Source organism: Corvus moneduloides, chromosome 1 (assembly GCF_009650955.1).
Source record: "Corvus moneduloides isolate bCorMon1 chromosome 1, bCorMon1.pri, whole genome shotgun sequence".
Taxonomy (NCBI): domain Eukaryota; kingdom Metazoa; phylum Chordata; class Aves; order Passeriformes; family Corvidae; genus Corvus; species Corvus moneduloides.
In genome coordinates this window covers 80,346,868-80,491,046 of record NC_045476.1, presented here as the reverse complement: position 1 = coordinate 80,491,046, position 144,179 = coordinate 80,346,868, and the positions used below count along the sequence as shown (strand labels likewise).

At 37.4% G+C, this 144,179-nt stretch overlaps 2 long non-coding RNA genes across 3 annotated transcripts in view; one reads left to right on the top strand and one right to left on the bottom strand.

Annotated features, from left to right (window-relative positions):
• The window catches only part of LOC116448707, a 2,782-nt gene extending 1,192 nt beyond the window's left edge, over positions 1-1,590 (top strand). Inside the window, exon 2 of the long non-coding RNA XR_004242093.1 lies at positions 1-1,590. This exon is cut by the window's left edge and continues 484 nt beyond it. This is a non-coding gene — a long non-coding RNA (uncharacterized LOC116448707).
• Positions 1,591-33,503: 31,913 nt separating this feature from the next.
• On the bottom strand, positions 33,504-133,070 carry LOC116447824. 2 transcript variants are annotated; one of them, XR_004241705.1, is made up of 6 exons: positions 132,979-133,070; positions 75,133-75,252; positions 61,727-61,819; positions 54,926-59,401; positions 54,428-54,694; positions 33,504-36,676 (listed from the first exon to the last, which is right to left on the bottom strand). It is a non-coding gene; the product is annotated as an uncharacterized LOC116447824 (long non-coding RNA). The 2 variants fall into 2 exon arrangements; XR_004241702.1 differs by lacking the exon at positions 33,504-36,676 and adding an exon at positions 40,528-52,968.
• Between the last annotated feature and the right edge of the window lie 11,109 nt (positions 133,071-144,179).

Here is a 144,179-nt window from a genome sequence, read left to right as displayed (position 1 = left end):
TCTTCTGTGAACAGTTATGCATGTACAGCTCAGACTCCTAGTGGTACTAGGGGAGGGGTGTTCATTAACTCTCAAGACAAGGGCCGATATTCAATCAAACTAAATGAAGAGAATTGCTTGTAAATCTCAGACTTTACATGTTTGGTTATCCTGTAAAAAAAAAATAAACTACCTCTATAAGCCTGATAGTTGGAGTAAGCAATTCGATTCTTTTTAGGGATAGAGAGTAAATGCTGGTAATAGCCAAGAAAAAGTAATGTAAGAGCTATTGTTGCATACCCAGTCATTGTTGCTCTCCTAGTATGCTGTGAACACCTGCATTTTTCTGTTGTGACTTCAAATAGATAAAAGATGTCAAAATAATCTGTCTGGTTTTATATAGAAATGTGATTTTCAAATTTTGTTAGCACCTTACAATATTTAGCATGAAAATATAATCCTACTACATCCTTTAAATAGGTTAATTTGAAAAAATAACATCTAAAAAATTCTTTTAGTTGGTGTTGGGGGGAAAAAATAGTTTCGCTTCTGGTGTCTTCAAATGCTGCCCATCTTTCTGTAATTGTATAACACTATCACTATTCGCTATTCTGTCTATTCTTGCATAGAGAATTGAAACATCACTTGAGTTTCCTCTGAGGATGGATTAACAAGATTTGCTGTGACATGACTTGATTAATTAATGAGACTAGAGTATTCTTTGGCCCTGGTGTGCTGTTCTTGAACTTCTTAGATGGGAAAATTCTAACCTTCAATATTTGAGAAGCCAACTGGGTAAAACAAAACTCTTGTATGACCTTCACTAATAATAAAACTGAAAATCCATTATAGAGGGTACCTGAATAGCTGTACATATTCAAGGTGATTTTTTTTCATATTTGAAGAATGAAAGTGCACACGGTTATAGCAGAGTACAGAAAAATACGTCACCGACTGTTTAAAATATAATTAGATGTCTTTCTACTGTTCTTTCAGCAATCTTCTACACAAAGAAATAGCTTTTGCAAGTGCTGCACTGCAGAAGTCATTTCACTCTGTGTACATACCCCTAAGGAAATAAGGAATGTTCTCAAAGGGCAAATACCTGATGAAAGCCAGCACATCCCATCCGTTGACCCTGCTTTAGAAATTTCTTGTCCATGATTGACTATCAGGCTACATAGGGAAGTGTTGAGAGCCATGTCTGTGATATACTTGTGAGATACACATTTTAAAGCTACTGGGTCTACCTATCTCACCAGGAGACTGAAATTAGTCTAAGACAATAAAATTCCTTCCATTTTACAGCTGACTTAAGGCTATCATCAAGCATAGCTGGCAGAAGTAATAAGAATCTGGATTTAGAGACCTGACAATGCTGTAAATTGGATTATTTGTGGAGCATAGTTGGTTTGGTGATTAAGTCAACATTTCAGTGGAGTCTCTTGGGATCTATAGTTTGCATATTGGTGCTAAGGGTGTCAGATAATTTTTCACCTTCTGTTTCCTTCCTGCTCCCATCAAAGAAATCCTTTGTGAATCAAAGCTTGTGGAATTTACTTACTATTTGTGCTCTTATCAATAAATTGATTTTCCGTATGTGACCGTAAATGTTAAAAATTTCCTGTGCAATAAAAAGCAGAGAAATTTTGAATTTTTTATCTAATCAGACAGGGATCAAAATAATTGTTGCTTTTGTGTACCAAAAAAAGGCAATAACTCTGCAATGTACATTTCCTTCTCAGATATCGTTTGAAAAAAATTAATAAGATTAACATTGTGGATGTCAGCTGGATTTGCCTTCACAGATGCCAGACAGCATTAGCAAAGAGAACCAGATGTAAGTTTTTTAGCTAATATTATTAGACCTCTTTCCTCCTACATGCCAGCATGAGATACACATTAATGAAATTATATCTGAACACATCCAACAATCCTAAGACAGTAGTAGAGATAGGAAATAATTTATTGTAGGTGACAGAGAACAGCTATAAAATACAAACTACATCTAGTGAGATGGGAAAAATGAATTACTAGTGACTGATGGCCACCAGTACTACTACTACTCTCAGAAAGATAATGTCACTGACAGACGTAGCATAAGTGGATGAGTGCACATTACATGGACCTGTTGAAATTATTCAGGTCCTTTATAATGCCATGGTAAATTTGAAGTTGCCTTTGCCCATCTTAATTTTAGGGTATGAAAGTCATGCACTGCTACTACATGGTCTTGATATGTCTACTTAGATAAATAATCCCATATCAGGAACACTAATAACCCCATAGGAATGGTATTTCACATAGGCTGGACGAGTATTGTTACAGTTATTAAATATTTATCTTTAAAACTTTCACTTGAAAAACTAGTAAGCATTTACCTGCAATTTTCCTTCCTAGACAGGGATTTGACTGATTTCAGGCATGTATTCATTAGAATGTTTTGATCCTATAGAAAAGAGGCTCTCTCATATTTTTTGTATTGTTCATTTAAAGAGAAAATCCTGTCCTTTTATTTAAAATGTTTTAAGGATCAAATGTTCTGAGCTAGAGAAGTGTTGTTAAATCAGGCATGACTATGTTGTTACCCTAAGAAAATCTACCCTGACTAAAAAATTTTTAAAAAATAAAAATTACAGTTTAGTCATGATTAGAAGTTTAAGCTATAAATTTTCTCTAAGTTTGTGCCTAACGTGCACGTGCTTACACGTTTTACTCAAAAATATTTCCACTGAAACAGATCTGTGCCTTGTCTGTCCCATTCTAGTTTTGAACATCTACATTGAAATTAATGAATCTCCATCACTTTTAGTCTCAGAGGAACTTTTCACTGGAGAGAAGGGCAAAGCAGATTGAGGAAAGAAAGCTGCAGGAAAGTAAAGGTGGTGATAAAAACCCCAGTGAGTGAGTGACAGAAAAACACAGTAGCAAAGATACATAGAAAGAGAAAGCTTGGTCTCCAGTACAGAGACGAAAAACAGACACTAAAGTTGAAATAATAGTTTGAGGCTTGTAGGGGGAATAAAGAATTTCCAAGGTGGAGGGGAGATAGAGATAAAGATGAGGCAAGGAGGAGGCAAATAAGTTTTTTTCTTTTCTTAATGGAAGAACACCTCTTTTAGAGTGACAATAGAAAAACTATGAATCCCACAACTTTCTTGCTCTCAGGAAACAAGCATAAATTGTAAAGCCCTGTGGCAAATAATTGTATGAATTATCTATTCCCCTTATGCTCAGAGGGGATGTCTTTCCTAAATCTTTAAAAACACCATATTAAACACAGTTTCCTATTATCTGCTTCTCTTTCTGTTTGAGAGCATGATAATTTTGTAATGTCTGCCTCATTTAGACATGGTATACAGTCTGATCACAGAAGAGAAAGTGATGTTAGCCCTACTTCACAGGACATAAGTCACCAATCGGTTTACATATAGTGCCCACTGGTGTCAAAACTGAGCCTTGGATTGAGTAAACAGAACATAAAGACTACGCAGTTGCTCACAACTGTGAGAAATCTAGTGTCAGGATTCTTGATGAATAAGCTGGGCTGATTTTTTTTGCTCACCTCAGGAGATGAGCAGCAAAATTTTAGTGCACCAAGTTGTCCACTCAAAACATCCCTCCTTCAGAGAAGAGTCAGCAAAATAAAACACCTGCTACTGCCTCATCTATTGCCAATCACAGTGCAGGTATTTTGATTAAATTGCTGAGAAAGGTGGGCTTGTGTTACCAATGTCAGCCAGAGTGCCTGGGCTGCTGAGATATTAAGTAGACACTTAGGTCTGCTGAGTCTGCTTATGGGATGGGAACCTACAGAAAAGGAAAACAACAAGAAGCTCAGCAAGGTAGGAAGGAAGGCAGAAATCTTAATGTTTTAGTCAGTGACTACAATTCAGGAAGCCTTGCATTTTACCTGTGGTTAGAGGTGACCTCTGTGCCACAGGAGGAGAAAGCCAACAGCTTTTCAGATCATCCTTAATGTGACCCCACCTTGCAGTCTTTTGTCCTCCTCTCTGTATCCATCATACCTTAAGTTCAGCAAATAATCTTATTCTACCTGATTATGGGTCTAAATTCAGAGTCTGTGTCTTATGATGCAACCTGTTAGGATATAGTAACATAAAATCATGGAGAAGGATGGGACATTAGAAGGTTACCTAATCATCCTCCTGTTCTGAGGCCTGTTCTTCCAGGCATTCAAAGACAGAGAAACTACAAACTTCAGGAAACTATTTTAGTTCCTGCAGTGTTTTATTTTTCAGAAGGGAAGAAGAAACCTGAAGAACTTTTTCTCTAGTGCCTGATCTGGTACTTCCTGCAGAATACTTAAACTCTTATTTGCCTACAACACCAGCAATACAATGTGGTCTGCTTCTTCACAGCTGCTTTTATATATTTGAAAATATTATCATCTTCTCCATTAGTCTTCTCCTCTTTCATTTACATAGCCTTTTTTTTCAATATTTTCTTAGAGGCCTGTCTTTTGTAGGTCTCTCATCAGTTTTGTTTTCTGTTTTGACCTTTCTTCACTTGCTCAAAGGGGAAAAATTATGCAAGCCAGCATAATGTGGACTGTACCTAACTGAAATGCTTGCCCTCACAACTATAAAGAAGGATTTCACTAGTTATCAATAATCTAAAAAATAAGGTAGTTTAAGCGTGTTTCATGGGAAAGCAGCTCTGCTCATGTAATGAAAGCCACATTAGGACTGAAGCAGTTTACTGATTTATTAACAAAATGTAATTAACTGGCAATAGGTGAACTACATGCAGGACTGGTATCAGTACCACATCAGTTAACCCATGATACTAGAAAATAACTAAATGCTAATATAGATTTAAAGACTTATGAGCCTATTTCTGAACATTAAGATTATTTATAACTAATCTCAAAATATGCTAATCATGCCCATGTACACAATTTAACTCATGTTCCCTGCCTGACTCCAGGTCCTGTGTGTCATCAGCACACTCCCTTTTTGCGGAGAGAGAGGAGATTCCCCAACTGCACAGCCCTCCTGTGAGAGATTTGGATGACCCAGCTCTGTGTGCACTTCTGTTGTTTCCTATCATCTCGTGATGCACACGTTGGCAAGGGATCACCTCAGGAGTTTGCGAACACACATGGCCCCACATGTTGGTTCCCTGCTCGCTGCACCCTACACTGTCTACATGTATATGTATATATACATATAAAAGATACTGAGTTGGAAGGGCCTCACAAAGGATCACCAAGTCCAGCTCCTGGCCCTGCATGGGATACCCCAAAAGTCACACCATGTGCCTGAGAGCATTGTCCAAACACTCCTTGAATTCTGTTAGGGTTGGTGCTATGATCACTTCCCTGGGGAGCTTGTTCCAGTGCCCAACCACCCTCTGGATGAAGAACCTTTTTCTAATATTCACCCTAAACCACCCCTGACACAACTTCAAGTCATTCCCTTGGGTCCTGTCACTGCTCACAAGAGAAGGGATTGTTGCCTGCCCCTCCTCTTCCCCTTGTGGGGAAGCTGTAGAAAGTGATAAGGTCTCCCCTCAGACTCCCTGCTGCCCTGGCTAGTGCAGGCTGCTCCTGGTAACAATGAGGGAGCTGCACCATCAGTCCTAGGCAGAGATTGTGATGGGATGACTGCCACTAGTGTCAAACCAGAGGTTGACTGCTCATTTTTTTTCAGTCCAGCGTCTCTTCCCTTCCTTACAATTTCCATTCTGTTTATACACACACACACACACACACACAGATAGATAGATGGACAGATCTTTCCAACATGACTTCATTTTTCTTTCAGAAGTCTCTTTGTAATACAGAGGTTACATTTTGATCTGTCAGGTGGTTGTATTCTTCTCACATGATTAGGTAAAGGTAAATGCCTGCTCAGATGTTTTTGTGTTCAATTGACCCGCATGATTTACACCCATATTCTTATTTTAACCAATGTTGTTATCCAGGCCATATGCCAAGGGTGGACCAAGTGAGTACTCCCATGTGTGGTTTTGAATTTCAGACATATTGTTCACTAATGGATTAATGGACTAAGGTTCATCTTATAAATTTGGAAAACTTAATTTTTTTTTAATTTTGATTTTACTTCCCCCCTCACCCCCTGCCTGACATGGTGTAAATTAAAGCATCTGTCCTTAATATCCAGCTAGAATGTTTCAAATAACTTTCTTAGACCTAACTACCAGGAAGAATCAAATAAAATAATTTAGATTTGCCAAGTAATGATGAAATAAAATACTTTCAGGGGTTTTTTAATAAAAAAGAAACAATCTGGACAAGATAATTGTAAACCATATTCTGATAATGAAATGACTGTGTTTACTGATGGCCACTGCATGGCTGCTTCAAATAATAAGAGAACCACCTTAAAGAGAGCCCGAGGCGAAACCCAGTGCTGGTTTTTGAAGCAAAATATGTGATTCACAACCCATGTAAATACTAGTCACAGTCAGAGGAAGCTTGATTTATTTAGATCTCAGATCTCTCTCTTTTCAGACTCAGAACATGTATCATCATGACTAGATAATTAGGACAGTCTTATCCAAAAGAAGAGGACAGGGAAAAGCTAAAAATGCTGACAATGAAACATGCAAAGACATTTGAATAGTTACCATTACCAAATCAGTAAGAAAAGAAGAAAGAGGAAGAGCAATAATCAGTCCTTTTATCATTTGTCAGAACTTGGAGTATTATCATGTGTAGGCTGCTTATTGTGACTGAAAGTGCATATGCTAAGGAGCAAACTTTTCTCCTATTCTCATATTCTTGAAGGTCACGTTGTCCTGTAGGCTATAGAAGGCTAAAATGCTTTGAATTTGTAGTTTAATAATCAAATTTGGTCTGGGACCTTAGTGTTGTAAATTAACTGTATGTGTTTTAAAGAATATACATCTACAGTTAAAATGCAAATACAGCAGAATAATTTACAAGTCTTTTAAAAACCATCTGAAAATAACAGTGATGTTTTGGCTGCCCTATTATGGGGTACCACATTTTCAGAGCAGGAATGGTAAGGAGGAAGCTAAAAATCACCCATTGTCTTTACCCTACCTTGAACAGTTTAGAGTATCGAGGGCATTGAAGATGAAAGGAATGGCATTTTCTTGGATCTTCTCAAAGGCTCTTGACATAAATGACTACAAGGAGAATTAACCTTCTAGGGAGTTGGTCTTCAGTGAGTATGCAGAGACAGGAGATCTGAAGCCAGTCAGAAGCTACAACATCAGTGGATGGATGACGAAATTGGGAGTGCTGAGTGCTCCGTGAACTGATGCAGGGATTTAAATTCAACTTGGAAGAACAAATTTGGAGAAACCTACCATTTTTTCAGCAATGGATTTCACTGCTTCTTGTGTTTGCTCCAGGAGATTCAGCCAAATCTTTTCCAGTGGGATATTTTCCATTGAGAAGCATTCTTCGATCAAAATTTCCGAAAGGAGAAAGGGACTTCTTGTCCTTTGGTTTGGAAGTTAATTAGCCTACATAAATCACATGCTTACTTCAGCAGATGAGTGAGTTTCCTGACACATATCTAAGTAAATACTAAGTAAAGGCCTTATGCTCTGTGTGATGAATTAATATTTTCCTAAGCAAGATTATTTCATCAATGTAAATTAATATCAATTTAACTTAAGGAAATTTACCCAAGTACCTTAATCTCAGACATAGAGTAGTCTTACAAGATACTGGATATTTTTGGATCCAGTTGGAAATTCAGCTCAGTGCTGATGAAAATCAGACTAGAAGATGCAAGTTTTAAAGATTATTTAGATATTTCATTATTTAATTATGAGCTCAGTGTTTAGATAACTTGCAGCATTAGGATCAGTATAGTTAAATTTTAACGTCTAAAGTTAATATATTTAACATTAAATTCTTATATTATAGGCCATAATAGATGCAAAATACATATATTCATATAAAATGTAAAACATTTGTTGGCTAGGAATCAAAGGTCTATTAGCATTAAAAATTTACTTTTGGCCAGCTTCTCTCAATTATCTTTATTTGGACAATGAAATAGTCATATGATATAGACCGCTGAAGTTCAGAAGATGTACTAAAGCCCCTGAGAATGCTTTTGAACTAGCTGCTCAGTCTCTGTGCAGAATCTGAGATTGCTGTTGCTCTGGTTTTTTTTAAAAGTTTTTCATCAAGATGGCTTCAGTGATGCATGGTTTCCACTGATATCTTCTCCTAGAGATAGCAACTCACTACTTGTATTGTGCATAGATATGTAAAAATACACATGGATACACACACACACACATTTGGAGAAAAATGTTGAGGCAATCTCCTCAAAGTTCCCAGGGTGAGAACTCTGACAATACATGACAAAACTCAGTTACCTCTTGCAGTGCATGTTCATACTTGTGTGTTTTATGGAGCTGGCAGGGAGAAGGCTTTAAACAACAGATTTTAAGTGGTTGATTTTATTATTTCCCAGAGGAACAAAAGCACCTGCCCCACTGCTGTGTGGCCTGGAAATGTTGCAGCACCAGGAGTTATCACCTCCTGCACGGATGGATCTGTGCCATTTTTTCCAGCTCATCATGTAAACCAGAGCCAGGAACGAAGCTGGTGAAAAGCAGAAAGTTGACCAGGGCAGTTAAATGAAGAGTAGCATTGCTTTTTCAATGTGAATTTGAGTCACAGTAAAATCTGAGACAGAGCCCACTAAAGTGAGCTGAGGTTCTTCCATTGTCCTCCATGGCATTTGCCTCACCACTCTCAATATTTTGGAACTATGAGAAATTGCTCCTTTAATAGCTTTCATGTAATTAGCATACAGAAATCTATCCCTTGAGCATTTTTCTTTTATACTGTGGAATAAAGGTGGCTGGTGGCATGATCATGGGGTGAAAGACAACTTGAGTTTATTATACTATAAATAAATAATAGCTGCAATCTCTAAAACAGAAAAATTACAATTATTGCTTAGCCCTGTGGTGTTGGCATTCATTATGTACAGCATTTCAGAACTACTGAATTCTATGGCTAGTAAGGAAGGAAGGGTAAATTACTTCTCAGAAAAGTGTTATATTTAAATGTATATCACTTTCATTTAAAATACTTTCTTACAAGCTGTCTGCTCTTGCTAAGGGAAAACTCATGCAGGAGATAAATAGCTGGATAAATGTAATGCAAGTGACAGCAAAGAATTACATTTCAACTGTGGTATTTTGTGAATAGATCTTGTCAGGAATGAGGCCACACTCAATTTAGAGTTTTTATAACATTATTTATTTCACCAATAGGCCAAATTCCTGTATTCCAATTCAATTGCCCCACTAGCAATGATCGGAGACCCTTACAGCCAATCTGGCTATTTACCCAAGATAAAAACCTTCTGCACAGGGTGCTGCCAGGCTGTCCTTTGCAGGAGCACACCTTTCTCTGCTTGTGCATGGAGTTTTATATTGTGGTAGTCAGCAGCTGGCCTGAAGGCCTTACAATAATAATTAATCCCATTTTATAACTCCCTGTTTTATAACTGAAATAATGAAGACATAACTGAAATTACACAAGTACCCTGACCGGTGGGTTATGTAATCCGACCAGTAAAGATGGTTGCAGAGCAGGCCCAGGCCGTTGTGGACACAAGCAGCTGTTGGCTGGTTGGCCAGGTGGCAACTGGTTCAGCCCATAGGGATTGACCGTGCGGACTTTTACTCTATATAAGTAAAGGAGGACTCAATAAAAGTTGGCTGTTGTGCATGAACCCAGTGTCTCTTGTCACTTGTCTGTCTCTGAAACTGTGGCAGTTTTATACCCCCTTGGCCCCTCCCAATTCCACCCATTGTCCTGCCCTCAAGGTCTGGGGTGATTGGTAGGGTCCTAATAAAAGTCTCTCGAGTTGGCTCGGGTCAAGGAGTGAAGTATTAGGACGCTTCATTGGTTGTATTCTCCATCTAATAGCTTGCTGGTTGTCAGGGGTTCCATTTCTGGGCTCCCCCTCCTTTGGTGACATCATCTGGGTCTTTGGCGGGAAGGCTCCTCCTTGAAATTCGTGGTTGCCATGGAGTTACCTGCAGTCCTAATGGTCGGTGGTTAAATTTAGCTCTAGGGCAAGCACATCTGGGGCTTCTCCTGACTTCATTTTTAAGGATTTATTAAAAGAAATACAGTTTTAAAACACCATTTTAAAGTCTTAACATTAACAAACACATTTAACCAGTAGGTAACTCTTATCCTGAACATTTAAACATTATTATAAAAGTGAAACTTAAGGTAGAAGTAGAACTTGGAGTGGGGGTATGAAACTTGAAAAGGGGAACAGAACATGAAAGAGGTTTGCCTTGAAATTCACAAACAGAATTAACACAAATTTAATTATTCTTCATTGATGTGAAAGCCATTTATTTCATTTATGACAATCTTTAGCGATAGCGGAGGAATAGTTAACTTTTGCAGCGGTAACATAAAGTTTATCTTGGTGTTGTTCTCCATATCTTAAATGGCTGTGAGTGAACTTGTTCTATCATATATGTGAGAGGAATCTGAAAGAAGATAGTAATATTTACTGCCTCACACACCAGCTTCTGAATACTAGTTTCTATGCACGGCTGTAAATATAATTAGTCAGAGAATCTTGAACAAATCATTTCACCTCTCTATTTTCCTTCCCAGCATTTTTTGTTAGAGTATGTATTTATTCAACAATGACATCTAAAGTGCCTGCAATAAGCACTTAGTTCAGGTGGTGTCTTTGGGCATAAAAAGGAAAATTAAGATCCTGACTTTAAGCAATTGTATTTCACCAAGTTCATAACTGCCTGGTGAAATAAGATCCACTTTTCTCAAAGTGCTTGCTCTACTGACACCAGAATAGGAGACTGAAAAAACTCAGTGAATTTTAAAGAAAAACTTTGGTCTTGTTTTCCTCAAATCAGTGACACTAAAACAGGGTTATATGCTCAGTGTCCCTGAAGGAAGATGAAATTATGATGTAAGAATAAATAGTTATTACTCAGTCAAGCAGGCACAACCTCATCTGCCGGTCCAGGCTTGAAAAAAATGCAAATGGAGAGACTGGAAAGGAAGAAGAAGGATGAAGTTAAGCTGAGAGGCATCCAGTTGCAAGAAGAGTGTTTGCAATTATATGAACAAGGTAAATGTGCGATTCTAGACATGTTCATCATTCTAATCCTTCAACATTGTGGCAGAGCATACACCCCTTCTCCCCGCCACAGGTGGCCGGTGCGGATAGGAGAGATAACCCAGGCAGGCAAGGCCCAGCAGGCATCATCTCCTGGCACTAAAAGGTCTGCCGTCCTAACCAAGAATCAACATCTTGGTATGGAAAGCAGATGTGGGAAGAGATAAAAGAAAAAACATAGGTGACCAAAGGCCTGTTTTTAATGCTATAAAAGTACTCGTCATGGTTTGAAAGACAGGCGTCTGCTAAGGAAGGCAGGAGCCTCCCTTGGAATGGCAGATGCAACCCCCCTTCCCTCCCAGTTATTATAATTTTGAAGTCAAGCGGCTTTTAGGCAAAGATGTGGAAAATAGGAATAACAGTTCTTTGCTATTATATATCTATATGTGTATAACCAGTCGAACAAACAGCAACAACTCTGGCAGTAACAGCGAACAATCACAAACCCAGCCCCAGCCTTCTCGGCTGTCGGGCCCTTTCCCCTCGGGTGCAGTTCCGCTCGCAGCCGGCAGGGGCGCTGGCGGCTCCCGGTGAGCAGGGCAGGTGCGATGGTTCCCCCGCGGCTGCAGGGGGCGCTCCGGAGCGAGCTCGAGGAGCACGCGGCACTGGTGCCCTGGGATCCCGGGAAGGGATGGAACAAAGGCTTCACAAACCCCTGAGCAGCCGATCACGGTGTCCGGCCGGACCCTCAGGAACAGCAGGCTGGAACGGCAGGCTGGGGCGGCAGGGATGAGCACAAATCCCAGGTGGCAGACGAGACGTATCCAAACGGGGAACCCCCCGGAGGCCCAGGCAGGCAGGGCAAGCAGGGCTACAACGCAGCGAAGGCTCGAAGCAACGGCGGTGGCAGGGCGGCCACGGCCCGGCTTCCAGCGGGGCAGGAAAGGTGGGCTTGGGATCCCGAGGCTTCTCCGGCAGAAGGGAAAGCAGCTGAAGAAAGCAGCCTCTCTCTCTGTCCAAAGTGCTGGGGACTGACTGTTCGCACACCCAGGTGAAACAAAAGAGTAGCCAGATACACCCAACGTCTATAGCCACCTCTTTTGTTTTTCTTAAATGCCCAGCCATTTGTCCCCCTAGCAACACGTATGGGGAAAATTCTTTTAACAGAAAAAAACCCCCAGGAGAGCTCCTAAGACCCCAACAGTACTACAGTTTATTACAGAGGCAGAAGTCTCCTACACACAGTCTGAGAACATTGAGATTTCTTCCTGGAGTCTGGATGCAGATTCTGCAGTTACTTTACTGGGAATTGAGGGAAAGGATTTCAATGTGTGCTGCATCAGGAATTGGATGGTAAGGAACACTGTGTTTTGATTTGAAAGACAGGTGTCTGCCTAAGGAAGGCAGGAGCCTCCCTTGGAATGGAAAATGCAACCCCCCTTCCCTCCAAATTATTATAATTTTGAAATCAAGGGGCTTTCAGGCAAAGATACGGGAAACAGTAATAACAGTTCTTTACTAATATGTGTGTGTGTATATATATATATGTATATTTTTATATATAAACAAGGCAGGGAAAAAAACTGATTTAAACTGACAGAGTCAGATACGACCTGACTCTGTTAGTCAGGGTAGCAGCAGCAGTCCAATAAGGTGGTGGCTGCAGTCCTCCTGAAGTGAATGGATGTGGTTCTGTTGAAGCGGTGATCCTGCGTAGGAAGATCTGGTCTTCCTCAGAAGGTCCAGTGGTAGCTATGTAGCTCTTGTCCTCTGGAAATCCAGTGGGAAAGGCTGCCTGTGGTCTTCAAAAATTCCAGCTTATATCCAGGATGGGGTGCTTGGTTTCTCTCTCTGGGTGGAGCATCTCACAATGGAATGAGTCATGAGATAAGGCACTGATGGGCCATTAACAGGACATAGTCTTGAGGGAGGAGGCAGGGAGCACTGCCCCAGCTGGTTTTAACAGCTCATGAAGATGGTGATAGAATACATGCTTGTGGGCACACCTTACATTGTAACCTAGGACACATTGGATCCTAAATTCTATTATTTCTTTGCTAGCTATAAAATTAATAGGTACCTTTAATCCTGCATGTATAATACCAGTGTTCCCTTTTGTCTTATCCCTGTGTAGTAATAGTCTGTTTTAAGTCTTATGTCTGTTAGTTTTTTTTGTCTATTAAATAAATAATTCATTCTGTAATAGACTGAACCAGCCATTATTAAAGAATTTATGAATGAGAGTGGGTCTTGGGGTGCTGGCCACCTCAATAATGCGACTGCTTGATGCCAGAGGCCTGGGCAAAAGGCAGGGACATATTTAAACCCACATCATCTATTCATAACAAACATATATTGTTGGTATGCACAGTCATCTATAAGCTTGCCTTGTCTTTAGGAATCCCAAAATATACTCACTATGCTATAAAAATTTTCATGAGTCGCATTAGCAGGATAGCCAAAAACAAACCAGGAGGAAATGGTGCTCTTTTAACATTTGTATTATGCTTATCTAAATGTTATTAACAATCTTTTAACACAAAATGAAACTAAAAAAACCCCCAAACAAACAGATATCTAAAACATATAATATTGGCAATCTTTGTTTTATCCCCAAAGTTGAAAAAACCTAGAGATTTTTACCTCCAAAAGGTAGTGAAAAAAAATCCGTCAGCAGAGGAATAGCCAGTTTTTCATGTGTTAGAAATGGATTTTTATGAGAAAGTATACAGGATTGTGATGTATTTTGTGTGCTCTTATCTGAATAACAGCACCATAATGAGCTTTTTTGGGTGGGAAGGTAAATCTCATTGCACTTTCTGAATGAAACATCCTGTGTACTTTTGCTCAATAGGGAGTACCCATCACTAAGACAGATGTGAGCCTTCATTTAGTCTTACTGGTGCAAGCGCAAATGTAGTATTTGACTGTGATTGGTGCCAGGTTTTTTCTTAGAATTTCGTTGTCTAGATATTTCTTGGTGAATAATCAACCGCAATGTTTGCTGGGTAGAATAAAGTTTTGTCTCAACACAGTGATATCCTTATAGTGGAACATTTGGAAATTCAAGTGTGAAGATTATTTCCCACGTATTTTTTACCTTGAAAATAAGCAGCAACTATCTTTGTGGCATTGCAAATGTATCATCCTAAATCTTCACTGAATACTGCTGAGAAAAGGTTATCTTTGAGTCATCATGGCATTATCTCCCTCCCTTTGGAAAAGCTAGAAGGCAACTGATGCTTAATTTGAGGTCTCTTGGGGAAACCACAATGTAGTCCATGTAAGGTACATTGTATCTTTGACTTCTTTTTCCAAATTGGATTACCCAGTCCTTTAGTGTTCTCTGTAAAGCTCATTGCAAAGGAAAAACGCTTCAATTCTCTTCTTTTATTTCCTCTAATATAGAAGTCCTTAGAACAGTTCTATTCTACATTGGAAACCTGGGAGTTTAGTCATGCCACTGCGGGGAAGTAGATCATTAACTCAAAAAATCAATCCATCAGACCTGAGATATAAAATGTCAAACTCCACTGCTTAAGGCACAACCAGGAATTGTTGAGGAGAAGCATGTATCTCAGATTCAAGTGGACGTGGAGGGGAAAGGAATGGAAGTGGCTTCATAGTTCAGAGAGGTCCGCTTTTGAACAGACATAGGTGTTGGGGTACAATAAGTAGACTCCAGAGTTGGACTCACTCTATTGCTCTCTAACTCTTACCTCACGAATTATTTTTTACACAATGGCCTATGAACTGTGGACATACCAATTCCAGTTTTTTGGAGTACATTATCTGGGGAAAACTGGGTATGTAGTAGATAAATAGGGAAATTGTTCTCCTAGAATTAACCACTGAAATTCCAGCTCCTAAGTACCTCTTTGAATCAGAGGCACATGGAGTAGAGGGACTCGGTCTCCTGTCTCACAGTCTTCATTCAAGAAAAGTTTACTAAATCTACTTGCTCAGATAGCAACTTCATAGCTGATAGCAGTAGAAAGTGAAAAAAGATAGTATGAATCCTCATAGTTTCCCTGTTATGCGACAGTATTTCCTAAAGCCATGATAGCTCAATCGTGTTCACACACAACCTGACGTAAAGGAAAAAAGTAATGAAGTCATTCACAGTACATAAAGCTGATTATGCATGAAGTCTGTGAAGATTGGAGGCTAGAATGAATTGCTATGCTGAAGGTGCATCAGTCTCTGTGTCTTGCATAAAACAAAACTAATAAGAAACCTTGAAAATATTTTTAGAAGCATTTTATGTACCATGTAACTTGTGGCTTATTTTATTTCTTTTCAGAGGCACCCTCCTTTTTTTTCCCTGTCCTGTCTAATGTGGAAATCAAAATTTTGTGTAAAAACTCAAAACATTATCAAGGTAGGTCCCAAGAGCACCAGTGCTAGAAAACATTTGTCTTACAGTTCTTAGAGGATGTTGTCAGCTAATGAACAATTTTTGGCCCACAGATCAGTTAGTTCTAGTCTTCATTCAGGGTATGCCACTGAGACTATAGAATCTTTAGTTTTAGTTTTGATAGCAATTTTAAGCACAAGATTTACAATAACAAAAATAAGTTGCAAACCCACATAAATTTTTCAGATTTTCTTTTTCATTTCAAAAAAACAAGCATTTTGGTTTAAAGTTCTGCTGCAGAAGATCTGTCGTCCATCTTTCTTCATTCCTCTGTATTTCAAATGTGCTAATGTGTTTCCCCCCTTTTCATTAAAAAAAAAAATCTTATTCTATACTCTTACAGAAATATCAGATGATTCTCAAGTAGAAATAGTAGAATTCATTCTATAATTTTTAATAATGTTTTCCAGACGTGGACGTTATTATCTATGAATAAAATAAAGGAAGTCCCGTATTCTGTAGATCAGTTCTTAATTCTATTTTTAGAATGAAATAATTTTGTGTGTGGTCACAGTCACCTTAAACAAATACTGACTATTCTGTAAGACAGAGCAAATCACTATTAATGAGAAAACATAGTGGTAACTGTAAACTAAGAACATTGTGAAGATGAATGGTTCAAAGTACTTTTAACAGACGATGGTTTTTTACCTATATAAGTGAAGAGAAATTATAAATTCATACAGTCATTCCAGGGATACAAAGGAACTATGTAAATGGTGATACATCTTCCGATAACACTGGCAAACTCATTAGTGTACTGTGATATCCATTATAGGGAACATCATACAGATGAAAGCTATTAAATGAGAAAATGGTCTTGAGTTCTGTCTCAGTAGAGGAACTATGATTTATTACTCAAACTAATATAAGTAAAATTTGAAGGGTGAGTTGTACTTATGATGTATGGTGTGGAAGTTCTAAGCCTTGCTTAAGTATAAGCCAGCACTTTGCCAGGTGCTACAATGATAGAGTGACCGTATGGTCCAAGAGGTAGTTTCAGCCACAGCACAGTTGCTGACTGACAGAATTCTATTGAGCAGGATAAGAATGCAAAGAATGGAAGAAGGAAAGTGCTGGCAAACGGGACTGCACAAGTGACATCAACAACCTGACAGTGTGATATGCAAAGCTTCACCCCTTAAAGAGCCTTAAAAATTGTCAATGCAGTACAAGAGCTTTAAAATCAGAAACTTACGAAGTAAGTTTAGCCTGACAACATTTTCTCTAATCAGGAAACAAAGTTTTCTTCCTTATTTCTTTACCTATTATCCTACTCTCTGGACTCTGGAATGATGTCTAGTGACATGATTAGATATCACCACTTGTTACTACCTTTCTTTTATTTTTCTTATGCCATCAGTACCAGGCAGCTTTTCTGCTGACTGCCTTTCTTGTTTCTCTCTGAGTGGCCAGAAGAAAACACTTGGTACTCAGATTTTCATCTTACACTGTCATGTACTACGTGCCTCTTTCCTCGCACCTTAGATACTTGAAAAAAATTTTTTCATTTCCTAAATATTTTTGAAATGTTCACCATCTCAATAAATGAGGTATTAATCTACAGTAGCTATGCAATACTTGTCACTAAATATGATGTTACCTTTTCTAATTATCCGGTCTGGAATTTCAGTGGGTTGTAGAAACTTGTTCTTTAATCAGTCACTTTCCATTTTCTACACTAATTATAATCTCTATATATGGCAATGAGCTATCAAACATCAGCATTAGCTGCATACTCTGTGCTTAGGTTTCAGTCAACCTATACTCAGATATACAGACTTTATCAAGATCTTTATCCAGGTTGTGAAACTAGCTTTAAAATCTTCCAGGACTGTTGTTCAATGCTTATTTAATCAAAATTCAGTCTCACACAAACCCATTTTTTCCTATTGTACTATAACAGGGAAATGATGTTTTGTGTCACTTCCTTCTTGTGAACTGATAAATACTGAAATGCAATTTTTAATTCTTTTTTTTTGGCACACTCTGTTGCATTCCTGAATACAGCTGAATTTTCTTCAGGCTTCAAGGCAAAGATGCAAAGACTTTTATATGTGTTGGTAAGCATCCGTGAGTTACTTGAGTCTGTGTCTTGCTTGATGTATGTGGCATCCTTTATGACTACTCAGTTGTCTTACTCTCACCTTGCAGTGCCATGAGTCATAGCAGAAGTGTAAAGTCATCAGCAGCACTTTTCAAAAGTGTCATTAAAGGTCTTCTAATGGCTCATTATCAAAATGCTTATCAATCTCCTTTAATTGTGGAATCATTCCATTCCAAAAAAATCCACAGCAAGAAGCTCCTCTAGCAGCCAAGTGTTTTCTCCTCTTTAGCTGTCAAGGGCCTAAGCAGTACAGGCTTCTAGCTGTGCTTCAGTACTTTACTGAAGCATTCTCACATTCTTATTGAAGCAGCTTTTCTGTAATACAGTCTTGGTGAACAGTTCCCTTTACTCTGTCAAATGCCTTCTAATGGGTTTTTGGTCACCTTCCATGCTGTTTCAGTGTTCACCTATTCTCTTCAAGAATCACAGACCTCAACAGCTTAGCAACAGCATGGCTGCACAGAGAAAACACTTCTAGGGCAGTCTGCACATTCTTTGTTCTGGTCTCACTCTTAGAGGCAGTAATATTCACAAATTTATCCCTAAATATGACAGAGCTGCTACCATGCACATGCAGATGGTGTATGCATGTTCATATGCACTGATTTGACACCATGTCCTTCTGTCCTCCTCATCCAGGTTTCATACTGGTAAAAGCAATATTCAAGACCAGTCTTTTCTATGAACAAAGTCTTCAAGATTTGCTTCTGTTCTGTAATACTTCTGTTGTCATAGCCCAATTATTATGAAAGTGTACACCACAGATTATTTTTACATCTGCCTTAATTATTTCTTCATATTTAATGCTTTTATTTTGCAATAATGATTCTGATTTATTGTAATTGTGAACTTACCCATTCTCTTAGAATAAGTTTTCTGCTTCTTTCCCTCACTTTCTTTAGCATACAATGTGAACTCAACTCAATGTGATAGATCATCTATGGAACCAGTAGGTCTAAGTGAAGCAGTATTTAAGGAGTATGACACAAAATGTTTATAGAGAAAACCAGACAGTTCTGAGGACTCATCATCTCTAGGTTTAAATTTCATGGGGTTTTTTTTGTTTTTCTAGCTCAACTCTGGTATCATGGGATTAATGCCTACTAACAAGTGGCTTGCATTAGGGTATCTCCTGAACCTTGTTGTGCTGTTTAGCTTCATCCAGAAAGATGGAAAAGTAATACATTCAACAGGTTGCATGGACTGAGACTTCTCTATAAAATGGCATAAAACACAGTAGGCAATGTTATGGGTTAATTTCAAAAGCACAATTCAAATCCAAACTGATATACTAATGTAGGTATGTCCACTTAGCAAAAATAAACAAACAGACAGACAAAAAAGGGCACTTTTCATTATTGTCAAAGCTGCTGTTTTCAGTGTGGGATTTTGTCAAAAATCATGTAAGTATCCCATAAATGATAGGACAAGGGGAAATGGTTTGAAACTGGAAGAGGGTTTGGGTTAGATATTATGAAGAAATTCTTTACTGTGAGGGTGGTGAGGCACTGGAACAGGTTGCTCAGAAAAGTTGTGGATGCCCCATCCCTGGAAGTGTTCAACACCAGGTTGGGTGGGGCCCTGAGCAACCTGGTCAAGTGGAAGGTGCTCCTACCCATGTCAGGGGACTTGGAACTAGATGATCTTTATGGTCCCTTCCAACCTAAACCATTTTATGTTTCTATGATTCTATAAAAGGCAATCAGTTCCCAAGGTGTGAGATGTGACACGCAACTCTGGGAGGGAACAAACAGTGGCAAAGCAACTCAGCAAACTTATTACTGGTTAATAATTTTTAACATGATTGTCTAGGTAAGAAAACAGCTCAAAAGACAGTTTATCTGGTATAGAATTAATAGGACAAAAAAAAAAATTATTGTACTAATAGATCAAGATATTACATGTAGAAGTGTTCTCTGAATCTTAGTTTGCCCAGATCACACTATGTACGTCTGCATGCTAATTTCCTTGTGTTTTTGAACAGCCCTACATCCACCTGTGATTCACACCAAAGTATGAACATTTTCCTAAATAATTTGTAGAGTTTATATAAATGGTGGTAAAAACAAAAGGAGGTGGGTTGGAGTTGATGGGGATTACAAAAATGAGTGGTTTATGGGAAATCGAACTCTAAGATAGATAGGTTAGAACAGGGTTGGCATTCTAGGGGCTAAATGGTTAAATAAACCACTAAAAGCCTTGCTTTTGACTTTTGGCACTTAGTTTTGCACAAGAAATGTGAAATTTCCATTTGATTACAAAAGTAAAATATAACTCAGGAGACAAAGAAGTACTGTCAATAAAGGATTAATACTCTTCAGCTAAAGGAATTCCTCAAGAGTTCAGTCAGTCCAGATGCAGGCTATGTCTCATTTTTGTTTGAAAATGATGAATCCCCATCTGTATATGATAAGTGGCATGCTCTGCAGTGCAAGCAAACAGGTTTTTTCCTAATCAGAATTCACCTTTTATCCCCCAAAAAGTTGCATAGTTTCAGTTTTAAGTTCTTTGTCAATATCTGGAAAAAGGGCAGGAGAAACCTCTTAGAATTTTATACTTTTAGCACAAAACCATTTCAGATTTAATGCATATTTCTAACATACAGTAAGGTAAGATAATATTCCTCTGGTTCTTAAATAATCCATGTACATTTCTTTTCAGACTGGAGACCTTTATTAACTGAAGTGAACACCATCATGTCTTCAGTCAACATGTATTATACATTCAATTACTGTAGTTTAAGCTAAAACATCAAGATTAAGATCTCCAAAACAGCCTAAGGGATTTAATCTCATTATATTCAAGATGAAGAATTTCACTGGGATCTGGGTCCCTAACTCATTTAGGTGTGTTTAAAATACTAGCCAAAATTCCCATTTTATGAATATGAGTTTAAAATTACCTTAATGGATCTAAGTTTATTGCTCATGTGGTTTCTAGTTCATATCTGATAAATTATAACTTGAATTACCTGCTATAATGTCAGCTAACTATTCAATTGGCCTTTTTTACCACCACTAGGATACTTCATGAAAATCAGACATCCAATAGGATTAAATGAGATTAAGGTAAACTACAACTTCACCTCAGATACTTTTGTCATTTGCTGACACTAAAATACACTAGAATATAGTTAGGAGAATTGTCTTATCTTGAATTGAATTTAATAGAAATGGTATGTTTTAAATGAAATTGATATTTTAAATGTTAAATATGTCAAAGTCCCTGGAAGGATGATCATGTCTACAAATCAGGTATTCTAGTAAATGTGTGAATGTAGAATAAAGCACCAGTCCTTAGTTTTTTGCTAATGGCACTGAGCAATTTTGTTAGAAAAGTTAATACATATTGTTAGTGGCTAGACATGACAATATGGTCTGTATATTAACAAGGTTCCCATGCTGTCACTTGTTTATTGTTACTTATACAAAGCTGAATGGGGAGTAACTCCTGATGTAAGCAACAGAGAAGGATGAAACCAGTCTGTCTGCAGCCTCTATACCTGTGGAAGTGGAGGATGAACCCAAAAAGGGAAGATGTTGAGCAGTGAACAAGCCCATATCATGTGTGTCATCTGAGCCCCCATTTAGGTCTCTTATGGTAATGGCATTTGATAAGTCTCCTAGTTTTCCAGTCTTTTAATATCTATCATTTTTTATCATCATATCAGTAAAAATACTTCTCTTATAAACAGAAGCTCTTCTGTGGTGGACAATTCCTAAGCCCTATAGACAGATAAGTTTAAAGACCTTTTACTTTTATTAGAAGATAGATTCTGATCCAAGAAAGGCGGCATTCACAAAAAAATTAAAATGTAGATGAAAACAATTTAACTAAATACTTGATAAAATCTTAATTGTGTGAGAATATCTAAGCAATGGTAAATGTTGACAGTATTGCAGAATGGAAGACAGATATTAGCTAGTAGATGTAGTTCAGGAATAATCAGTTAGGGCGTATCTTATAGCAAAGATAAAATTTAGGTCACCAGTTATACTGTCATTATATCTAATTTTTTTCCACCGCTGCAATCAGTCTTGAAGATGTTCATACATAAATCAGCATAGAAACCTGAAATTTCAGATTTATCAGAAAGTTCTCTTCTGATCTGACAGACTAAAACATATTAAAAGTAAATGTAATTTGTCATCAAAGGCTCAGATACTGAAGTATGGTGTAGTGATGTAGAAAATCTATGTAGCTTGTATTGCGAAAGGTAATTATCAGAAAACTACACTTCATTTAGTCTGTATACTGAATAAAAGCTTTAAGAGGCATTTCATATCACAGTACATTCTTTTAGCAGCAAGAGAACTGAGTGCAACCAACTTAACCTGTCCCAAAAGATAATAAGTCGTTTTCCAATTTATATGAATAAAAAATGTGGTGAAGTTGTAATAAATGTAATTATCTCTCTGATTGACAGGCCATTTAATGTTTGCTGAGGTCTAATTCAAATGTTTATATTTGTCTCGCTTTTGTTTTTAAATGACGTAGTGCAGTTTATTCCAAATATAGGACATTGGTAGTTATCCATAACAATAATAAAAAAAAAAAGAATCAAATTCAGGTTGATCAGACATGCTAAACATGGTGCTCCCCCTTTTTCTTTTTCTTTCTAAATTAGAGAGATTTGAAAGTGATGCTGTTGACGTGTCACTTGGGACTCCATCCTAGAGAACCTTTTCCGTATTTTCTTATCTAGAGCAAAACAATTGTGTTTTAAATGTAGACACAATTTTTATGAGAACAATGATAGCTTTTATCCTCATGAAATGGTGGTCTTCCCACAATTAAATTTCTGTTTTAATAGTCCATCGCACTGTTAGCACCAAAAACACTTCATGGTGTTCAATAGGGAATATTATAATTCAGCACAAATGCCTAAAAAGCCAGTTACCCAATGGAGTACCCTCCCCATTTGTAGGAAGACATTCCCTGTGCTCACAATCCAACACATTATATCAAAATTATAAGTTTCATTGTAGTTGAAGTCCACTGCTTTGTGGTTTTTGAAGCATCAGAAGCTTTGTTCAGCTTTGTTTTTGTTATGGAGACTGAGGTGTAGTGGTTTCCCTCCATTTTAGGTCATAGGAACAGTGACATGAATGTCATTAGCTCTAAACACTTTTAGTATAACATCATGTGGCATATTTGTACTGCAGTCTTACAACTACCTAATTTTTTTTTTTCTTTCTTGGTTTTATAGTGGTAAATCTAACTCTGTTTCCCAGGAATATGCAGGGGAAAGAGATCTCTTCTGTTCATTGCCTTTCTGAGCAGGGCTGGTAATCCTCATGCATGGATGTAATTTTTGTTATGAATCTATTCCAGTCACCTGCTACACTTATCAGTTCTATAACTCTAAATATTTGCAGTTCTTCAACTTACCTCTTTTCTTCTTTCTTGCCATTTCTGTGTCTCTTTTTATTTAAACAGCTTTACTAGTAGTCACTGGGGGTTATTACAGGTGCAAGTTAGAATCAGCTCTCCCCTCTGAATCTAGGCATCCTTCCACAAGGACCAGGACAAGCAGGGCCATATCCAGGTAAGATAAGATTGCAGCGTGCACCTGGGATGCAGGGGCTTGAGATATGTTATAAAATCCATGCCTGCTGTGTAAGCTCAGCTACCAAGAAGTTGAATGTGAACCTTATGATGACAGTAAGTGTTCAATATTATTGTTATTGAAAGAAATGTCTTTTGTGCTATTAGAACAAGATGCCTAAATTCAGGTTATGCAGCACTTCTCTGAGAAGTTTGGATATTGTGGTGATTTGAGGAAACAGTATTTTTTACTTTGTCCAGAGAAATTATTAAAAAGGCAAACAAAGAACTTGAACAGAATCACAAGATATTTGGTTGGCAAGAAGTCCTTAATTAAAATTGGTGAAGAAAAGAGCATATTTTTAGTTTTATCTTTTTTTCAGTATTTACACATTTCCTACAAAATAGCCACACCCTTTTGGAAAGAAGCACATTTCTCCATGGGAGTTATGGCAACTAAAATCTGTTGAGATACAGAATTTGTCTTATGAAAAATGTGAGACAAGACTCTGTAATACCACATGCTTTTATACTAAACTTCAGTTGGTAAAATGCTTTTCCAAACAAGAAAGAGTGAAGAAAACCCACATCTTTTATGGACATCTCTTACAGATACCTTCTCCTTCTATGTAATTGTTGGGTAGAATAGTCAAACACACATGGTTATGGGATACAGTAAGGGTGGCCATATTCTTGCTGAAGTTTTCAGCTTTGCATGAAATAATTAAATATTCATTGAAGCAGAAAGAGAAGAAGAATTACTTTATTGCCTTCTGGTTAGAGAAGAATAATAAGAATTGCACTCTAGTCCTTTGCTCCAATAATACCTTAATATGAAATTCTTTAATAAGAAACCCATAAGCATTCATTGGAAAAGGAACTGTAAGTCAGGTCTCTTCTACTAGAAGGCTAGAGTAATTCTCATTATATCAGTCTATTTCCAATCCAATGCATATTTAATTATCTATACATACTTAAAATTTAAAAAAATTGGAATTAGAAAGCCAGTTCCCCATCTTCAAAATACTTTGTAGATTGTTGGTGAGCACATATGCATTAGATATTCAGATGACTCATGTGGAAAAAAACATATTTGAGCTGGTTTCCTCACTTCCTGGGCACAGAAATCCTGCATTAAACTATAGCTTAACAGACCCTCTTGCTCAGGGTTTTTCTTTCTGATCCAGCAGCCGTTTCAGCATATTTGTAAAGCAAGGTATCATGAAATCCATGTGACTACAAGAACTAGTTTATAGTTGTCTGGTTATGAAATATGTAGCCACTCCAGATTTACACAGTGTAAACAAGGAGTAACACTTTACAACTGTGAATGAAAATTATACTCAAAAGCTGCAAAGCTAGTCAGGATACCATCAAACAATAGAATAAAGAGTATAAACTTAGGTTCTTCTTAGATTATCTTACTTTTCCTTCCTCTCTTTCACCTTTCTTGCCCACTCCCCACCAAAATGCTTGTTTCAAAATTACTCTCTGCTAGGTTTCAAATGATGCAGGTTTGAATTAGTAGATACACCTGAAGGATTGAGGTCTGTGTTTAGGTAGTGGTTAAATGTTTATCTACATTGGCTTCTCAAGTTCACTTATTGATAAGATACATAATTACAGGGAAGAATGTGCATTCCTTCATTATATGGGGTATATTTCAGTGAGTTCCTTAAGCACTCATTTTTTTTAACACTACATTGATCACTCCTTTTTCTTTAACCAGGCTTTTACTTGAAGTTATACCAGAAATTAGGTACTTGGCTGTACCAGGACCTTAAATTTAAAAGAAATTTAGTATTGTAGCCATTGGTTAAGCAGTTGATTGTTACCAAAAGAGCATTAACTGTATTTTTCATGCTGATGGTGATGCAGTTTATGCAGATAATTAAAGAAGAGGTTCAATTTTCATTTTCATTATATGCTTAAGTATCTTCTCGGTCCAGATTAGATTTAATAGAGCTATTTGCATGCACGTTTGATTGATCTGAAGCTTTGGCACCCAAACAAATTGATATTGTTAAAGTTATTGACTGACTTACCCTGTATTTCCTTATTTTATTGACCTACTGAAATATTGTCAGCACTATAAAAGTCTTTTAGCTAAGTGCTAAACTCGAATCAATAAATTTATTAATGTATTGTTCACAGAATGACTAAACAATACTGATCTTAAGGGACTTTCATGAATTTAAGAATTAGTAGTATAACTTTTTAAATGACTAATAACTGAAGGTTAAATCAAAGAACTAAATAATACCTAAACAGATGTAAGAACAAACCAAAATAATGAAATATGTTCTGAGTTTGAATTTAACAAATGGAATCATTTCATACCAACTGCTTATAATTCACTCAAAAATAATTGCAAAAGCTCGGGGAGAGTAGTTTAAAAAACTACAAGTTCATGTGGAAAGTTCATGGTACAAAAAGTAATAGGAACACCTGTACATCTCAGCTGCACAAAAAAAAGTTTTAGCATTCTATATATGCTAGAGGACAATTTCAGGTCTATTTGTTTTAATAGGGTAAAATAGTGATGATAGAAAGGTTTGGGTGAACCCTGGGTAGTAGGATTTACAAATTTATCCTAGGAATTAAAATGTTCAATGCTCACTAGTCTCTCTGACTAATATAACAAACATTGTGGTGGTATTTTGGAAAGATTATTGCTGATAAGAATATGTTGACATTACTGAGTGGCATCAAGGTGACAATAGTGAGATGGTTACTCCCCTCTTTCAGGAAACTGAAGTAAAGTAATATGGTGCATAGGGTAATAGAGACATATTTCTCACTGAAGCAATTCTGTATGCTTTCTAAACTGATATGTACAATTCCCTGAAAAAGATCCATCTACTTCTCATGCTGTAAGAGATCAGAAAGTTGTAAAGTGGGGAGTGAAGTTTGTTTGAACTATTTTCCCTAACAGTCTTTCCAGTGAAATTAATTAAATAAATAATTTCTCTGAACAAATACTGCAAGATGTAGTTGTGAAGGTATCTCTGTGGAATATCTCAATGTTTTAGCTCCTCATCAGAGTGTTAAAGCAGATTGTCATCAAAATTTCTATTTATTATTTCATTTAATTTGTTTCATTTCCCAAAATGTTTTAAAGCTAGGAGTTTAGGAAAACAAGAATTTTTTTGTCATTGGTTTCGAGGAATGCAGAATTTCATGTATAAATCTGGAAAATAATTCTGAGCATTAAAAAAAGTCTTCCTTATATCTAGTGAAAATTGACCATCTTTCAGGCCCTGCTAAAAAGTTTATCATCATTTTTCTTGTAGGCCTCCTGTAAATTCTGAAGGACTGCAATAATATTTCCCCAGAAGCTTCTCTTCTCCAGGCTGAACAACCCCAACTCTCTCAGCCTGTCTTCACAGGACAAGTGTTCCATCCCTCTGATGATTTTTGATTCTCTCCTCTGGATCTGCTCCAATGGATTAATTTCTTCCCTGTGGAGTCTGGATGCAATATTTTAGGTGGGGTCTCACCAGAATGGATTAGAGGGGCAGAATCAACTCTCTTGACCTGTTGGCCACTCTTGATGCAGCCCAGGATACAGCTGGCTTTCTGGGCTGCAAGCACACTTTCAGGTCATGTCCAAATTTACATCCATCCGTAGCCTCAAGTCCTTCTCAGTAGGGTTACCCTCAATCCCTTCATTCCCCAGACTGTATTGATACCAGGGATGACTCCCACGAAGATGCAGGACCTTGTGCTTGGCCTTGTACCTCCTGAAGTTCACGTGGACCCACTTCTCAAGGTGGGTCCCTTTGGATGGTATCCCACTCCTTTGGACGTTCAGGTCCCTTTGGATGGTATCCCACTCCTTAGGTGTGTCAGCTGAACCACTGAGCTTGCTGTCATCTGCAAACTTGCTGAGTGTGCACTCGATCCCTCTATGTTTTTGATGAAAGTATTAAACAGTACTGTTCTCAATAAAGACTGCTGAGGGACACCCTTTGTCACTGATCTCCATCTGGACATTGAACCTTTGACCACTACTCTCTGGATGTGAACATCCAGCCAATTCCTCATCCACTAAACAGTCCATACATCTAATCTGTATCTCTCCAGTTTAGAGAAAAAGGATGTTTTGGAGGACCATATCAAAGGCCTTACAAGAGTCCAGATAAATGACATCTGTAGCCCTTCCATTGTCCATTGATGTAGGCACTCGACCATAGAAGGCCACTAGGTTGTTTAGGCAGGACTTGCTCATGGTTAAGCCATTCTGACTCTCTTAAATCATCTCCTTTTCCTCCATGTGCCTTAGCCTAGCTTCTGGGAGAATCTATTCTGTGATCTTTCCAGGCATAGAGGTGACGCTGGCAGGTCAGTAGTTCCCTGGATCCTCCGTTCTACTCTTTTTAAAAATGGGTGCAATGTTTCCCCTTTTCCACTTACCTGGGACGTCACCTGCTCGCCATAACTTTTTAATTATGATGGAGAGTGGATTGACAACTGCATCAGCCAATTCCCTCAGGACTTTAGGATGCATCTTGTCAAGTTCCGTAAACTTACATATGTTCAGATTTTCCTCAGGTGGTCACGAACCTGATCTTTTCTTAAAGTGGAAGGGAATTCGTTCTCCCATTCCCTGCCCTGTCCATCCAAGTAGGGGGTGTGGGAAGAGAGGTTGCCAGTGAAGACTGAGGCAAAAAAATTATTGAGTACTTCAGCCTTCTCCTCCTCCGTTGCTACCAGCTTGATGGTTATGTTCATCAGAGAGTGTGCTTTCTCTGACTTTTGTTTTCTGTCAGACATACCTGTAGAAACTTCTCTTTATATCCTTGCCATGTTCTGCTCCAGTTGTGCTTTGGCTTTCCTGACCCCATCCCTACACAAGCTATCAGCATGTTATACTCTTCCCAGGAGATCCGTCCCTGCTTCCACTTCCTTTTCCTTCTTGCCTTTCAGTCTGACCAGCGGGCCTTGACTCAATCATATAAGTCTCTTGCCTTCCTTTCTTGATTTCTTACGTGTGAATGTCAAGAGCTCTTCCACTCTATGAAGAACACCCTTAAGGTTATGCCAGCTGCCTTCTGCTGCCTTGTCCCTAAGGCAGTTTCCCAGAGGGTCTTATTGACTGAATCCTTGAACAGCTGGAATTATGGTTTTGTAAAATTTAGGATCCTTACTTTATTCTTCACCTGACCCATTAGCCTCATGACTGAAAGTTCCAACAGTGCATGGATACTGGAGCTCAGGCCACCTCCAGTCTATACAGCACTGATTAATTCCCTTGTGTTGGTGACCATCAGGTCCAGTATTGCATCCCCTCTGGCAGGGCTGTCTATTAGCTGGCTTAAGAAGTTATCCTCAGTGCTTTTCAGGACTCTTCTGGATTGCCTACAGCTCACCTGCTACTTTCCCAGCAGATGTTGGGGTGGTTGAAATCCCCCTGGCAGATGAGAAACAGTGGGTGAAATGCCTCCTGTAGCTTCAGGAGGAAGACTTCATCAGTAGGTTCCTCTTGATCAGGCAGCTTGCAGGAGACAGGAGCCACAGGTTCCCTTTGTTGCCTTGGTCTCTGATTATTGCCCACAGGGTTTTGGCTTGCTTTTCTCTGTTCTTTAGAGACAGCTCTACACGCGGCCCATTTCTTGATGTAGAGGGCAACCCCTCTACCTCTCCTTCCTCTCCTGTCTGTTCTGAACAGCCTATTTTTCCCAGTGTCTCTCCCTGCAGCTGGAAGGATAGAAGAAAAAGTAGCCTGTGCTCCAGATTCGCTTAACAACCATCCCAAGGCTCTGAAGTCTCTTTTGATTGTCCTCGGACTACGGATTGTGTCTTGGACTATGGGTGGCATCTTCGTCACCACCCACATGGAAGAGCAGTAATGGATAGTAATCAAAAGGCTGTATCAGGCTGGGAAGTTTGCTAGTCATGTTCATAAGCTGGGCCCCAGAAAGTCATTAGACTTCCCTAAGAGGATGGTCTGTCAGGAATATTTAACCCTCTCTTCCCTTCTGAAGGGGGTCATCTTCATGGAGGTGTTGTGATACTGGGCGTATCCTGGCAATATCTCTGGTGTAGATGAACAGTTATCTACATCATTTATTGATGGGCCTTCCACATCCAAAGCCTCATAATTGTTGTACAAAGGCACCTAGGAAGGCAAGGAGGTTCTACTAAAAGTCTGTCAGATGTGTCATTTATAACAAAGTGTATAACTAGGCAGAAAACCTGACCTACCACTCTAGGACCCACAGAGATGGATGGACTGAATGGATTCTTCGTAAGAAAAAGCACAGTACCTTTTGTAATAATTGCTTGAGGAAAAGTAATTTTGGATGCTTTTTCTGGTGGAAATAAAATAGAAAATGAAGTAGGTTGAAGATATGTCTTCAAAATTTAATGAAAACAACAGAGTATTACCTTGTATTTGATATGAATGTTATTCTGCATGATTTTCCATACTTTTATATAACTATATTGATCTTGATAAAAACCAAAAAGTATAAGAAAGAAAAGTTATTATAGTCTAAATTAATAATGTTTACTTGTAATTTCTTCATCTGTCCCTCACGGCTCTTTTCTGCTTTACAAAGTGGCTGCTCTACACATAGTCCAGGACATGGGCCTGTGAGTTTAAGGCATGTTCAGTAGAAATAAATTGCACATCTAATGTCAGTCTTTAAGAAGTCAAATAAATCAGGCCACAGCTTCTGTCAAGATAAGAGCAGTGAGTGACTGTGAATTCAGTAGCAAGTGAGAAGAATCTAATAAAATAGGTATTTGTAATGTATTTATTTGCATAATAGTAGATGCTTTTGATTGTAAGGGCTGCTAATCCATTTATATGTAGTTTTTTGGTGATTGACTAATGTGCCTTCAAGACATCATTTTCTGGAAGAAAATAATATTTACTTACTAACATCCACATTTTGGTTAGAATTGTGTTTAAAACAATTTTCTCTGTGGTGTAATGCAGAAATATATCATAAGAACTGAAATGTTTATCAAATTACATTTTATTTATGGTGGTTGGATAAAAAGCATATAGGTGCAATCCTTCCTTCAATCTTTTTTCCTCAGGTTTTTGCTATTCGATTGTGATAAAAAAGAAAGGGAATTCACACACTAAATGTGATGAGGTTTTGCTATTCTTTTCTTCCTACTAATATTCAAGATAAAATTTTAAAGATGTTCTTGAAAAAGTGAGAAAATTCTGCAATACTCATTGAGAGGCAGAGAAAAAACTCTCAAATTCTAATTTAACAGTCTAATAAAGTAAATTTTCTATTCTTATATTTATTTTGATGTTTAAATTGCAGGAAAATATCAGAAAGCAAGTTTTCCAAAAGCATACACATGCCTTTGAAAGTCAAAAGTCAGACAGTCAGTACATACCTATATATACACACACCTCATTCCAATGCTATTCCTTTAAATGCAACTCTAACAGCTAATCTATCTTCAGATTTTCCCAGGATTATCCTGTCTCAGAGAATGTGTCTTCTGGAGATACTCAGGGGGAAAAAATCAATTTACTTTGACTTATTGGGTTAATCACAATCAACAGGTCCATCTTGAAGACGTACAATCTATAAAGCAAAATTTTTAGAAAGATATTTGTTGAAGACATTTGAATTTACAGTTCATTAGGGAAGTATATGATCAGCTCAAAAATTATATAAGAAGAAAAAGAAATTTACTTATCTAGTATATAATCTTCTAGAAAGTATTCCTTACTCTATATTATCACCTAAGTCTTTCTTTAAAATTGTTTTTTGTTTAATCATTTCCACATAATTTCTAGTCCCATGATGGTACACACTGTATTGATTTTTTAAGTGGTCTTAAAATACTTGAGATATATACTTTGGCTGTTATATTTTATCATCAAAATATTTTTAATCTAAATAAAGAAGCTGATCCTCTTTATTATGGATAGGTTCTATTCAAATATATGCCTTTATTATTTAATGCTTGGTTTTAATACCTACTGAATGCACTTGAGTGTTGCATGTTATTTTTTATCCAAAAACTGAGTCATAGGTATACATTTTAAGTATGTCACTGGTTTATAAAGCAAGTGTCAGTCTAAAAATGGAATATGTCACATTAAAAAAAAAAAAAACAGATAAAGAATCAGGGAAATAACTTTAGCTATAGTCACAGATCAGAGTATAAAAGTTTGTGTTGGTCACTTATTGAGTAAATAGCTGGTGCAAAATATTTATATAGCAGTATCTTTGACCTCCTGTCATCAAATTTCATCAGGCCAAATAGGTTGGATGCTGAAAAAATGATGCCCATACTCATTTTGATGGATTAACATAAGCATTGTTCATAAAGTACAAAATTACTTTAAAATTTATTTTTGTAATGAGCTAGTGAATTTTAGGCTGCCATTTTCACTTTCAGATCTACATTTGGATTTTTTATTTTTTTAATTTCCTCCAGGTTATGTCATCAAAATGCCATTTCACATTATCTTTGTGAGTTTTCTATTAAAAGAAGGATCCTTGAGGTCAGTTCATCTTGGTGGAGAAGGGAATGCACTCTAATATATAGAGATAATAAGCTGGTGGCACAAATTTTTTCCCTGTGTAATAGCTCTGGAAATATTTACTGACCTAACTTACCTGCTGCAGAATGTAATAAAGAAAAGTTTCCAAAAATATTTTTATTGTCTGAGTCATCTAGAAAGCTTAATTAAAGGAAATCCACTAAGCACACTTTATTCTTCAAAAGGTGATTAAACGTGCTTTCAACTCTGATAATTATGCTATTTAGACCTTTTAACTGTTTAAAGACCTTTCCAAAATGAATTAGAACCAAGATATTGTACACCTTGGGGAAAAAAAAAAAAGCCTTCTGAAAATTGGAAAAAAATAGATTAGTGCTTTTCTAAGTAAATGTGGATTTTTTTCTCCAGCATTCAGGAGGATGCAATCCACAATGCTTATCTTTAGATGTAATTTTATGTCTAGTTTGTATCCGTGCATCCCAATCTCCTTTTTTTTATTCATTTACATCATACTCATGCTTAAGAGTTCTTATAAGACCTCAAAAGCCTGTTCATAAAAGAGATGACACAGAACCTGAGATTATGAACCCATTTCAGACTCTAATGAAGTCAATGAAAAGCATCTTGGTGACCACAGCTGACTTTGAACAAGTGCCTAATGCAGTTGGGATGTACTATCTAGGAAGCATAAAATTTTAAACTTAAAATAAAAAGGTTGTGGAACATTAAACATCAGGGTGACTTATGTCTGCCAAAAAAAGCCAAGGTGCACTGTGAAAAGTACCTTATTTGACATATTTGCTGACTTGTATTTAAACAGTCTGTGAAAGCCTCTGTAAGTCAATAAAGGAAGGAAAATAACTGAGCTCCTGGTACAAAGTATGTAATGAGAATGAGACTTTAACTACCAGACAGTCAAGGTCTGATCCAATTCTCATCAAAATCAATATGAAATGTAACTCTTATCTTATAATTTCCTTTGTTGAATGATGAGGTCTGCAGAGCTACAGCAATAAAGTTTTGCTAATGATGTTGGAGACAAGACTGTCAGTTAACGTCTGTGAATTTGGGCGCCACGGTCTGCAGCAACAGCTGACACACATTCAGAAATCTCTAGACAACCTTACAGGGATCAAAAAATAATAGGTTAAATAGAACTTTTATAATTTGTGAGAATCAATTTGATGAAAACAAAACCTTAAATGCCAATTATTTGTGGGGTTTTTTTGCTTAATAATCTCAGCTTGCAACAAGCGTGCTCTCTGGACCAACAGAGAAAATTGTTGCAGACAAGGACAGTTTTTTCCACTGAAATATGCTTTGGAGTCACAGACTACTGTTACTACCTGATTGTCAACTGAAGAAGAAAGGTGATACTGCAATATGCTCAGGTGAAAAGAAACAACTTTCACAAACACTGAGATCCTGAAGTGATCTTGTCTGCAAAATAAAGTAATGATTTGTTGTAACTAGATTTTAAATTATTAGAAATAAGGGTAAATATGAATGTGGGTAAATATGAATCTACATGGCTGTCTAACTCAGATAGCTCTGAATGTGTCTCAAAAGACTCCTCTTCATGAAATCTCTACAAATCTAAGTTTACAAACCCTTGAGTATGGAGATGAGAAAATATTTCTCTACATAAAAAGTTTCTGAATCTCTTTTATGTTCTCTTACTTGTAGAACAGTCCTCTGACCTACTCAAGATCTCTCAAAGCGTATGATAAAGCTAAAACACTTCCTCATCTGAACTAAGAAATGTAGTTTTTTGAGATATTGCAACTGAGACTCGGTTTATTTTTTATTTATGCTGAAACGCTAAGTATACAGGTAGAGCAAAGAATTACTTCCAGTCTTCTGCAAAATTCAGCATTAATTTTATTTTGAAGATAAATTGATTTCCAGGTATCAACTTTTAGGACAGTATGCAGGTACACCACCAAATCAGATCTAGGCTAAAGATGGGAAGAATAATTTTGGTTACCTTTTTTGCAAGGAGCTTTTTTTTTTTTTTTAATAAGAATTGAAATATTGAGTGTAGTTTTCATTCTAGAAAATCTAGTTTTGTGTGTAAAACCAGCTGATTTTCTTCCCACTGTATAAAAAACAATTTAAATTCACTTTCTTAATCATTAGGTAACCATATTCTTGTCCTTGTTTCTCTTTACTGGCATTGCTCTACTTAATTGCCTATGAAAATAGATAAATAATCAGAGTAACATAAATATCTTTCTTTAGTCAGAGTTACCCAATTTGAGTCATTTGGTATGTTTATGTTTAGATCTGGTTCTCTTTATTGTTTCAACCCTATGTGGGCACCTCATCTTTTCAGGCTTGTATCAGTGATGACAGGCTCCCCGAGTGAAAAGCCTAATCTTCAATCCAGCATAATTCTTCCACTGCTTGAATGATCTGACAATTTTTCTGCAGCAATGTAATTAAACTGAAGCTGAGAAAGAGGAAGTATGTTTTAGAAAATCAGAAAACACTGGTTTCAGAACAAAAAGAAGCATGTAAGTGGACAAACACTAAAACATACCTTGATATTTCTGAACAGCTTTTTTCTGTAGTTGGAAAACTCATAAAGCATTGTATATCCATCCCAGGACTACTGATCTACCAATAAATTGTCAGCTTTTCTATGCAGGACCTCTATTAAGTGGATCATGTATGCTGTGGTTTTGAGTTTGTATCACACTCAAGTAAAGATTGTGAAAAAAAATGTGGGTCACATTTGGCAGATGATGCCTACATTTTCATGAATTTTAATGGCAGTAATACCAGTAAAAATGAGTGAACGTACATTGTAAAATAAAATGGCAAGGACCTATTAAGCTTTCACAATAAAATAAATTTAAAAAAATAAAACAAAGCACCACCAACAAAGAGTCTTTTGGACAAAAGTGAATTACAAGCATCTTTCAAAGTCCTGAGGTCACAGAGACCTCTTTCCCATGGCACCTCTTAATGTTTTTTTTTTAAAGTATTTATCCTGAATTTGAATTTTTTTAATTGATTTTTGAAGTATTTGAGAATTGAGAATTGAGAATTACTCATCCGTCTTTTGATTTATTTTTATAGTTTGAAGGGATTATTATCTGCAATACTGTCACATGTTTGAATTGCACGTGTAAGCATGTGAAAGCTCTCAAGATGCTTGATGACAGTTCCTGAATATTTATTTGTCTTTGATTGTCCCTCTCCTTGCTTCAGTGGTATTTATGCTTATAGAAAAGGCCTGGATTGGGTCACCAGTTATGAGTGTGTAACTGGTGTGTAATTGGTTTGTGTGCATGTGCACTCGTGTTTACACACCTGCTTGGGACAGTGCATACACTTACTGGGTGTGGTGGGTTGACCCTGGCTGGATACCAGGTGCCCTCCAAAGCCACTCTATCACCCCCCTCCACAGCTGGACAGGGGAGAGAAAACGTAACAAAAGGTCCATGGGTTGGGATAAGGGCAGGGAGGGATCACTCATCTATTATTGTGATGGGCAAAACAGACTTAGCTTGGGAAAATGAGTTGAATTTATTACCAATCAAAATTAGACCAGGATCATAAGAAGTATAACAAATCTTAATAACACCTTCACTCCACTTCTCCCTCTTTCCTCAGCTGAACTTTATTCCCAGTTCTCTAACTCCTTCAACCGCATGGTGTATGGAGACAGTCAGTGGGGGCTATGGTCAGTTCATCACAGGTTGTTTCTGCCTCTGCTCCCTTCTCGGGGAGAGGAGTCCTTTACCTGCTTCACCATCTCTCACAGGAGACAGTCCTCCACTTCTCCAGTGTGAGTCCTTCCCACGGGCTACAGTTCTTCAGGACCAGCTCTGTTGTGGGTGTCTTTCCATGGGGTACAGTCCTTCAGGAACAGGCTCCAGCACTGGTCCTCAGAGGGGCAAAATTCCTTCCAGGAAACCTGATCCAAGGTGGTTTTCTCTCTTCATGGTTCTGCAAATCCTGCCAAGAGCCTGCTCCAGGTTTCCCACGGAGTCACATCTGGTTTTTGGGCATCTAAAACCCTGCTCCAGAATGGGGCTCCTCCATGGGCTGCATATGGATCTCTGTACCACTGACTCCCAAGGGCTGCAAGGCTGCAGCTCCTTCACCATGGTCTTCACCATGGGCTGCAGGGTAATCTCAGTTCTGCCTCATTCAGCACCCCCAACCCCCCCACTTCTGCACGGACCTTGGATCTTGCAGAGTTGTTCTTCTCACATGTTCGCACTCACCTCTTCTCTGGCTGCAACTGCATCTGCGCAATAACTTTTCTTCCTTCTTAAATTTGTTATCCCAGAGGCTTTACTATCATCACTGTTTGGCTTGGCCTTGTACAGCAACAGGTCAATGCCTGCAGGCATTGGCTCTCTTGGAGATGGAGGAAGCTTCTGCCAGCTTCTCAGAGAAGCCATCCCTGTAGCCTCCCCATCTCACTATTGAAACCTGGCCATGCAAAACCAACACAATGGGAAGTTTTAGTTTTGCAGTATAAAATCCTTCAAAGAAACTGAGTCCCTTAGCTAAGAGATGGGTATATTATTTTTAACTTACAGATTCTAAAATAAGCATTTTTTGGTACACACTGTGTATCAAGTGGCACTTGCAGAATGAAAGCTGGACAAAAGGAGGAGTGGTAGAGTAGAAAAAAGGGGTGAGCTGTGAGATTCCTTATTGTCTTTGCCTCTTCACATCTGGGCTACAGTCCCTCTGCCCCTGTCTTGCTCACTGTTAAGTGCTATGTGTATTAGTGAGGTATAGACACCTGTCAAAGATGCTGAATACAATAATAGAGCTAGAGATTCATAATTGCAGTAGTAGTCTTCAGTGGAAGCTGGGAGCAGTAACGATGTTTTTCGAGGCTTGCTTTTGCCTGACTCATTGAGATTAGTATTGTTAACTAGCAGCAGCACAATTTCAATGTAGGTGAGAGGGAAGTCAAGTGGTCTAGAAATATGGCCTAATGGTTATAACATACTTTTGAAAGTGCAGAGAGGAGAGTTTCAGTTTTCCTTGGTAGTCGTCCCTGTTTTCTAAAAGGGCAGGAGATGCAAGAGAGAGGAGAGACATAAAATATATTTGAAAGGAATTACATATTTCATAAATGCTAGCAGCTAGGGGACATGGCATTTGGCTTTCTAGTGCTCCCAAGACTAGCTAGATGCTCTAGCTAGCAGAATCACACTTAAGAAGCTTAAAAATATTCCCCTCTGATTGAAAACATTGTCAAGAATTACAGGCCTTAGTCATTCATCCCCGCCAAAACAGCTCTTGCTGACAGATTTTGTTTGCCTTTGTAGGGATGACAACATCTTGCTTGAAATCCTGGCAAATGTGTGAATTTTTTTAACCATACTCCTGAGTGTCAAGCCATTCATTAATGTCTTGAAATGTCATTCTACAGAGAGAAAGTTAAACTTTTACAAGAAACAAATCAAGAGTATAGCTGTTCTCAAATTAGTTTTTTCTGCATTATGCCTGATAAAGCATATTGTTCAGCACTATATCTTGAAAAGTATTACACATTTGTCTTTAAGCTGTTTAAAAACATCAGTTTTCTTCCCTCTTCTCTTTCTGTCCTTTTCTGTACTTTTCCAAATATCTCTGAAATTTTCTTTGCTGTCTCAGTGCACACCAATGCAACATCAATTTGATGTTATTATCAAAGTCTTGGAAATAAAAGCTGCGGCAAGCTGTTCACTGGAGATTTGATCTTTGACAAGTAAGCTTGTGTCAGTGCATCTGAAAAACCCTGAGTCCATACCTCTGTTTTCCTCCCAATAGGGTCTTGGCAGGGATGCAATTAAAAACAGAAAATCAATCTGTTCTTTGCTGTCTTATTTCTGAAGAATGGCATTGAGCTGCCAGGGCATGAAGATGTGGGATTGTAAATACAGAGACATCCTGATGTATTCCACTTTCCTCTCTGGTCTCTAAATGAGTCTGATTTATCAAAGCATTAGAATGAGAGGGAGGAAAGGCTGAGATAAAGGGCAGTGGATTCTTTTGGCTGACTTCTGATAATTCAAAGGATGTTGTGCACTGTTTCAAAATTAAACCATAAAAAAAGCTTACACCCACGAGGGATCAGTTATTTTTTGATTTTCAGAAGGGCTGAACATCTATCACTAGGTAGAAATCCTCAGGAGTTATAGAATCTGTGACAATCATATATTTTAATTTTTTTTTCCTTCTAAATGTGAGTTTTGGAATACAAGTGTCAAAAAATGTTAGGTTGAAATTGATTTTGAGATTCATGAATTAGGTCAGTTGTGACATCCCCAAACCTAAGAAGTACTTTTGTTCCCAGAGCAATATTCTCATATCCACATTGTATAACTTTTACCCCTTTAGTATTCCTTCTGATGTCACTGATACTCTTTGCCTTTGGAAACTCCAACAACTGTACAAGTTTCTGTAGAACTATGACTTTTGATTGCATAAGAAATTCCACATTCATCTACAAGTTTCAGTGCAGAAAATCAAAACCATCAACAAGATGTACTAAATATGCAGGTGAATTTCCTAGTGGACATACTGTGATTTAAAAATTGCCATTTTACAGTTTTTTAAAAAATCCCAAACACTCACAAGACTATTTTTAACATCAGCAGCTAACCATCCATAACCCACTCTTGGGGCTGTGTTTCTTCAACTTCCTGAACATCTTTGGGTTCAGAATCAAGACTTTGCAGGCTGGCCCATGTGAGAGACTGAAATGTTAATGGTTAATGATTCAAACAATTGGCCACTGACAAAAGCAGCAGGTGCTTTGCTGAGGCCAGGTTTGCAACCCCCAACCAAAGAAGAGGGTTTTGGATGCGTGGTGGCAAAAGCTCTGATCTCCATAAGAACAGTCCAGGTGCAGAGGCCGTGCGCATCCACCACCAGAGGATGACCAGGACAAACCAATCTTTGTTTAGCAACAGGCAGGTTTTTAAACCAGATAAGGGAAAAGGCTGGCAAAAAGCAGATCCTGTGAGGTGGGATAATGCTTTTCATCATGCTAATGTCCTCCCTTCGGTTAAGGCCCACCCCCTCTCCCTCTTCCCCCAGGAGGTGTTGGGACATGCACATGTAGGCCTGAGGGTATTCATCTCTTCTGATAAGGCATAACTGGCTTAATTACACAGGCTTGAGAAACAGCTGTTATATCTTACAAAGGGTTATAAACCATCAAAGACCCTCAATGTGCCCCCAGATTCATATCTGTGGCTTTCCAGCAGAAGACTGCATGATCCAGAGTGTCACATCAGACAGTGTAAAACCCCCCTCCCAGGGGAGGTACCTGGACTTTCCCACCTGAACCTGAATGCATATTAATCTATCAAATCTTTTATTTGTGGCTTCCCCCACTCTTATTCTTTCTTTCTGTCACTATCTTCTCTTTATGCATTTTCTTAAGTGTATCTATTAATAAGAACCTTAGTTACATTACCTCAGTGGGGCTTGAAACAGCCGATCACTACAAGTTTAAAGCAAAGCACCATTCCTACTAAGCATAGTTACTGCTTTTCAAGAGGATAATAATTTTTCTAAGTTTAGTGTTGAAAGAATAAAGAATCTGAAATAAAACTTACTATATTGTCCATATGGTTTCTTTTCAACCCCATTTTATTTAACTGTCCTCTTTGTTTTTTCTTTTATATTGCAGAACATTATATGGCAGCACAGCGCTGCCTAAGAGTTATTGAGTATCTTGGCACAGAGATTTCAGAATGAAATAACTGTAAAAGACTGAAGTTCTCTCTGAGTGTTGCAGCTTGCCAAATGAGAAGTGCCATAGGTCTAAATAACTTTTGTGTCCTACCAACCTTGAGCAAACTCATGAGCTGTTATAGCCAAGCTCTTCTGCAGTATGCCCTAGGAACGGTGTGGTGGCCCAGATTTTGCATGCTGGTTCCCCTTACCATACACCTCCTTTCTCACTGTGTCCCCCACAGACTTCAGTGAGTACTTTTTGACAGCAGCAGGCCCATCCCCATCCCCTATGAGCTAGCAGAGTACTTGATGCAAACATGCTCTTGCTGCAGCAGTGGGTGCTGGTGGGGAAGTAGGAAGGGGAAGGTAGAAGGTCCTGTCAATCTCCCTACCCTTCTCCCCTGGAGAGGTGAGAAAGAACTGCTGTGGCAAAGGCACGGCTGCTCTCACTGCTGATTCCTGCATACCCTCACCTAGAAGCACCCATCTCACCTGCAGTGAGGATTTGACTCTTTCTTACTTCTCAAATACTCCATCTGACATAAGAGGTCTCATAGGGTTTTCAACCTCTATACACACTGCAAACACAAGCCTTTTAAAAACTTATCTATTTTATTTTTTTAATTGTTTAAATTTTAATTAAGCTTTTTCACAATTTGAATTCTTATGACAGAAAATGTTTACCAGGCAGGTAGAAAGATTCAAAATCTTTCTAAATTCAACAAAGGTTAAGCTCAAATTTATTTATTTTTATTTTTATGACTTAGCTAGAATGCAACAGCTGGACTAAATTAAAGAGACAAACAAATAGATTATGCAAGGACAAAGTTGCTTGATATGTCTTATTTTTTCCACTAAAAACACAGTATCTCTGAAGCTTGTAATCTTGCCAGACATTGCCACCAGTATCTGAATTATTTTTGAAGGAGGCATCTGGATGTTTACTGGTAGTTTTCCAAATGACATCTTCAAATATGAAATGTCCTCAGTGTATTTAGGATTGTTTATTTTTTGAAAGCATCATACTTATATATCTTATATATATACATATATATTTAAAACTATATGTATAGGTGATTTATGCATATATAAGTGTACATATATATATGTATATGTTTATATGTTTGTGTTTATATATCCAAATATATATACATAAACACTTATTTAAGAGAGAGAGAGAGAATTCTGAAAGCTCGGCTTTACTAATATTCATGCATGGTTGGCCAAAACATTAGACAATACTCTAGCTGTGCCAACTCCTGGTCTACTGCAGCAGTTTGTTCCCTGCAATTAAAATGATAAAACCAGTCATATGCTGAAAATGGTTCAAACCATGAATAAAATTACAAGGCCAATGTAACTAAATTATATAAAACTTTTGTTGTTCAATATCAAATTTCATTTAAATGCTGTAATTAATACAGAATAACATTACAGAACCTTCAATGTAGTTTGAAAATTAGATCAATTAATTATACTTACCTTTTGACACATAGCAAGCGAAGTTCTACATAGTCTAGAAAACAAACTAACATTGTCCTTCTCCTCAGACAGGAAAATATATACCAACAAGGACTCTGTGGTGTCACAGCCTTAGTCAGATCTTCTCATGAGAGTTACAGAAACTCAGTATCCTATAGTACAATCTTTGGGAAAGTCATGACTTTCAAAAATGCAGGTGATCAAAGGACCTCTCAGACCCTCTCATGTTGGATCCTATAATCTGGACCAGTGAACATAAGACTTCACCTGGTTTATAGGTTTATGTGAACAAACAATCACATCCTGTCTCACAGGCTCCCAAAGCTGCACAGGTGTAGCTGCATTGGGAGGCAAGCCTGCCCCCAAGACCTAGAAATGACCATGACAAACTTGAACCAGGTTGGTGGCCCCAACACACCATTGAGTATTTCTTCAACGTCTGTCTCCCTAGCTGGGATGTCAGCACAGGGCAAAGAGTAATTTATTCTCATATCTGTGACAGCTGTGTACTGGAGATCCTTTCATTCATGCTTTTGACATGTAAGAGGGAGCTGGAAACTATCTGGATAGAGAAGGTCTACGACAGTGTTTTATAGAGGCAGCTTGTACACTGTATAATTAATCGCCTCTAGTAATATGAGCATAGGACAAATTTATTCAAGAAGGATTAGCAGTCTGTTGGCAGGACTTTAAATTAAATAATGATACTAAATATCTTGCATTCATATTTTTTCCTGCAGCTGTAGTGTATATTTCTATCTGGGTCAGGGACTGCCCTCTGTCCTTGTAGAGTGTCTACACAAGGAGATACCATTCCACCAAGTTCTCTAGACATATATCTTCCATTTCTGCAACAAACTGTGTGAGCTCAAAGTTGATTTTTTGTACTCACAGAGCTCTGAAGTTCAATGAAAAAAAATACTAATCAGACTGGAGATATCAAGAAAAAGTTTCATGCTCTGTGCCATTAATCATTATTGCTCATTTTCCTCCATGGCAAAGTTACTGTAAAATTTGAAGATAAATATTTAATCTAAGTTCCTGTAAATAAAAATACAATGCATTTATAAATTAATGTTTGTTAAATTAGACCCATAAAAATTGGCCTGATGGTTCTGACCCACAGCCAATATTCTGTCTGACAGTGGCTTGTAGCAAGATAAAAGAAACCCTTAAGTAAACAGCTGTGAAATAATATGTGCACATTAAATCAGTTCCTCATATCTCCCAGTCAGTAACTGACTTAAATGCAGTAGCATGATGTGTAAAATTAGTTTTGTTATTTGGAAAACAATCATGCATAATAAGAGGTTTTAAGCCTAGTGTCAATTGTTTTATGGTTTAATGACAGCTTTCAATTGCTTTAATGGTTCCGTCTTCAACATTCTGATTTATCGAACTCCATTTTGCGGTTTCTTCAGGACATGTTGTTTTTATAGTGCTTCTCATTGGCTCCAGTTAGGCCCTGAATCTATGTTACGGTTCAGGAAATGTAGGCAAATTCCTATCTTCCAGTGAATTTTTGCTAAGCTGAATCTATGCTCTGTGTTTTAAGCAGGATCCCTTTTTCTTTCCCCTCATCACATTCACCTTCATCATGACCTTAAAATGGATGAATGAACCAATGACCCTTTTGGCATTACTAGCACAGGTACAGGGACGTGAAATGTGTGTCTTGTGAGCATGATATAGAAATTATGATGGTGCATCTTGCTAACTATATCAAGAAGAAATTATAAGTAAACCAGAATTATTTGTTCTGATTTTTGCTAGCTTGCGTAAGTTATTCAAGAGGATTAATGAAAAATTCTTTCACATAAATCAATACTGTTCTTAAACATTGCCCTTTGTGGGGCTCCTGTTGTAACAACAGGCTTGCTTGGATCAAACCTGTAGCACAAAAGACCAGATTCAATATGGAGGCATCAGAAATGCCTACAGTAAAATGAAACTCTGAAAGGAAGGTTAATCAGAAGTTTGTAGGACTCAGCACAAGTCAGTGCTCTATGCAATCATTTGAAGAAGTAAAACTTCCTCCAGTACTATTTGTACTGAGGAGGCTGCTAAGAAAACAGGGATTTCAGAAGACTCCTTCAGACCAGCAAATGAGAACTGGAATATGAAAGGCAAAATGATGATACTTTGACCCAGTCAACTAGATAGGTAATATGAGAAGAAAGATCCCAGATCAAAAGACATGAGGAAGACAGAGTTAAGTTTGGCTCAACATGTCACAGCAGCAAGAAGCCACTAATGAAGACACAGTTGAGAGTGACACTAGAATTAAGAGTCAGAAAATTGATGACTCTACATCTGAAATTCAGAGAGCTACCAAGAACGTCTTTAACATTGAAATCAAGAATATGATTTACATTATATATGTTTAGCAGATGCATTCAGCCATATTTTGAGTTGCAAAAGTAATCTGGTGTGATATTGTATGAAGGCTGTATGTGTTTTCAGCAGGTTTTATCAGCTCAGATATGATGTGAGAAGTGCTGTGGTAACATGGCTCTTTCTTTTGCTGTTCATTCTCTTCTGACTGCAGCTTGAAATAGAAACACATTTTGGAAGGTATTTGAGCTCACGTGTTTGGGTGCTACAGATTGTTCTGAAGTGGTATGAAGTGAGTAAAATGTTAGGAATATGTCAGCAATCTAACATGAAGGAGAAAAGTAATTATATTCAATCAATGCTTGGCAGCAATTGGCATGAAGCAATGGGTCATGGTGCCTTCCCATCTACCTTCCAAGCCTGAGCCAGTTGAATGGACAAGCACCTGAGGGGAAAAATGAACAACAAGGAAATTCAAGGAAAAAAGATTTTATATTTGCCTGTGTTTGAAAATTGTGGCTTTAAGCTATTTAGAAAAGAAACAAAAAGCTTTTGGGATTGGTCAGGAAGATAACGGATCTAATGTAGAATTTTTAAAATGGCCATATATTTCTTATTTTGGGTTAATATTTCCTGAATGTCCTAACTGTGCATTTTTCCCCTAGATACCTGTCACTGGACTGATCCTGTAAACAGTCTCTAAAGATAGATAGAAAGGCACCAAAATACAGCAAGACTCATCACTTCAGGCTGACTGCTGCAAAGACTTGACTGAAGATATGTGCCATTATTTTTAATGTAAGTATTAATTATACATGGTTCATAGAATCAGAGAATGTCAGGGGGTTGAAATGGACTTTAAAGATGATCTAGTCTCAACTTCCCCTGCTGTGGGCAGGGACACCTCCCACTATACCAGGTTGCTCAAGGCCTTTTCCAACCTGGCTTTAAACACTGCAAGGGACGGGACATCTACAACCTCCCTGGGCAATGTAATCCTGTGCCACATCACCCTCACAGTAAAGAATTTTTTCCTAATATCTAACATAAATTTCCCCTTTTTCAAATTGCACCATTTCCTCTCCTTTTGATCTCTTGGTCTGAGCTGTCTTCTCAAATGCATAGGTGTTTAAACGGAAAATTTTGTTGATACAGTCTGGTCTGGGTAGTGTACGTTAGGGAATTCCGCTTTCCAGAGGAAGATAAGAGCAAACACCCTTTTGGTTTTGTAAGAAAAAATGTGTAAGTGTACCTCTTGTTTTACTGATGATATTAATGTAGGTCCTCATACCCTTTAAGGAAATTTCTTCACTAATGAAAAAATTTTGTGTTTCAGCTGAGTCTTTCTGCTAAAACAAAGCAAGATATAGAGAGCAAGAGTAGAGGTTTGGTGTAAGAATCACATCTTCTAATACCAAAGCAAAAAATTTAACAATAGATTACATCAAAGAACTGGCAGTTCTCTCCAATAAAAATGCTAAATACTGTGTTTATTCATCTGAACTTATTTCTTTGGTTACAGAGAATAAAGACTAATCACTGAAGGTTGAAAGTCAGACTAAGAAGAAAGGCGATTATTTTGCTTTTAGAAATTCACAGATTTTCAAACTGTTTTAAAGTTACAGGATCTAATTAGTATCATTCACACTTCATATAATCCTTTGTGGTTACTTCAAAAACGGCCTCACTTGTTGGTTTTCCATGCCTTTCAGAAAATTCTGGCTGTTATGGAAAAGAGAAAAACTCCTGTTTATACGAAAAGGAAAATATAAAAAGCAGGGAAGAGTATCAAAAAACAGTTTGAAGTCTGGTGGTGGTGATAAAATCAGAAATAAAGTTTAACTAATAAACTGAAATAAGAAGGCAGCTGGAGAAGCAATAAAAAGCAGATGAATATTAGCTGTTGGTAGCTCTATGTACAGTGATTACCTCAAAATAATAAATTAATAAAAAATACAACATTTATAAAATTCTACATTAGATCAATTTTCTTCCTGACTTATCACAAAAACATTTTATTTCTTTTCTAAAGAGTTTAAAGCCAAAATTTTCAAACACAGGCAAATATGCTAACACATACAATTCTGCTGACATATGAAATCAATGTAATTTTTTTTTACAGCAGCACTGTTTGAGAACAGATCCTACTGCCCTGGCACTGTAAAATCATTTGCTTTATGTCATTTGGCTAGAGAGTGGTCTGCTTTCATTTAGTTCAATGGCTGGTGCTGATAGCATCATGTTTAAAATATAGTGCTAAAGATAAAGTCTTTATCACATGTATGTTTGTGCATAAAGGAGTACTTTTCATGATATCTGATTCTGGAAAGAAGCAGGACTACAACAAAAAGAATTCTACAGAATAAAACAGTTTATGTCCAAAAATTAATCTTCCTAGAGAATTTTAACTTGAGCATCTATCTCCCTGTTCAAAATGTCATCTTAAGAGAATTCAGAATTGCTCCAGGCTTCTCAGCCTGCATATGGAGATCCAAGTCTTCATAAAGAAATCTGTTAGATGATCTGCAACATATTCAGCAGATAAATATAAAGCTCTTGCTCTCATCATTGATCTTCCTGACTGGCAGATCATGTGTAAACAGAATGATTCTAGTCTGATGGCTTATTACATATTTACATGAGGATGATCAAGAAGAAAGCTCCCTTTAATTAGATGGTGGGACCCTGTGGGGTCTCCTGCACATTTGATTTCCCCCAGAGCAAGTAATTTAAATCCTATGAATCATTGAAGCTCAGTATGCCTGTTGGGTTTTGACAAGTGTCTCAGTGTCCCACTGAGGCTAAAGCAAATGCAGCTGGAATGTATTTTTTCCCCAAAATGTGAGTGCTGTGCAGCTTTTTATCTACATTTCTAATTCTTTTTTCTAAATATAAGGACCCATAGATAAGACATTCATAGTAAGTAGCTAGAGTGAGACAAATTAGGTGAAAAACAGCGCTTTGATATCAATTATAACTTCTTGACACGCTCTTTTAACATGCATTCAATAGTTGCATACAAAGAAATTTGACATTCTAGAGCTTCAGGCCACAGTATTTTCTCATTTGTACTTCTGCAAGTCATTGTATCAGTTCCACCACCTCACAACAAGAAAGACAATGAGGTGGTGGAGCAAGTCCAGAGAAGGGCGGCGAAGCTGGTAAAGAGTCTGGAGAGCAAGTCTAATAAAAAGTGGCTGAGGGAGCTGGGGTTGTTCAGCTTGGAGAAAAGGAGCTCAAAGGAGACCTGGTAAGTTTCTGGAAATACCTGAAAGGAGTTTGCGGTGGGGGGGGTGTGGCAGTTGAGAGACGGGATGCAGCTCGGTGCAAGCAAAAGTCCAATTTATTGTTTCTGCAGCATGGCTTATATACCTTTATAGCCTTTAAACAAAACTTTCCATTCCCTTAGTAAAGAGCACAACATTCATGTTTCCTAGCAACATTAATTAACTATCATCTTGCATTATTTCTCTAAAGCAAGACACAATGTAATATATGACATTCCTTTTACTCAGTCCTTCAAAGACATGTCTGCCACTCCCATGGCTTCTGTCCCACTAAGGTCAAGATATCCATACCTGCAGTACTTTCCGCTTGGCTTCCCAACTGCCTCTCCACAGCGGGGGTCAGTTTCTGCTCTCAGGTAACAAGTGACAGGAAAAGAGAAAATGGCCTCAAAATGGAACAGGGGAGGTTTAGATTGGTTGTTAGGGAAAATGTCTTCACGGAAGCGGTTGCAAATCATTGGAACAGACTGAGAAGGGAAGAGGTGGAGTCATCATTACTGGAGGTGTTCAAAAATTATGGGGATATGGCACTTGAGGACATGATTTAATGATTAACATGGTGGTAGTGCTAGGTTGACAGTTGGACTTGATAATCTTAAAGATCTTTTCTAACCTTAAATATTCTCTTATTCTATGATTGCAAACTTACAGGAGTTACTCAGGACTTACAACAATATAATAGCTGTCCCATTATTAACTTTAAAGGATTTTTTTTTCCCAACAGAGAGAATATATTCAGTAAAATCAGTAACTGTTCTGTTGAGCTAATAATTGGGGGAGAGAAATAGTAAGACTCCCCAGCATATGCAGTGCTACATGGATGTTCACCTTAGAAAGCACTTCAGAAGCACAGTTGATAGGGGAAGAGCAGGTTGTACCGTCTCTGCTGTTGAAGGTCTCTAAGAATACAAGAATTAAATTTCTCTGATAATCAACACAGGTAAAGTTAGGACAGAAAAATGAAGTAGATTCCCTCTTGCTATCTTTTTAAAATATTTTCCCATGCTTTATGTGATTAAGCATTACATCAGTCATAGACCTTGAGTATGGATGGGGCTTTGAGCAACTTGGTCTTGTGGAAGGTGACACTGCCCAGGGTGGTTGGAACTAGATGAACTTTAAAGTTCTTTCCAATCCGAAAATTTCTATGATTCTTTCCTATGAGAGAAAATCCATAAAGAATAATTTGTGAACTCAAGCAGAGGCCCAGACTGTGAGATTTGTTTAGAACAGCACAGGTGCTATCTGTGCCATTCATCTTAAGGACAAATCACAAGTCAATCATTGTCACAGTTTCCCTTAAATTACCACAGGACTGTCTACACAAGAGCTTAGTTATTAGCCTATAGCTCCCTAAAATGCCATTTCCTTAGAATCTCAAAGAATGTCTTGATTTGGAAATAATCCCAAACAACGTGAGAGACAGAAATGCCTGGAGGTGGCAAAAATAGAGAAAATGAAATAGGGAATGAAACATTAGAGAGTCTAAATCTACTTTTTTCAAGGATACTGGAACAAATAACCAATGAATATTTCAGTAGGCAGAAAGGCAAAAGAAGCCAAATTTTGCATGAGTGTGTTTCTCAAAGTTGGTCTATTATGCACATTCTCCATTGTCAGTGATGGGTAAACTTGTGTAGTGATTTTCCATAAAAGGGGGCGTTTCTATGTCCTACTTCTCTACAAGATTGCCTGTTTTCTTTAAACTTGAAGGAATTTACTTTTCACTCAGATACCTAATTTGGCTGAAATCTGTAGGATGTAACAGACAGACAGACACACAGGCTGATCATTCGATTGCTCCCTGATGAATTGAGTATGAAGGAAAAAAAAAAAAAAAAGGAATTATAGAGTGTGTGACTGTATTAGTAAATGAAATATGCCAGTGGCCGTTTCCTGAGATGAACTGACACAAACGGCCCATGTTCACCCCAAAAAACTATCCAAAAGGAGGTACTCATAGGCAAGGAATAGCCACAAAAAAGTGTCTACAATTTGATAATTCTTTAAGCAAGTTTATGCATTGTTTGGGAAGGTTTAGGCCAAAACAATGTCAGGAACCATTTTAGCAGCTGGGTTCCTGTGTGTAGAAATAGCCTTGTCAGAATTTAATTTGTTCATATAGGTATAGGTAGTATTTACTTGATACACACGTCCAAACTTTTTTATGTCTAAGAATTTCTTTGAAAAGTTTTACTTACTATGACTACCATGTCATGCAACTTACTCAACTGTGAAGTTTTTAGGATGCACATATGTCTACAGCTCTCCCTTCTGTTTCATTAATTTTATCAACTTGCTGATGATGGAGCCAGAGGTGCCTTCTGTATGAAATTGTATAGCACAATCTGTGATTGTCAGCCTCTTCTCCAGTTCACTTTGTTGATGTTCTGCCTTAGAAATATCTCCTTATATACAAGCAAACATCAGTTCAGCTGATTTTTTTTCATTCATTGGGATTGCCAGGACACGGAATGTGTCCTCAATAAGTGTCACATTTTTTCCCATTTTTCAACATGATGATCATGACACAAGTGTGTCACCATTAAAAAAAATTAAAAAATAAAATGAGTGTTCAGGAAAAGTTGAACTCAAAATTGCCCAAGCAAAAATGAGATAGAATAAATAATACAGCTTGATCAGCATTCCATCTAGAAAGCAATTTATAGAAACCAAGAATATTTTCCTAAAAGACAGACTCGATGGAAAAGTTTTTTTTCTCTTTTAACATGAGCAAGGAATGGTTGTCACATTGCCTTTCCATTAGTTTTACCTAAAACCATTTTTGAATGGTAGTAATCATCTGAAAAATTATCAGAAGCTCTTGATAGGAATATTTTGGCACCAGTTAAGGTATAGAAAGCAGTAACTTGAAACATGCTGCACCATGTTTCCAGCTCGTAGAATTTGCCACTGCTCCACTGACTTCCAGAAGCACAGATTAAATAAGGTGTTATTAGTCCAGTAGCACTAAGGTTCTCAAAAAATTGTTAAGATTCATTAATGTTGCTTTGGGACTAATATGTATGAGTTTGATGCACTTATTTTCTTAATTATGGTGACATTCTATGCTTTATCCTTTCTCTAGGAAAATAACCTTAATTAAATAGAAACATAACCAGCTGCTGTGTACACCTCTTGAAATATGAAGTCACTTTTTCTTGTTCAAAAATATATTAGAGAATTATTTTTCTTTGTAATAACTAGAGAGAAACCAAATTCAATGAGAATCTATAGGAGATATTTCCCTGAGGCTACACAATGCTGATGACTTTTATTTTTTGAACATTTTTTTTCCTGAAGGAAACAGGATGGATGGCATCTGGGCAGCACTGATTTTATACAATCATGTTGCCTAGTCCAGGCTTTTCAATAAATGACCCTGTATGTAAAATGAGGGGAAGTCAGATTTGAGGCTGGCTTGGGGAAGCTTTGAGAAGCAGTAAAGATGACTGGTGGAGACAGCTGGGCAGGACTCTCTAACTGGCTACTTCTCTGCAAGTAGCTTTCTGACATGCATAGGGCCCATAGGAATGGTGATATGTCATAGAAGGGTCCCTGCTTTCTCTGAAATGTGCTGTTGTTGAAATGTCACTGCCTTGTTGAAAAGCCTAGGGAGTTCCAGGGAAACTACAGAGTTTTCAATAAATGCTTTGATGCTCTGTTTCCTCTCTGTTACTTTCTGGTAGTCTTCAAAAAATGGGACCTGCTACAAAAAAAAGATATGTCAAGGACACGGCAGTGTGGTGATGACTTGCATAGGTTACTTTGAAAAGTGCCATGCTAAAGAGATTCTATCACTCTTGAATGATCTGGGTGGTGTCTCAGCTCTTCTGGACCTAGCAGTTTCCCTGCAGGTGTCAATGGAGTCAGAATTACATTCTCTGGTTTATGTATCACCTACATTGTGCAGTGCTATTGCCTTAAATACTTTCTGGTACATTACAGTATGAAACTTGTGAACATACATGGATTGTCTAAAGTAAAAGAATCAGACACCAATAGCCTCCTTTGGTTTTATACGAACTTATATAAATGCTTTTAATTTTTAAAATTTTCTTCTCTATTTTGGAATAATCACATAATTAAATGAAAATTTTAAAATTATTCTGCGTTGCTAAGCTATGCAAGACTTCATTTTCTCTGAGTCTTGATAACGCAAATTATACATGAAATGCATTTGTCTTTGTATTTAAATATTCTAGAGCTTAATCAATGCAGCAGCCTTGTCCCTTGAGATAGGATACATAAGAAGCTTTGTAAATGATATTTCGTTTGACTAGGACAGGACATTCATCCTCCTGAATTACATTCTGGTGGAAACAAAGTGATGAATTTAATGGAATATATGCATATTTTCTACTTCTGCTATTAATACATAGCTGGGATAGTCCATCATCTCCAATTTTTGCAGGAGATAAGAATGGGTGGAGACCCCCAGAGCTTAATTCTGAGTTGCAAAGGCAACTCAATAAGATTTTCTGACTCTTCTCCCTTATGAACCTGTTACTGAGTCAGTTCTATTGCTTATACTAACATGTAATGCACAAGAGAAATAGTCTAAAACACTTCAGCTGATTATTGAAGGAGATTGGCACATACATCCACAAGTGTGTTTCTGTATGAATTCAATGTGTTACACTGATTTAAGGTAAAGAATATTTTGAGGTACTTCCACAGTATTTCCACATCTCCTACCAAGAGTGGATAGAGTTAGTCGTAACAAAAAATAGTAGCTTTATTAAACAGTGCTTGGAAGGACAGGCACCATGACGAGTGCTGTAAAATGATTGTAGGATTATAAAGTGTATTAGTCTGAGCTTGCCAAACCATCACTATAGACAAAACCCTATATTTTTTAATTTTAAAAAGTGCCTTTATGTGATTTAAGGTTCATCGTGATACAGAAAGGAGCACAGAGGCACAGTGACGAGGGGGAGATCCCCAATAAGAGACGTCGGCCTCAGCTGCTGTTAGGCTTGTCCTAGGAGAACCTCAGCAATAGTGTCTAGGTGTCACATTAGGAAGACTCACAGGCAAGAAAGGTCAAAGTGTTTGGTAAGGAACAAGCATAGGGCAAAGGGGTAAAATTACAAAAGGGGCTGGTCACACATAAACAGGTGGCTGGGCAGTATCTTGGTCCAGACATACTCTATGCCTGATAAACCTAGTCCATCCTGTTTTCTTATTAAGTGCCATTTCTATCTGTTTTCCTGGGTGAGGGACTCTCTATCACTGTGCATGTGTGTGTACAGGTGTACGAGTGCTGGCAACTAGCACGGGACCAAGAATCAGAACCTCAGGATCTATCTGTCTGTGGTGTCAGTGGCTGGAGAGACCAGAGCATGTGCACATTGTGTGTGTATGTATGACAGTGCATGACTGCCAGCCAGGATCAAGCTGGGATACTCAAAGAGAAGGATAAGGGGCTTGGGAGCCAGTTATTGGAGTGGCCATAAATCTGTGCTGAATAGCAGGGAGACTGATGTGGTCTGAGGGTTCCTGGAGGAAGCAACTGCTAGACAGGCTGAGTGGCTTGGGACAGCCACTGTTCTTAGTGGTAGGACATACTTATATAAATAATATGGATACCCACATATTATATATATATAGAGCGAGATATATATATATATATATATATATATATATATATGCTTCTCATTATTAGACCTTTACCATGAATTGCCATAGAAGGGGATAAGATTAGTCCATTTGTACCATCTCCATTTGTATGTGTGCTATTGTCCGTCTTAATTTGTGTGGCCAGCTGTGTATATGTGTGCATATTTGGTACAGTGTGACTGTGCCTATCCAGGTTTGTCCTCATCCTTACTTCTGGCTTGACCTGGGGACATGAGGGTGCTAGCAGCCTCACTTCTTTCTGCCTATTCAGTTCAGAAGCCTCTCAAACAAATACCTTACTGTCGGCTGGAGGTGTCACTTCAATATGTTTTTGTTTGTTGGGTGAGCAGTTGGTTGATAGGTGAGGTTTAAAGAAATATGCTAAATGGCATTGTATCTGGCTGGCAACCAGATACAAGTGGGGTCACCCAAAGCTCAGTTTTAGAGCCAATGTTCTTTAATATTTTTATAAATTATTTGGATGCATGTACCTTAAATTTGCTGATGATATTAAACTAGGAGCTGTGGACTCCATTGAGGGCAGAGAGATGTTACAGAGAGATCTGCATAGACTGTAGAGTTGGACAATCACAAACTGTATGAAATTCAACAAGAGCAAATTCTGTTTTTTCCACCTGGGATAGAAAAATCACAGTTATATATACAAGTTGGTGGACAAGAAGCTAGAGAGCAGCCCTGTAGAAAGAGATCTGGAGGTTCTCGTCAATGACAAGTTGAATATGAGTCAACAGTGGGCCTTGGTAGCCAGAACGGCCAACCAAATCCTGGGCACATCAAGTACAGCATCAGTAGCTGGTCGAGGGAGGTGATTATCCCACTCTACACTGCACAGGTCCAGCCTCACCTTGACGACTGTGTACAGGTTTCAGGTTTGGGGTCTGAAATATTAGAGAAACAGACATCACACGCTTAGATTGTATCAAAAGGAGAGTGGCCAAGATGGTACAAACTTTCAGAGGCAAGACTTATGAGGGGCAACTAAAGACACTTGGTTTGTTCAATTTGGAGAAGAAAAGTCTGAGGGGTGACCTCATCACAGCCAACACCTTCCTTAGGAGAGCAGTGAAACGGGAGGTGTTGATCTCCCTCAGGTGACCAGTGATAGGACACAAGGAAATAGTATTAAGTTGTGTCAGGGAAGCTCAGACAGGATACTAGGAAAAGGTTCTTCATGAAGAGGTGGTTATTCACTGGAACAGGCTCTCCAGGGAAATTACACTAAGCCTGTCAGAGTTCAAGGATTGTATGGACGGTGCCCTTAATCATATGGTATAGTTTTAAGGTAGTCCTATAGGAGCAGGGAGGTGGACTCAGTGTTCCTTAAGGGTCCATTCCAACTTGAAATATTCTATGATTCTGATAAAGAAACACACAAAAGTTAAAGAATAATTTCAAATCTCACAGCTGATGCTTTCATTTGGCACTCAAGACTTTTTTTCCCATCACCTTTTGCATCCTCATTGCACCTTTCCCACAAAATCTCCCAAAAGCAATCCACAACAGGGAATAAATGGGATTCTGTGAAAAAGATAAGAAAAGTGCAAGGAAAAGCTAAATTTCATCAGAAATTTTCAGCTACAGGATGGACTGCCTGACGTATTGCAGAGAAAAGGGAGCTCATTCTGCTGGCATTTATCATTGCTGAAGATGTATGTAGTTGCATAGCACAGCAACTTGACTCTCAGAGAAATGATGGTTTAGATTTTTGTTTCTACTAAAGAGAAATAATCCTCACAGATGATGGAACTAAGAACTACAAGAACACAAAAATGATGAAGGAAATATTTAATTTCAACATATTTGCATGTCAGTATATGAGGCCAAGCAGCCTTCTGTGAGGATACTAGAACAAGATTTGGGTAACCTCAGTTCAGTTCCATGTTCTTGCAGAAGATTCTCACAGTATCATCAGAGTGCTCACCATGGAGTGGTTTTAATCTTTCTTCTGGCCCTTAGAAATTTATGTTTCAAATTTTTTGGGAAAGGACAGCTCTCTCAGTGGTCAACGTAATTTCTTTTTCTGTTTGAGCAAAGACACAATTTCATATTAGCATCTGCCTTCTGAATGGCAAAGTAATCTTGACATGGTGTTGATATTCATTACCATCTAAAGCAATGCCTATGCTAAGGCTAATTTTTCATCACAGATGTTGTGGTTTAAGCTCAGCTGGCGACTAAGGTCCACACAGTCCTGCACTCACTTCCCCCACCAGCAGGATGGGGAAACAAATCAGAAAAGTAAAAGTGAGAAAATGTGAGAGTTCAGACAAAAACAGTTAAATAGGTAAAGCAAAACCCCCCCACACAAAACAAAACAAGGAATTCATTCACTGTTACCCATGGGCAGGCAGGTGTTCAGCCATCCCCAGGAAAGCAGGGCTCCATGACATGTAGCAGTGACCTGGGAACACCATCACTCTGAACGTGTTCCCTCCTTCCTCCTTCTTTCTTCAGCTTTGTATGATGAATATGATGACATACAGTATGGAATATCTCTCTGCTCAGTTGGAGTCACCTGTCCCAGCTGTGTCCCCTCACAATTCCTTGAGCACCCCCAGCCTATTTGCTGGTGTGATGGGGTGAGAAACAGAAAGGTCCTTGACACTGTGTAAATAATCAAAATATCCTTGTGTTACCAGCAATGTTTAGGTCACAAATCCAAAACACAGGCCTGTACCAGCTACTAACTCTAACCCGGTCAAAACCAGCACAGCAGATTGCAACTATTCTGTATTCCAGCAACGCTGTGCTTTGCACTCGTCTAAATAATCTTCTTCCTTACTTTCATCAGGCATCTGTCTACCAGTCATGCTACAGTTTTGCCAGTGTACTTACTGTGTCTACATGTGAGGAGCATCTGTTCACCCAGACGTGTTGAACGTGGATCATATTACTGCATACTCCTGATTGCAGAAACAAGGCTGGCAGGAGGCCCTAGACCTGGCCTGAGTCTCTTCAGCCATCTGGTACTTGCTGGCTTTGTAATCCCAGACCATGCCAAGATTTATAACAAAAGCACCGGTTTTACAGATAAAAACAATTGACAATAGTGGCTTTTTGCACAGGAATGCAAAAATCAGAGAGCATAATGTCTTTCTGCTGACAGCTTCCTTCAGTCCCATCTGGTATTCTGTGTGCTCTGATTGAACCCATATACCATTAGAGGCAGTGACACATGCTAACAGTTGCTATAGTTGCGCTCCAAATACAACTAACAAAATCTTTCCTGAATTGTAACTTCATGCCACTTGAATGTCTCCTATTTTTATGCCTGAATATGGAAGTTTCTTCCCCTTCTGTATTTTAAATACATTCTTTTTTTTTTTCCAAGATTGCATGATGAATTTAATTACAGCAGACTGATAAATAGGAGTTCCAGTAGTATTTCAGTCTGTAGATTTTGTATGTGAGTTACTTCAAATATCATTTCATTGCATTATGAAAGATTTTTTTTTTTTTTATTTCCAGGAACTACACAATTAAAATGATTGTCCTTTGAGATGAAAAAAAACCCCTTACCTTCTGTTTTCCTTTTTCATCCATTTAGACTACTGTTCTACAGATTTTTAAGAAAAAATTTTGATATTTTCGTATATGCTTCTTCGGCTTAGTCATTGCTGAATACATGACCTGGATAACATATCAGTTTAATTTCTGCAATATTTATTCAATCCTAGGTAAAAAGATAGATGTAATACAAATTCTTTGCAGGATAATCTATTATACTGCAAACTTCCTGATATCCGTGAAAAAGGATTTTTATATCGCTACTTGTATGCCACTTCCTGATGAGCCCCAGATACACTGAAGATCCTGATGTGTGACTCCTACTTAAGATTAGACCATTTGTTTCATATGAAAAAAGGTTGAAATTGCCTGACCTATTTTTATTAACTTTCTTTCTCACTTAGCAGTAAGAAACTTTTCTCGTTTCCTTTTTTCCCCCTTTCCCTTCCTATTCCTCCACATCTAGCTATCGATTTACAATCGCTGCAGGGCCAGCATTTCTCAGAATATATAACAATGGGTGATGTTTAATCAAAAAGCAAATAATAAAGGGAACAAAGGCTTCAAAATCAAGCTTTTGTGATAAAAGCCAGGTGAAAAAATTCTCTCATGGCGCACTATAAAATGCAGGTGTTCTACAGTGTGGATGTTCAATCAACATTACATGAAGTCTCTTGCAGAGAGGATGGCTTCTCCTACAGTGGGATTGCTAACTCCAGGGCCTGGCAAACCTCCATTCACACACCTGTTTTACCTGCCCTACTGTGACTGATAGGAAGTCATTTGTCCATTCTGTCCCCTTGCTCTCTGTGAGTCTCCTTGAGGTTTTGCGGTTGGGCTTGGGAATTTTTTGGTTTATTGTTTGTTTGTTTGTTTTAATGGAGAAGGAGTAATTTGGAAATCTATGCCTTGGCCCCACAGTGACAGCTTTTGCTGTCACTCTGCACTGCACTGAACACAATCATGGGGGCAAGAGATACTACTCTTTGTCCTCTGACATTTTATTTCTTTAGCTATGATGGACGTGATAGAAACCCTGTATTTTCCAAACTCCTTTAAAGACAGCAAATTACAGTAACTTAGAAAACTTAGTCAAATCAAAACATTTTTGAGCCAGAGAGAGCAAGATATCACAGGGAAAAAAGGATTTAGCAAAAAATGGGTCTGTCTCACATTGCAATCTCTCCTGTCAGTCTTCTATAAATGCACCTTTGCTCAATTACCTTTGTTTCTGGCTTGAAGAAGAGATTTTACTGTATACTCTTCCTTTAACATGACCTCCATGTGTATCTATCAGTGCCTCAAAAAAGGAAAGAGGAAATTTTGGAGTTTTGGAGGAAATTTATTTGAGAAGAAATACAGTGAAGTGTCTGTGTTAATATTGGCATGTAGGAGTTATAAATGCATGTTCGCTACCAATGAAAGGTAGACATATTAGCCCTTATTTCCGGGGGTGACATCTCAGGCAAATTTAATTACTTCAGCAGGGTTTGGGTTTTTTTCAGATAAATGTCTGTAAGACCAAGTAGCACCAGAATGACAAAGGTAAGTCTTTGTGACATTTTATAAGGTCTGTGATGGGAAAACACAATGTGCATGAGTCTTTTCAACTATGCTTTCTTTAACCTCTACATTTCTATCTGTATCTAATGCAAATATATATTTCTCAGAATCAGTCACTGTATAACTGCCCAGAAGAGAAGGATGTTCAAGAGAGATTCTTGGTATTTTTTTGCTAAATTTGAATCAGTTTTGAACTTAAGCTGTAAAAGTTCAAGTGCAAGAAGAATTGCTAGTGTGATGTTCACTATTAATGCTTCAGGATCCACAGGATGAACCACCTTACTCTGACTGAGAGCGCTGCAGTGATAACATTATCCCTCAGTAAAGTAAGAACATATTTTAAATTATTGTCACTTGACAAAGCTGATATCATAGACTTTCTCCTCTGCAGCGTTTAGAAGAAAGTTATTTGATTTTTTTGTCCCATGGATTATTTCTGTGGAAAAATGTATATGTAGAGGAATAGGGTATTTTATCCTTCAGACAAAATGAATAGTTTTGTTCAGCTCTCAGTGTATGCGCAATAATGCTGCCTGTGAATGTGAAAAGGTGAAAACGCATAAACTTCACTGATTTCTATATTTACATTACAAAAATGTGATATCTGATATCCACTGTCTATTTTTCTATACATATACATAGAAAATATGTGATTAATGTATACTGCTACCATATACCATATTTCTATACTGAAAAACATAGCTGAACCTTTTTTTTTTCACCTTATCCACTCTGCTGGCTGTATTATTAGTAACATACATTACAAATTACTTCTTAGACATCCAGAAATGAGGGAGACTTGGAAAGTAGGGAAATACCCATGTGTGCCCCAAGAAGAACACAAGCCATAGAGGTTCATTCATTTAACAATGTTTTCTACTAGATATGGTAAGCTGAGGAGTTAATAATTTCTCTCTAAACCTTTGATGACTCGCTACAGCCCTATCAGCCCTATCCAGGCACTGGATCTTCAAACAAGCTCAAGTAAAACTAGTATTCTTCTGTTCTTAAAACAGAAGGGTTTCTATAATTTTTTACCAAATGGTGGTTACTCCAATAGGAAGAAATTAAAATGTGGTATATAATCTACTTATCTGCCACACTCCACAGAATCAAAAATTGGTTGGTGGGCAGCAGCTTAAACACATAAACCTGTTCTTTTCAATTCTTTGCAGCATGTGTTATTTCAAAGGTGAAACACCATACCAAGTTTGAGAAACAGTTTGCTAGGGTTAGGGTGAAATAACCATACAGGAGTGTCCTTTGACTGAAAAACCTTAAGTTATTCTGAAGAGGATCCCAGATATTAACAATAGTAGCTGTGAGAGGGGAGCTGAAGGGTAAGAGATGTATCAATTCATAGACAGTATTTCCAGCAGTACAGTTCATTATGTGATCTTAAATTCTAATGTTTTCTACACAAAGTTTCATTCAGGGTTCTGTGTTTCAATGTAGAATACTAGACAGCTTACTTACTTACTGATAAAGTAAAATAAAACCAAACACCCCTTTGCAGTTTCACAGAGGCAACTATCATGTTCACCTAAGAAACCCTACATTGAAACTTTACCTTTCAAAGCAATTTGATTTAAATCAATAGTAATATTCAGAACCAAAATGCTCAAATAATTTAAAATCTGTGAGCCAAATTCCCTGCTTTGACAAAGATGCACTCAAGCAATCTGTAGCACAGAGACTGAAGAAGTTAGAAAATGTCACTTTTTAATTTGATCTTTATGAATTACTTATCTGTTTCATACAACTAAGATGAGCTAAGGTATTATAAGACACCTTTGAACTTGGATTTTTTTTTCTGAGAGAGCACCTAGGGGTGTAGAAAACTGGATAGAAGTACCTGAGGCGTAAGTATATAATCCAAGAATTTACTAATAGCAGATTTCAGTAAATCCACCAGCACTCAAGTCAGAGAGAAGGGGAGTGATGATTTGAGGATATTTTTCCCTTTTTGACATTGATAATTCATACATGTAAGGTGATTTGGAATGAAATAAAACCAACATCAAATATTTGTGTTTAATTACCCAGCGTAACAGAATGGACTCAAAGGTGATTGCACGTCTTTAGTGAAGTTAAAAATAGTCTCACATGAGACATCAAAGGGTCTTTGACCATAGACAAACTAAAATTAAAACTATTAGTGCTTATATTAAACATATGCAGTAGGATAAAAAAAGAACCACATACCATTACTGCCATAATCACAATATGATATTTCAAAAGCTGTCCAGAAAAAAAAAAAAAAAAGAAAGTAGAAAGATTTTGAAAAATCATTGTGTTTTGGCAAAACTTTTAAATGGTATTTTTCTTACGATTTTTTGTGAAGCAAACTCATTGTTCCTTATGTACAGTTTGTTGAGAAACTCAGGAAAAAATTACTCTATTTTTACACTGAATCAGAATTTCAACATCTAAGGGACTTCTGTTGTTTTGGGTGGGGGTTTTTTTTGATGAGTTATGTTTTGGTTTTCTCTACCCATAATTTAAATACCACATTTATGAGTGTCTGAACTTAAATAAAAATAATATAGGAATACTCCATCTATGTGTAAAGGGAAATTTTTGGAAAAACTTAAGCAGGAGGCATTCTAAGCTGAAGCCAGTACAAATACAGCAATAACATTTTATTCTTATCTGGCCTTTTATATCATGCATTCTACCTTATGATTCAGAATAATGCAAAATTAAAAATGAAAAGTAAACAATATTTTGAATGCAGGAGAAAACATGAGTAAGTATATCTCTAAAACACCTTCCATTTGATGTATTTTTGTTTTTCAAGAGCACAGTTTGTCCTATAGTGGGAAGAAACAGAAAATGAGCTATTCACACCTTATTTGGAACCCATACCTTTGTCACTGTATTCAGTTGTAGGATCACTGAATTCACAGCTCAAAGAGTATGTCTAATACACGCCGAGGAGATTTCAGGTGCAGAATGAGCATACTCACATTGAAAATAGACAAATGTCTGCCTTTCATATTGTATGAAAATTATAAACTCATTTAGGATATTATTTCATATATATTTTACATATATAGTCACCAAATTATCTGCATCTGGTGCAACTGGCATTCATTCCAGGACAAAGAAAATGAAGCAGAATGGCACTGCTGGATGATTCATCCAATGAGTAGAAAAAGGCAAACATCCGTTCTCCTTTCCTGATCCCCTTTATAGTGTTTGATCTGACTGATTTGCGTATCCTAGTACCACCCTTTAAAGGAATAGTATGTCAAAAATGGTTTCAGTCCTCCCGTAAAGGCTCATCCTCTGTGCTGTAGCTGAAACCTGTATATCCTGTTCCTAGGCTACTAACAAGGAACAAATACTGAGATATTTGTAAAATTTACATACAACCTTCAGGAGACCGGGAATGTGACATACCAGCCTATTACAGCTGGTGATGGGGTCCGAGGCTGCGACCCAGGAAGAGATGACCGGTCTGGGGAGATGGTCCCGAAAGGAGTCGCCTTCCCAAGGTCCGGTGTCTTCCTCTCAGCTGCTGGCAGAGGGACCCTTGCAGAGACTGTCAGCACTTTAGTGATTATCAGCTCGTGATCCCAGCTCAGCTCTGCAGGGCAGCCTCCAGGCCAAACCAGACCGGAGAGAGAGACGAGATGGCCTGTATGGCTGGTTCCGCACAAAGGTAGCTTTATTGTTGGTCCCCTCCGGCAAAGGGGGAAGCCAGGGACGGGCTCTCTCTAAGCCACAGGGGCCAATTGATCTTGCTTTTATAGGGATACAGGGGATCAGCAAGGGACCAATGGATTACAGGGGGTCTGGGACAGACTAATGGCTTACAGAATGATCTGCATAGTGTCTCCCAAAGGATTGTGGGTCTACCTTTCCTCGCCATGACCCAAAAGTAGTTGCCTTTCCAGGGAGTCCTGCTGGGAGATTGCTGAATCTCCTTATCTCAGCAGACATCCCTCCAGGGCAGTGGCTGGGCATACCCCACAACTCCCTCCGGGGCAGTGGCTGGGCATACCCCACACCAGCCTGCTTCCCTAAGGCAATGTACAGACGCATGATTTACTTCAAGGTTGGCTCAGCGTTTGTATGAAATATACTCATGAATAAAAGAAGTCAGTGCAAGGTAAGACGGGAGCACGGAGATCTGGAAAGTGGCTGTTACTATGTAGTTTCTTTGGAAATGAATTGATGGTCTTGCTTTTATCACCACCAAAACGGTATTCAGGATAGTTAAAACACTACCTCCAGGCCAGAGGTCACAATTGGCATCACCTTCTTTTATTCAAGGAAGAAATATTCATCTTGCAAAGGAGTTGAAACTTACTGGTAACCCAAATGTCCTAGGAGCTAAGAATTGTTACACATCTTAGCACTATGGCTGTGGGGTTTATCTAACTTTGCTCATCTAGCTAAACTGGATATCTACATATGAACTTCAGTCAAGAATACAGAAGCTCCAATTAAAAAAAACCCTAAAACAACCAATTAAACAAAACAACACCAAGCAAAGTAAAAACCCCACAAACCCATAAAAGTTTACCAAGGAACTACTCCAGTAAAGACTCTACATACCTTTCTTTGCCTGGGGAGTTAATTCATGTATGAAATGTATGCCTTAGCATATGCCTGCAAGAAACACACTTGCTGTGGATAATACGTAAAAACCTGGTCAGAAAATAATAAGAGAAAGGGATTAGAATTTTCCTCATATTTTTAAATGCAATATTTTTGACTTAATTGTGCTTTTTAAGAAACAAATTAGCTTTCAATAAGCATATAACTTAATTTAATAGCATGCAGTCAGACAGGACTTGGGACTGTTATGACATTTCCAGCAAAAAGCTACTACATAAGAAGGTTTTTAAGGCCAAAAGAGACCTTTAGTTATTCTAGTCTGACCTCCTCAGCATAATAGGCCATGAAAATTGTTATCGTTTTATGTTAGGGCAAAAATATGGTCTGTTCAAAAGACAATAAAAAGTTCTATATTAATGAACTATGAAGAAGGCTGGTCACTTAAATTGGAGAAGAGCGGTTGTAAAGATTAAAAATTAAAAAATTAATATCCTGTCTAAAAATAAGAAGACTGAATATAGGCTAAGTCAGCTTCTATTTATAGTGACATATATTCCAATTTTAAGCACCTTCAAGGACAACGACTTTCAATTTCACTTATTTCTTCGGACTTTTTTATACATCCCATAAATTAATTCCGTGAGATACTGTGTTGTAATGGGGATGTTGCAACATGTGTATCAGACAAAGAGGCCTGTAGAAAAGAATACATATGGACAGGTTCTTGGTAGATATTTTCAGAGATGTTTATTTCTCCAGCCACATGGCTGGGATCTGCCAAGGAAACCGTGTCAATCATGGAACCAGAGGGTCCTTGCCCGCGCAGGGGAACACAAAACAACCAATGGGGAACAAGGTTGATCAGGGGCAGGGAAACCCTGTGCCTCCCCCCCAGGGCCCCTCTCCCAGGACAACATGGCAGGGGGGAGGAACCCCAACAATACTGAACTCTACAAGTTTATCTCAAATACTTTCGGTGTTTAGTGCTCATGTTGTGTGCAAAAACATTAATCTTACATGAGCACTAATGTTCGAACTACAGAATGATAGTTTATATCAACAAAATAAAAAGTTTTATCATTCAATATACTATTTCTTACATAACTTACACTTGAAACCTCCTCAACAATGTGTATAAAGTCATAATATAGTTTAATTCTTTACTTTGTCTTCTACCCCCAAATTTTTTCAATTATATTATTAATGATTGACTAATGATGCTAAAATATCTGGTTTACACAGAAACATCAGTCTAAGTGCTTCAGTTTGTAACTTCTTTAGTGATCTATTAATGGACAATGTTCCAACTGAACTGCTGAAATGACTAAAATACAAGAAAAAAATGTATTTTAAACATATAATGAATTATGTATCTATTAAAGGAATTATAGCATGTATATGGACATACAGGTAACCACCAAAATGCATGTGAATGAACTAACACTTTGTTATAGAAAAATCATGGCAGATTTGATAACTCAGAACATCTGTGTATGTAACCTGTAAACTCATTAATATCAGGTCATAGTTCAAAGCTGCATAAACTAGTTCCTCCCTTTACCCCTAAAAAAGAATCCCAGACAAGCTACCAAAATCATGAAACTTGATATTATCTATACTGAATTTTGCCTTTTGTTCAGAAATTTATGTTCAGTAGCTGTTTCATTGTTAAAGAGAATACTGTAAAATTGCTAAATCAGCGCCAACTCATGAACAATTCCTGATAGTGATATTTCCAGTACTGATATTTTTCCTATTTGTTAGTCCATAGCTCACTTTTTCTGCAACTGCTTATCTCCCTGTGACTCTCAGTCAGAAACTACATGGTGTCAGAGGCCAGAGGGCTTTTATCGTAGTTGAGTACAATATGAATGACCATGAACAAAGTTTAACCACTGTAAGTTTGTATTCTAGCTCTCAAGGGGAAAAAAACCTGTCCTGAGTACAAGGAACACAGACAATCTTCATAACAGTCAGGGCTTTCGGAGATTCTCTGTGCTTGAAATGCTATGTGGATATAAAACAATGAAGCACATGTTTTTTGTATTAAACAGAAAAAGTTATGTCCCTTATTGGTCACTGCTTTCAGAACTCTGTGGTAGATATGTTCAAAGTGCTGTGCTGCTGAGATTGTGATTAATGGCAGTTATCAACTTGGACTCTCAAAGTGCCATAAAAATTATGGCAATCAGAGTATTTATCTAACCACTGATGTATGACATATAAAAAAATGGGGAAAATGTTAATGCATGCTGAGCATCATTAGTAGATCAAACTTTAAAAAGCATTTTTGGTGTATTATACTTTGTGATGGGTTAATTATAGTGCTTTAAGCTCCTTTAGCAAGACATTTGGATATTTGACTCCCATGTAAGTAAGTGGCTCTTCATAGCTTAACCTGTTACTGTCAGAGGTTGAATGGGTACAGAGCTAACAGAAAAAAAAAGCTGAAGCTGATGAATGTGGGAAACACTGAGGACGTCATCATAGTACTTCTCTTTCTTTACCACCAGCTCTGTTATTTGTCTCACTGCAGTCACAAATCTTGAGGCATTTATTTCTGGTCCAATTTCACTTCTACTCAGGTGTCTGAGCTTAACATTCCTCATGCTTGCAGGCGAAGTTATCTGATTTCAAATTTAATCAAGGATAAGAAGGAATGACAAACAAAGTAGACGGTTTAGCAGACAAGGCACAGGGATTTTTTTCCTATTGATTTGCAAGATTAACTAAGAGCTTTGTAAAATAAAATGGGTCCCAACATAAATATAGTGAAACTATCATCTGTAACTTTTTGCATAACTGATTGGAAGATGAATCCACAAACCCAGATAAACAATTCTTTGCAATGTCTATCATCATTCAACTAAAATGATCAAATACGCTAAGTAGCAGATGTGCTCTTGCTTTCCTCTGTTGAAGTAACAAAATTTGCATTCATTTTTCTGGAAGCAGAAATGTCACAGGCTTCACAGCCAAAAATGTGGTTATATTAGTTCAAAGGCCAGCAAAATAGTTAACTCCTAATTCCAGATAGAAACTAAAGCCCAACAAAACCATCAGCTAGTACAATAAATAGCCTAGGAAGCAGGCCAGATATCTCTATCCCTGACTACATACAATATACAGGATATGTGTAAAGATAAAATTCATGTATATTCAATTGCAAGATTCAGATCCAAGAACATCCTGCCAGGAAACAATTTTCAGAATAAATGGAGATTTTCATATCTGAGGGATCAGTCTCATTGTTGCCATGGAAACAAAAAGAATAAATCCCATGCAAGCTTTTAAAATGCATGGTGGTGACAGCAGGGACTATTAAGTACAAAGGACTTGCGTATTATGTGAAAAATGTCATTGAGCCTCTATTCTTCTCACTCTTAAATGTAGTACAACTTAATTAGTAAATTATTACAACATTTGTAAGTATGTTAAACACAACAAATATAATGTGCCCTAGCTTCTTTGCTTCATATATTTGGTGTTTCACAAGACAAAATACGAATGTTGAATAAGGATTAGATTTTCAGAGGCATATCATGTAGCCTAAAAGCCAGGAGTATCAGTTAACTGTAACAATTTTAGCTGTTAGGCAGGTAACTATGAACTCCTGTCCCTAAGGAATAATTTCTTCCTTGTTTTCTAGCAAAGCTGCCTCTGGAGCAGGGTGGACCCATGTTGCCAGTTGCAGCAGCTGGATCCAGGTTCAGGACCACTTTACAGATTTTCCCTCTAGCTACAGTCTGTCTCTTCCCATTTAAGAGCAATTCTCCTTTTTTCGGCACCAATAAGTATCCTTTTTCAATGTTACCTGCTTTCCTTCTTCCTCCTTTAAGTGACAGGCCGAATGGAGGACCTATTACCTGTTAAAACCATTAGCAGCAGACCTTGACTGCTCAGAGTCCTTGAAGGTCTGTGAGAAGCTCAGTGGGTACATTTTAGACACACGCAGCCATATCGGTTGCCTTCAAGCAGCGTAATTGGGTCAGAAAGAGGCAAACTCAAAGTATCCTCCCTGTGGAAAAGCCGTCACTTCTACAGCTGATGGAACCAAGTCCCTGGCTCCTGAATAGGGAGTATTTCAAAAGCAGGGCATAGGAAGGGGATGGAGTACTGCAGTCTGAACGGGCAGGCCGTAAGTTTCTCGTGTACATTAGAACTCCAGTGGCATGTTACCTCCCCTGAGGTGAATATTAACTGATCAATAGAAATGGGAGATGATTCATAGCTCCCTGATAGCTAATCAGTGCTCCTTGTGTCAAGCAGATCACGGGAGCTGGAGAGAACCTGTTTAGAGCTTTTGAGTATTCCCAAGGCAACACATCATCAGAACAAATAGTAGAGGAATTCAGGGCACTTCAAACACCTTAGTGTTTTTGAAGTCACATTTTCGTCCCTGACTGCTCTCTTGTTCACTGATGCAAGGCACCAGTGACTGCACATAGTGATAGCAAATTATGACTTCCACTGTGGTAAAATGAAGTTTCAGTCACAGCCAAACAAGTTGGTGCAGTATGGTATGTGTAAGTGTAGAAAAGTTTCCAAAGAGCAATTCCATATTTAAACCTGTTGCAGCAAGCTGCAGAGGCCCATGTAACCCGATACTGCTGAGACGCTTGATTTCCTTTGTGTGCAGGTATGATTTACTTTATCCTAGACTAGACTTTCTGGCTCAATAGTTCATTATGTATTTCTACAATCAAAACTTTAATTTTTTACATATCCCAAAACTCCCTTTATTTCTTGGTTGCATTTAATTCAGCTAAGCTATTTGGACTCTATACATGTAGCTTCTAGATCTGCAGTTGTGATACAATCATTTGGAAAATGGTAGGATCTTCCTCAGTGAGATTTGTGAGCATTTTTTTCTGCTTTCTTATATATTTGAAGATTTGATGTATATAGAAATAGTTTTATTTCATTTGAAAACTCTGTAAATCCATACAAATTGCAAGAATACAGACGTGATAACAACTTCAATAGCAACATTGTTGATCCCCTGTACTAGCTAAAATGAAATATATCTGTGTCATTTCAGCTTTCATCTAAGGTAGCCATGATATTTCCAGGAAATTTGTAATGGTGGTTTACTGCTGTGAAGATTTTGTCTGATCTAGCCTGAATGACCTTTGCTGCTGTTGAATCCCATGTCTTCTCAATCACAGACATGGAACCACATGTTTATAGAGGACCACACAGGAAGGTCACAGAGGACATCCTTGTTTGCAGTATCTTGTTATGTCTCCGAAAACTGTTATGATGGCTTTTCCTCATGCTCTTCAGTTTACTCTTTCTAGATTTAACAGGTGTGGCTTTTCTTCCCTTGCTATACCTGTCACACTTTCTCATGTGTTTATTCTTAACTTCAGTTCTAGACTGATATTTTCATTATGACTATTTTCAGGTGACAGGAGTTTTTTCTTCCCAGAAAATTCTTACAATTAACTTTCTATGGAGCAAAGGAGAAAATTAAACTCATTGCAACATTAAAAAAAATAAATATTAGAAAAAATAAAATGTATTGCAATAAATCAATTCATAGTATTCCATACCAAAAAATATCTGGTTTTCACATACCACTGGTAAAATGTAAGTATTCTGCAGGATGCCTGAACCTCACAAGATGAAGTAGCACCATTTAATATTACTTATATTTGATACATTGGAAAACCTTGGCTTAATAAAACAAATTAAATTAAAATTAATTCTGTTACAAAATACCTCAGGGTTTAAAAAGTTAATGGTCAAAGGGGGTAAAATGAATGAGCAGAATCAAAATGGATTGTTGAAAAATTAGTCTTGTTACATGTAATGAAATAAAATTAAATGTAACGGGCAGAAACACAGAAGAATAGTTGAAAGAGAATGACAGAATGTGACTTCAAGGGATTTTATTTTGTTTTGCTTTCTTTCTGCCCTTTTATAGAGATTAGTGACTGAATCTTAAAACCTGAGCTTAATTTTGGTATTGAACGCAACTTTTCCTAAAGGTCAGGATATTACTTAATAGTTAGTGCTCTTATCAAAACAAATAGTAAAATCATGTGAATTTTAATGTTAATTAGTGAATAATGTCTAAAATTGGCAAGTTTGGACAAATCAATAATTCCATGCATATATATTATTTGAACGGTAAGCTGTTCTGAAACTACATTTTTAGCAATCAGTTTCAAAGAAACAGCTAATTATGGATTGTGAACTTTCTAAATGAGATGTAATGCTATTAAAGAGATTTAATTGAATAAAGATATATTAGTGAGGTGAAATTCTTTCCAGATTTATCTAAATGAAAGTGTGTCAGTGTTAGCAAGAACAGAACTTGGTCCACTGCATTTTCAAATATATTTGGCCTCTCGGTTTATCAGTTTGGCTAAGAAATACTATCTAAACCTGTGCACTTTAAATATTATTTGAAATACATTATAAGTATAATGGTCTTTTAATATTACTTTTACACATGTATCTAATAGTGTCCATATGAGTGCTTACTCAAACATATACAATTTGATAACTAAATAATATTTAATCTTTTATATTGATTAGACTATACATACATTTGTATTTCCAGTACTTGATACATGTAGATGATATGTACAATTGCATAAATAATAAGCACAAATGAACCCACATTTCTTTTTTTTTTTTTTTAACTTATCATAATATGTATTTATTTCAAATTTTGTTATCACAGCACAGTTTCATAGAATCATAGAGTTGCTCTGGCTAAGAAAACACTTTCCTTAAATCTCCTTTTTTTCATGTCTGTCTCATATTTTAATAAAATATCCTTTGCCGTGAAGTACCTGATGCTTCTTGTTAGACCAGAAATTTACGTTAAAATTTGAGTTGTTAGTGTTCGTACATGGTTATCTCCAGTTTTAAAAAAGAAGATTTCATATAAGGATCAGTGCGCTTATCAATTAGAAAGCAGTGCTGCTGAAAGAAATCAAGAGAGCCCATGTTAGATATCTCTTGGTGCTTCCAGAACTAATTCCAGTTAACAAGTAAAGTGATGTTGTGATGTTTTGTTTTCCTCTGTGCTCTCTTTCTGCTCATGTCTCATCTCTTTTCTTGCTACCACATTTATGTCCCTTTCTTTTCATCTTAGGATACTTTTCCTCCTTAACTTTTGAATATAAGATGTGAAACCTTAATATTTTTTAAATGCTGCTCCATGAATTTTGAAATGAAATGTAGGTCTTTCAAGTCTGAATCTTTTATGAGGTACATTTTTTGACTGCTTGTGGCTGGAGGCATATAATTTTTAGGTATGTGTGTTTGGTTTTACTCTTGTACACCTTGAGATAGGTGTTAAGTCAGCATTATTCCAAAGAGGAAAGATAAAGCAACATAAATGTTAATAAGTCCCCTATATTTTCATTGTGGTTCATTTTCTTCTGTCGCATATTTCATCAGAATAGCATGAAAATTTTTTTGAATCTTATGGCTATTCTTTTATTTGTTCTAGACTAAAACTGAACCTTGAACTGAACTCTGCAGGGTGAGAGGGAGAGAAAAGTTATAAACAATGAGCCATGCGGACCTCTAAATATTACCTATGATTGCTTTCCAGTGTCAAGATTTTACGAACCAATATCTTCCAGCCTGCCAGACCTAGGAAGGATTGCCATCTCTCATAGCAAGGGAAGACTCTCCTCTTTCTAATGTGATAAAGCATCTATTTGAAGTCAGATGGCTCATGAAATACTAAAACTTAAACCTGTCACTAATCCAGGATTAAATATTGATGGTCCTATATACAGTGTAGGTTTCTCTTACCCATTTGCTCTCTTCTTGCTCTGAACCCCAGCTGTATGAAAGGGAGAAAGAAAGGGATATCTGGAGAAAAAAGGAATGCTACCTTTTACTGGGCTATCCTGTGTAACCCAATATGTTATTGGGGGTTTATTAATAATCACCTCCAAACTGTTGGAAGAAAAAGAGGGAATGACTTTTCCTACCCTTTTACCTCCTTCTCCCCCTTCAGGTCTGACACATCACCCTCTGAGAATGTTCACTTCCCTCTGAATGTTAAAAAAAATGTATTTTTGTTGCTAATTCTGCTATGTCACCTCAATATGGCCTAAAACACATTTAGAATCAGGGCTGAGATTTCCAGAGAGGTTGTCTGGAGAGCTGCCCCAATGGCAGAAAATCCTGAGTGGCATGGAATGTGGGAGGATATAGGGCAGGTTCTGAAGAAATACTTTGCCCCAATAGTTTGGAAGTTCCCCCTCAACAAATACATAACCCAGCATGGACTAACGAACTAAATCCATATCCTGGGCAATGGTCAGTGGCTACTGAAATAATAATTGTATTTGTATATAGTTACAGGTATATATGTACAGTTGAAATGTATTCATTTGGGCATGGTATGGAATAAGGGGTGGAAAATACGGAAATGGAACCGCCGACGTTTGGGGTGCCAAGTCTTTTTAAGGTCGGGGCACTCAAGAAGAAGCCCTTTTGGCTCTTGCTTTTCCCTGGCATTCTCATGGGAAGAGCTGGGGCAGTGCAAGGCAGGAGCCTCCCTTTCTCTCTGGGATGCAGAGCAGGTTGCTTCAAGCATGTCTCTGAGTAACAACCTGAGAAGCTGCACTTCACAAGTTCCAAAAGGTTTCATAGTGAATTTTGCAACACTTGTCCCCAGCACAAAGCCAGAGTTGGTCGAGATCAGGCCACCATTCTTCAGCGCTCCAGGGGACATTTTCTTCCTCCCCTATCAGGACAGCAACCTGGGACAGCAGCACTGACACCGAATGAACCAGAGGCTGACACTGTGGGAGCCAGAGCTCCCCAGGCAACACCAGCAACTCCCATCTGCCACCAGAACTTCTCGTAAGCTGCTATCTTCCCAGTTTTTTTGTTCCAGGGGAAAGGTTGAGCCAAGTAGGGCTTGTCCACCATTTTCACTTTGTCTCTCTCCACAAGGTCACCGTGGAGGGAGCCATCTTGGTGGAGGGGCTTCTCCACCATTTTTGTTTCTCTTTGCTCCCACGGAGTCTGTGACATTTAACAACTTTCTACCTGCTGATTATTTGCTGATATTTTCTGCCTGAAATATGTTGCTGTTTCAGTTTTTTAGTAAACTGTTATTTTTTCACTTATATCTACTCTCATTCATCTCTCCTTATTGGTGAAAAAGGGTGTTGTTAAAGGGGAGATGGTGCATGTTGGAGTTTCCATACCCCTTACCATGTCTTAAACCAAGACATGGGCTCTGAAATTTCTTTTGAAAAATTTTGAAGTTCATTTTAATCAGTGTCTCTGTATTCTTATTAGCAGGGATGAATAGTGATTATCCTCTTTTAAAATCATCTTCAAAAGCAATACAAGAATTTTGGAAACTCCTTTTTCCCTACAGAATAGAGCTATCATTAAAAAAGCGAGAGGATAAGAGAAGCTTAAAAGTCAGGAGTTCAGCTAAAAGACAGTTTGTGTATTTAACAGGTTTATGCAAATCTCAAGAGCACCAGTTAGAGGCCTAATTTTTTTTAATTGTTACATTTAAATTAGGAGTAAATTAAAATGTGCTGAAAGTAGCTCTGATCATTTATGAATTGCAGTCTTTAAAAGCTTTTCTGTAAAAAAAGAAAGAAAAAAAGTTTTCCATTCATGTCAGAAAAACAGTTTAACTGTATCCTACAGTGATATAGCTGATAGTAATCAAAAGGCTTAATCTTTCCAATTGGCTCTTTAGTGACCTTTGTAGAATGTTTTATGTCTACCCTCTTCTCAACACTGAACTCATGTCCACACCATGAATTTAATCAAATAATCATTCTTTTCCAGTGGTAGCCATTCACTGGGTAAGCACACCAGTTTTAACAGGTGCCAAGTCTACACTACACTTAAAGATGTAGGTCGATGTGACAACTGCAGGGTAAAACTGAATCACCTGGAAAAACAGGACAAGGAAAGAATTATCTCATCCACTTCTGTGGGACCACAGTCTATTTAACAAGGTACCCCTGTAATTGTACTACAAAATTTCTAAATTGCAAGGAAAGAAGAAAATATTGAGCCTCATCCTAAAGACACTTTTGTAGTTTGCCTATGCAATTTCTCTGCTTTAAGAGGATGTGATTCTAAACTGCTTGTGTATAGACCTAAAGATACAGATTTTCCTTGAAGTCAATCATAATTAACTTTTATTACAAGATCAGGAAGACATGAAGGAGAAGGTTCCATAACCATAGCACTGGTAGGAAGAACTTTTGGAAGTCAAACATAGAATATGCTTGGCAAAGGATGGCTTGGTCAGCATATGGGGATGTAGGAAGTAGTTGAGATGAAATGTGGAATAGCAAAAGGTTGAACACTGCAGGCAGCAGAAGAATGAACTCCCCAGACTTTGTTTACTCAGCTTCGGTAGGATGAGATTCCCTCAAAGACACTGACTACAGTTGGATTCTTTCAGCTGCTTTCAGCAGCTCTATAGCTCCCCTCCTTTCCCTCCATGGACAAAATCTTTTTCACTGTCACTTCAGCTACAGCAGAGAAAATTTTGTGTCACCCATATCTTTCACTTTTTCATCCGCAAACCTTATGCTCCAACTCATCACAGGTATACTTAATAATGCTAGCATGGGAAGAAAGTCATGAAAGTATTTAGTTTGCAAGTGATGGCTCTGATTATTTGCACTGCTGTGCCTTAGGTAGGTTTAGCTTTATTGAGGCTTTTTTTTCGTCTATTTGTCATGACATGGGAATTTGAGCATATCAGCCAGGTGGGTTTCTTAGCACACATATACTTCTGGATGACTAAATAAATGTGCAGAGATATTCCTTGGCCCACTAGGATTATCCTTTAGAACAGAGGCCTGTTTTGTGGCAAAGGCACAATAAAGAGTTAGCATGGGGTAGGAGACTAGTTAAAAGAAGACATGATTGCCATGTTGTGCTCAAAGAAGTCATTGCTTAGGGTTTTTCTATTTCCACTGAAGCAGAAATAAAATCAAACAAAAACCAATCCTGCCCAAACTAAAAGACCCCCAACCCCAAAACCAAGCAACAGCCATTTCCCTCACAGTATTTTTAGTAAACCACACAGCTATTCTGTGAGGGTTGCATTGTATTTGGGAATCCAGTCCTGGTAAAATCTCACAGGTTTAGGAAGTCGTGTACACACCAGATTGTGTTAATGCAAAACAGGGTGTTTCTATTTGTGTGTATAGGGGGACAATCCACAGTCTCCTTAGCTGTTGCTCTAGCAAATCCATATATTTTTAATTCAGTGTAGCCTTATTCCGTTAGTTAAAGCTCCAGGAAGTATCTGTCCACTAGGCACATAAAAGGAGATGTAATTTCACTGGCTAATAATGTTTAGCAAATCTAATTGACTGGTGTGCTAATGTATTAATGGACATCAATTTGTTTTTTTGTAGAAATAATTTATTTTCTGTATCTAATTCAGAAGTGTTGGGACAACTTCTGCACTGTATTCCAGGGCTCCCTAACCCTGTGCCTATGCACTCATACTATAAACCATGCCATGTCTCACCTTTAACCTGCTGAAAAGATTACATTCCTTTCTGTTTCCTTGTTTTCATCACACTTATCCCCCTTCTTTCCACTCATTTAACCTTTAACTAGCACAAAGATACACTGCTTAATTATGATCACAGTAGTGAGTGACCTGAGGCTTTTCTCTGGTTAACGGGACTGACCTTTACTTGATTTGCCTTCACCTCACTGTTTTGACTAACAGCTCTGGAGGGGAAGTGAAGCAACTTATTTTGTTAAAGCACAGAGGAAAGAAATAATAAATATATTAATAACAATGGAAAAAAAATGCTTGGCAAAAGCATTTCTGCCTGCTTTCCAAGCCTTTGTCAGTTGTATTCACCCTTAATTACTCCCTGCAGGTTGATTAAGTGAACAGCACTGTGAGAAACAGCCCACAGAGTGGAGTGGAGTTGGTGTTCCATGTTCACCAACCATCCAACATGTTATGGCTTGGGAGCATTTTCAGCTTTGACAAGGTGATGCTGCTTAGTAACATCCAATTTATTCCAAGTCTGGTCAGTACACTGACAAATACCATTTACAAAGATTAAGCAAAGAACTGCAAAAAGGAAAAGGGTATAACAAATGGAAAGAAAAAAGAGGTGGAAGAGTGGCTTTCCCAAGTAATTTGACTCTTGTGCATAAACAAAACTCTTGTAAAAAGTTCTGTCAGATTGGCGTTCACTGTATCAGGTTCCACAGTCTGGATATTACATTTGAGAAAATGAAAAACGACAGTTAGCTTTTCAGTGTACCTGGGTTACTCTCCTAATTTAGAAGTGTATTAGTGTTTTGTCATGATACATGTAATTATTAATATCTAATGTCATTATCTGAATTTCTGTGATTTGGATTGTTTCGTGATCTTAGAATATCTTTCATGATTCTTGACAGGAAAAATTTGCATATGCCTATGTAAAATGTTTAGCAGCCTGTATCCCTATCTGAAGCAGAGGCTCTCTGCAGAAAAAAGAAAAAAAAAGAACAAAAACCAAACAGGTGTCGTAAAATCCCCCTGAGAACCTAAGTGCTGTGCACTGTACTTTCTTACTTTGGAAAGCTTTATTGAAAAGCAGTTGAATTAACATGAAAGTTTCTACATAAAACAGGAGATGCAGATGCAAAATTGCATGCAGCTTCTGAGGGCATCCTTTGAAGCAGGTCTTTTAAAAATACTGAGTGCTACAAGGTTGTTTAGAAGGAAGTAGGAAGGCTGATTACCAAGGGATAGTGTTTTACATAAATGTTTTCTGCACCAAAACATATGGTGCAATGGAGATTTTAGAGTGGTAGAAGTGTAATTACATTAATAGAGTCATGTCTCTGTGGTAATTGTGCACGGAGGTTCAGGTTAGAAGAATAACCTTCTGTTTAATGTATCTGTGATCCCTTGGAAGTCCGAACCAGAGTGAGGGACCTGCCAACAGAATTTCTGAGACACTGGCACAAGAATGAATGATATCTAATCTTGACTCATAAATAATAACTGCAGGAGTTATCTTTTGTTGAAAGCTATTCGCTCCTCTTGCAGTGGTTCTGATTCAAAATTATTTGATTCATTTATCTCTGTCTCCTACAAATGCTGTTTAACTTAAGAGAACAGAAATAGTGCCATGAACATCAATCACAGGTTATCCAAAAGGGAAACCTAAAGTAGTATTGTGAGACTTGAAATGAATCAAAAATCATGAAATTTTCTAAAATAATTCCTTTCAGACCTTTTATTTTCTGCAGGTTTTTGTTTTGGTTTGTTCTGTCTCTTTTTTTTTAAGGAAAACTTCTGAATCTAAAGCCATATGAAATCTCTTAAAGGACAAGTGCCATCTTAAACATGGATGCAAAAACATCCCAGCATTTCTTACTTTAGGAATTCAGTTGGCAATACTTACTATACTTCATGTTTTGGACATCATCTCTGCTCCTCCTCTTACCCACTCACCTGCAGCATCAGCAGCGCTTCTCTCTTAGAGAACAAATGTTCTAGTCTGTATTCTCCTCTCCTTCCTGGCCTGCAAAGAGGAAGAGTCATTTTGTATATGGTCATGAATTATGTTAGCACAATTGAAAATAAAAGCAGGTAGTAGCATTTTTATTAATTAAAGTGAGATGGCGTCCATGGTGAATAAAATTTAACAGCTTGTATCAGCCTTTCATAAAACTCCAAAAAATACTCCATAATGCCTATATTTATGATAATAATAATAATTGGCAGCACTGCAGACATATAGACTCAGATAAATATGGGAAGCACTCTGACAAGAATAAGGAAAAGGAAGGAACTGTATTTTGTACTTGGGAGGAATACAAGTATTTTGACTGCAACAGTTCGAAAGACTAACGTAAAATATAAAAAAAACCCCAAAACCAAGAAGCCAGAGGTCAGAAGAAAGGTCACATGTTAGGCTACAGAAACCCTTGCCAATACTTCTGGCAGCGTAAAAAGCTTGGTTTCACTAAAGTCCTTGAGAAAATCAGACTGACAAAGTGCCCCATGCAGAGTCAAGTTTTCCAGAATAATCTACATTGAGGGCAGGTTGGGACCAGAGCAAAAAAGAGAATGAGCTCTATTCATTTTTTGGCTATGCAGTTGTCAGAGGATGAATTAATATTGCTTACATTTAGCTGTTACTTTAGGACATATTTTTTTGGAAATAATAAACTTGTTTGGTCTAGCTGATACCCCTAATACTTGGAACAATTTGTAAGAGTCCTTAAACATGTGACTGCTGGGAAAAGAGGAACCTCTAAATAATCCCAAAGCCATTCAATTTCATGTTATTGATCTACATTTTTTAATTTATTTGAACAGCATTACAGGAAAAGTATTTTGCATTTTGCCATTTGAATTACTGTCTTGTTCCTGAGCTGAAGTCTAGACACTGTCTCAGTTTCCAAAGGGCATGAGTGTCTCTGATGATGCCTTCCCACAGAACAGTACCAATTGGTTCAGGATAAGATATTTTTCCCTGTATATTTCTGCTTCTTTGATAACTTCATCTACACAGACACCACCTAAAATTTACCTACTTTTATAACGTTGTACATTTACTTCTGTTTTCCTGCTGCTGTACCTTTGAAAATGGTTCAGATGCATGACAAAAACCAGCTGCCAGTAGAAGTGGCTCTAGAGTGTGGGCTGCCCTGGTCTTGCTGGCTAGCCCAAATTCAGGGAAGCCTCTGTGCAGCATCAGCAGGGTGGTTGCCTGCCCCAAGGGGCTCCATCCCTTCTGTTTGTCCCAAAGCATGTCGTAACCCTCTGACTGGCCTGAAAACCTGCCTCACCTGACCAGTCAGGAGTCAGCCCTTTAGATCAATTCTGCCCACAGCTTGCAGCCAGGAGCACCCACAGAATGGAAAAAATCCCCAAACACAAAAGTGTTGTCTTTGCAAGCATGTGTACCATATGGAATCACACCTTGGGACCAAACACCTGCCGTTATTTGGACAGTTTGATATTATTGACCTTCACTCCTTTTTTTTTTGTAAAGTCCCTGTGGACTATAGAGCTGTGTGATAGTGTTTGGAAGTAGAAATATTGCCATTACCTCCTGCAATGTTAATTCTTCCATAAATTATCACTGTAGGGTAACAGGTAGAAATTATTCATATATAAATTTAGAGTTACATTATCTATTTAAATTTAACAGTAAATTTAAATTTAACAAAATGGGCAACTTGGTTCTAAATGTGACTTTGTCATAAAAAAAGTCTAAAATCTGTGAATAATATTTTAAAAATAAGACTGCAACAAAAAGATTTGTAATGCTTCCCCCCTCCCACTCTTTTTTCTTTTGAAAGTCCGAGCTATTGTTCAGGATTCTAGAAACAAGTGCAGAAGCCACCAGTAGAGTCAAAAGTACCCTAGCCTGAACACAAGTTTTTCAGAATATCTGCTCTTCATTATATTTTGTCTCTCTTGTTCCACCTTTTTCTTTATAATTTCTCTTTCTAGATGTTGAGATATTTCCTTTGATTTTGATGCTTAATGAATTAAAAAGGAAAACAGGAAAGATTTCCAGTCTATCTATGAGATCAGTAGCAATTTTCTAGCTAAAATGGTTATAGAAGTGACCACATTGCTAAGACATGTTTATATAACTAAAACTATAGTCATTATTGCTGGTGCTGGTACAGATGAAATGATGGAATAAGCAGTAAGGATTTTAGAAAGACTTTTTGTAAGTGTTAGTGTGCGTGTATTGTTCACAATTTTTTTTCCTGTTGTTATAAAATGTTTTCTAATTTTCCAGTCAATATATGATAATATAACTTTCCTTTTTTCCAGGCATTGTATTTTGTTTTCATTTTCTTTTTCTCTGGACATCATCCAAAGTTCCTTTAAATGAATGGAGAGACTATCCTTGCCTTCAGTGAGCTTTGTCAGTGATTCAGTATCTGAGTCACCTTATATTGACCTGTCATTATCTTCCTACCATTCCTCATTGCCATCTTTTCATAAATCTTTTTTGTTTGTCCAAGTTCATGTCTTCCTCATTTCTTCTGAGTCAGGAGGCTTTCACGCTCGAGAAGCATAAGTGTTATGCATTATTACAAAGGACACATCTCAAACAAAAACCAAGGAATCTCTATTTTTAAAAAAGCCACCAAAACCTCTAAATTGAACTGAGACACATGTCTAATAATACTCTTATTATCATTAAGTTTTCTAGTGGCACTAGGAAGAAAATGCAGGAATAAGGAATTAATTTTTGCTTGCTTTGACTCATCATAATCTTTCCTGTTTGCATTCACTTACCCTTTCCATTTTCCTTATCCATTTTTTTTCTCCTTTTCCCCATCCCTTTCTCTTATGTCTTCCTTATCCTACTTCTGCATTCAAATCACAATGTTATGATTAGAAAAAAAAAGATAAAAAATACCTGCTTGAAGGCAAAGAAAGAAAATAAAAACACAACAAAACAAAAACTGACGACAGCACAAGAAGGCATGGGAAAGTAGCATCTGCCATAATGCTACAAGCAGGAGGAGTTAGTGCCTCATTTATTGTCAAAATACAGCTTATGGACAGCATGGTGTGTTGTCATCAGAACATGGTGTTAATTAGAGGAAACATAATCTATTTTGTAAAATGGTAATGTTTTAGGAATTAACAAATCTACAGTTTGGTAATTTTTTTTTCTTTTTCATTTTGAGAATCAAGGATTTTTCAGTGAGAAATTTAGAGCTCTATGCAGTCTTTAATCACACTGGCTAATTAACATGGAAATTTGCATTTTCCATGAATGAACTTTTTCAGTACTTTATTGTTCATATTTATCTGAAACACATCTCATACATATTTGGCCTCATCCTGTAAGTTTCCCATTACATACATACTTAGTAAAAGAGTGATTCTTAAAAACAAAAATAGTTGCATATACTTTTGTGTGATTTTTTTCTCATGCATGCAGTTCATCAGAATCTCACCCCAATGAATGACACCAATAAATAAGACACAAACAATATTTCTGGGAAGATCTTACCAACATTAAGGAATAATAAATTAGTGGTACTACTATATAATTTATAGAACAAATATGTTTATTATATTCATATGAAGCTTATTTGGGCTAGCAGAAGGAAATTCAAGACTCATTCTTGTTCATTGAAAACACCACCAATATAACTTCCAGCAAACCTTCAACCCCAATAATCTCTGAGGTAGTGTTTGAAATAATGAGGAAGAGAATTACAGGTATAATTCAATAATGTAATAAGAAATTCATTGAATTCAATAGGAATACTAGATGTTGATATAAGATGGTTAATTTCTACTGGGGAGAAATGGCACAAAGACTTTATTAGTACATTGTAGTTTGTGACCCACAAAGATTTTTATGGAATTTTGAAGAACAAGCAGCTCCTATGGGTCCTCACAGTCCACAACCTTATTTTAAGAACTGCTGAACTCAACGAAAAACTTAGTGTAGCAATCAACTTTTTATTATTCCAGGTTTTCAGTATTCCCCTCACTTTCCTCTCATAGCATCTTTCTTTATACTTCATTGTAGCACCTAGCTGTTCCAATATGCCTACTGTACCATCATATTTAGCTGGACAAATTCTTGTCATCATTGCCATCACATTCAGGAAATGTATTTCTGGAATATGTGTGGAACATCAGGCTAGTGTCTTTTGGTGCTCTGACATTCTGTGTTACTAGGTTCTATGGCAAGTTTTTCATTCAGCTGACACTATTTCTCAGGAAATGGATCACCTCCTTTTTCATTTTCAGAATGGTTGTTTGCTTTTTTTGTTTACCTTTAAGTAGGAAACCGAATATTATTTCAGAAATAGATTACTGTGTATCTTTGTATAAGCCTTAAATCTGCTTTCCTGAGAATGCTGATATGTTCTGTAAAAGGTATATTTTGTGCCCTATTTACACTTGTAACTTTAGCTCACATTGTATAAATTAGAAGACAGACTGCTAAAGACTGAGTGCAGACTTCAGAATGTTTCTCCTCTTTTTTTTTTTTCCTCCCCTAAAGCTGAGCTCCTCTTTAAAGTGTCTTTTTTCCATCTTTATCTTCGGGCAGTAGAGCTTATTAGAATATTAGGTCAATCTTCTTATAAATATGCCTTGTCATTTAAACCATTCTTTTTTCTTTTCCTTGCTGGAAATCTCACTGTTACCATTTTCTGTTGAGTAATTATTATAGATGGATTAGTAAAGACCAATCCTGAATTTTCCATTTAATGAGAGGCCTGGTCGAACCAAAGGGAATGATTATTTGTGTTCTCCTTCCCCATCCCCCATTATGGGACATAATCCTATGGAAGCAGTATATGAAAAAAAGACTAGAAAGCAGTTTTTTATAGTTTATCACATAAAATTGATTTAATAAACAATTTATAATCTTCTTGAGTTCATAATATTTTAGGTAATAACTTGTTTTTAAGACAATTCATTTCTTTTAGCAACCACCTCTCACTTTTTCCCATCATGTAGTTTTCCCTATAGTCTTATTCTTTTCCAAGTATTGTCTAGTCTATGACCATTTTCTTTAAACAATTGCTAAACCTTCTGACACGGAACAGAGAAACACCGCACTTTGTTCTTGCCCCTGCAGTCTCCCAGCACCCTGTGTGGCTGAGATTTATTTCTTAGTGTGGGCAGGTCTTTGTTTCTCTTGGCTTTTCCAGTGATCTTTACTCTGAGATGTGGAAACTCTTGATCAATCCTTCAATCTGAAATGCCATCAAAAACATCTCAGACAAAAGCAGATGTCTTCATCCAACTGCACAATCTGCATGCGTTTATTATTTATCAAGCATTTGTATATCTTAGGAAAAAGAAAGCCCTACCCTTGATTTGACTGTGTTTTCATAAAAGATTTTTAAAAAGATGGTATGAAGTTGCTTTTCTCAGAAAAATTATGTTCCTCTAACACTCTTTTTTATTACTTCCAAACTTTCATGGCATAAGGGAATGTAATGACAGACAAATGATCTAAATAAATAATAAATATAGCTCCTACATTAGATGCCTCAACATCTGGTAAATTTACATGAAGAAAACATCAGAATTTTTATAAGAATCTCTGTTTAGTCACTGAAACTAATCTTTAGGATCTAAACAGACATATTTAAGTTCAGCTATTATCCTACATATTTCAAGGGATAGCACTGCAAGGGGAGCATGACAGCATGCTTGGATTACTGCAGCAAAGGAAACTTGATCCCATGTCTTTATCTGTCAGATATGCAAGTTCTCCTTGACATATACCATATGGAAATTTATGTGTGTTTTAGGACCTAATACTGTCAAATCAGTCTCCCTATGAAATAAAATCTTTTTCTCTACATTAAATAACTGATTAAGAGAAAATATAACAGGAGATGATCTGAAAATACCTTCAACTTCATTCTGCACAGATTATGATTTCTTGAAAGTGCTGTGATAAATGGTTAAACAGTATAATCAAAATGAACTGATTTAAAATGCTTAATGAGGTGCAGATGAAAGTGTTTGCAATGCTTTTTAAAAAATACAAAAATCTGCCTATGGAGGGAAGATTAAAGCAGGGCCTAAAAGTAAAAATTAAAAAGAAATCACCAGCAAAAAAATATTTTTATAAAGAATCATACGTTCTAACATATTGTTTATTAGGGATTTGCTATAAATCATACAGTATGTGAGCTATTATATACTGCTAACGGAATTTGCCTGTGCCTTGCTCTTCTGTGAGCTGTATTCTAAAGATAATCTTAAAATATATATATAGTACACATCTATAGGTAACCCTAGATTAAACAAAAAAAAATAAAACAGATTTATTAAAGTCACAGTGCTGTTTTATTCTTAAACACAGATACAAAAAAGAGGCAAGCAGACACAAATTAAGAACCAAAGTAGAAATCAGAAGGACAGAGTAGAGCTAAGCTTTATCAGATGGCTGTCTGCTCCTGACAAATGCTGACATTCACAGCTACTGCTTTCCAAGCACATTTTCCCTCTCTTGCACCCAAGATCCTTCCAGATCCAAGGTATGGCTTTGTTTTGGTATGAGCTTACTGCATGGGGAAAAGGATGATGATGATGACAACAAACAACACCCCTTCCAAAATGTATAAATGCTTTTACAAACTGTAAAAAATACCTGTTTCTTTTAGAGCACAAATTTGTCTTAAAATTTCTCTGATGCTCACACTAGCAATCACATACTCCCCCTGTCATGGGTTAGCAAGCATAGTCCCGGAAGGGACGTCCTTGCAAAGGGGTGCTTACAGCTTCCTCTGGGACCTGATAGAACCTATCAGCTGGCCAGTTTGAATATGGACAATTCTTTAAGCCGCTTAAAGTTGTGACGGCCTCTGTGATCCACACTTAAGAATAGACAGACTCCCCCCCCTCCAAGCTCTCTCTCGTTTCCGGCGCTGGCACAGGTGGCTGCAGGCCCCGTGTGGGGGCCAGTGGGCCCAGCCAGGCCCTGCTTGGGCCAGGCCAGGCCGGGCCACGGCCATCCTGGAGCCATGGACCTGTTCCATCCGTGGACCCCCCCCCCCCCAGCGCTTCTGTGGGCAGCCAGAGCGGCTCAGCTCTCCCCCCTCTCCACTTCCATAAGTAACATTCCAGCTGCAAGGCTGAGGTGAGATTAACCCTTTTATTGCTGTGAAGAGCTGAATACCTGAGGGAAGAGAGAGAGGAGATGCTTAAAGCTAAAATTCTGTTGTGAAGCTAAGATATATCAGAGTATCCCGTTGTAATTTCATGAAGATGTGGGGGATGGAGTGTTCAACTCGTAAGCAAAAGCACCTGCACTGAGATAGGCAGATGCTGACGCAGCTGTAATTTCATGAGACGTTTGGACAGGGAGAGATGGAAGCGATGAGGACTTTTGCTCCACATGGGAAAGGAGAAAACCTCAGTTCCTAGAGATGCTTCCAGAGATAGTCCTAAAGATGAAGATGAGGAGGACCCTTTGCTCCCAGGGAAGGCGGAGTGCCTCTGTTCTTAGAGATGAAATGCTCCCAGAGACGGGTGAAGAGAACTTTTGTTTCTGAACGGCTCGACCTTAAAATTGTACCCCAAAAAACTTCAAGAGTGGACCCTCGAAAGCAGTTGTGGGAAAAGCTGCAAGTTGGGGGAAGGGACTTACATGCGAGCAGAGAGACTCCTCTTCCTAAATGGACTGAACAATATTTGGAAGTGGGCAGCTGTCTCGTTGTGATAATGTTTTCATAGCACGAGCAAGAAGAGACTTCTCTTTCTAAATGGACTAAACAAGGTTATTATGGAAGTGGTAAACAGACTGAACATCTCAAGGGTTGTCTTTTTACATTGTCAGTGGGAGAAGGGAGGAAGGTGGGGGGAAGAGGCGAGTTCTGAAGGTGTGGTATAATTTCTTTTTCCCTCTTTTAGGTCAGTTAATAAACTTCTTTATATTCTTTCAAGTTTGGTGCCTGCTTTGTGTTTCTCCTAAATCTTATCTCACAGAAGATAAACAGTAATGAGTATTTTGGACCAAACCACTACACTAAATTGGTGTTTCTGCTCGGTTACAAACTGAACCCGCGACACCCCCTTAACAAAATATCTCGTGTAGTCCATGCACATTACTAAACGTATCATGGTCATCTAGAGAATTACTGAGCTTTTAAGGTCATCATTCACAAATGTATTTGATATAGATCAATCCAAGCTTAAATCATAAATACTCCCCTGTGTATCTTAAAAACACAGGCAGATTTTTCTTGACAGAACTACTGGTTTTAAAAGATACCCTAAGACAAGTTTCTATAGATTATGCAGAATTTACGTACAGTGATTCCTGATTTTATTTTACTCGAATAAAGCATAGTTTAATGATCTGAATGTGTTTCTCTGTTAACCCTGAGATACTGCAGGTCTTATAATTTTCTAATGGTATTAAGGTTTTCTTCATCATTTAGTATTTACCCATGTCATTTTTCTTTATTCCACTAATGTAATTACTGTTTTCTCACTCAATTACAAAAAAGACACTAAAATGCTAAAATGAATATGTTAATCTTTAAAAACTGTTGAGAAAAGAAAATTCTATATATGTCATGCAAAAAAACCAAAAAATGAAAAACCAAGAATCCAAAACTATTTGCAGCATTGAGAATCTAGTCCATTATCTGGTATTACCACCAAGTTAAACAGATTTTTATCAATTTACATTCTAGTAAAGAAATTCCAAAATATAAAATTCTGAATGTATTCTTAAAGAAAAATCTTATATTTTCCCCAGAATCTGGAAAAATCAAAGATGACTAATAGGAAAACTTGTACAGAAAGTTCTCCAACTCTCTATATGGGTGAAACCTTGACATGGACTGATAAAGAAGTAATATATTTTTTTCTGCAGTTTCTCTTTACTCAACAATAATTTTATAGGTGAGTGAGCAGAAAAATACACCTTTTTCATGGAGCTCAGCATTCTTAATCGGCGGCAGAGGAGTTGTAAGAAATTATATTACTGTATAATATTATCAGTAAATCTAAGGTTTTGTGGTTTTAATTTTTTTTCCCCTGACCTTGTAGAAACACCTGTGTTGCAAGCTTGTTATTTTGTTAAGGTTGAGTATTTACAGTTCACCTATATTTCTACTTCACTTTGTCAAGTTACACTGGGTTGCTATTCTGACAGGAAATAATCATGAAATTAAAGAGTTATTTTTTTGATTTCCGTAACCAGCAGTGGGCCAAGTAATTTCATTTATGTGATAACATACAAGAGCTATAAGCTTTCATAAAAGAGAAAATTACAGAGTACTGTCATTTTTTCTGTGGAAGAATTGCTCTTATTTAAATAGCTTCAAATTTATAGAATAATGTAATTTTTCTCTCTCAACTCCAAATACATCCACAAAGTAAACAGACACACAGAAATGCAAATCCACCACAAGTAATGAGAAACTATCTAGAATATTAAATGAGATCATGTTATTACAAATGTAGAAACAGGTCAAGTTAAATGTGCACAGACCTAGTGAAATTAATAGGTATATGCTAATTTCTATCATCCAATATTTCTAGCCATGAATCTTTCTTAGCTTATGCAGATTTCCTTTCTATATCAAAGCAACACATGAAGTTCTTTTCTGAAAGAGAATGAGTAAGGGACAGGAACTAAAAGAAAATAATCATCATAAACTATTTAAAATTAGAATCACAGAAATAGTGTGAAAATAATGAATATCCAGAAAATGTTCAAGAAGGAATGCCCAGGGAGCTAAGGTATTTTTCAGACAACAGGTTTATCTGAGAAGAAATTATGAAGAACAATGTTGCCAAAGTAGTCAAGTATGTGTTGTTGACAAAAAAGGAATTGCTTCTGAAAAATACATCCTTTTATATGCCTTTTACCACAGGAAAAATGTTAGCCTTGGGAAAGGGTAATGCATCTTGTTCCTGTATCAATACAATTATTAATACATTATTATTGACACTTTCACAAATAGAAATTTTTCAAATGTGAAAAAATTCTCTTCATTCTTTTGTCCTAAGCTTTCAAAACTTCAAGAGAGGTTGAACATTAAGCTGGGTCTAGCTTTGTATGCGCCTGGATCTTGTGGGATATGTAAGAATGCACATTTATCTTGCAGTGTACATTCCTCTTGCAGAACCCTTGTTTTGCAACCAATGCTGGCAGATGGTGACTTGTCTCCTGATGGTCTTTGCAGAAAGCTTGTTGTAGGTTGGTACCTCAACAGATACGAGCAAAATACCCATGAGCACAGAATGTTTGGGCTAATTTTCTAATGGTTTCCCCAATTGCATTTTAATTAAAAAAATAAAAAAAAAGGTCTCTCATGGCCCAGGGGCCACTCAGGTGAGAAGAAACATGGGCCCTAATTCTGCTTTTAATTATATTTTTGTATGTTCTTTGACCTCAAAGCAGTTTCTTAGACAAGGATCAAGGGTGCAATTTAACAATATCAGAAACAGAATGAAGTTCTTCAGACACTAAATGTACCTGGCAAAATTTATGTGTTAAGAACTTCAATCAAAAAAAGATAAAATAAAAGAATTCATTTCAGAAACACTGGTGTCGGCAATCACCTGGCCTATTGTGATATTTTTAAACATAAGGAATAAAAATGTTTTCATTTGTAAAGCCCTGTTGATCTGATAAGATCAACCTCTTATTGAGATGCATGGGAGAATAAGAGTGCAGTGACATTTTTATAGTCAGTATTCAGATAATAACTTCTTGAAGCATGAGATTATGCCATGATCAAGGGCCTTCAGTCCAGTGAAAGTTCAGGAGGAGTTCATGAATGCTAAGAAGATAAAAGTAGGACATTGAAGGAAGGTGGAAGAAAAGTGGAGCAAAGAGAAGCAGTAATCAGAAGAGGGAAAGAGGATGACAGATTAAAACAGTGATTGGAACAACCTGGTAAAAGAAAGATCAATATTAGCTGAGGAAGAAAAAAGAAAGGAAGAAGAAACACTGAGTTTGTAAGAATTACTACTCCGAAGAGAACTAGGATTAGGAAATTGTTTACTAAAACAAAAAAAAAAATAGTATTAAATCTTCATCCTATGAGAACAAACCATATGTCAGGCAACTATTATATACATATTCCTTACATAGAACACTAAATAAAAAGGAAGGATTTGAAAACATACTGTAAATTTAGTGACTGTTGAAAGGGGTTGGAGACAAAACAATGTGCTTTATTTCCTTCAAAAAGCATGCTATTTATTCTCATATCAGCAAGCTACATCTGTCTACTACAAGATCTGAGCATATTATTCAGAATAGGTGACTTTTCTCTTACTAGTTTTCAAGGTTATAACCTGGAAATGCTTTCTAACCTCCTTTCAATGTTCATTTGCTAATTTTCAATGTATGTTTTCTCAGAGAATTCTGATTTTTATGGGGGATTATTTTTACACAGGCAGTTCAAACGCTGATCCCTCCAGCAATCTCAGTTTCTACTCATCCTCTTTGTAGGAGGAGATCAGTGTTTATAAACTTCCCATTACAGTGTGTTGGTCAACAAGAAAGGCACATGGACATTTATGTTTATTAGTAAATTTTTAGCAGAGTAATAGCTAAAATGGTCTAAGCTTTAAAACTCTCCAGTGCCAGCTGGAGAATCAGAAAATGTGTATGAGGCTTTAATTAACCGTAAAATCTGAAGTGAGTTGCATTGCATGATACCTGGGGATTTCAGTGAAGAACGTACATATGTTCTCTCTGCTAATTGAAGATGAGCTGCATTTTAAGGGATTACATCCCCTGAGGTTACAGAGCCAGAGAGAGCAGAAGATAGGCGAAGAATTTTAAAGGCCTAAAGTAAACTTTCTGTTAATAGTCTGCCCTTTGCAAGCAAAGTATATTAACAGTTTATCTTTAAGCTGATTTACTGCATGCTGTGTAAATTTTTTATGGAAATGGGAATGCAGTATAGAAAGGAAAAATACTTTTTCTTCCTAGACATAAAATATAAAATTTGAAAGGCTTATAGTTCTCTGACAAAGCTCATACTTCATTTTTTCATTAAGCACTGAGATCTTTTTGTTCATTTCTTTTTAAGAGGTTATAGAAGCAGATTAAATGGAACGTAAATTAATCCTGGCCGTAAACTCATCTACAACATAATGGACAATTACAACACTCCAGTGGCAGGGTGGTACTGAATTGTCTCTTTGAAAGTTGCACAAAAGCCAGTAGGTTGCATGGAGATTTCAGCTTGCAGAAGGGACAAATTACAGTGCCTTGTCCCAAAAGGGTTCTTAAAGCTCTATGCTGGTATTGGCTGGAGTAGAGTTAATTTCTGTCACAGTGAACGGGGCTGTGTTTTAGATTTTGCTGCACACAGGTTTAATAATATGGAGATGGTTTTGTTACAGATGAGCTTTGAAAGGTTGTGATGTTCAGAAGAGTTGCTTGAGGACTAGAAGAAAACAAATGCCATCCCTGTCTTCAAAAAAAGCCAGGGAGGGACCTACCAGCCAGTCAGCCTCACCTCAATCCCTGAAAAGGTGATCAAGCGCCTCATTCTGGAGGCCATCTCTATCCACACGGATGACAAGAAGCAGTCAGGATGGATTCACTAAAGGTAAATCATGCCTGACCAACCTGGTTGCCTTATACAATTAATTAAATGGCTACCTAGATGGATGAGGGGAGAGCAGTGGATATTTTCTACCTCAGCTTCAGCAAGGCTTTTGACACTGTCTCTCACAACATTCCCACAGGCAAACACAAGAAGTGTGAACTGGATGAGTGGACAGGAGGTGGATTGAGAGCAGTCTGAACAGCAAATCCCAGAGGGTTGTGATCAACAGCATAGGATCAAGATGGAGCCCTGTCACAGGTGGTGTCCCCCAAGGTTCAATACTGGCCCAGTATTGTTTAACTTACTCATCAGTGACTTTCATGAAGGGGCAGAGGCCTCCTCAGCAAGTTCACTGGTGGCACAAAGCTGGGAGGAGTGGCCAATACCCCAGAGTGTTGTGCAGGCCTTTAGAAGGACTTCAACAGGTTGGAGAGATGGAGATGGGCAGAGTGGAACTTTCTGAAATTCAACCAGAGCAAATACAGGGTCTTGCACCTGGGGAAGAATAACCCCATGCACCAGGACAGGCTGGGGGCTGACCTGCTGGAAAGCAGCTCTGCAGAGAAGGACCTGGGGGTTCTTCTCCCTGGAACAATCTGTCCATGAACCAGCAGTGCCCTTGTCTTCAAGAAGGTCAATGGTGTCCTGGGGTGCATTTGGAAGAGCATTGCCAGCAGGTAGAAGGAGGTGATTTTTCCCCTTTTCTCAGTCCTGGTGTGTCCAGTTCTGGGCTCCACAGTACAAGAGAGACATGGAGCCCCTGGAGCAGGTCCAGAGGAGGGTGAGAAAGATAATTAGGGGTGTAGGGAATCTGTCTTATGAGGAAAGGCTGAGAGAGGGGCCTGTTCAGTCTCGAGAAGGAAGGACTGAGAAGGGACATAATCAATCTCTATCAGGATCTGAAGGGAGGGTGTCAAGAGCATGGATCCAGTCTCTGCTCAGTGATGCTGAGCAATAGAACAAGATGCAGTGGGCAGAAACTGATGCACAGGAAATTCCACCTGAATAGAAGGAGAAGCTTCTTTACTGTGTGGGTGACTGAGCACTGAACAGATTGCCCAGAGATTGCCTGTGAAGTCTCCCTCACTGACGATATTCAAGAACCATCTCAATGCCATCCTGTGTGATGCTCTCTAGGATGACCCTGCTTCAGCACAGAGGTTGGAATTACCCACTGTCATCCCTTCAAAGCTTACCCATTCTGTGATTCTGTGAATTCTACTGAGGAGCAAAGCCTCAGTTGTGGATAGCAAAGCACTGGTATTTTAAGTTTGCAGGAAAAGAAGATATATGAAGGGGCTAAGAAAATGAGAGTAAGTGGAGATTAAACTGAGTTGAATCTTCTTTCTTGATTAAGTATATTGGGGCAGAAATATGAGGGAGAAAGAATTAGATGGAACAACTTAGAGAATATGTCTCTAGTGTTTCTTCAGCTAGGAGGGTAGTAGTAGTTGGTGAGTTGTTTGTATCCATCTCTTTTTCCCAAAATCTGGTGTGCAACTGAGATGAATAACCACTGAACTTGGGTGTGTACCTGGTTCAACTGAGTCTATTATACAGAAATGCGTTGTGGATATGCAACATTTTGCAAGCTGCAGGCAGTTCTAGTGCACAGTTGACCCAAGACAAGTGTGCATTTTGCATAGTGTGTGGCTGCAGTAATCAGGGCATTGCTCAGTGTGCAGCATTTTTCGGAACACCACTGTCAAATCACATGCACATTTGAGACACAACTTCCTTGTAGTTTCTAGGTGGAAATTGAATAGAATACGACTAATAACTGACTAAGATAAATGAGTAAATATCTTTATGTATAATTCATTGTGAAAATAAGTACCTAATAATTACTGCACCTTCATTTATGTCCGAAAAATAATTGCATTTTGTCTTACTGTTGAAACAGTTTTGGAAATGATGAAGAAAATATTGTCTGTAAAATCTAAAGTAGTATGTGGCTGCTGGAAAAAGAAGCACCTTGTTAAGGTATAGCCACTCCCCATATTGCCTATTATTCCAAATGGTGCTATATTAAAACAGAAAAGATTGAGGAAAAGTGAAGAAACAGAGTGTCTCTGTTCAGGACATAAAATATTGAATACAATCTGAAAAAGAAACTGCTTACATTTCCTTTGTATTAAGTATTTGAGACATAGAAGATGAACACATAAAGCAGCTCATATAATATTTAGCACAAGAACCCCTAATTTAGCACAAGAATCCCTGGGGAGGTTAATGAGCTGACTTCTATTAACTTTAGCAATGCTATACAAGCATAGGATCTGCTCCCTAACCTATAAACTCGTATTTCTTGCATTCTTACTTATAAGTCAGAAAGAAAAACAATATGTCATGGACACTTCATATACTCTATACGTTACTGCTTTTCTAAACATGGAAGAAGAGTCACAACTATTCCCATCTACCTTACTTCTAGACTTCCTCACAGACATTGAAAATTTGATGTCACTATTGTTTGTTCAAAATCATACTTTTTTGCTTATAGTGCTATTGGCTATATATCTTTTTCCTATATAATTGTGGTTTGAAAGACAAAACCTGTGATAAGTAAACCTAACTGTTAAAATTATGGTATCCTTTCTTTTTAAATTTTATTTTAAAAATATCTGACACCTGCTGACTGGCTGGCCATGTAATTGCCTCTTTCATTTAAGTCTTACCTCTGGAGAAGGATCAAGAGCAGTATATAAGTTCAAGTGAAGCTTCCATGGCAGCAGTGTATAGCATGCAGCACCTGGGCTTCTGCCTGATTGAAATCCCTGACTATGCAGAGACATGAAGCTCTTTTGAAGCTGAAATCAAAAGGTCATTCAATGATCAAGGTGTGCGTCCGTCCTCCCTCCAGTAATAGAACACTGAGATCTCCTAGGGAGGTCTCCTCTATCTTTTGTTGTCTTCTACCTTTGAACCATTCACAGGAACCTATCTGCCCTTCTTAGTTACAGAATAAATGTCTTGTGCTTTTCAGACATGCAGAGGTTTTGGTATGCAGCTTGCAAGACCAGGAAAGCCAGACACCGTTGTACTAGACATGGAGTTTGGCAGTTGCTGAACTTGAGAGAATTCTTCATTCTTTGCATCTCATTAGGGGAAGGCAGGATATCCTTGAGCATCAATGATTCTGTCAGAAAACAAGGGCATATTTACATATAATTTGCATACTCTAAATAGTTGTGCTCTCCTCATGGATCTTGCATAGAAAATGCATATCGTCTGACATAATGTGCCAAACAGAAGAAAGTTTGCTTAAGTTTCATTAAAAACCTGAATTTTGATTACTTGTTGACATGCTAAACAGTGTTCTACAATCAAAAAGGTATTTCTCTAAGTATTTAGATTACAGCAATAGTGTAATTATAATAAGCAGTTAAACTTTACAGGCACTGAGAGGGTACAATGCTAGCTAACTTCCAAGTCCTAGAAAAAAGTTAAAAATTAAAAAATACTACAAAGAATTTTATAAAAGAATTTACAGAAATAGAACTATTAATCATAAAATTGTTTTCCTGTACATATTCCAATTTAATGGATCCATATGCATGTTCTCAGATAAAAGAAATTAAGTGTTGAAGAATACTCTTCAAAGTAGCTTATTCAGGCACTGATTAAAGTTATGATTTCCTATGTAATATTTCAGCAATTCTGAAGGTGTAAGGAAAGAGACTTAATCCTGGAGGAAACAAGAAGCAGGATCAGGACTGATGGTTTTAAAGGTGAAAGAGAGTTGCAGACATGAATTTGGAAGAAAAACAGATGAAGACTAGTTTCAAAGTTGAACTTATAGTTCTGGCAGGAACAGGCAAGAGAGCCATTATTGGAGGGGAAAGTATATTCATACTAGGTAGGACACTGAAGGTGGCTGCCCTAGGTAAGGTGAGCCCCTCTGTTAACTTACAACTTGTTATCCTTTGTTTCTTGACATCCCCAGATGCTTGACATCCTTGTCTTTCTCTTTTCTGTTCTCCTCTGGTGGCTAACACACCTAAGACAGTCAAAGTTTCTCCTCATATTTTTCTTTTTTCTTTGCTTTTTTTTTTTTTCCTAAACCCAGGAAAAGCTCAAGTGTGGCCCTCTTCCTCTGAAAAAGATCTCTGTGCTCTTGATTCAGTCCCACCCTATCTTCCTGCTGAGATTAGTGACTTTTCTGTAAGGGCACCTCTTTTCTTCATTTCTGTCATCTTCTTTGCACCTTTCACCTGCTTTCTTTGTAACTCTTAAGAGAGAAAAAGAAGGGGCTGAGTAAAGAGGCCAGACAAAATGATCTTATGACACTAACTCTTCTTCGAAAGACCATGATTTGAATTCCATGATTTTTGGAAAGTACAGAGCCATTCACTGCAAATTTTTTTTTTATGGCAATAGTATTGTCCCCGTATCTGCATAAAATCAAGGAGAAACACCTGTGGTTCTCTGAGACAGCAGAGTCAGAGGCAATTGGTTTTCAAACAAATATATATAATATTCTGACCTGTTCTGAGCTGCTGCTGAAGGCTTACCATGGCCATATCAAAGGCAGCTGCTAATTGCTTTTATCTATTTTCACCTTTTTTCTTCCATGTGTATGCATTTTTAATTCTGCAATCTTGTGCTATTCTTACTCACTAAGCAGTAACAAACACAAGTAAAGTGTGTTTGTTCTAGAAAGGAGGTGTCATATTTTAGAATCTACCTTGTGCAACTCCAATGATGAGGATGAGCACTCTCTGGTACTGCCCACAGCAAGGACATAATGCTCATTTCTTACAGTATTCCTATTTCTGAGATTTGTCATCTGCTCTAATTTACATTTTTGACTGAATATATCTTTGGAAAAGATGACTTTTTTTTTTCCGGTTTGCTGCATTACAGTGATTACCTATATTCTAGAGATTGTGACAGCACACTGTGTTTCCTCTCTTTGTTCATCCCTTAAGTGCAATCTACTCTCCACTAAGTAGAAAAAGGAAGTTTTCACACAGTTGGGATTCCCTCACTAAAAAAGCATTGAGATAAATTTGAGGGAGAGAAAAGCTTCTCCACTGTCACTACAAAACAGTTTATATTCTTCAAAATACTGAAGTGTATGCTGATGACAGGCTAAATTTTAATCTATGCTCAAAACAAAGAAGAAAACAGAAATACGCTAAAAAAATGAGCAGTGAATATTATCTGCTATCACTGTGGGGCCATTGCACTGAACAAGCAAAACACACACCCTTGATTATAGAGGTTGATTGAGACATTTTCCAGCTGCTTTGTTTGCATGCAAAACACGTCCTGGTTTTTCAAAGTGACTGAAAATGAGAAAAGACAAATTCAAAATTCAAAAATCTCATGGGATTTTTTGAGAAAGCTTCTGTACATGACATGCAATGATAATGGATAAAGCAGCAATAAAAAAGATGGTCATGAGTAAGAAAGCAAGCAGTTTTGTATTTGTGATGTATGGATGATGATATGCATGTCTGAAGAGTTGATTAGACTACATAATGTAGCTGTTGCACAAGCAGCTAGAATTTAAATATATGATTATATAAATCTGAAAGTGAACAACTATAAAAAAATCATCTCTGTGATGATTTCATTAAAATGAAATGTGTAGGTTTATTTATAACAACCAAACCAAACTCAGAGTACCAGAATTTGTATTCCATGGAGTTTCCTTTCCCTGGTCCTTGAGACCTGGCTACTGGCCAGCCACTCCCTTCTCCTCTTTCACGTGCCCTCTGTGAGATGCTGACCTTTGTCTGTCTCATGTCTTCTCCTGACATCCTACAATCCCTTACAAGCTCGTCTTCATGAGCAGACCCACTTGCTTCCCAGGAAAACTACAACATCCTCCAAAGCAGAGGTCCTTCCATAATAGCCAAACAGTCAGTGATAAAGTTGACAGGGACTTCTGAAGACTGTCTAATCCAGCTCAGGACAGGGTCCAGTTGACTTTTGAATGCCTCCAAAAATGGAAACTTCACAGTCACGCCAAATAACCTGTTTGACCACTCTACAAAATAATTTTCTCATGTTTAAAGGAACTTCTTGTATTTCAGTTTGTACTTGTCTTTTGTACTGTCACTCAGTACCACTGTAAAGAGCCTGGCTGCTTATTCTTTAATCGGGTACTTTTATATATTGACAAAGTCACCATGCCATAAAACCTCACTACCCTAAATGAAGTATAACACCAAGGGGAATCAGTGGGAACAACTGAGAATCAAATATAGATGCTATAAAAGACTGGGTTTGTTTGTTTGTTTGTTTGTTTTCTGAAGTCCTTTGAAACACCCTGATTTCAGACCTTATCTGAAAATTTCCAATATAAATAATTAATTCCTTCACCAGAAACTATGTGTCCACTCAGAGAAATCCTTTCCACAAAGCTTTGTACCTTCTGATAAAGATCAGTTACAAAGTCTACCTGTGGTGTAACCTTCAGTTAGAGTTTCTAGAAAGGCTCCTTCACTTTCAGAAGACACAGATCTACTGCTTATTTACAAAGGGAGATTATACATAGGACCCTGGGAGCATATACTATACTAGTCTGTGTTTAAACCCTCTGAATAATGTAATATCAATAATGTCAGTTGACCATTCCCTCAGTCCTAATGTCCTTGGATAACTGAAGATCAGATAGTTCATTTCTCTGTAGGCTTCTGCCTTCCTGACTTCAGACATATCCAAAGATCTTTCTTGTATCACATAGTGGGGCATGTATCCTGATCTTCAGCTACTACTTTTTCTGAACCTGTGACTAGACATAAGCTGCAGCAATATGACCACGAACACTGAACAATGATCTCACAGAATGAAAAGCTTGTTGTTCTGTTTGTCATCTGGTATGTCAACAAGCAAAATCAGCCAATAATTTCTCCATTTTATGTGTACAACTCTTACAGAAAAGTATTCAATGTGAGCATTTCTGTGGCTAAGGCATAAATATTTATACCCATATAACCAAGTTTTATAGTTATGGAGGACGCGGTGAGAAATTATTAAAAAATCCTGAAAGCAAAAGATTGGGTTGGTGACCAAAGCCTAGCGGAGCCTTTTTTTATTTGAATGTAGAGACATTAACCTCTGATTATTTGAATCCCTGAACTATCTTCACTTCACTTCAGTGTGAGGAAACATTTTCTGGGAAAAAAATCTGTGGATGACAAGGATGGTGTGAACGCTTAATTTACAGAACTAGAAAAGAGCTTCACATATATGCACAGGTAAACTCAGCTATGCAAATTAAGCTGGAAGAAACCAATTTTGCAAAAGCTAATATTGAACAGAGATATGACGATATTATATCAATTCTTGAGGCCTCCATAACTATTCCAAATGCAATGGAAATGCAAATTTAAGATGGTTCCAGGTGCATGGTTCTGTTTTCAGACACGATCAGCTGATTACTCATCATCATCTGTTGCAAGCCAGCTGTCAGCGCACACAGAGAGTATTGAAGTCAGTTTGGCTGAGCAAACAGAGTTATTTCTGAACTGAATGTCAATTGGTTTCCAAAGCAGTGAAAGTAATAAAAGTGGTGATGTCAGTAACAGCAATCAAGCTGCACAGAGAAGGTTTATTTCCTTGACCTAGATCATATTAAACCACAGCTTTGATTAACAATGAGACAATTTCTGCTTCACAGGTTCAGGCTTCTACTTACATATTAGGACAAAACTGTATTATTGGTAGATCAGAAAGAGTAGGGAATTGGTTTCAAAAAAAAGAGAATATAATTACTTCATTTGTCTACTTTTTATTAAAAAGAGAAAAATTCATTACCACATTAAATGCAATGTTTCTTTTACTTTTCTTTTCCCCCATGGATTTCACAGTAAAGGCACAAGAGTGCTAAATATAACTGTTTTAGAAACCTCAGCAGATAAAGGTGCATGGGTGTAATGGAGTATATGTTCTGTAAATTCTGATTCATTTGGACACATATGCCTGTAGATTCTATTCGAGAAGGACAGCTCTAGTGCTTTGTTCAGGGAATGCTGATCACACTGCAAACGTACAGAGCAATTGTATGTTACTTGTATAATAGGCAATCGAATCAATCACATTCATATTTGTCACTTCCAGAGCAGTTGCAGGTTGTCTGGAATTGCTGTTAATTTCTCAGCTGCTCATTTGGAAATGCCAGATATGGATAGAAAGTTCTCAAAATCTGCCTGAACAAAGGAATGTGTCAGGCAACTTAAACAGCCCTTTTGAGTCTTGAGTAACCATGAGCAACACTGAAAGAAATACAAAAGCAACAAGTCCATGGGTTAAGAAAGTGTAAACTAAGTAATGAAGACAGTTCTAAAAACTTGAACCTATATGGGACTATTTAAGAATTAATTTCAGATTGACAGCCACACGAAATTAATGCCTCCATTAAAAAACCACAAGCATATCAAATAAAAACAAAAACCCCTAGACAAATATTTGAAAATATTTTTTTAACTTCCTAATTTTGACGCAAACCTCATTATACAGTCTGAGTAATAATTTTTTTCAATCTGTCGGACTGATAGCTCTACAATGTTCATGTGAGTAATAAGCTTCTTTGCTATGGAAAAAACAGAATATTTATTACTCTCACATGCTCAAGGGGATGAACTTTGCTCATTAGCTTTCTAAAATAATGTATCAATATACTTATTTTTCTTAGAGCTCTTCTTTTCCACCACCATTTCAAAAGTCAAAATGGAAGAAGAGAAAAACCATTCATATCAGACAGGACATGCTACAGATAAACCATTACTAACCCTCTCCTGATGCACTGAAAATCCATCAACACCAAAAGGATATTGGTCAGACTTTGAAATTGCATAATATGCAAAAATTGTGTTACTAAACATGCTTTAGAAAAAAAATATATCTCCTAACAATATTCACTTAGATTAAACACTCATCTGGCTGTATTCTTAATCACCTGACCTAATTGCAAGGGGGTCATCTAGCATATGTTTCAAAGTGATACTCAGGTAGATGAGGTCACCAAGAAAAGCATCTGTTTCATATCACAAATAATAATTAAACAATTAAAATAGTGAGGTACCTCTGGGATTTGTGTGGAGTCCCTGGTTAAAATTCCACAAACTAAATCAAGTTATGATTACGCTTAATTTTCATGCCTCTGAAGAAGCTTAATTGCTTTCTGGCTACTGTTGATGCCTGTAGAATCCCTACAGACTGCTTAGCCAAAACAAATATTTTTCACTAGTCTAATGCCACAGACACAAGAAGCAATGGCTTTCTTTAGGGTCTAGAAAGAAAAAAATGCTGCATGGATATCTAAATGTCCTTATAGGAAAAAGTACTTGAGAAGTTCCTTGCTTACTTCTCATAATTTCACCTATGGTGGTTATCCTACCATACAGGTTGAGTAAATGCGGAGCGAGAAATGGCAACAAATACCTACTAAAAACATTTACCATGTTAAATGTCAGATTACTGTTCTGTGAATTTCAAAAGTATTATTTGGATCTTGGATGTTTTGTTTCTGGTTTTTTTTTTTTTTTTCCCCAGACCAGAAGGGAGATCTTTCATTTTTGCCTGAAACAGTTGCAAAATTGTTATAATAACAGTAAAATGAAATTAATGCTGAGAACCAAAGTAAATTGATTTTGATTTTATCTTGATTCTTGTTTTTTCTAAATGCACAACAGAGCAAGATTTAGCTAATTTTATGTAGCATCTGGATGTCAACAAAAGTGCATTTTTAAATTAAAATGATATTTGAATGGACATAACTTACCTAGAATAAATAGTTAAGAAAATAAAAATAAGATACAGTAGCAATTGCTGTTTGGAGTAAGTGTTGGTTTTCATGGCTCCTCTGTGTCTTTTTACAGTCTGAAGGATTTACTTCTGGGAAAGACATAGGAAATTTCACAATAGGCATCTATAGTTGAACTCATGCTTAGTTGAAGTTGCTTCTCTGACAATCAGAAGGCAAGGCATAATTTGAATCACAGGAAGTCAGGGAATTCGGATTTCACTCAGTCTTGTATAAGTATGGAAATTTTAATATAATATGTGTTTCAGTGGTACAGGTATACTATTAAATTTTGTTGGTTTAATGAAATTTTGTGGTAGAAAGTTCCACAAAATAATTATCTGCCACAAGCATACATTTTTAAAAAAAGTTCTGAAGGATGAACTTAATTGAAATGTTTTATTATTACTATTCCAGGAGAGCAAGATTCCATTTATGTTCTTGAAATTGTCTATTTTTTTTTTGCTTCTTTCCTGTCCTGTTTCAAATCAAATTATTCAGTCATTTTATTTGCTTTTTACATGGCAGTCCTTATCAAGCCTCTGATACAATCATGTTATTTCTATTATTTGAATACACATATTTAAGTTCCACAATAAAATTCACTATTCTGAGTGGGAATATGCTATTGTTTTCTATGTTATACATTACGTAAACTGTATTCAGACCTACTTATTTATTTATTCTTCATTTTAGCTTTTATCTATTATTTGTTAATCCTTCTGTGGTTCATTTCCACCATTGCAGAGCGCAAAAATGTTTTTGCTGAGCAATATAGACAGGAACACTGATAATTCTTTTGATATATTTAAAATTCAATATATGAATGCCAATTTTTTTTCTCTCCTCTGGATGCTTTCTTGCATTGATGAACAGAAAAATTCACATGCCAGCATTTTCCCATTTCTCCAGCTTTACCAATTCCAGTAATGTCTACTTGTTTCTATTAAATGGTAGCATACCAGCCAATTTTCATTAGAGAAGTCAATTTCATGATAATTTTATGATGATGACACTGAATTATAGCATACATGTATTTTCATATCATGTCTGAATTTATTTGCACTCTTTCGTATCTTTGAAAGGATTCTAGTCAGCTACATCACTATAGGACTGACTGTGCTCAAGGACTTGGTATCTTTCCTCTGGCTGCTGGCATTTTGTTCTATACTTTACTAGATGGTTTTGAAACTAGAGTTCTTTCTTTTTATTATTTGCAGAAATAAACATGAGGTAGAGAACAAAGAATGATTTTGGAATGATAAAAATTAATTCTTCCGGCTTATTAACAGCGTTTCCAAGGATAAAATGGCATGTTTGTTTTCAGCTTTCCCAGTGAGCTTGGGAATGTTTAACAAGATAATGACATAATTTTGGATAGCATTGCCCAAGGAAGAAAACTTCAGGTGCCAACCATGTAATCAAACCCAATTTTTTCTGTAGTTTTTCTTTTTTTTTGAACCATTTTAATATGACCAGTGAGTGAGTTATGTAAAAATTATATACTCTTGAAATGGCTACTGGAGGCACAGGAAATTCTGTCATAAATTCAGAAATCAAGATGTTTTAGAATTTGTATGTTTTCTAAAAGTTACTGTGGGAAGAAATTTTTTTTTTTTAACACCAGTTATTTACAGCTTAGGTGGTAGGCATATCACAAAACTAACTTATACTAAGAAGATAACATATATCTTAAGAAAATTCATGGTTCCAGGCTACAAAGAATAAAAAGGGTATATGCTATCTTCAGTCTTGGAAATCTTTACATTGTGAGGAAATAAATGGATTTATCTATTGGGAATAAAGTCAAGATGCTATCTTATCTAGCTTTCCATTTCACCTGTCATTTTTCAGACTTGTCATATTTTTCTCAACAAAAAACTACCCATCACTCCTCTGGGTGTGCTGTGAAAAAGCAAAAGGTGAGTCCTTGGTGTTTGGACAGCGTATCCCCCTGAGTCCAAAGGCATGTGTCTTCTCTTTCCATACTGCATGTGCAAGACACCAGACAATTGTTGCCATGGTTACATTACTACTCACTGCCTCCATTTTTCTGAATGTTTTCTGTCCATGGTTTGTAGCAGTAAGTGGACCATTACTGCTGTGGTGTTTATGCAAGAAAACTAAGAGCAAACAATATTATGGTGCTATGTAACGTATATTTCAAGTATATCTACTACTTTAAAGAAAACATCTTAGTAATTTAGTGCAGTCATTTTAGTCATTGAGAACTAATTTTTCCATCTTTGGAGACATCCCACTAAACTTAGCATAAATTTCCACTCACTGTCCAGTAGAATACAGACAGTAGATCTCCATGAATCTTCTAGAGCAAAAAATAAATACAACACTGGATTTGGATACATTATGGTTTGAACAGAAAACATTCACTTTTTTGAAATTCTGCAATTTTTATTGAAGTTTATTTTATCTGGGTAGACGTGTAACAGGCTTGACCCAGACCCAACAAATCAAGCAGAAAGGTTTGGTGGATATCGTCAGACACTGTAACAATGTCAAAGATCAGAGAAATCAGTACTTGCTTATTCTAATTTGGGTGAGTAGACAGTTTTCCATATTGAGGCACATAGCCTTGATAGAAGAGCTGACAGGCCTGGAACCTGTGAGTGAAGTGTGCATGGACTGACCACAGTCCTACATATCAAGGGAACTCTCTGGATACTTTTTCATGATAGTATATCTTAGACTGTGGATGCACATAAGGCTTAGCATCTTAGACCTTTCTTAGAATCACAGTCCAGTGAAGGACAAAGTCTTAAAATGTTAGTATAAACCTAAAGAACAGAACTTCTGCATCAGTAACTCTGAGGAATACATATAAATTTAAATGGAATTGTACAAGTAAAAAGGTGTATTGTACAAGCTGTCATACAAACCCACATTTTCTAATGTAATTTATTTAATCTAGATGTAATCCTCTTACTTCATTCTCCCCGTGCATGCTTCCCTTCTATTATTTTTGTTCTCCTGGCTGGAACAAACTAAATTCCTATGTCTATTTCTTCTTCTTCTTTCCTTTGGACTGAGAAAAAGAAACACTTTCTTTCAGAGGCAGACTATTACATTTTAAAACATATATTTTCTTCTCTGAGTGCTTTATGCAGAAAAGCTGAGCCTGCGGGGTAAGAACCAGATGGAAAAAAAGTTTGGTAAGCTGTTCCTCCCTTAACATTCAGTAGATATTCAGACAATTTTGATGAATTTGCACAGCTATAGGGAACAACATATATTATGATGTAAATGCCATCAATATGACATATGCTTAAAGTTCTGTGTATAAATAAATAAAACATATTGAAAAGCCTGCTGCTTACCCCAGCTGTTTATTTCTCACAGTGTATAAATGCCAGAGGAAAAAAGCAAAAAACCCAACACCAAATCAAACCCAAAAAATCCCAACTTGTTTTTGCAGTGTTTTCATATTGAGTTTTGAGTCATAAAGCAATTAGTAATCTTAAATCAAGATTCCTAGTTGCATTCAGGTCAAATCCAATGAGCGAATTTTTGCATTTTTGTTGATAAAATGGAGAACATTTTACATTAAATTGACAGAAAATTATATCTTCTTTGAGGATTGCATCCTAACTGAAAGAAAATATATTTTGCCAGGGTCTTTTATGGAACTCTTGATAATTCATGGGTCAATCCATATAGGAATTTGGCCCTTTTTGGGGCCAATGCAAAAGCCTTTAGGTGGCATCCATGAGTTCTCCATCAGTTCTCAAGCGTCACTTTACAAGTGATTCAGTGACCAAAACAAAATAAAAAAAGACCAACTGAAGTAGAAAGTACGGAATTGCTAAAAATCAGGGTAGTTGAGGACCAGCAACCTCAGAGTCTCTGGCGCAGCACATGGACACTGGTAAAAGCAGTGGCTTGCCTTGACATTCAGCTTGCATTTCACTGCCAGTGACCAGAGAGAAGGAAACAATCTGTTCTGTGATCAATGTACTGTGGTGAAGCATTCAATGTGATTGTGTGTTTTCATAAGTGTAACTGTTTACTGAAAGAGAAAGGTGTTAAAATCATAAAACAGTAGAAAATCTAGATATCTAGACAAAACGTTCTACTCCACCATAGAATTCCGACTTACTCTGCTGCATGTTATACAGTTCTGTTCACTTCTAAAAAAAATGTATCTTTATTTTCATAGAGATTTAAATAACCAGATTTATGTTGGAGAACTGAGAGTTGATGTCTGACTTAATTCCTCAAGCAAAATTCCCTTGCCCGGAACCAGGGTCTTTCTAAATGAAAATATGCAGGTCCTAGCTTTTGTAATTTTTGGTAATGCATCCAAATCACACAAGTAATAAAAATGTTAAATGAACTGCACTTTATAGTATTTTCCAAAGTGTTTGATATTTAATTTCCTCTCGGTGCCAGAGATGTCCAGTATATGTCCTATTCACACAAATAGTAGACATATATTTGCAATAGACTGTGAAAATCCCAAAAAATTCTTAATCTCAATCTGTGATTATTAGGTTTATTCTCTGAAAAACCAGGATGAACAAATTTAGATCCCACTTCTGTGCAAATCTGTAACTTAATGGTTTGGCTAGGTTTTGAAACATTTGCATCTATGGAAACTCTTAATCATAACCATTCCCCCGGAAAATTGCCTTTAAAATTAAACTAAAAAGCATAGAACAAATATATGGCCAGGACAGTAAGTTCTGCAGTGGCTGCTGCTAAAATTCCAGTGTTGGAGTGGTGGTTCTTATTGCATTTTAATAATACATTTATCATATAGAATAAGGCAGCAGACTTTGAAGGATAAGTCATGGCTTACCTCCCCTTGGGGCTATGTGCATTCAGTTACAATTAGTAAGCAGGAATCTTTACATTTAAAAAAAAGAATAATATATAGGGAAAATAATACTTTCATTATTGCAAGCTTTCTTCGAGGAATTAATATCCTTTTCCATATTTCATGTATTTCAGAAAACATTCAATGGAGTATTTAAAACTTCCATTTTATCAAGGGGCTACAGTTTTCTTTGCTGTTCTTGATAGATTTTGTTATTCATTGTCTTACTGTCACCTGATCTCAAAACAGAGCCATAGGTCTGTGTGCATAATGCAAAGAAATAATTAATTTTCATTAAAAATTTAACTTGCATTTAGATCTCTAGAACAAACATTAATCTAGGCAATAGGCCAGTTAAAATGTGGAAGGTACATTTCATGCTTGTTTCATGAGACATAGTGGGAGGGCTGGTTTGGGTTTTTGTTTTTATTATTAAAGTTGGAATTTGCACAGTGAAAAGAAGCAAGTTTTATCTTCTAAGTCACCCATACTGAAAGGGTTTACTTTCATCCTCATCAGTTTCTTACTTTACTGCCACTGCTCCTTTCCTGCAAACTGCATACCTGAAATTTAAGAAGCAGATGAAAAGGTTCTAGTTCTTCTATTTTGAATAGCAGTTACTGTAATCTATAACCACGCCACAATTAGGAAAATCACTATTCCAATTTCCTAATCTTTCAAGGAATTTGAGCTCCACATAGATTTCTCGAGAAAACAGTGAGTTCTTTATACCAAAATGGAGGGTTCAACACCTTTTAGAGAAGGGGAGAGAGCATGCCACCCAGAATCTGGGAGTTAATGCCTAATTTCTTCATGGCTGATTGCCTTCAGAAGAAAATTTGAAGTGTGTGACCCTTTTTTCCCTAGAAAAATACTACATTAGTAGTTCTTCACTGCAACCAGATACATGTAACCAGAGCTACCTTGATCACTTTGTTTATTTTTAAGTTTTTTCTTTCTTCTTTGATCATCTTTGCTTTACAGTGATATATTCATTAGTACTATACTGCTGAGACGGTTAGGGAAATGGAGCATGTGATAGATGAGGAGAGGAAAAGGGAAATGGATTTGTTTAATGCAGAGGTGATGTGTCTAGGCAGGAGAGGATCGGCTTGCTACAATCAACTACCATAATGAGTTGGCACAAAGAAGAAAGCAACAGACTTCAGATATTAGTTATAAATGGCAAATTTCAATGAGATATATGTATTGGATTTGCATGGTGGGTTTTTGTGGGGGGGGCAATACAGGGGTGGCTCCTGTGGAGGACTGCCTGAGGCAGCCCCTGTGTACAATAGAGGCAATGCTGGTGGCTCCAGGTTGCACCCACTGCTGGCCAAGGTTGAATCAGTCATTGTCAGGGGTGGTGCCTCTGTGATGTGATGGCACATGAAAGAAAAGAAAAAAAATCTGCAACAAACTGTATCTGGAGAGAAGAGCATTTGAGAGAAAAAGCCCTGCAGACACAAAAGTAAATGCAGAAGGAGGGGGAGGAGGTGCTTCAGGCACCAGAGCTGAGATTCCCCTGCAGCCTGTGGTGCAGACCATGGTGAGGCAGCTGTGCCCCTGCAGCCCCTGGAGGTCATTGGTGGAGTAGAGATCCACCTGCAGCCCCTGGACCCCACATTAGAGCAAGTGGATGCCTGAAGGAGGCTGTAACCCCGTGGCAAGCCTGTGCTGTGTTGCAGTGGGGATCCTGCAACACGCATATATCAAACCAGGAGTCCCGTGGAAAGGAAATATATATGGACAGACAGATTCTTGCTAGATGCTTCAGAGGTGTTTATTTCTCCAGCCGCATGGCCGGAGCTCTGCTGAGGAACTGTTCCAGTCACAGGACCAAGGGTCCTTCTGCCCGCGCAGGGAACACAAACCAACCAATGGGAACGAGGCTGAGCAGGGGCAGGGAAACCCCGTGTCTGTGCCCTCAGGGCCCCTCTCCCAGGGCTACACGGCAGGGGAGGGACCCCAACACCTCACTCGTTTTATTTTAATAAAAGGAGAATGAAAACAACTGGATAAACATAACAAGAACAGTTTCAAAACAAAACAAGCCACCCTCCTGAGTCTTTAAATGTCCAAACAGATTCTCTGGAACATCTTAGGGCTGACAGAAGGGAGACAGGACTCTCTGAGCATGCTTTGTGGGGAAACTGAGGCAGGAGAGGGTTTAACTTCTTCCCTCCCCCTTTTCATCCCCCACTCGGCATTGGAAAGGGATTTTTGGGGAAACAATTGGCAAAAGCATGGTTTTGTGAGGGAAACCATGGATGAAAAAACGGATTGGGAATACACTGGGGGTAATAGGACATAGGGTAAAAGGGAAAGGTAGGATTAGGAAAGGGAAACTGTAGGGGGGGCTTACAATGGAGATATTGTCTAACATGACTACGATTTTTTGCATATATACTGCCTTTCACAGAAACACCATCAGGCCCAGTGACCTGCGATGCTTGTAACCCTTTTCTACCTCGTATAATTTTGAATTCTACCACCTCTCCATCTCCCAAGCTTGGGATGCATTTTCCAGGGTTATTCTTTTTAATAGCAGTTCTATGCACGAATATGTCTTGCTGGTTGTCACACCTTGTTATAAAACCATAATTTTGCTTAACATTATACCATTTTACTATCCCTAAGGTCTTAGTTACTATGATCTTTTCCTTTTTCCGAGTGGCTGCTGTTTTCTGTCTCGCTGCGTCTTTGCTCTCTCTTTCGGTCGCTCCCATGTTGGAATTGTCGGGGCTGATGGTGCCTGCGCGCTCTTCCCGGGGTCGCGTTCGGGGCTGCGTGGGCCGGGCCGGGCCGCGCCGCTCAGTTCTCCGTGCGTCGCCTCCTCTGGTCGCAGTTTCGCTGCCGCTGCCAGGCGCTGCACCCACATCTCGGCCGGGCCCCCGAGCGACGACCCCCCCGTGCCCTGCTCCAGCGCGTGTTTCGGTTCGGCGCGGCTCCGTTCCACCGCCACCGCCGCCAGCCGCCGCCTGCGCGCCGCCTCTCTCGGCCGGGCGTTCCCAGGGCTCGCTCCACCACGCGCTGCGCAGGGCCGGGCAGGCACCGCCGGGTCCCGCCGCTCCCGCCGCTCCCCGCTCCACCACCGACACTGCGGCTCGCTTGGCTCCGCCCGCGCGCGGGAACTGCCTCGCTGCTGCTCGCAGAGCGCTCGGTGCACGTGGCCTGGGCCGCACGGTCCCTGCGCCAGGCTTCCCTTCGCCAGGACACAGCTGACATTGCTCAACCATCTCGGTAACTAAATAATATTCACGAAAATATTCTTCCATCGGCATATATTTTGACTCCAGTATTAACTGTGTCCAAACGGTTTTCCAAAAGCCCTTGGTAAGAATTAAATCCCAAGAAACATAGAAAAAGTTCTTAAACAACCATGCCAGGAAGTGTTTCAGTTCTTTTTGAGCTTGAATCAAGCTAAAATTTACAAATCGTTGTTCAAGAATAATTTTAAGTTTAAGATAAATGTCCATATGCGGCTCTGAGAGCCAAGAGTCTTCCCACGGTTCCTCCATAGTTTAGATATGGAATAGCAAAGCAAAACCAAGAAGAGGAATCCAAAGTTTCCAGGGTTTACTCACACAAATCAGTCGCTTAGGGATCGGGGATCGTTCTGCTCTCAATTCTCCACCATTTGTTGCAGTGGGGATCCTGCAACACGCATATATCAAACCAGGAGTCCCGTGGAAAGGAAATATATATGGACAGACAGATTCTTGCTAGATGTTTCAGAGGTGTTTATTTCTCCAGCCGCATGGCCGGAGCTCTGCCGAGGAACTGTTCCAGTCACTGGACCGAGGGTCCTTCTGCCCGCGCAGGGAACACAAACCAACCAGTGGGAACGAGGCTGAGCAGGGGCAGGGAAACCCCGTGTGTGTGCCCTCAGGGCCCCTCTCCCAGGGCTACACGGCGGGGGAGGGACCCCAACAGTGCTGGAACAGGATCCTGGCAGGACCTGTGGCTTCTTAGAGACAGGAATCCATTCTGGAGCAGGTTTCCTGGCCTTGTGACCTTGCAGGGGACTCACACTGAAGGACTGTACATCATGGAAGGGACCACACTGGAGCAGTTCGTGATGAACTGCAGCACATGGGAAGGACCAATTTTGGAGAAGTCCATGCGAGGCTGTCTCCTATGGAAGGGACCCCATGCTGGAGCAGGGCAAGAGTGTGAGGGTTCTACCCATGAAGAGGAAGGAGCAACAGAGATAATGCTCAATGAGCTGACCACAACCCCCATTTCTCATCTCACTGCACCTCTCAGAGGAAGAAAGTAAATAATTCCGAATGAAGTTGAGCCTGGGATGAAGGGAGGGGTGAAGGCAAGGGTTTTTTTAAGATTTGGTTTAATTTCTCATTGTACTACTCTGGTTTGATTGGTAATAAATTAAAATATTTTTGTTCTAATTCATAGACTCATAGAATCATTCAGGTTGGAAAGGACCTTAAAGATCCTCAAGTCCAATTGTTAGTCCAGCCCTGTAAAGTCCATCACTAAGCCATGCCCCTAAGTGACCCATTTAATATTTTTTTCAATACCTCCAGGGATGGTGACTCCACCACTTCCCCGGGTATCCTGTTCCAACACTAGACAACACTTTTGGTTATTATCCATCCTAATATTCAATCTAAACCTCCTCTGGCACAACTTGAAGCCATTTCCTCTTGTTCTAGCACTTGTTGCTAGAAAGACATGACAGACCTGCATCTCCCTGCAAACTCCTTTCAGGTAGTTTTAGAAAGTGAGTCTGTTTTGCCCACATTGGCAACTGGTGAGGGATCTCTTCTTGCCCTTATCTTGACCCATGAGCCTTTCATTATAGTTTTTCTCGCCTGTCCAGCTGATTGAGTATCTTTCTTAAGCACCTGGCATCCAGTCAGGGTCAACAAGCCAAACCACCACAACAAGCCAAAAAATAGACACCATGAAAGTGGTTAAAGACTGGGACAAGAGCCCAGAAAGGCCATGAAATCTTGATCCTTGAAGCTTTTTGTATTTCAGTTGAGGAAGGTCTCCAACAATCCAAGATAACTTCGAAGTTAGCACTGCTTTGAACAAGGGATAGATTAGGTGTTGCAGAGGTAATTTCTGATGAAGTTTATGCTATAATTTCTTATTTGAAAGAATTCAAAATTCTTATTTGCAGAATTCATCACAGATTGGATTTCTAAGCAGTGCCATCATACCAGCAAATAAGAATCCTGGCAATCTTCTGTGAGAAATAAATAAGCATATGCTATATATGTGTGTGTATATATATACATATATCTCAAATCAAATTAGCCTTTTTCACAAAGAAAAATGAATTCTATTTATTTGGTGTTGAATGGCCAGCAGAGACACTCCTTTGCAGAATGGAATTTCAATGTTTCTGTAAATAAAGGACAAAAGAGCCACATTCCAGTGTGGATGTCAGTGAGGGGGACTGCCACATGACTTTTTAATCATGGAGTCTAAGGCTTTAGAACCAGTTTGCCATGGACACTCATGAACCCTTGTTCTGGCATAAGGAAGGAAACAAGAGGAAGAGGCAGGGTTTGCCTGCACTTAGCAGTGCAAATTTATACGAGATAAAAGTAGGCCATAGTCATGGCCTATTTTCAAGCTCTGGTGATACTTCTTATTGAAGTCTCAGAGCAACTTGTATTATTTTCTCTCAAATGATTCTTGAAAAGAATGTGTTTCTCTAAAAGGCAATCTATACCATATAAGGGTGATGCCAGTTGCATTCAAGCATTAAGAGTTGAATCTTCCCATTAAAAGTTTCTGCCACTTGGGACCACACTTGAGCTGTATCAAATTCAGGATCAAAGTTGGTATAGGTTCATATTTAAGAGATTACAATTTACAGTCCTTTCCTTCCTGCTTTTTTGATATTATAGGTATCAAATTATATTCATGTCAGCCTACAACTAAAGTCTTACAGCTCAAACCCATGGTGGATTCTGTCAGCATGTCTCCTGAAAGGGTGAAAAGAAACTGAGTACTTTGATATCTCAGATGAGATATGTCAAGTTCTCCTAGCTACTTATAAACATTCGCATGTTTCATGTATCTGTTTTACAAGCAGCTACCATGCATTTTGTCTATAGAAAATGTCGATGACAATATTTTAATTCTCTTCTACTGAGGTAGAAATGTTTAGAGAAACAGAAATCTCAAACTAGGTATTTCAAAAGAGAATAATAAAATGCTAGCCTTATTTAGAGAAGAATCAGCAGCACAGGATGTTTTCTTTTAGAAATCCTTGACAAATGCCTTGTAGCCATAGAAATGATTTTGCAGACAGCAGGACTAGCTAAAATAGATTAAATTAATGTGCTAGGCTCACTTTCTCACAGCATGTTTCATGTAATTGATTATACTATAGCAAAACTTAAATCACTAATATCAGTGCAGATAGAGGAAAATTAATATTTAATAAACTCTCTTGTTCAGTTTCAATAAACTAATCTATTGCAAAAAGCTATAATTCGTGATAAGCATTTAAAGAATTTTTTCTACCTGGAACACTTTTTTGTGGAACCTGTAAGTATGAAAATAATAAGAAAACATAATTTAAAAGTAGAGAAAAGAATAATTAACTATGCAAACTTGTATTCATTATTTACTTATAAGCATTCAGTAATATATTTGATTTGAAAAATAGATGTCACCTGACTAATAATTTAAACTTGATCTTGCAGCTGTAGGCTCTTTAAGTAGATTTGCTTTAGAAGAAACCGATCCCTGAACCAATATCTATTTGTCTTCTACTGTAAAATGAGAGAAAATTAGTCAATAAAAACCTGCAATTGTGATTAATGCCTATAGATGAGCAAAAATCTATGATTCCAGAAAATACAGAAGATATTATTTGGAGGCAGTCTTAATAGAATAAATTCACGTGTCCCATGCTATAATTAGAGTCGGAATAATCTATAAAAGAAATAATTTTGACAGGGTAGATCTAGTATCCAATAATAAAAGGAAAATTGGAACACAGTATTGGAAAACCTGAGTAGCTGATAAATGTAAAAAGGAATTCCAGCAAAAGGTATATTACCAGAAACGTGGTATAAACAACAGAGGAAAGAAAGCAACTTCATACTAGAGAAAAATCAGGTTGATGCTTTTACTTTTCAGAAGACTATTTCTTATATTCTGCTTTACATTCTTCTGAGTAATTACTCATCAATTTAAGGGGTTTTTTTCAGTTTCTAGGAGATAGTGTTCTCTTCTTGATTTGTCAGTGTAATATCAAGGGAATAATAAGACACACAGGAGCAACCAGATGTACAACAAACACATGCTTTGCCAGGTTCCTTGAAATTCTTGCCCTTTTTGTTTGTTTAACAATGCCCACCACCACCACCCCACACACACCTCAAGTTCACATTACACAAGAATTCTAACTCTTTTGAAAGATATAAAAGGAATTTGCTTACTACTATTCTACTTCCACACAATTACATATAGGCAACTAAGGCAGCTAAGAGCTGTCCACTGAGAAATGCTGAAACAACATCCAGGTGATTAAACAAATACCACCTATAAAAGCTGCCACCATTTCACTAAATTAGCAGTTGTACCTCTTTCAGTTAATGAAATCACTCTAGCTAACTTCCCAAAACATTTCTGGTTTAGTACTCAGTTATGACTTCTTTTTTCCTAGAAATATCTCTTAGGCATAGCTCAAATTTTGATTTTTCTTTCTATTCTGTTGAAAAATAAAAAATGAAATGTTAATTTACTCGTTTGATTTGTTTTACCTATTTTTGAAAAATAAGGAATTATTTTTATCATGTACCACATATGTCTTGTAAAACTAGAAAAGATCATCTCCATGGTGAAAACATTTTACTGCATAGAGACTTCTCATGTGTGGAATTCTCATGCAGTTCTATTCTCTGCTCTTTGTTCTTCAAGTATATTTAGTCTATCTCTAGACCAGGACATCCACAATAGCTTTTCCCTAGCTTACTTGGGTTTGCACATTGGTTTGCCCTGTACTAAGACACTGTGTCCTAGGTAATGAGGGAAGCAGGCATGCCTAAGAAATTGCGTGCTTGATCCGAGAGCATAACAGTGAAGTCAATCAGAATAAAAACAGCCATACAGAGTGAAGAGAAACTGTAGCTTTTCTATGAAGTGCAACAAACACAGGTTTGAAGAATTTGTTGCAGTGTTCATGAGAGCTATTTTTAAAACAGCACATGATTTAGGGTCACTGAAAAGTAATTATGATTCAGAAAAGTTAATAGTTTTAATTGAAGATATTCTACTAAGCTTCAGTGAGGTCCATAATATACTCACATAGAGCAAAAAAAAAATTGTTCCACTAAATAAAGAAAATATTCCCTTCATGAAAGTAGAAAATATTCCAGATAAAAATTGAAGAAAATAGAAGCATTTTTGTGATGGGAAGAGGATGTGCCATAGACGTCACCAGAGACATGGAATTTTGTCATAAATTATTACAGAAATTAGATGAATAAAGGTCTGAGATTCTGAAGAAAAATATTATTTTACCATGGAGTTGCTGCTTCTGTTTGATTGAACAGATTACAATTTAGGGAGGTTATTCATTCCTTACACTGCCATTTAGATATTTTATAATATAAAAACGTAAGATGGCAGCAAGAAGAGAATTCCATCTCTTTGGATAAGCAAATGAGTTGTTGAAAATATTCAAATTCAGCTTGAGATTTTTTTGTTCTGGTACAGCTACTAAGAAAGACCTAACAAATCAATATTTTAACCCCTCAAAAGTCAGAGTATAGAAAGAAAATATAAAATGTCAAATTAAAAACTACGTTATGAAGTGCAGGCATGAAATACAATAGTCCTAACATTATGGGAATTTAAATGAAGGGAAAGAGTGGAAGAGGTGACAATAAGTCTTAAGATCCTGCTTAGGGTTCCTGCACTGTTGTTTTTGAAAAGGATATGCTCCACTTATAGAAGTTAATTACATAACTGAGGAAAGAAAAGCAGAGTTATTTATGCGTACAGCATAAGAACATGGGATAATCACACAGACACCTTGCCTTTCTGGTGCTGATGCAACCAAGTATCTAATCAGACTCCAGATAACATTACCAGTAAAACTCTCACTGAATGCTTCTTGCAGTACTTTTGGGGAAAAAAGAGAGTCAGCTACAGAGAAATAAGCAGATAAGTGTACGTCCCAAGGACTCATCTGTGAGCAGCCACCATATTACCCTAAATGCATGACCGGCTACATGAAATCAAAAGCATGGCAAATCAGAAAGTAGATACTGACAAGATTTTAGTAAGTGAAACACAAGTGCATAAATGTGTAGCATAACTGGTACTGTCTATTTTTAAATGGCAAACACTGAAAAAAGTTATGCAATCCAGCACAGTGAAAAACCATTAGATTTCTCTCTGTGGATTTTTCATGGAGGTTTAAAAAAAACACGTTGGAAATTTATGAACAAAGTTTCTTTTTCCTCTCTCACCACTCTGTTTTTCTCTCAACAAGTGTAATTCTAGTAAAATTTAATGAGATGTTCATTGTTCATGAAAGAAATTGGTTAAATATAAAAAATGGAAGAGATACAGAAAAAGGAAGAGAGGTATTTACTCATATTAACTGTAACTAAGGACTAATTTAGTTTTTAATAAGCTCATATAGCTCTAAAATCTGCTTGTAAACAGTATTGTTGGAAAAAAATTCCTTCATTATTTCAGATAGGGACTACCTTGTGCCTATGGTCTGTAAGAATAGGAGTCTAGAATTTCAGAAGTTGCTTGAGGACATAAAGGAAAATTGCAGGGCTAACCATGCAAGAGACCAAACTACCATTGCTGTAGAACAGAGGATATGTATTAAGATGTCTTTCATAATGACCCTGCTCAGCTCCATGTAGCATTTTTGTAATACCATGTGTCTTTACTGGTATCATTTGTCCTTAGTGCAAAAGGTAAGACAAAGTTTCAAAGGAAATGTTTTCCAAAGGTTTGAAGCATTGACAAAAAATGCTGCAATTTAGATTTATGAAAAGGCTTATAAGGTTTCCAGTGAGTTGAGTGGCAGTACTTTGTACAAAGACTCCTTTTGATTTAGCTAGGTCTGCTGTATGTATTTAAAAGGTTGGAATTTAAAAAAAATAATAAAATTTAAAATCCTGTGGGAAATAGAGTTGCATGAGGAGAAGAACCCCTGTAGTACAAATTAAATTTACTCCCATTATACAAATAAGGTAGATAACTTAGAAATTTGTATCTGCATGAAATTGCAAAGAGTTAATTAGAAACTGAGGAAAATAGAGATAATTTACTTGTGCTGAGAGCATAATATTCTATTTTAGCCAATAAAAAACAAAATAATAGGGGACATATTTTTCTTTGTACTCCTTAAGCAATGCTTCTGTATTAATTTATATCTATATCTCCTTCAAAGGGAGATTTTTTTTGTGGTTGCTTCTCAAATTTAAGCATTAAATATTCAAATAAGATATAAAGAGGAGAAGAGAAAACCAGGAAAATACTATGTAACAAAATAAATCAAACATCCTGAAGTGGAAGTTACTGATTAATTGAGAGGTATTTAAGCTGCAAAGGTACAGATATTGACTAATTCTGGCTTCAAGGGAGACTATTTCTTGAGGTAGGATCAACAAATTAGATCCGAACACTTCATCTTTTGCCTACATACAAATGGTGGGTTTCCTTTACACCTTTACATTAACCAAAAGAATTGAAAAGTGATGTAATAAAAGCTGGACTGACAACTCGAGAAGGAAATTGTCACTCTTTCTGTAAAAATTGGAACCGAGAAGAGTCTGATTTCTCCTTTCACATTTATTTGCAGGGATGGTGACAAGCCGGGTTTTTTAGTGTGGTGTTTCTGCCACCTGATAAGATTGCAGGTGTTGGAGTTTGTCATTACTAGTGATTGCAGTCAGGTCCTGGCAGTGTTTTGATGAGTATTGAGAAGGCATGGCTGGTAATCTTATTCTGTCAGTCGTTGACCTGCTGTTGCAGGAGGTGTTAAGAAAGCAGGGTTCCGTTATTAGTGATGAGTGCATTATTGTTTTAGGCAATGCTTTATAGAATCAAAGACGGGGGGGCGGGGGGAAGACAGTCGCTGTTTCTGGTGCTAGAAGGTTTAGAATGTTAACACTTATGCATTTTGAAAGGTTCATCGTTCTCAGAGAAATTTCAAGAAAAGTTGATAAAGTTTCAGTGGATTGAAAGCAACGGGTTGGGTTTTTATGCGCTACTCACACAGTATGTTGAGTTTCAGTATAAGAAAAGCCAATCAAAACAATAGAGGTAAGTTTTCCATAAATGAAAAGTGGGCATATTTCCACTTAGAGATACAGGCCATAAATGTTGGGCTCTTTCAGTTAATCAGACTGGCTCATCATTGTTTACCAGAGAACAAAAGTAAAATATAAACTTGAAGAATACTTTCCTCCTTGCAAAATTAATGAAAAGCTAAAATACTGCATAAAATGCTTGAAGTCTGTGATAAAATACTGTTTGCCATGACCTAAACTGCCTTTGAGAGTGCTTTTGATTCACCATCTCTCCTTAACCTGAGTAAATATTTATGGTCCACTAGGATATGTGGAATTCATTATGATTTAAAATGCCTTTTAATGCCTTTGGAGGATGAAAATTTTTCAAGTTATCATATGCCATTGGCTGTGTGTCATAGTCTTTTGATGGTTTTTAGTCCCTTTGATAGTTGTTAGTCCCTTTGATAGTTTTTAGTCAGCTGTCACTTCATGTGGTCAGAGTTAAGTAAAGGTAAGATGCTTTGGCTGTATCTAGTGGAAGGTGGAGAGCAGGAGGAGGGAAGAAAAGACTGTGAGGTCTCATCTTATTACAGGTCAGACCATAGCTGGATTGTCCAATAACTGGAATCAGAGCACTGAAGCATTCTTGGGTTTCTTCTTTTTATACTTAATATTAATATACAGATTTAATATTCTTTAAATATTTTGAGAGTATTTTGGAAGATTTGTAACAGATATTCTGAATGTCTTTACAGTTTTTAAATATGTTTTTTATATATACTGTAAATGATCTTAAGTTCTATCAGTTTTAAGTCTTTAAAACTGATAGAAAACAGTAAAGGGTTTCTAATGGAAAATTGCTTCTTAAACCATGTCATGAATATTTTTTCGTCAAGAACAGTTTCCATAATTAAAAACTTCAGTAGTTTGACATATCTGGGTGATGATCTGCAACTAAGTTTGAGTGGCAAACATGCTATCACTAGAAAAAAAAAATGAATATAACTCTTCACTTTGAAGAGTAGATCATGTTCTTTTTAACAAAGGGGAAATGAATAAAAACAAAGAAAAAAGACATTTCTATTATAGTGGTGATCTGTGGAAGGTACAGGCTGTTTTCTGTAAACTCGAAGCAGAAATGAGAAACTGGCTGTAAATGCTGCCTTTTGCACCCAGCTGTCTCCAGCTTCTTATGAAAGTAAGGTTTCCACCTCCACACAATATTGACAAAAAAAGGAAATGAGATATTACATATATATACTTATTTGTATGCATTTAATCCTAGTTTATCTTAAATACATGAGCTTAGTCTTACAGGAAATTATAACTTTGAAAATATAGTCTCCACATTCCTTCTACTGTGAAGTTAATTCTGAATACAAAAAAAGAAAATAATTACAATTCCTCTGTAATATTTCAGTTTTTCTGAATTAACCATGAGATATAAACAGAATAAATCATCTCTTATCTTACAAAAATGTAGCTCTTCTGAAGCTCTATGACATTAAAAATGCATGGTTTTGTTAATTTTAAGGAAAATAATGTTTTGGTTTTGTTTTCCTTCCTTGCACTCATAATCATTACACGTTTTCTGGCTTCTTAGCTGAGATAATCAATTATTCTGTAAGTGCTAGAACTTTACTCTCTTGGCACAGATATTCAAATCTCAGTCATAGAGAATAGAACTAGACCAAACACCAGAACTACCTTTCCAGAGAAAATTTGGCAATTAGAAGGTTAACCTGGCTCCAAGATGGAGTTGAAAGCTGAAGTTTTAATATGTCTTCTTAAAAAGAAAACAAAAATATTAAAACAATTGCTTTACACATATAAAATATGAATACTTGTATAAAATATTAATATAATTGAATACATTTATTATAACAAGAAGTGAATTTGATGCCAGAAATGAAATTATACAACCTTATTAAACACATGAAAAGAACAATGGCACAATATTCTTAAAAACCTCCTTGAGTGGAAAACAGAGTACAAATTGAGTCACTAGTGAAAACCTGTTCCAACTTCCTTGTGCAATTTTATTTTCAAATGGTCCCTTTCTGCAACAGGAAAAGTAAGCCTTCTTTTCTGGTTATACATTTGGCTTCTGACCCAGCCTTTCCTTAGAGGCCAGTCCCAGTGGGCACCCTGCTCTTCCCCTTATGCAGGAATTGACACTGCAGATTACCCCAACAAGTTACGAAGAGCAAGCTCTTCAGCCCTGCTTCATTTCAACAACTTACTGAAGATGTTTTCTGCAAGTGAATGATAAAGACAGGAAGATTTTTGCCCTAGAGTGTTCCCTTTTGGAGCCCCTAAGGTCCAAACTGAGTGACTTCCCTTCCCCCAAGCATGAGAGCAATTTATATCACAGTTTCACCTCTCCCCTGTAGATAGCCTCTTCAGGGTAAGAAGAAAAGAGAATTTAGCAGCATTAAAAAAAAAAAAAGCTGATGAAGACTGCTTTTATTTCTGAACTAGAGAATTGTTTTTGAAGGAAGAGTGTAGATATGTCTCTCAGCAGAGTTTTCAAGAAGCCCACCTAAAATAGTGTACCAGAATGAGAGGAGGGGCAAAATAAATCTGACCAGATTTTCTCTTTGCTGAAAGAAAGAAGAAGCCTACACTTTTATCTACATTAGTATGTTTTCAAAGGGACGTTCAGGGATTTAGTTGGAGAACTTCCATTAACATCACTGGGAGCTGAGAGACTTCTTCTTTGTGCTCTGCTTTGAAAGCAGACCTCTTTGTGGTATGGGCATAGACACATATATAAGTAGTCTCTCTCTCCTTCTCACTCACTCTCTTTTTATTATAATAATGATTGCTAAACAAACAGGCTTTTGATTATGATCAGCAAGGAAAATTTAGCTGTTCCCTTCAGGCCGTGAAAAATAGCATACAATGTTAATTAGGGTCAGAGTGCCCAGCTTTCACTATAGTAAATATGAAAAAGATGTTATTAAAAAGTACCTTTTGAATTCTATATACTGCAAAAATTCACTGTACAAGAAAATATAGTAATTAAAAAATGGAACAGTGTAAAAAATAGAAATTAAAATATTTTAGGTATCCTTTCTACACAGATGAAAGCTCCTTTTATATTGCAAATATCTCTTAATTAAAAATCCACATTTAATAATCGTGTTAGATGAAGCTGCTCTTACTGGTATTTGCCATGGGATAATTTACACTAGCTTAAATATGGGATTTTTTTGTCCTACTAACAACAACATAATGTGTCTCAAGCACGTAGATGGAAGGTTAAAATTTTGTTTGTCCTTCAGATGATACTACGTTACACTTTTCTTTATTCCTGAATATTTTGCAGGTTTACAAAAACGAGGTTTTAAAGGCAATAAAAACTCACTGATGATATTTCTTCACAGCGATCCTAGTCAATTAGTCACAAAAATGTGACTTGGAGAGCAGCAAATAGCTGGGATAATTCCACTTTTCTTGCAAGTGAATGATGAGCTGAGGAAAGAGGCAAGGAATCAGCTCATCATTGGTATCTGACAGGAGCTGCTTTGTTCCTGGTGACATGAGGTCTCATAAGCAGCAAGAGCTTGTGACAACACTTCATGCAGTATATAAAATACCTTCCATGATGGAAATCCAAGTGTCAGAATGTGCTGGGTTATTCCAGTAGCTGGCACAGACCTACAATACCAAGATACAACAGTCTAGCTAAGAGATTAAAAAGTAGAATTGCCATATAAAGGTTATTCTTTACATATACAGTGAGCTCTTACAAAAAATTGAAACAATGTAATGGATGAATTTATTCCACTCTCTGTCAAGGGAAGAACTGATTAACAGGACTATAAAAAAAAAAAAAAAAAAAAAAAAAAAAGCTAAGTGGGAAATTAGAATTGTAGCTGTACTTCCTGCAAAAACATCTCAGAGCATTTCTGAGTTCCTTTTTTTAATGGCATGAGGGATATTTTCAAAAATGTAACCAATCTAGAATAAAAAGAATAAAACCAAAAATGCTTTAAAGAACAATTTTCACAGAGACACTTTCATGCATCTCTCATTAAGACATCTACCATGTACTAAAATATGACATTGAATTTTGTTACATTTTACAGCATAACCAATCATGTTTTTTCTGAATTAAATGGATCTACATGGCAAAAATAGCCAAGCAAAAAGATAATAAGCACTCAAGAGAGCGAACACTTCAAAAGCTAGAGACAAAATTGTCTCATAAAAGTCCAATCACATGTGACAGGTGCAAATGGCTTTCTATCATCAACCTAGAGTTTGATTTCAAAATGTATTTATGGCCATCCAGATATGCAATTGTAAGGTTGAAACTTTTAATCACATGTTTGAGCTGGGATTTTTACTCCACAAAATGCAGTGACCAGTTTCAATTAACATTCAGTTTAGGCATTTCATCTTAGTCCCACAAGGTTTTCAAAGCTCCTTTAACCGGCAGACAAACAAACAAACAAACAAGAGCACATATACAAATGTTGAATCCTAAGAATAAGAATTGTCAGCATTTTTCAAATTTAAAACTTAAATTAAATATTTCATTTGAAGTGTGCATTTGGGGAATGGTTTATAGCTCTTTCTGATTAGAATATCGAAAAACTCTTACTCTTTCCCACTCTTTCTAATTAATATATTCTCTCACTTGAGACTTTAAGGACTTTGGCTTCATTTCAAAGAAAAGAATGAATGTGCCCTTGAAAACCTTAAATCAAATTCTGTTGAAAGAGGAAGCCAGAAAGGCAAGTTCAAAAGAAGGGGGAATTCAGGAAATTTGGTAACTTTTCAAAATATTCAAAGGAAGCATTAAGGTTTGTAATGAAATCAAACAAATGATCCAGAGTAAACATATTTTATGTATTAGCTTTACCTCCAGAAGGCTTAATATATTTGATTCTGTTTAGCTAAAACTCTGCTCAAGATCACAGCATTTTCATTGTGTAGGAAAACCATGGAAGCCTTCCCTAAATTAGGTATTGAAATCTGAACATAGTTAATAAAAAAAGAAAAAAAAAATCAGTTTTGAAAATATTAGCTTCTGCTTCTCTAGCTCTTTACTTCTGTTCTATAGTTAAAACTTGAGATTCTAGTTTCTGTCAGAAAAACCCTTCCTCCAGTCCTTGGTTGAATGAGGAAGCAAGTATGCCATGACATTTCCATAAATGTGTGGTGAGCTGCATGAGACAACCAAAGGATCTGCAGGGAGAAGAGGGTTGTGTTACAGGTATGGAAAGGCTTCCTAAGTTTTACCTATGTCTTTACTGTGCCAGTTGAGGAACAGGATTTTCTCTAGTTAAAGAGGAAAAGGGTGATTTGAAAATTATCATGTATTTGGTAAGATTTTTATGACATCTATAACTAAGAGACCTCTCATTTTATTTTGTTTCTATAGAGAACAATAATCCATCTCACCATGTCTACTTGGCTATAAAACAGACCCAACCAACCAAACAAAAAGTTACAAGCAATATTTTGAAGACCTATATTCTGCTGGTAATTCTGCCATCAGATAATTGCAAATTATTCTAATGACTCCTTACTTACTACCTTAGAAATACCAGTAGAAGCACTGTACTGAAGCAGGATGGTTATTTTCAGTTCAGTATGATGGGTTTGGTGGCAAAAGCTCCACATATTGCAAAGAATATTCTAGAAAACAGAATTAGATAGTCACCTCACTCTAAATCAAAGGGTAGAGAAATTTTATTCTACAAAGCTAAGCTTTAGAGTCCCTTGTTGGCATTGATATAGAATGTACAGTGATGCATATGACAATAAAAGGGAAAATTAAATTGCAGTTCCACAGATCTTTCATTAACCATAAAGGAAGGAAACATGAAGTGATTTTCCCCACTTTAAGCTGGTGCAGCCTTATCTTGAGTACTGTGTGTAGTTTTGGACACAACAATATAAGAAAGATATAAAGCTATTGGAGAGAGTCCAAAGGAGGGCTACAAAGGTGGTGAAGGGTCTGGAGGGATGGCTGAGGTCACTTGGTCTGTTCAGACTGGAGGAGACTCAGGGGGAGACCTCATTGCCGTCTACAACTTTCTCATGAGGGGAAGAGGAGGGGTGGGCACTGATCTCTTCTCTGTGGTGACCAATGAGTGAATGGCCTAAAGTTGTGCCATGTGGTTGAATACTAGAAAAAGATTCTGCACCAAGAGGGAACTTGAACAAGGCACTGAATAGGATCCCCAGGGAAGTGGTCATGGCACCAAGCCTGACAAGAGCATGGACAACTTTGTCAGGCACATGGTGTGATTCTTGGTGCTGTCTTATGCAGAGAAAGGAGCTGAACTTCGATGATCTCTGTGGGACTCTTCCAACTTGGAATAATCTATGATTCTTTGAAATATTTGTGTGTTCTGATGCATTTTTGTGTACCCTCATGCTTGATATCACTAATTTGAGTGCAGCATTTTTCTATTTCTTTATCAAAATCATCTGTGTTATAGAAAAGTTAACACCTTTACAGTTCACTGACATGCAGATTAGCATGCATATGTGCAATTTGTGCTATTGCATATGGAAAATGAAATGAGTATTTACAAACACCTGAGCTGACCCCAGAGACAATGGACTACAACACTGTTAAAAGAAATTTGCCACCACACGCTTAAAAGCTTTTGATGGATCATCTGCAAAATGCATGGGTAAGTCTTTAAAATTCTTTGGCTAAAAACAGCACTTGACCATACTTGGAACCCCACAGAGATCTGGATGTACAGATTACCCTGATGTCTCAAGTGATGCATTTTGAAATGTATGTACCTTTCCTTCTATGGCAAGAGAAGTTTATATACCTCATGGTGACTCTGAGTTCCCAACTACCAGCAAAGAACACAAAATCCCCTACCTGCTTCTAACCTGAGTGTTATGCCGTAATTCTAGCATGTTCCCATGGGTCATTCCTGAACTACATGGAGAGATCATGGTAGCTCCTGCTGCTGGGAAAGCAGTTGAATGTATCTGGAACAGTATCTCTAGCACATGTACATTTTTCATTAAAGGTACATATATGATGGAGATGGCAACACCTCTAAGGGGAAGGAACAGCCAGAATCAAATTATTCCAGACTCTTGAGGAAATTTAGCTTACCTATGAAACAGGATCCAACAAGACCAAAGAAACAAAGTCCTTAAGAACATAGACAAACCTGTCACAAAATTGTCCTAAAGCTACCGCAGAGACAAGATTATCACAAGTAGTTCTTAGCTAACAATTGCAAAGTATTATGACCAGCTTAGCCCACTTTATACAACTCCAGGTTGAGTAGTTTGAAGGAAAAGCCATAAATATTTCATTGTTTCTTGTTTCTCAGTCCACATTTCTTCTACTGAGTTGTCTCTGAAAGACTTATGAATGACAGTTTCTATTACATCAAAAGTGTTTTATCTTAAGAGGAAAATTATTGATTAGGCTGAAGATGTATGGAGCGGTATTTACATCATATTTAGCAATCCATGTGACATCCAGTTTCAAAATAGCATTGGTGGGCTTATTACAAATGTATAAATAACTGAAGGTCAGCCTCTTTTTTTAGATTTTCCCCTAGGTAAGAAATGTCACATTTACATTCTAATAGCTGTATTAGACAGTCAAGCAATTGTAAGGAGTGAATCCCATTTGTAATTTATTGGGTATTTTCAAATCCTTTTCTGAAAAAGAAGGCAACATCACTGAAATATTTGGCATAAGGGACACAAAAAAAGTGAAAAAAAAATCCTTGGAACAAGAAAACACATCCAAGAAATACTCTCTGTTTGTACTGACGGGTTTTTGGTTGGTTGGTTTCCCAATTGGTTGGTGTTGAGGGCTATTTTTTTACTATATTAATATTAACACCAACTAAGCTGTGTCTTAAAAGAGGTAAGCACAGAATACAAAACAAGCAAGCAAACAAAACCAAACAAAACAGCCCTGCAAACTGTTATTTCAGAGAAACAACTAGAGTATAAAAGTTTCATGTATAACTTTAAATTGCTTTCTCCTTCACACTCTTTTGCAGCTGATGTGTGTTAGTATTCTGCAGGTTGGTAACTTTAACATCACACAATATATCCAGCTAATGAGATTGCAAGAACATTGTGCTCCTCCATCATTTTCTTATCAGTGACAGTCGGTCCATTAGAAGCTGTAACCCTGAGAAGTGAACTCCAGTCTCAAACTTTTTGCATTCTGAAATGGTTTTCCCTAGGCTGTTAATAGATAAGATGGATGCAACATTTTGTGACAGTTCAAGACACTCGGCCTCCAAGAACTGTTCTGAAACCAACAACAGATCCATTATCTCCTTTTAGGAAAGGTTTTTTTATCCAGTGCAATTAAGTCAAGGCTTTCAACACAGTTCCTCACAGCCTCCTGCTGGAGAAACTGAGGCATTGTGGTCGAGACAAGGGGTCTCTGTGGCGAATGGGGTGAGAGAATGGTGGCAAATGCCCCTTTTCAATCTGGCAACCTGTCACAAGTGAGGTCCCCCAAGGATTGATATTGGCCCTTTTAACATGTTCATAAGTGACCTGCAAGATGGGATCAAGTGTATCCAAGCAAAGAATGAACTGGTGGAGAGGATGACTGGCCTGGTGGAGCAGACAGCTTTGTCTTGATGTCAAGGAAAAAAAGAGAGTCGATGAGCTTTGGAAGAAGAGGCAAGCAATTCAGTAGGACTACAAGGATGTTGTGAGGTTATGAAGGGGAAAACTAGAAGAGCCAAAACACAGCTAAGAACTTAATCTGGCTACTGTCATTAAGGATAACAAGAATTGTTACTACAAATGCATCAGCAACAAAAGGAGGGCTAAGGAGAATCTCCGCACTTAATTGAATGCAGGGGGAAATATAGTGCCAAAGGATCAAGAAAAGGCAGAAGTACTTAATGGCTGCTTTGCCTCAGTCTTTAATAGTAAGACCAGTGGTTCGCAGGGTATCCAGTTTCCCAAGCTGAAAGACAGAGATAGGGAGCAGAATGGAACCCTCCATATCCAAGGGGAAATGATCTGTGACCAAGCAGTCCCACACAAATCTATGGGGCCACATGGGAGCCACCCAAAGTTATTCTAAAGTTTGTTGATGGATACTTTGGGAGGGAAAGCCACCCTACACAAAGACTTGGATAGGCTGGAAGAGTGAGCAAACAAGAACCTTAGGAAGTTCAGCAAGGACAAGTGCACCTAGGAAAACATCATCCAGGACTGCTGCACAGACTGGGTCTACCCAGCTGGGGAGTGACTCTTTGGAAAGGGACCTAGGGGTCCTTGTGGCCAACAAGCTCAATATGAGTGAACAGTGTGTTGCTACAGCAAATCATTCCAGTGGGATGCTCAGCTGCATCAACAAGGGCATCACCAGCAGAGGCAGAGAAGCCATTATCCAACTCTACTCAGCACTGGTCATGCTGCACCTGGAATAATGTGCTCACTTTTGGTCCCTGTTGGGCAAAAAAATAAGTGGCCAGATTGGAAAGGGTCCAGAGAAGGATCTCAAAGATGATCAAAGGACTGGGAAGCCTGACATGAGGAAAGGCTGAGAGAACTGGGTTTGTTCAGCCTTTAGAACAGAAGGCTTTAGGTAGACCATATCACTATGTGCCACTGTTTAAAGGGTGACTACAAACAAGATGGAGACTCCATTTTTACAAGGAGTCACATGGAACAGGCAAGGGGTAATGGGTTTCAGTTACACCTGGGGAGATTCCAATTAGACACAAGAGGACAATTTTTCACAGCGAGAACAATCAGCCACGGAAATAATCTCTCCAGAGAAATGGAGGATTCCCCAGTGTTGGACACTTCTAAGATTTGTCTGGGCAGGGTACAGGGTCATCTTGTCTAGACTGTGCTTTTTCCAAGAATGGTTGAACCAGATCATCCTTTAAGTCCCTTTCCAGCCTGGTATTCTATGACCCTGTGATTCTACGAAGAGCATTGTATGATGTTGCTGAGAGGTCTAGGCTCAGATTCCAAGATTTCATCTGCCCTCATAGATACAATGCCCTTGTCTTCTAAACTTTAATGAATTTCTTTTTAGTGAATTCAAAGGATTTAGAAGTATTTTCTTCATTCATATAATAATTTACAGGTAGTTGGAGCTACTGAATGAGACATTAATTCGTAAACTCAGAAAAATGGAATAATGGAATGCTCATTTTTAATACTGAAGGTTGTAGTACAGTCTCCACTAGAAAAAAAATACTAGGTAATTGAAAGCATGGGTCAGATTCTGGTCTCAAGGAGCTTACTGTGTGTGATACTTTGGATTTACCTCAGTGTACAGAAGCAGAAGTTTGCTTTATAACAAAGCATCTTCAACCAGACACTTTGCTATTGATAATGATGGAAATCTATGTGTATTTGCTGGATCTGAGAACATACTTATCCTGTAAAGAAGAACTAGATAAGAAATTATTCTCACCTCTGATCCAAAGGCAATTCCAGGAGGAATGGCTGTTCATACTGAGTGGCAGAACTAGTATTCGCTGTTGAGACAGATTTGTCTGGAGTTCAATGATTCCTGGCCAGCCTAGGTTCCTAACCTTAGCAGCAGCTAAGTAAGATGCTTGGAGTAACTAAGATTAGATCCACTTATCTTCCTGTTTCTCATTGAAGGTATCTTATATCCCTGCTAAATTAATTCTCAGCTGGAGCACTTCTGGATTGTTTGGTTCTGTGAGTAAGTGATACTTGTCAGGTCCTGAAAAATACATCCTCCCCTGGGAAAGAGGAAGTGGTCACTGAACAGCCTCTGTCACAGTGCCTTTTACACACTGAAGCACGTATAACAACCTGACTTTGGTAGACTTGCAATATATGGTAAGTCTGAGAGTGTTTTTTTAGGTAAATTTTTAATAGCTTAAGAGAAAAGGGGATCACAGATACAAATGAGTCTCTATGTTTAGTGTGAAAAGGTCTGAAGAGTTCATAGTCATCAGAAATTCTTGGATTACTTATGTTTATGAAGATTTAGTAAGATTCTCTATAACGACTAGGAAGAGCAATTTGTCTAGAGCCTGGCTTGTAAGCAGCATTATCATCAAGTAAAAATTATGTCATTCCTCCAACTCCTCCAACTCCAATTATTCCTAAGAAAAAGGAACATTACAAGCCTACAGTAAAACAAAGCTTCTGCTTTGATATTCGGAAGAACCAGGACTTTTATACTACACCTACAGGAAAAGTATGTAAAGTAACTTTTCTTACAATTAGCTAGGTATGGTTTGTTCATTTAAAAGTGAGTTTATTAGTGACTGCTGCAATAAAAAAAACCACCTTGAATATATGTGCTGCATCATTTAAACAACAACCAATCAAAATCTAATCCAAAAGAAGAATACAAGTCAACCTTATCATTAAACATGTAGGGAACTGACGTATACTGTCTGTCAGAGGGATATCAGGTAGAATTTCAACAAAATAGTAGCAAGCTCGCTTCACTTAAGCTTATTAAATTAAAAAGTAATGCATCTAGGAGAAAGTATCTAAGTCAGATGTAAGTAAGACTGAAGTCAGAGCTGGCAATTGCAATTTAGAAAAGAAAATGGTTTGGGTTGAAAGACACCTAGAAGATCATCTAGTTCCAAGCCCCTGCCACTGCAGGGACACCTTCCACTAGATAAGGTCACTCCAAGTTCCATCCAACCTGACCTTGAACAATTCCAGGAATGGGGCATCCACAGCTTCTTTGGGCCACTTTTGCCAGTATTTCACCACCCTCATGGTAAATCTACCCTGCTCCAGTTAAAAGTCATTCCACTTGTCTGATCACTACATGGTCTTATAAAAAGTCCCTCTCCAGATGCTGTAAGGTGTCCCTGTATCTTTTCTCCAGGCTGAACAGCCCCATCTTTCCTAGCCTGTCTTCATAGAACTGGTGCTCCAGCTCTATGACCATCTTCATGGACCTCCTCTGGACTTGCTCCAATAGGTCCACATCTTCCCTATGTTGGGTCTCCAGAGCTGGATGCAGTACTCCAGGTGGGGTCAGTCTAACAAGAGCAGAGTAGAGGAAGAGAACCACCTTCCTCTACCTGCTGGCCATGTTTCCTTTGATGAGGTCCAGGATACAGTTGGCTTTCTGAGCTGCAAGTGTACATGTTGAGCTCTCATTAATCAACATCCCAAGGTCTTTCTCCTCAGGGCTTCTCTCAATCCATTCTTCTTCCAGCCTGTATTTTTGCTTGATAGGGATAGGATTAACATTTACAAAATCATAAATTGATTTATAGATTGAAAATGTAACAGTAAAACCAAAGGACAATGGAAACTAATAGGAGATTGGGTTTAAACAAATGTTTAAATCTTATCTAACAATAAGCAATCTTCTGGAACTTGTTGCAGCAGTAAATTTTGGAGGAACATAGCATATGCAGGTTCAGCAATCATTTGAATGACTTCACGGACAACAGGCCCATGAATAGGTTGTAAGAGGCAAAGTCAGGTACGTGCCCTCTGATTTCTCGTCCAACAACTGAGGATAGTATTAATTGCGATGGGAGTGGGCTGTACACAGCCCTCAAACTTGTATGCTCTTTGTGGTGACAAGTACATACAGAGCATGCATACAGTAGTGATAACTTCTTTTGTCTCTTGTGGAGATTTGATATTGAGCTAAATGGATCCTTTGTCCAACCCAGTGAGATATCTTCTGGGGGTTCTTCTGGCATAAGAGAGCTGGGAGAGAATGGCTTCCAATATGGCATGGGAGTAAATTACAGACCTTCCTCAAGTTGATAAAGAAGTGAATTTTTAACTTGACAGTAAACAATATTCTGATTAACAGCTCTAGTAATATCTACTTCCCTTCTCCCCTCCATTTGCAAAAGATATTTTTTGCATTCTCCATGACATCTGAAAATTTGAAGAGGTATAATCAACAAACATGTGATATGTAACTATATTAATTGCACTGACAAACATAAGAACATTGTTCAGTAACAAGCAGAGAAGAAAAACTATTTCAACTTCAAAAGTTATCTAACAAGGTGAACAACTTTCAAGAGCATTTTAGAAATCCCTTGTACAGAAATAAACATAACACGGAGCTGACATTCAATAGATGTGAGTTTGAGAAATATATGTGCTAGCTAAAGTATTGGTTTTCATCTATAAGTCGATTTGCATTTACTATACTGTTGATGAGTGAAATGGTAACTTCTCTGGAAATGCCCATATGGGATGGGTAATAGCTTTTTCATTTTAAAGATAGAGAAAATATGTTAATAAATACATTTTTGAAAACCATTTGTACCTTTCAAAAGCAATTCACTTCAACAACAACTTATAAACTGCAAAACACAATCATTGATTAAAGCACTAAATACATTGTAAAGATATAATCTGTGTATCTTATGCTATAAGACTAACTTCCCTTACTTCCTGGTTCTTAGATCTATTCACAAATAATTCTCAATGCCATAAATGAATGAGATTCAACTGTGGTGAGAATATAAAGTAGCTTTGCACAAACAATTAGTCAAGATTTCCCATGTTTTCACCTAAGTTATCCCAGAGAAAACTCAGGAAACAGGCTGCTTCCTTCGTTCCTGTGGTGTTTTGAATGCATTCATTGGCACAGAAGAGTATAATTCAAGGTGTCTTGCAGAACATAATGAAAGAAAATAAAACTTTTTAGTCAAAGACTTTCCTTTAGCTATCCACAAGAATGGAACAGAAATCCAAACAAAACATTTGATTTAGAGCAAGTTTTGCCAGGCACTTGTGGAGGTGGTATATCAGGTCCCAGGATTAGGATCAGCCAGTGGGAACAAGCACCTGAGGAAAAAAGATAATAAAGGTGAACTTGCAGTGAAAAAGCTACAAGCAAAAAGTTCTAGGAAAGCTTAAGATAGGATTTATGATTTCTTTCTCTTCAGATAAGCAAGCACAGTTTAAATGTCATTGTAGCATGACTAATGTGAGTGTATGTGTTCTATGGTGATAGTGGTATCACCCACTTCAGGGGGTCTTGCTGAGATTTGAGTTGCTCTGAGGACAGCTATAAAATTGGGAAGTAAACATCGAACATTTTTCTACTGTCTTGATCCTTTTACACTGTGATGAGCACTTGTTTGTATAAGCAATTTGAGCACATCTAAGGAACTGCTTGGACAGAGTACTGAGTGATGATTGCATGGAACCAATAACTGATGCCAGGATAAGCCTCATTTTGACATAGCCTCCTTTTTGTTGGATTGCATCAGACTACTTTCATGGACTCCGTTTAGATTATTAGACTACAAATTGAACTCATCAGAGAGGCTCTTTACTATTGCTACAACTTTAAAACTCCAACCAAGTCTAATGCTAATAGTGTTGATGTAGTCTGACAAGAAAACAGTTTTTAAGTGGTGTTTATTAATGAAAGAAAAGTGAGGTTTTTAAACTTTATTCCTTTCCTCTTTATTTTGCCAGTGCTGTAATGTAATGAGTTTATATTTCAGAACTCAGACCCTGAATATACATAAACATTTTTTCATTATTCTCCGAGGTGAGTTAACCAAACATGCTTTGCATAGCTACCATAGAAAAATGTCAAAGTAATTGTTTTCAGTTGCGATCAACATGAGGTGGCACTCTGCTGCCCAACTCTTGTAACTAAAGCACTTACAAATTAACAATGTGATGATAAGGATATAAATAATATTATTGCCTTTAATATGATTATATGCAAACTAACATAGCTTTAAAACAGTTTGATGATATTTTGTATCATGGTGTCATCAGAAAAAAATGTATAAGCATTTTACTTAGTGTATGGGCAGTATGTCCACCAAAGTGGCAAGCAAAGAGGTGTGTGTTGGCATATAAAGGCACGTGTCTAATTAATGAAGAAGTGCAAGACAGAGAAAGATAAGTCTAAAGGAGTACAAATAGCATTCCTTGGATACACAAAAGGATGACTGACAAAACAAAGGAAACCGCAGAAACATGATTGGGATGGATTAGACTCCCCTTCTGAGGAGAGGAAGATGACATAAAACCATCAGACATAAGTACAGAAAAATCAAGAAGAAAGATGAGAAAATCCCTTTGGTTTTGGCCCTTGATCAATGAGTTCTCCAGCCTGATCACTTGGACATTAGTGACTGATAACACCAAGAAGGATGGCCACTGTTAGCAACTATAGATCATTGGCCCTATGTTATTGTATATTCAGAGATAATTCAGCACATGAGTATAAAGACTAATAGTGTTGCATGTGTAGCGATTAATAACTCACAAGTAAAACTTTAGCAAGAAATGTACCACTAATTCATTCAGTGAAGTTCAAAAATTGGCCTGGTTTGTCAGTCTTCTAAACAATTCCCTCACAATAATGTCTGACTACCTGACTGTTATCTTATCTGTCTACCGATCTGTGTATTCAATTGAAATATGCTGAATTTTTGAACCATCTCTTCCTTGTCTTAAAAATTCTTACTTGGTACTATTTTATTTTCATAGAAAGGAAAGGGAACATCAGTATCTCGAGTTGCACATGTTGGTATAAAAGGCCTGTTGCCTTGAAGTTGCCTGGTAGGCTTTCTGGTGGTGTCAAATAGATTTGATACAGGGTGCAATTCTTACCTTCCCTCCCTAGAACTGCAATTTGTTTCAGAAATACTTTAAATGCAATAAAGTCTGCCAGACTACAACTCAACAAGAGTGGTTCCAGTATTGCTTTCATTTTATTACCATTGGCAATGTTAGGCTAATTAGCTAATTAATATGGTAATAATATTAGAAAAAAACATCAGATGGGGATTAATTAGTCATACTAAATATCTCATATTTCATGAGTTATTTTATGGCCCAAGAGAAAAAGGAAATTAAATGAAGGCTTAAAACCCTACTTAGTAAGTAGTTCTGCTCCTTTCTTTTACAGCAACACATTAAATAGTATTTCTCCTATATGAAGAGTAGGAAAAAAGGAGTTACAACTATACATTTGTTGTTATTATATATGAATGTATACTAATAGAATAAAGTTATACATCTACATAAACCTGTTCTGCAGCAGTATTTAGCTGTGCCTGGTTATTCATCTCTCCACAAAATGGAGACAAAATAATTGACATTGATTATTTATCACTGAGGAAAACATTTTTAATGGGAAAAAAGATCATCATGTCGCTACTAATATTGAAAGTTATTTAAAGAGAATGTTATCACTGGGTGAACATACATTATAGAGCTTTATGAAATGCCTTTGGAAATTAAAATCAAAATAGAACATCAGAACTCTTTTATTTATCTCTGTGTGTTTAATGGTAATGAAATATGCAAGACCAAGCTTTGGATGATGAATTCTTTTATTCAGTAAACAGGGATAACACCATTTCCTCCTTCCTTCCTTACCTATAATACCTACTTGCATGAAGTAGAGAGAGGGGATGTGGTGTAAAATGGATTATGTTATTATCAAAAAACCCCTCAGCATTTTATGTTCCATTTGATTTTGTGATCTGCCTCACATGGAATGACAATATTTTGCCAGTTTCTTGTGAGACTATTGGAAATATCCAGTGGTGCTTCTCATTTTGCATGAGTTGAAATGCAAATCTTCCAGGGAAATACTCAGCAAATCACTTCAGCATTAAATAACAGTTAATAGGATATGAGCACATGAATCAGTTATTCAGTGCATACACACCACTGACCCTGATCTGTTTAGCTTTTTCTTTGTGTCAGGTCTTGATCCCTGACTTTCGTAATGATCTCTGTCGTCACTGAATTCATTGCAAGATCATAGTCTAGAACTGCCGAAATTGAATCAGGGTATTTGGGCCATCAAGTTTGTTATGTGCCATCAAAAAAGTAATGTTCAAGGCTTGAAGCCTTGAAACCACAGTGAAATAGAATTCATAAAAAGTAACACAGGATTAATTTGAATGAATTCCTAGTTTTATATTTAATTCATGGAAGTTTTTGTGCATTAAGAGGTGATGTGAGAGTATTAATTTCTGGAATCAAAATTCCAGTTGTCGTACCACAAAAAGTTGGAGGAAATCACTAGTAAAATTTAGATTAAGAACTTCATTTATGAAAATTTTAAAAGAATTTATAATAATTTTAGTTCTTAAATATCTTACTTTTAGATTTAAAGTCTAACATATCACTCTGCTAAGACAAGAAATGTAAAGGGCTATAGTCCAAACCCTTAGACCAAGCTGTGGTTCAGGAATGGTGATGACAAAGCCTAAAGCCAAGATTCCCAGATAATGCTCTCTTTCCAGTGAGGCCGACATGATACAGCTTTGTGTGTCAAGACTAAGTTCACTGGAAGTTAGGAGTAAATGGAAAGATTTTGGAATGACTGGAGTATTAAAATAATAAATTGCAGAGGCTTAGCATCCTGACAGCAAGAGAGAATATGTAGGATTGGCTATTGTTGGGGTCTCCTCCCCTGCCATGGAGCCCTGGGAGATGGGCCCTGGGGGGGAGACACAGGGTTTCCCTGCCCCTGGTCAGTCTCATTTCCCATTGGTTGGTTTGTGTTCCCCGGTGTGGCCAAGGACCCTCGGGTCCCGTGACTGGGGGGTTCCTGAGCAGAGCCTCGGCCATGTGGCTGGAGAAATAAACATCTCTGAAACATCTACCACGAATCTGTCCTTATATACTTCGTTTCCATGGGACTCCTGGTTTGAAATATGCTTGTTGCAGTAATCCCTGCTGTAACAGGCTATATCTACATTCCAGGTCTCAGTTTCTGTCAAAATATGTAAAAAACCTAGTTTTTCCATAAAAATCTCTAAAAATGTCACCATTATGCAGAATCAGTTTTTTCTGTGTTACACATATTAGCTGTAATTATGCTTCTGAGAAGCCAGTGAGTTGTCAGAGACATCCTAATATAAAACTTCATAATCAGTACTTCTTTTTCAGTCCAAGGAGAGAAACAGGGCAACTCCACAAAATTTGCCACAACAATGGCAAATTCCTCTAGATATCCAGCAGCAATATCTTGTCCTTCTAAATGGAAGCAGGAATGGGGAACAACTCTCTTCCCTTTGCACTTTTTGAGGCTTCTCCACTTGAAAAGCTGCACAGGGTGGAACAAGGTGCCTTGTAGGTGCCTACTGCCGTGCTTAGTTTTCTTACTGAGCAGGGCTCCTTTCAGCCTCTGCTGCTAATAAAGCCATAAGAAATTACAGAAGTTCTGTACTTCTGAAGGGGAAAAACTACAGTGCTAACAAAATTTTAAGTCACAAACTTAAAGAGGCACTGCTGTCTCTTGAGAAGTAAACTGGGAATAAAATTATTCTTACTAGCCTAGAGATCTCTTCCCCCCCAAAAACAACTGTTTTAAGTGAGAAGTTTGTTTGGAAAGCTCAAAAGCAAATTAATTCCTCTAATAACAGAGGGATTCTGGCAAGGCAAATGTTAACCTTTTTCACAGCATATATGTACATATTATATGATTCTTAAAATTCGCTTCAGATACCAGGAGTATCTCTGGAGAGTTTATTACACTTGATTATTCCACTTAAGTATTCATAAATATTTATGCACCAATTGATGTTCTCGATATAATCTTTCAGTGGTTGGTACAAATATGTCACTAAAAAGAACAGTGAGGGAATCTGCAATTAGCAATTAGTGATTCAAACATATCATATGAAAAGTTGAAAATCTCACTTGTATAAAAGAAGCTTCTGCATTAAACATATGGTTTAGTTCAGTTTTCAAATGCAAGTCACCACCAGAGAGCTAAGCCTGTTCTCTAAAGACTGAGCTATGAAGCTACAATAATATGTAAAGGCAAGAACATTCACCTGAATTGAATAACAAGAGCTTTGTTTACCCAAATAATATCCAAATTTTTCATGACTGATCCATTTGTTCTTTTCTTTTTCATCCTTTTCTCAGATACATTTACATTTCTCTTGACCAATATGACACTTACAGTCTTACATTCTTTATTATCCTTAATAAGGAATTCTATGTTCTTGGAGTATATTACTTCATACAAATGGCTGCCAATAAAATCTGTTTTCTTGATTTAGAATTTCATATGAGCTCACTTTTTGTTGTGGAGGTAGTAACCAGACTTTATTGTTCTGCTTTCTTTCATAGGAAGCTCATATGCAACATGTAAGTTAGGAACAAAGGATTAAACCAACATTTCTTTTTATGTGTCGTTTATGATCAAATACAACAGTGGTTTATGAAACACTAATCAGGCAGGCCGCATGTTACCACATTTTGTCTGAGTATGTGTAATCATTATTTTTAATTGGTTTCCTAAAATGAATGACTGGGTTTCTTTCATCCCCAAATTCATAGTATCTTAGGTTCCATTCATTGCAGTGGAAGCTTTGAATTAGTGTCAGATCTAAATACAAAAGAGATAGTGCCCACCTACCTCTCAATGATCTCCATGTGGAATTTCTTCCCTTATTCATTTTGCCCAGGCTTGTACTCATAACTAACCTACAGATTGCTCTCTGCTGTCACATCTTGAGGGAAGAGAAAAAACCCTCACTTACTCCATGATTGATCTCATTAACCCCAGCAGCTGCCCATGACGTCTTTCAACTTGGAAGCTCAGACATAAGAAGGCTGCCAGGGAAAATCTCTGTGGCTTAGTTGAGTGAAGTTCATCACCCTGCATATGCACTTTACACAATGAACGTCCCCCTTGTCTGTGACTTGTGCCTGACTAGATCTTAACCAAGTAGACCTTTTTTGCTATTATACTGCCAGAAATGTGCAGATCCACTTCAGTGCCAGCTTTACACACAGGCAAAATAAGAAGTAATTGATCAGAGCAAGCTGGCGGCCAGACACTGTGAAACAGGAGTTGCAAAAACATTAATGCCAGAGCCCTGAGAGAACATGCTGCTACTGTGGTGGCTCTTGTTCCTGAGGGAACTGCTGTGTGTCAGCTGCTGTCCACAGGGAGGCCTGATGCCCCTGGCAGCTCTCACTGTGGGCTTACTTTTTGTACCTAGAGCAACAAAAGCCTAAAGCTTTGGCAGGGCTGTCACCAACAGCACACCGCTCAATGTGTGGCTTTCAGAGTAATGAAATTCAGAGAAATAGTACAACAAACAGATTCTGAGCTTTTCTTTTTTTTTTTTTTTTTTTGTCCCCAAGAAAAGAGATATTGCAACTAAAAGATTACTCTGGACACTTTTGGAAAAGCCTTGCTACCGAATGGGTCAGCAGATGGCTGTAATAGGCCTAAGCCTTTTGTTCAGGCAATTGTACTCTGCAAGTTGGTAGCCAGCAAGCCCCCTTTTATTGACTATTTTCCTCTGTACCATGTAAACATCTCTACCTCCTATAATTTTTATTGCAAAGAAAAATGATGCCTTGTGAAGTAATATGTTTGGAAGGTGGAAACCAATCATTTAGGACATGGAAAACATGTATTTGTTGTCAAATAGAAGTGTTCTGCCAAAACAAACTGTAATTGGGCCAAACATTAAAAAATCCGCTACTTCAATGCTCAAAACCTATCCCTTCATCATAGGAGTTACAAGCAAAAGGGAAAAATACCTTACTTGAGCTTGTGTCCTTTCCAATATATAATAAAACCATACTTGCTCAGATTCAGATAAGCAGATTTTCCAGGTTTTTTTATAGTTCCTTAGATTGTGAAAAATAAATTGAATTTGGGAATCTTATCCAAGGAATTTTTCATAAGGAGGGTTATTGCTTCTGTTACCATGTTTTTGGATTGAATATATTAATATAATTTCATTATGGTTATGCCATTTCTAGCTCTCTAACTCACTCAGAGCTATAGGCAATGAAGTGATCAAAACAACTATCATTGGAGGTGGCAAACTCCGAGTCAAGAAGGATTATTTCTATGTATGAATAGAGTTTCTATTTTATGTGAACTAAAATTTGATGTCACAACACTAGAATGGGCTTTTTATATATTGCTAGTATCTCTCTCATTTGCATAATGTAAGTTATAATCAATGCAATATTTTATTGCAAATTTGAAACATAAGTGTCTCATTTATGAAATTAGGCAGCGAAGATAGATCTTTTTAAATGTGCATGAAAGACATGAATACTGACAGAAATTCAGAAGATTAATATGTCAAGTGAATGTCACTTAGGGACATAAATTCACAGCATCCTCTTCTGAGATTCACAGTCATATTCCAGTTTTGGCATTACTGAAACTTCAGCAAGGGAGAAATAATGCAGATATGGTATAAGCAGAAGCAAAGGCATTCACATTAACCAGTTTTTGAATACTCTTCTGTCAAAACTGAAACTAGAAAATGATGCTGGCTAGGGAAAGCCAGTGAGGCTCCAAGTGATTTAAAACAAGTGAGATGTTTTGGCTAAGAAAAGCAAGTACTAAATGTGGCACCCTGTTAATCCCCTGATTCTGTATGTTCCCCCTGTTCCCTCCCTAGCCTTGGCCACTCCCTCAGTTTCTCCCTATTTGCTCCTGTACCCCAACCCTGCCCAGGGACCACCCCTGGGCCCCTGACAAAACCATCCCACACGCCGACCACGTTGTTTCTCTACCTCTGAACATTGTGGGGAAAAGGTGTGATCAACCCCTCATGAGAGACCCTTCTGTACCTTCTTTACCATCCACTGCGTTGTGACACTGCTGGCTGCCGGAGCCAGATCGCAGGGCTGTCCGAAATGGACTCCAGGATGCGATTAATCACATGGCCCTAGGAAACCCTCTCTGAGCTCTCAGGGAGCAGCAGCCTGCAAGGCAGAGCCCAGTGGTTACAACACCTAAGTAAAATGGAAAGGAAGAAGAACCCAGTTAAAGAAAATACTTTATGTGCAGGTGAAGAGAGGCAAATCTATATGACAAAGAAAAAGGTAGATGGGTTCCTCAACTTACACAGTAAACAGACTGTTGGTGAAGAACCTCTTTCTCATAAAAAGGCCCATTTGTGTGGTAGCAGCGAAGTCAAAATAACAGCAGCAGAGATGAGAGTGATAAAATCCAGACTGGCAAACACTGTCTGTGAAGAAATGGTTTTGTTCATTAGAAATAATCTCTTTTCTAGTTTGAAAATATTAAGAATTCTTACAGAAGGATTAGTGTTGGTTAGAAGACATACGAAAGTCAGTGAATTAAAAAAAATATCCAAGAATACACATCATAAATCAAAAGGAAGGTTACAGACATGCCTCCCATTTACATTCTTTTGTTCACATTCACATCCTTTTGTTCAAAAGAAGGGATTTCATTGCATATCCAAGAATCCTTTCTGAAAGTATGAAATATATAGTTGAGATTAGCAAAATAAAAAATTGAAGCCATACAAGAAATTTTAGGTGGAACAAGTTTATGGTTGAATGGTAACACTTAAGTAGAAAGAGCGAAGGAGTCATGGTGTCCTTCCCTCTAAAAACTCAACAAAGATTCAATAGGGAATCTTTGTCATAGAGACAAAGAGAAAGTCATAAGGACAGAGGAAGGACAGAGGAAGGATAGAGGAAGTACCCAGTTCTGAACACTGTGAACATTCAGACATCTGAAACATTCTTAGTGTCACTGGATTATTACAGGGACAGATACAAACTTTTCATTCCACAAGAAATATTCAAACTTTTCTATAGAGAAGACACTCCATTTTGGAATAAAATTGTCAGATCTGAGGAGGAAAGAATGCTGTCTCATTTAGGGGAAGTTGCTTTTCTGTCTCTTTTTACTAGATCAGCATCTGCAAATACACTTGCTAATAGAGCAAGAAGTAAGTACAAAATAATCAATGCAATTATATTGTTTCTGTCCTATTAAAGTGCTCAGAAAGGATTGAACCTTCTCCATTTCCAGTGCAGGTAAATAACACTGTCAGCATAATATATGGAATAAAGAAAAAAAAAGAAAAAAGAAAAAAAAATTGATATGTTATTTACTATGTCTGTTTGCCTACTTCCAAACTAAAATAGTTTATGGGATAATCTCGCTGCTGGTTTGTGGTACTGTTTCAGTGAACTTCGATAAAAGATTCTATTTGTTCCCCTGTTCAGTCCCCTAAAATAAACCTGTCCTTCTTCACCTGTTACAAACCAGTCATTGGAGAACACATAAGAGCTGAAGTTGTATAAAAAACACTTCTTAGATTAACATTGAGTGAATTTTCTCCTTGCCTTCAAGATAATTACGTTTCTGATGTTGCCCACTTGGAGATGCATTTAAAAGTATCAGCAGTGCTTGAGATAACATCTGCTAAGTGCTTTTTGATTAAGTCTTTTATAATTACTCATATTCACAAAGCATGTGTCTATTTGAAGGGCACCTCAGTTATTAAAGAGTATGCTAATGGAAGCCTTTCACTACTTTGGATTTCTTACACTGATTTGAAACTTTGTTTAGGTTTATGAGGAGTTAGAAAAGGCTGCGGATGCTCTGTGTCATGAGTGCTTGAACTTTTACATGTAATCCAAACTATGTACCCTATATGAAGAGATGATGGATGTATTTTTTAGCTCAGGTTTGGAAGCTTGTTGGCTCAGACTGGAGAATCACAGTAAATCTGGCAATAGAAGACACCACAAACAAAAACCACTCAGACTACAGTTCTTAAACAGAATTTTGTAATAGGTGCACCTCAATTCCTAAGCAATGAAGTCCTTTTATGAGGCTGCTGGGAAATCTAAGATAACTGAAAAACACCTTCATAATTTTTGCAATAATTATAATTTTTTTTTAATTTAAAAAAAAATCAAGGACTCTTTCAAATCTTACATTAAATACTTGAGAAAACTGAATAATCCAGTGAGTATTAGCAGAAAGTCCTTGCCAGTCTATCAACTGGTCAACTAATCTCACCAGATGTTGTTGATGATTTAATGAAGTCATTGGAGATATAAACATATAATAATTTTTAAAATAAGCTTCTAAGATGTGAGATGTTTCTCATCCTCTTTGCAGAAACTACATGATCAGATGTTCTTAAAATGTTTTCAGTTATCAACTCAAAAAGAGTTGCAAATATCTCAGGAAAGAAAGTTATACTCAAAGCAGATAAGAATATATTTAGAAACACATTTGTTGGTGCTCAAAGCAGATGGTGGGACATTTGAGAAAAACTGCATTATCTTTTTCTCTAGGCATCAGCAATATTAGGTGAAACACTGAAAAACAAGACATTTCTGGGTAAAGAGATAGTATGGATTCTGAAACCTATAGAAGCCATTCCCTGGCCTTTTGTTCACTAGCTGTGGAATGCTAGCAAAACACTTCCATAACTTTTGAAACATGCCTGGTGACTAACAGGAGAAGAACATCCCATAGGTCAAACAATGAGTATAGACCTCAGCATGCACTGGGAGATATAAACAGAAGATGCTGAGATATGCAACAAAAAGCCAACACAGCCATTGATTTTCAGGAAAAAAAGCTGTGACTCAAAAGATCCAGAAATAGTGAAATAATTTGTACATTTTCATGAACAAAGCAGGCTTCATCAAATTATTTATTGATTGATAAAAAAATAATAAATTACAGAGATAAATTACATGTCAAAGACCTTTCACATGTGACTTGCAGACCAACAAAAGGACTAGTCTTGGAAAACTGAATTTCTAAATCTTAGGCAGAAGAGAACTCATGTTATTTTGCATATATGTCATGGCACAAATGATAACAGTAAATCAATCACAGTTACTGCTTTAAACTTGACACTAGTAATGATGTTAGAGCATGGACCCAGACAAGGTTTTTAAATTAACAAAACAGAGGACTTCCTTTAGGATTTATGTGCACAAAGCACATTTTTTCCAGCTTGATATTGTGAGTGATTCTGCAGGAAAAAATATAATACTTGAGAATACAGCTTGAAACCAGGCCTTTCCAAGTTTGGACAACCTTTTGGGGAAGAATTAGGAAGTCATTACTTATCTTTTTATTCTTAGAACCATAGCAATGGATAAAACCATAAATGTATTGATAGATTTTCTGGGACAAACTTCCACAACTGACTGTGGACAATTTCTGCCATTAAGAGTTCATTGCCACATAAGGATTGTCAAGAGGAATCTTGGAGACAAACACAATGTGAGTTCAACATACTGGGTACAAGAAGAAGTCATGGCTAAAGCCAGCAGAAATGTCAATTTACAATGGATAACTGCATCATCCATATCTAGTGTTATATCTGAAACATATCTGTGCTGATTAATAATGAATAATTATTTACTAGTAATGTAATTAGGTGATAGAAATATCAAGCTGGAATTGTGTGCCAGCCAAAATAAGAATAATGAAGAGGAGAGTGTAAGAGACTGATTAAGTAAAGGACTGGAGAACAGAGAGAGGAAGATGAAAAGAGTAATTCTGTCTGAAAAAACCAGTCCATTGAACACACATTTAGAAGTACAAAAATGCTTGCTCTCCTTACTGATGATACGTTTAAGCAAAGTATGTATGTTTTTAATTTTAAGTATTACTTTTTGAGCAATAAGTATGTCAAGCTTGTCATGATATTAAAAAAATATAAAACAGGAGGGTAAGAAAATATCTGCTAAGCAGTGATTCAGATCAAAGAATCTCTTTTAAAGAGTTTGTTGGCACATGTCTTTGTAGGTCTTCATCTGCATTTACTACCACCTCAGGTAGTAAAATTTCTGTTCTCAAGTTATTGATTTTGTTTTAAAAAACACTATAGAATGCTATTACTATGTATTGTAGGTGTTTACTGTTATGCACCTTTCCTTGTCACTTTGCATACAGGCAAATAGACAGGAAAATCTGATTAACGGCATTCCTTAAAAATGGTTGCAAAGCTTTTAAGACACTAAGATAACTCAAATTCTTATTAAGCTTCCCTTTAGGAAAATAAGCTCTTTCCTCTAAGTCCTGACTGCTTATTTAAGTCTTTCTACAGAAAATCTTACTTCAGTTGATAATATTTAAAGAAACTTCCCAAGACCAATCTTAAGTTGAAGAGGTAGCTTAGCATATTTTTATATAAATCCTATTACCCAGTCAAACAATCATCCTTTATACGTAATGTCATCCAGCAGTATAAATATGCTCTATTGTCAAGAATATTTAAAGACAGATAATATGCACTCATCCTGGGTATGTGCCACCTGTTCTCAATGAAACCTTGATGAACAACATCAAACAAATTGCAACTGCTTGCTGTAGCTGCCCTTTACTGTAATATATTTGAAAATAATTTATCAGATGCCATCCACAAGGGATATCTGTACTTTAGACACATCTAATGACAAGCTGCTTGGAAATTTTTGGCTTCAGTTGAGGAAAAGAGAGAGGAGAAAAAAAACCTTGTCTTGACTTAGGTGACAGCAAAACAATTCTTTTGACAAGTGTGCAGCTCTGGATTGCTAATTATAATGACTCCTCAAGTAGGATTTCCTGAACTATAATATAATATCTATCTTGAAGAAACAAATGGCTTGAGGCTGAAAATTACATATGCCATGAAAATATGTATATTATCTACCTGCCTGAATGACTATGTTTGATATTTTTTTAGAGATACTTCTTTAGAATCTACAGAGTACTTAAAGTTTCAGTCAAAGAGGAACATTTAGAAGCATCTCCTTCTGAAATATATATCTTCTCATGAAGTTGTGAATTCAAATGACAATGCTTCTCTTTTTGAAAAACAAAAATCTCTCCAGTGTTGGAATTGTAAAAAGAAGAGAGGCCCGGGCTCTGGCAGGGGGAGAAACTTGCAGACCAGCCAATATGGTTGATAAGAGCAAAACTCCGTTTATTAGCAATCCAGAGGCACTTATACAGTATACCAGCTTGTTAACTCTTAAGTGGCTTAAAACTTATCAAAGCGCATTTCGACTTCTACATAATTGGACTTACATTGGCAAGCTTCTACAGTCATGTTATGATTAAAAGAATTCAGAGTTTACCTCTCCTTCTCTGGGTCTTATCTGAACAGCTGCAAATCTTCAAACTCCGTCTTTGTTCCCAGCCCTGTCACACAGGGATTTTCTCATGGAGAGTTTTTCTCACACACAGGCCTTTTGCTTCCAGGCCTATTGCTTGTACAGTTCTTTTATTGATCCCATCATTCTATCAATGATCCATTCCCCTGATCCTTTAATAATTGCAACACTCCAGGGTTTTTATTTCCAAGTAAAATCTAGTCCTTGCTAGAAAGTATGGCTTTAGAATGTTTGAATATTTTTAGGGGTAAAAATACCATCTGCTCCTTAACCCACTGAAAGGGTTCTGGAATATGATTCATTGTTTGGTACATAATAGTGATGCATTCATTCGAGCAATGCATGTGTTTTCATGTAGCACCATTTCTGACACAGCAGGTCTGAGCTCCCTGCAGAGATGTAGTGTTTCCACATGAAGACGTCTTAGCCTCCAGCAAATCTCCATTCCAGTGTGAAATATGCAGGCCATTGCCATCTAAGTCTGCATGACTGATTTGTACCTCTGATCCTACAATATATACATTGATGGTAATGGTTTCAATACGACACAAGCACCAAGTACACCAGAATCCTATTGTTAGCAAGGTGTCTTAATATTTTTAGCAAAGAATTTGGTGCAAGAAGGCCGTATTAGACTATTTCTTAGGAATATGCAGGTGGCTGACTACTTTGGTGAAAGCTTCGCTTAAGAGATTTGCATAAAAATATTCCTATTTTTAAAGTCAGTTATCAGAATTATTCCAACCTATGAATAATTAAAACTGTAAGAGTGGGAACTGGGAGGGCATCCTAATTGCTGAATGCATCACAGATTTAGGGTGAGAGGGTCTTACCACCACTATGTTACATTGTCAGGCCAAGTACTCAACCCAGCTAAGGAAGGGACCAGGAGGATCTGGAACATACTGCAGAGTAATCCTTGTCCTCAGAGTAGCCATATCCAGTATGAATTGGAGGAAGAAATCCCAGTGGCACACACCTAACCATAGGCACAGGTAACCCCTATTCCAGAATCCCAGTGTGGCCTGTATGACCCATCCACACTGAATAATACCCCAGGTGTGAGTAAGTGTTTCCAGGGATGCTGAACCAGAGGTGCAATTTCCAGTGTTTTACTGAAACAGTAATACCTCTAATATGCATTTATTAAGCAAATAGATCATTACTTTCTGAACTAAAATAAAGGCAATTTCCTCTGGAATATGAAGAAACATTTGATCTATGAAACTGCAAGTGCTTAGGATGCAAGATAACAGACTGCAAAGTCCAGCATTAGCCTTTTAATATTTAATTTCCATATTAATATGAATCAGATCTTCAGAGATTTACAATTAAGATGTTTGTCAGCATTTCACTGCAAATGCTCCTTGGTGTTTTGAGCTCAATAATTATTTGTCAATGGTTTGGAGATAATACCAAATCATGCTTAAAAATAATGGCCTTCTTGAATATTTACAGAAGAATAGAGTTGATTGCAATTTTTTATCTTATTGTGTACTTGGTTTTATTAAATGTGTAGTACTTGTATCTAGTGGGACGATTTTTTTTTTTAATATATTTGTTAATATTTCTCCATCAAAATTAAGTTCCATATTAAAATTTTCCATATCAATATCAACACTTGGACTTGAACTCAATGGCTCTGGAGCCCGTCTAGGATGGGGAGCTGTATGAGTTTTTCAGATTGTTCAGCTAAAAAATAAATTAAAAACCTTCTGTTGTTCTCAAAATAATCACAGTAGCAAACGAGGTTTCTCAGCTAATATATTTTCTTTCTTCAGTGTTTTTTTTCCTTAAGATATATCTATGACAGAAAGACTAAAAGGAAACACACTGTATTGTTAATTTAGAAGATGTATTTCAGTAACATAGCATAAGTTTACAGCACAGGTAGCAGTGAGTCAAGTTTTGACAGTCAACTTTGATTTTTTTCTTTGGTCCAGTCAATGGACTGAAGCTAAAACCATTTTCCAGCAAAATTAACAACAACCATCGAATATTTTGCTAAGTAACTTGGCACAGACATGGTCCTCAGAAAATCCTGTAGAGACCTGTTACTGCTAGTGTTTTTACACAAAAGGAGAATCTCGACCTTTGCTTTGGCATGGATTTGGCTGGCCCACAGCATGTTTACAGACCACAATTCCTGGTGCACCGTGGTTGACTGTCCCTGAAGTCCCTTCAGTTTGACAATTGCCCCCCTTTCTATCATGAGTACCAGTATAATTCTACTGATATCCAGCACAGAGCAGACTCTGATGCCACAAATGGATGGAGGTTCCCTTCTCTCTTCAATAGATTGCATAAAAGTCTCAGTTCCAATCACAGCTTTCAATTTGCTATTTTTTATTTTACAGCTAGATACTATGATACCTATGAGCTGGACAAAGAAATTGCACTTAGGTAAGGAATAATAAATAAAGAATTCTCTAAGTGAAATTTCTCTATGGAAATTACATGGAGGTTTAATTTGTTTTTCTCACTGAAACTGACTAATTAATTTATTTAGATTAATAAATTTGAATCTAACCAAAACATTTTAAATTGCCCAGTTCAAGTACAGTTTCCTCGTGAGTAGTTCACAGTGTAGCTATATCTACTAGTGATGGCATGGTGTTATGCCTACACTGCTGATTGGATTTCCTATGGGTCCATACCTTCCTGGACAGGTTATGACATTGATAAATGCTTCATCTGATAAAGTCAAGTTATGTAGAACAAGAAAAGGAGGTGGAAAGCATAAAGAATGCCCTCATTGATGTGGCAGCACAGGGATATTCAGCTGTACAACAAACCCAATTAAAACAAGGAATTCTGTCATTTTTAAGTTGCAAACTTTTTGAACTCTGAATATTTTGTCCTACAAAAAAGTTTGAGTAGTTGACTTAGGCTGACACAAATGTCACAATATCAGGACTTCCTAAGGGACTACACTCCGATTTTTGCCTGGCTGAACTATCTCTGGAAGCTGTTGATATTTTTCTGTCTATTCTTGACAACTGGGGACAGAAAATAGAAGATTACAGACCATTGCCTACAGATAAAATGACTTCACACTAGCTGCATTGTGGTTTTACTATCAATACAGAAACAATTAATATTAAGAGACCGTAAACTGAATAGATTTAAAAAATGTAAATATGGCTACTTTCTTTTTTTTTTTTCAGTGAAACCTTTCCTTAAATCCATAACATATTTCCAAGAATTTGTAAGAGCATGTGAATACAATGAAAAAAGCCCCAAAGAACAAAACACCTAGGTTTTAGATGATTTAACCTACTCCACAGAGTTTCGGTTTGTTATTTAATGATAGAGTAATGATACTTCCTGTTCTGTTTGATATGTCATGAAAATTTAGAATTTCACCTAAAAAATCAAATGCAGGGTTTTTTTTCAAGATGATAAGTTTTTCCTTTTATAGTCAAGTTTCCTCTTAGCTAGAAAGGTAACATTGCTTCCTATAGCATTGTAAATCCATTTTTGAACAAACATATTCTATGACAAACAAGACATTCTCTGCTAGAATTGCACTTCATATTCTTTTGAATATCTTCTTAAAGTGAGATACTTTTATCTTAATATCTTGGCTTTATCAGTCTGCTCCATATAAATACGTGTTTCTACAAAAGGATTTAATTCTAAGCCAAGTGACAGGGCAGAACACTCTATTTGTGTAGTCACTTCCAT